At 40.9% G+C, this 138,472-nt stretch overlaps 3 protein-coding genes across 6 annotated transcripts; 1 reads left to right on the forward strand and 2 right to left on the reverse strand.

Annotated features, from left to right (window-relative positions):
• Positions 1-8,131: 8,131 nt before the first annotated feature.
• Positions 8,132-38,662, reverse strand: LOC311097865 (protein NLRC3-like). 4 transcript variants are annotated; one of them, XM_084137819.1, is made up of 11 exons: positions 38,455-38,662; positions 32,663-32,748; positions 32,256-32,372; positions 31,943-32,059; positions 28,487-28,600; positions 26,300-28,096; positions 25,715-25,888; positions 24,982-25,155; positions 18,753-18,923; positions 15,809-15,849; positions 15,032-15,372 (listed from the first exon to the last, which is right to left on the reverse strand). In XM_084137819.1, exons 2-10 carry the CDS (start codon positions 32,710-32,712, stop codon positions 15,813-15,815), a joined length of 2,751 nt encoding a protein of 916 aa, XP_083993945.1. In that variant the 5' UTR covers positions 32,713-32,748; positions 38,455-38,662; the 3' UTR covers positions 15,032-15,372; positions 15,809-15,812. The 4 variants fall into 4 exon arrangements, with proteins under 4 accessions (XP_083993946.1, XP_083993945.1, XP_083993943.1 ...); XM_084137820.1 differs by lacking the exons at positions 15,032-15,372; positions 15,809-15,849 and adding an exon at positions 8,132-9,298; XM_084137817.1 differs by lacking the exon at positions 15,809-15,849.
• A 6,078-nt stretch (positions 38,663-44,740) lies between these two features.
• faxdc2 (fatty acid hydroxylase domain containing 2) lies at positions 44,741-58,821 on the forward strand. The gene is made up of 8 exons (XM_084138232.1): positions 44,741-44,815; positions 45,323-45,420; positions 45,543-45,646; positions 45,963-46,084; positions 49,694-49,899; positions 55,375-55,480; positions 55,557-55,723; positions 58,106-58,821. The coding sequence occupies exons 1-8, from the start codon at positions 44,807-44,809 to the stop codon at positions 58,263-58,265; spliced, it is 972 nt and encodes a 323-aa protein (XP_083994358.1). The 5' UTR covers positions 44,741-44,806; the 3' UTR covers positions 58,266-58,821.
• A 2,622-nt stretch (positions 58,822-61,443) lies between these two features.
• larp1 (La ribonucleoprotein 1, translational regulator) lies at positions 61,444-97,632 on the reverse strand. Its single transcript, XM_084138233.1, has 19 exons — positions 97,111-97,632; positions 91,013-91,074; positions 88,881-88,946; positions 87,930-88,077; positions 86,889-87,023; positions 83,337-83,483; positions 81,451-81,613; positions 79,908-80,052; positions 78,602-78,776; positions 77,734-77,891; positions 76,191-76,559; positions 74,561-74,684; positions 72,408-72,613; positions 71,402-71,508; positions 68,973-69,130; positions 67,905-68,049; positions 64,778-64,887; positions 64,564-64,691; positions 61,444-63,390 (listed from the first exon to the last, which is right to left on the reverse strand). Exons 1-19 carry the CDS (start codon positions 97,376-97,378, stop codon positions 63,100-63,102), a joined length of 3,105 nt encoding a protein of 1,034 aa, XP_083994359.1. The 5' UTR covers positions 97,379-97,632; the 3' UTR covers positions 61,444-63,099.
• Between the last annotated feature and the right edge of the window lie 40,840 nt (positions 97,633-138,472).

Consider the following 138,472-nt stretch of genomic DNA (forward strand, 5'->3'; position numbering starts at 1 on the left):
CATCACAACTTTTAAACAGAAAGACCAACATACCTTGTGTAGAAACGGATGTCCCTGTCAGAGCCTGCAAATCTCTGGAGCCCAAAATGCTGTTTGAGTGACAGCTGTTAAAGCTTCTGCCTCAGCTGGGCAATTTCATCGTGAAGACTTAGGTTTTCTCTGAGAACCGAGTCAACAAGCGGGGGGTTCGGCGATGTGCAGTAGTCATGGTCGTTGGCACATATAGGTGTAGCGTTTATACGCCCACGTATAAATATTATTAATTATTATTTATAACGAATTATGATCAATAATTAATCATTTAATTATTTTCAATTATTTACTGTAACAGAATCAATAATATGATCATTTATCAGTTCATCCAATGAACAGAAAGCATAAACAATTATTAACTCTAGGAAATATAATATCTTCCTGGCCAAGAAAGAATAACCCCCTAACAGTAAATTAAGAAATAGGGTAAAAGCATAGGTAACTTTTGATCAAAGTTCAAGACAATAAAATTTGATAAGCACATACACAAGCAATATCTTTTCAAATACAAACAATACTTTATTGATTATATACTAACACCTAACACAAACAAGACTCTATTGATTATTCTAACAACTAATGTCTAACACAAACACACGCGCACGCATACACACACATTCATACAGGTTGCAGACAGGAAGAGAGAAAGAAAGAAATAAAGAAAAGAAATACACAATAAAGAAATACAAAAAAGAAGACTGAGTTTGGGAAGAATGAGTTTAAGGGTAAGAGGAAGGAATTCCGAATTCCTATATGCACTTGTAAGACATGACCTGAACGAACCATCAATCATTAATTTAAACCCTTCTATCGTTTCTTAGACAGGTTATTACATTTATCAAAACACCAGTTCAGTTTTAGTCTGGAGGTACTTGCGTCTTTGCTTTTGCGTTCCTTTTGGGAATTCCTTTGGTCAGCGTCAAAGGGGTTCGTTCGTTGGTTATGGTCTCCTCGTGCCTGGATAGATGGGGCGAGAACCAGTCACGTGTGGCTGGCGGTTGCTGATGGTTGATGAGTCTTTGAAGTTGAAAGCGTGCGTTGCAGCCTTGAATCGTGGAACGAAACTTTGCAGCAAAACTTAACTTAAAACCGGGACTTTCAATCGGAAAAGAAGAATAACACAAAAGAAAGAAAGAAAATAAGATACGGAAAGGAGCTAGATGACTGGAATTAATTCTAACCCATCTGATCTTAATTTGGGTTGATCTGCTCGTCTGTTAACGTTACATGGTTACTAAAGCCATCGTCTGCCGTCTCCGTCTTTGTTCTGCACTCGTTGAGAGCTCTTCTGTATCAGAACATTTTAAACGAACTTAGAGAGCGAACTCCAACCCCCCCAACGCTATGCGCTGGGTTTTAAAGGGTTTTTAAAACAAATAAAGGTTTGTTACCCTACCAATGAAGTCCTGACTGTTGCTTTGTTTGCAAAGTCATAAATCATGTCTTCCCTGGGGGGTTTCTCTAATGAAACTAAAAGACCAGATGCACAGTTTAGGCATGATTTCTAATTATCAGAATATGAAACATTTTACACAGATTTAATTGCAGCCATCTTTTGAATCATGAGCATACGATCACACTGATATGAAACACAACACACTTTCCTTCACACCTCTAATAATCATATCAATTACATGAATTATATGGGATTAAAGCATATTAAAACACACACAGGTGAAACCACACACGTAAAACAACATAGAATTCTGTAATTGCGTGATGTCTGATCATAAGTCCATTGAAAATTGTTCTTGAATGATTTTATGTATAGTTATTGGTAAAAATCAGTTCTCTGGTTTGAAGAGACAGAGCTCTGTTTGTTCGTTCAGAGGTCTTACGGAGGAGGGGTTCAGGAATGTTTGCTGGTATCGATCCATCTTGCAAAACTATCAAACGTTGACCAGTTCTTCCTTCATTTAACCAATAAAAGTCTTTGGTTAGCAGACTTTCTGGAGACTGTGAATGATTCATGGTTGGGTAATTTGAATCTGGAATGTGAGGACTCTTGTGTGAGACCTTGGTCTCTGTCTTTCTCTTAACCAATCAGTAATTTGGCAACAAAGCTAGCTTTGACCAGTTATGTGTTAGTGCTGGGGCTGTAATTAGTCAGCCTGGTCGGCGCCTGGATCCCGTGACAAGATGGATGAGGATAGAAGTCCTGACCAAATCTTGAATTAATATTCTGTTTGAATTAATATTCTGGAAGAAGATTATTTTGTGGTTGGTTTCCTACGCATTGTCGCTACATAGGACTAACATCTTCCTCAGTCTCCAGACTCTCTGGCCTCGCTCTCCGTTCCCACACCTCAAGCCTTCTCACTCCAAGAGAGTCATTGTTCCAGGGGAAAACACAGGTACAGCACCAGGCTTCAACATCCAACTACCTCCTACTTCAGTCAGCTCTGTCACATCTTCTGACTCAGTGTCGACTACACACATGGGTATGGTGAGATGTGTTATTAGGTTATCTCTTCTTATATTTATGATCCATTTCTTTCGTTGTTGGTCATCTGAGGGAAAAGTGTGTAAACTGATGGTCGCATTGAATTTTGCTGAGGAGGAACATTGAGGAACGCAACAGTGCTCAGCTGTTGTCTCCTCACGACGCTGACATTTAAACGTCTTTTTCATCTTGTTTTACTTTTGAACAACTAAATTAATGCAAGGCCTGACTATTTAACTGATTATATTCTGATTATAAACTATATTACACTATTGATACTTCTAAAGCTATCTCAGAAAATTGAAGAAACTGCCACGCCAGCAAGTGAAGTTTCACCGCAAGTCCTGTTTTTTAAAATGTATGTAATTCATGAAGTCACTCTGTTTCTGGACATGAAGCAGTAATACTGTAGACCAGCATCTGATCTCAAAAGAGCTTCATGGGTAAAGATGGCACCTAGATTACTGTTAAACAGCCTTCAGGTCTGTGATCAGAACTGTGCAAAGTATATACCTGCTTTCATTTAGACTTGGCAGGTTTTGGGACAGGGAAGTCGAGCGATGGAGTCCCCTGAACAATGTCATCCAGACATATAGAGCACTCACCAGAGTCCCGGGACAAAACATCATCCACAGAAAGATCAACTCACAACAAGAAGCTCAGAGCAGCAGTAGTCAGCTGATGTCACATGGGGGCGCTGTTCTACAGCAAAACACATGAGCTTTAAAATAGACAGAAACTAGTTTGTCAGTGGAGCTGATATCTGGTCCAGCATGAAATAAATGAAATGTTACAATCAGGGTTTTTCTTTTCTTTTCTTTTTCTCCAGATAATTTTCAGCATCTTCAACTCTGTTTGAGAACTCAAGATTGCAGATTGATCTAACTGGACAGAAAGAGAGTGACGTGAGATCAGTGTGTGATAGTGAAGGTTGTTCTTGCCGTTATAATGGAGTCGTGGTCTGGAGAAATACACGAGCAAATGAACATCTGTTTCATCAGAACTGACGACCTTTGAGCAGACGGGACAGTCAAGCTGAAACAAACAGAACAGACATGAAATCACTTGATGAAGTTTTTTCGGTTCCTTGCCACTGTTGCCTTTGGCTTGCTCAGTTGGGGATATTTTGGGGATATTTAATTTTATTCTATCAATCAATAAATTCCACTAGAAACAAACCTTGTTGTATTATTTTATTTTAATTTAATACTGTGAAGCTGCTTTGATACAATCTGTATTGTGAAAAGCGCTATACAAATATATTTGATTTGATTTGAAAATCCTGTATGCATTGCCTCATATGGAGAATAGACAACTACAAACTGCCCAGTCTAAAGAGTCTAAACCTTTGATTGTGATGTCTCTTTTTATCTTACAATTATGATCTGGGCTGGATTTCCCAAAACCTTCTTAACGCTAAGTCATTCTTAAGTTATACCTTAAGCTGTGCCTTATCATTAATATGTGTTTCTTGAAACGTTCTTGGTTAAGTATACCTTCTGTAATCATATGTTCATTAGGTTGGTCTGGATCATTATTAGCTATACCTTATTACTGTTGAATGTCCATACGAATATAATTCTGAAGTTGTAATACACCCAGCGTTCAATTAGGCTAAATGAAGTGTATTCATGCAAAGAATAAAATTATCATTACACTGATGGTTGTTAGCTTTTTAATGATATAATCCAAAGGCACATCCGCTGGCAAACCATACAGTAAGGCTTAGGAGTCTATTTAAAGGAGAACTCGGCAACTCTAGCGAACTCTACTCACTTCTTCGCTGATTTTCCCTTTTGTTGTTGCATGTTTTCCCCACGAGCTCCCCCTACACCTGTGGGGGGGCGTATATGTCACAACACGGTCGTAAAAAACTCACTTGCGGCGGCCTTCTCCCCCTCTCTACCGCTGCTCATGTGCGTTTGTTTTGATCAGAGCAAGCCAGACATCGTGTGGAACGATGTCTACCGAGGTGGGTAATCTGGTAATACATCATACATGAGTGTGTGTTTATGTCGAATTGCCGTAAAGCAATTCATGTTTCGCGCTCGTTCTCGCTTCTCATGAGACTTCCAATTTCTATCTTGCCGGGACGGTAGTCCCCAAGTTGCAAGGTTGGTTTTCCGCCTGGGAACACTGGGCGGAGCGGGGAAAGTCACCAATATCACCAGAACAGGTTGTTTAACCATCCAAATGATTTCTAGACAGTTTTATTAAGTTAAAAAAGTTACCAAGTTCTCCTTTAAAGGGAATGATTGTGGTGGGGAGTTTAGTCAAACTATGGCAGCGATACAGCGAATAGTTGTGCTAAAAGACGGCACCATCCGCGGAGCCAATTAGTGTATGTGCACGTCAGCAGCTTTTAGATCTTGTTGGTCAGACTTTGTTGAGACAAACACAACAGTGTCAGGTCAGGACACAGACTCAAACTGCAGTTTTATTTTTCTTCAAAACAGGAAACATAAAAGCCGATCAATAATCCAGACAGGAACTTAATACAATATGAAAAAATTCTGAGGAACTCCCAGGGTAGCATTCTCTGTAGATTGACAACATCTGAAGAGCCAGAACAAAGCTGTGTAGCGCAGAGGGGAAGGGCTGAAGAGGCGGGGGGCTGGCGGCTCTCAGGCAGAGAAAGAGGCGATCCACAATCGGAGACCGAGAGCGAGACCAGGGCTGAATGCAACGGAACTGCCTGGGAAAATCAGGAGGTAGAGAAAATAACCAAAAACTGGCAAAGATCCAATACGACATGGTAGAACACACGACAAAGCGAATAGAACTATCACTCACACATAACTCAAACAACAATCTAGCACAAGACAACACACACGTGGGGACTAAATAGAAGAAGGAATTAATTGATACTGGATCAGATGAGGTGAGTGAATCAATAACGAGGTAATGAATGTGATAACAAGGGGGGGCGGGCGCAATGACAGTGAAGCACATGGTGAACTGTCAAAACTATAATGAGCAGATCTATTATGTGATGAGTACTGTGTTACTCCAGCAGGTGGCAGTAATGTGTTGTATAAGATGAAGTGCATTTGCTAAGGAAGAGAGTGGTTGTAATGTATACAGTGGTGGACAAAATTAATGGCACCCCTGGTAAATATGATCAAAAATGGCTGTAAAAAATAAATCTGCATTGTTTATCCTTTTGATCTTTAATTTAAAAAAAAATGGCAAAAATCTAACCTTTCATTGAAGTAAAAGAATTGAAAATGGGGAGGAAATCACATTATGAAATAAATGTTTTTCACCAAAACCACAATTATTGGCACCCCTAGAATTTTTTTACGAGTAAAATATCTCTGAAGTATATTACAATTAGAAATTGTCTAGCTATGACTTCTTGTTTCACAGGAGTTTAAATATGAGGAAAAGGCCAAATTTCTTTAATCATCCATCACAATGAGTAAAACCAAATAATATAGTTCTGATGTGCAGCAAAAGATTGCTGAGCTTCACAAAAAAGAAAGAGGCTGTAAGAAAATAGCTAAATAATTGAAAATCCCCATTTTGACCATCAGGGCAATAATTAAGAAGTTCCAATCAACTAAAGATGTTATGAATCTGCCAGGAAGAGGACGTGTGTCTATAGTGTCTAAATGCGGTGAGGAGGAAAGTTTGCCTGGCCAAAGACTCTCCAAGGATCACAGATGGAGAATTGCAGAGATTAGTTGAGTCTTGGGGTCAGAAAGCCTAAAACAAATTATCAAACAACCCCTACATCCCCACGTGTTGTTTGGGAGGGTTTCAAGAAAAATGCTCCTCGCTCCTCCAAGAACAAACTCCAGCATGTTCAGTGGTCAGACACGACTGGATCTTCAAAAGGGACTGGATTCTATGCTCTTGTCATGCATCAAGAAACAAAAAAATGGCAGCCACCAGATGTGTTTGGTGCACACAGGGATGAAGAGTCCCCCATGCCTACGGTTTAATATACCACTGGATCTTATATGTTGTGGGCCTATTTTTTTGCTGGAGATCCTGGACATCTTGTTCAGATACATGGTATTATGGATTCTAGCAAATACCAACAGATAAAAAATCAAAACCTGACGGCCTCTGCTAGAAATCTTATAATGGGCCATGGTTGGATCTTCCATCAGGACAACAGTACAAAACAAACATTAAAATCAACACAAAAATGTGTTTCGGAGCACAAAATGAAGCTTCTGCCATGACCGTCCCAGTCCCCTGACCTGATGAGTGGAGTGACCTGAAGAGAAGAAGCACCAACATGGATCTGGGAATCTGAAGGATCTGGAGAGATTCTGTATGGAGGAATGGTCTCTGATCTCTGGTCAGGTGTTCTCCAAACTCATCAGGCATTATAGGAGAAGACTCAGAGCTGTTATCTTGGCAAAAGGAGATTGCAAAAAGTATTTAATAACAGGGTGCCAATAATTATGGCCAGTGTGTTTTGGAGAAAAGCATTTATTTTATAATGTGATTTACCCCGAACATTCAATTCTTTTACTTCAATGAAAGGATAGATTTTTGCGAATTTTTTGAAAGAAAGATCAAAAGGATAAACAATGCAGATTTATTTTTTACAGCCATTTTTGATCATATTTACCAGGGGTGCCATTAATTTTGTCCACCACTGTATATGCTGAGTGTTCCACGTGGAATAAAGATGCCAATATCAGTCATTCCTTTTCTCTTTATTTGATGTCTCTTGAAATACAAAAACTAACGCACATGCTCCAAATAAACACAAACACACGACTGAGACCGGGAAAGGATGGACAGATCTGCCCAGGGACACGAGTCATGACAGACGGATCTCTCAGTCCTGAATTCAGCTGCTGGCGGTTCTCCTCTCTCTGTCTTTATTCTCCGCCATAGTCGCTGTTGAATATATATGTTGTAGATGTTATATGTATATGTTAAGTAGGTCATCCAATAACAGAAATTAGTGATTTACACCAATAATGTGACACGGCTGCTGTTGGGCAATCTGGTTGTGGAGTAAATGAAGACACTATGGCAAATATATTATGATAATATAAATGACCCTCACAAAGGCGTGTGAAGGCACACTGCCAGTTACTGTAGCGGGTTGAGGCATGGTACGTTTGGGCATGAGGCGGTGGATTCGTGCACTCGTTTCGAAATTATATAAAATATCCACGGTTGGATTTTGTTTTGCAATTTGGATTATTTTTTATAAAATCCAATGAGGCCTGATAAATGCAATTTCCACTATTTCTGAAGTACTTCTTTTATAAAGAACACCGCTATCTCACATAACGCAGTGAAGCTGTTCCTGCATGAGTGAGTAATTGATTCTTGAGCCGTCGATATCAGCAGATTCAGCAGCATCGCCACGGACAGCACTGGGTAACGTCACACGTAAGAAGGTTTATCTTAAGCAGCCTCCTAAGGTATAGTTCGGGAAACACGTCTAGAAATGGTACACCTTTAGTTAAGTTATACCTTTAGAGTCTTCATAGCGCACTAAGACACAAGGTTATCCAGCCCTGTATTGTAGTGGATATTGCACTCTTGCCAGAGGCGAAGCTACATTGAGTGGGGGCCCTAGGCAACATTAATTAATGAGGCCCTTCTAAAAGTTTTTTTGTTAATATATCTTTGTTACCAACAGACATACAACAAACAAAAAAATAGTCAAAACACATCTAATGGAACATAAATTATTTATTTTTTTACAACATTAAAGTGCTTATTTTTTAATTAACAAAATGTAGATCTTTATATTTTTTACTAGAAGATGCAATATAGCCTAATCTTAAATCTTCAAATGGTGCTTTGTGTGCTGGTGACAGGAACAAGCAAATTAATATTTATCATTTTTTATTTATAATAACGAGGACTGCATGTGAACACAGGCTTCTCTGCTGATGTGATAGAACAGAGAACAGTTATTGACCTTATGTATGGATGTATATGACCATTATATGTGTGCATGACAAGAAGGCCTCTGCCTTTGAGAGTAGAATATAATGGACAAAGTCTAAACAATGATTCACCATCTATTAAGTTAACTGAACAATATGAAGTTAGTAACTATGGTTAATAATTAGTGCTGGTTTTACAGTTATAAATTGCTAAAATAGTGTAATAAATACAATTTGACCCCCTGTTCTAAAGTGAAAGATATATCCTCATTAATTATGGCACTTATTGAGTGGTCTCATAATTATGTAGGTATTAATACGTAACATTTACAGACACAATACTTTTTTGTTCATTCGGATAGATGCTGAAACATACAATATGGATGTATTGGCAACATTTAAACGTAAACATTATTAAGTATTTACAGCTAAAAAAACGTAAAATATTTACAAATCTTTTATATCGTAAATACATCTGTATAATTTCCCTTTTACCATTTTATAGATAAATGTTATATCCCTAAACCAACCTCAAACCTAAACATAACCATTTTATAGAGAATATAAAAGGAATATATACAACATAATGGACAGAAATGTGTAGGAAAATTACAATTTTAGTCACAATATAGCAGTAAAGCGATATTTTGAGCTGCTAATCCCACTCAAACCTCTAAACCTGCCCATAACCATTTCTTAAGAGTTATATAGAAAAACATAATAGACAGAAAAGTGCAAAGTACACATGTCAGTTCTGAAGAAGAAAGAAATGTTTTCCATGTTTGACTCTGGATGAAGGATTGGATCATTCTGGAAAGTTACACAAACACACGTGTGTGTGATGATCACTATGGGTTTGTGTGTGTTGAGCCTGTTGAATGTGATGTGTCTGTAGCCGCTCTTTATTCTCCATCAGCTGATCCAGAGAAGGTCAGACTAATATCTAAACCTGTAAATAAAACACAGACAGTCAAATTATCCACTGTAGAACAACTAAAACAAACTATTTGCACTATTAGTCAGAGATAATAAAATAACCCTGTGATGTTAAAGGCACAATATGTTTTTTTTTTGCTTTAAAAATATAAAAAATCACTATATCTATGTTATATATTTTAAAGTTGTGTATTTACATTATCCCGACAGTTCCAATTAACTTCTAAATCCAGAGAAATTAATATTTTAATTCGAAGACACGGACCGTGTCTTTATTTCCGTTATGTCGCAGTCAATGGCGTCATATCCGCGTTGTCCCTGGTTTCCGCTCGTGCTGCCATGGTAACCATAGCTATGAACCAGAGCCCTCTGATAGTAACCAAGACGACAGACGTGGACCACTGTAGTTCGCAATGTCTATCTGCACGCTGTTGTTGTTTCGTTCAAACATTATGGACCATGGCAAGTAGACTTTGGATAAAAAAGGAGAACTAAAACGAGAATCAATATCAGCGCGGTGTTTTCGAGATGCCGAGAGCTCCCATAGACAGTATATTTAAACGAGAGCTCCACGTCCGAAACTTCGACCGTTCCTACATGTACTTTATTAAACAGGTGAGCACATTTACATAAAACTAATCAATGTTATATAGTTCAACAATGATAAAATGTCAGAATATGATCTGTATGTTATTCTAATGTTGATCTAGCTTAACGTTACTGCTAACGTTAGTCTCATACAGACAAACTAACTCATAAGATACATTTCAACACATTCAAATGCAGTTTAGTGTGATAGTGTAATGTTAGACCAAGTGAAACAGCGCTGCGTTACCTCACAAGTTTAATTTGTCTAATAAACTGACCTGTGTGTAGTGATTCTGCGTGTAGTTCGGTAGAATGAAATGTCCATATTCCTTTTATATCCGCGGGACTCGCGTCGCGTGTGGAGCTGATAGCTGTCTCTTAGCAATCCCGAACTGCTTCATATCACAGTCATGACAAAAACATCGATGTATTCAGTCATCCATAAACATTATTAGATCGGTCGGCTTGACGTTGACGACAAGATCCATAATTCTTAGCAAATGTTGCATCATCAAACTACGCCTTTGTTATTGTAAATAGGTTAGCGACCCCTAGTGGAGAAAAAATCCCATACTGTACGTTTAAATTTTAGGTATCTTTTTAACCATTCAGATTTTGATTTTGCATCCAAACCACCATGAATGATGACCCTTGACCCTTATCCATAATCCTGTATGACTGTCCTCTTTCTGTCATTAGGTCAGTTTTATTATCGACAACGAAAGTAGTAATAAATATTTAACATTATCTTCTATTGCAAATGAAATGATACTAATTTAGAGGTCTTTAGAATCGCGTGGAAAGACAGTATGTCACGTTATAAAAAGGCCCTAAAAGCGGCCAGGGCTGAGCACCTCCGCAAACTAATAGAAAACAACCAAAACAATCCTAGGTTTTTATTTAACACCGTGGCTAGACTAACAAATAAACAGACGTCACCCGAACAAAATATCCCGTTACAGTTTAGTAGTAATGATTTCATGAACTTCTTCACTGAGAAAATAGAAAACATCAGAACCACAATTGTAAACGTTCAATCCTCAATCGCACCTTATAATTCAGCCTCAATTATCCCCCCGCAAGAACAATTACAGTGCTTTACAACTATAGAACAAAAAGAGTTAAATAAACTTATCACTTCATCTAAAACAACAACATGTTTATTAGATCCTATACCAACTAAACTACTGAAGGAAGTGTTACCTGTAGTGGAAGAGCCTCTCCTCAATATTATTAACTCATCTTTATCTTTAGGTCATGTTCCAAGAACATTTAAACTGGCAATGATAAAACCTCTCATTAAGAAACCACAATTAGACCCGCATAATCTAGCAAATTATAGACCCATTTCAAATCTACCTTTTATGTCTAAAATAGTAGAAAAAGTTGTGTCCACTCAACTGGGCTCTTTCTTGCAAGAAAATGATATCTATGAAAAGTTTCAGTCAGGATTCAGGCCGCATCATAGCACTGAAACTGCGCTCGTTAAAATCACAAATTATTTACTCTTAGCTTCTGACCAAGGCTGCATCTCAATACTAGTTTTACTTGATCTAAGTGCTGCGTTCGATACTATAGATCATACAATACTCTTAGATCGACTACAAAATTATACTGGTGTTCAAGGACAAGCATTAAGCTGGTTTAGATCATACTTATCAGACCGCTACCATTTTGTCTATTTAAATGGAGAAAAATCGATCATAATTCCAGTAAACTATGGAGTGCCGCAGGGATCTGTGTTGGGCCCTCTGTTATTCTCAATATATATGCTGCCACTTGGAAATATTATAAGGAAACATGGAATTAGTTTCCATTGTTATGCTGATGACACTCAAATATATATTTCATCACGGCCGGATGAAAACGCTAAATTATCCAAATTGACAGAGTGTGTTAAAGATATAAAAGATTGGATGACGCGTAATTTTCTTTTATTAAATCCAGACAAGACAGAGGTAATACTTATCGGTTCAAAAAACCGCCCACAGAACCTCTCACAATACAACTTTGACATCGTAGGATGTCCTGTTACTTTATCCTCTACAGTAAAAGACCTGGGTGTTATACTCGATTGTAACCTGTCTTTTGAAAATCATATTTCGTATGTTACAAAAACAGCCTTTTTCCACCTTAGAAACATTGCTAAGCTACGTAATATGCTATCAGTTTCTGATGCAGAAAAGTTAGTTCATGCATTCATGACCTCGAGACTAGATTACTGTAATGCTTTATTAGCCGGTTGTCCTGCATCCTCAATAAACAAGCTACAGTTAGTCCAAAATGCAGCCGCTAGAGTTCTTACTAGATCAAGAAAATATGATCATATAACACCGATTTTATCATCACTACATTGGCTACCTATAAAGTTCCGTATTAATTATAAGGTATTGCTATTGACTTATAAAGCCCTAAACGGCTTAGCTCCAGTCTATTTAACGGATCTTCTATCACCCTATAATCCATCACGCTCTTTAAGATCAATAAATTCGAGGCTTTTGGTCATACCTAGGATATCCAGATCAACCAAAGGAGGGAGAGCATTTTCGCATTTGGCTCCAAAACTCTGGAATAGCCTTCCTGATACTGTTCGTTACTCGGACTCACTCTCCCAGTTTAAAACTAGATTAAAGACGCATCTTTTCAGCCAGGCATTCATATAATATTGTTAATCTCACAGTTTCAAACTACAATCCGGCCTCTAGTTCATAAATGCCAGAGGAGAACTGGCCCCCGACTGAGCCTGGGTTCTCCCAAGGTTTTTTTTTTCTCCATTAGGTCACCTGATGGAGTTTTAGGACACCATTAGGTCACTTGATGGAGTTTTTCGGTTCCTTGCCACTGTTGCCTTTGGCTTGCTCAGTTGGGGATATTTTGGGGATATTTAATTTTATTCTATCAATCAATAAATTCCACTAGAAACAAACTTTGTTGTATTATTTTATTTTAATATTGTGAAGCTGCTTTGATACAATCTGTATTGTGAAAAGCGCTATACAAATATACTTGATTTGATTTGATTTGATATTCAAAATAATGTAATTTTCATCATTCTGATTATCCGCTATAAGAAGTGTGGTTATTTTTACCACCATTATTCTCATACCCCAATGCACAGCACAAATGATGAACTCACATAGAGTAGGAGTGTTACTGGCCACTGTTTTAATCTACTTAAGTCAAACGCTAAACACATTTCTATGGACGTATTGGATGGTTATTCTGCGCTGTGATGAACATCAAACTGTGATAGCAATGCCGCTTCAGACGGGGTTTCCTACACTGCCATTGTGTTCTTCACACTGTCTGGATGAAGATAAGTAGCAGACACTGGTGGCAGCGAGTTCAGCGATTCAGAGCCGAGGGAAAACTTCAGAATAATGTCAGACTTCATTCATGGAGTTGTGTGAACAACACACGTCATATCTGTGTACGTACTAGCACATGCACTTTGGTCAGAGCGAAATAGTTTAAAGGGAAAAATCATCCAAAAATGAAAATTAAGAATGATGAGTAAATGGGTAAGTAAAAAGAGTAAGCAAACAATGACTTAATTTTAATTTTTGGGTGAACTATCCGTTAAGGTATTTACATGCCTGTTTGTTGCAATTAAAAACAACACAACACATATTTTACAAAGATCATGGTTCCTTCAATTATGAACATAATCAAATCAATTTGACTGAAGTATCGTCTATACATGACTAATTCTCATTACAATCACATTATGAGAGTTCATGTAAACCTAGTCAATGATACAAGCGATATGTTGTATTGTTCTGACATAAAAAGAAACATTCATATACTTAACTCTAACAATAAATGGAATCAAACTCTTATTAACCCTCTGGGGTCTGAGGGGTTTTTGGGGTCCTTGAGATGTTCTGACATGCCCTGACATTTGTGCTTTTTTCAGTTGCTTATAAACATATTAATGGCAAAGGTGTAAATTCACTCTATTTAGCACAAACAGGGCTACCATAATATGTGAACAACTTGCATGTACATGTTTGTATTTTTGAGAGAATAATGTTTATGCATGGTTTTTTAAAAAACTAAAAACTAAAGTTTCTGAAATAAGGCCACAAAACACATAGTAAATATGTGTCAATAAGACTTGACTAATGGATGTCGTTGCCATGTGTTTTTTCTTCAAAAGTATGTGAAAATTATCCTGCCTAATCATTCACATAACACAATACATTGATTTAAATTTTACAAAACGCTTTCTGTCTGGAAAGTCAATATGCGGAGTGGGCGTCAACGATCATGCATATTTAGTGGTTTGCACCTGGAGACAATGGGGCCGCATACTTAATGAGGCATTCATTCAGGTGTGTCACAAGAAAGAATGCAGGAGCAACAGTTGGAAGCATCTAGTATTGGCCTATAATATGAAAAGGAAAACATGTCTAGTAATTGTGCAGTTAATTCTCATACTGTATTTTCAGTTTTGGAATATTTATCCTCTCCCCAAATTTGTCACTAATAAAACAAAATAAAATATTATTTTAAAGAAAAGGCTTATATTTACCTTTTATTAGTTTGTTTACATCTACCTTGTATTTTTTTATTTATTAAAAAGGTTACAATTACAACAACATTTCAAGTGTAATATTTATTTGTAAAAACTAAAGTATACATTTATCATACATATTTCAAAGTTAAGGATTCATTACTTGAATATAGCCTAGGCTACATTGGAATAAACACTATAACATATTATTTGATTACTTTATTTTTGACAAAACATACTATATTTAACATATGAGCAAAAATTGTCAAACAAAAGCTTATTTGAGGTGGCAGATATTTTACAGTGAAAATGTATAATCTATTCAAAACAAATCAATAAAATGTTGTCTTTCATATGTCTGTAACATAGTAACTTTAGTTTTTATAATAAGAAATATAAATGTTAATTTGCAGTTTAATACGTTGCTTATACAAATGCATTTTATTTCAACATATTTCACTCGATTTTTACTCAGTAGCCTATTGTTTTACGGTGTATCTTCTAACCTTTACACCTTTTACCTATTTATTTATTATTCTCAGGTAGGTAAGGAAAGTCGAATCTGGACAAAACCATAAGCATTCAAAAATACTTACAATTAGTTCAGCAGACTTCCCTGTGGACAGTTCTTGCTTAAGGCTTCTTAAATTATAACTCAGGCAGACAATCTCTTGCCAATAATATAATATAAGTTTTATTAAAGTTAACAATAGTTATATCAAAGTTACAGTTAGGTTACAATAATAAGTTTCAACAATCAGCTGGTTACAGGCGTCGAGGGACACTGCGCTATTCAGTCTCCAACCGGTTCAGTCTCTCTCTCAGTCTTTTATACGCAGACTTCGAAATGCAGGTTCCAGACTCTCCTCTGACGTCATCAAATGGAGTTCTGCCAACTCCTTCGACATGGCTCTCAGTTGTTTACGGCGTATCCCTTCACGGCGCCTCCGTCTTCTCTTTCTCTGCTTTCTTCTCCTAATTGTCTGCAACACATACTTTAACTAGTACATTTCCCATTTATCATAAAAACTATTTCTAATACATAAGTACTTTCTACTCTAAATCAGTCAATACATACATTTCATGCAAGTAAGTAGTTTTCTTAATAACAATAAAATCACACAACACATCATCAATAACAGGGTTACATATATCTATTCAAGCAAAAGCATTATTATTATTCAGGTTACATCATATTAAAGCAAATCAAGCATTAATCATGACAGCATAATTGCAAAATCATCATCTCATTCAACACTATAGCAATACAGTTTGCTAAAAGCGAAACATTCACAGACAGAAACGATTCAAATTTAAACCGTCTTTTGCCAGTTGTGGTAAACAGCGGCATCTCTGCCGTTCATTCATTCATTCATGCACAGAAACGCGACGCACTTGAGAATGAAAAAAAAAACTTACTACATTATTCCATAGCCTCGGATCTGTTGCTCCTCGTACATCTAAGGTAAATTTACCATTATAGTATTATTCCTCACAGCCAGGGGCGTAATTTGTGGGGGGGTTGGGGGGGAGATAACCCCCCCCAATATTTAAATCTATGCATTACAACCCCCCCAATATTTATACCATGATCACATGAAAAATATGCAGACCCAAACTTCAACCCCCCCAATGTTCAAACCAAATCTATGCCCTTGCTCACAGCGCTGCGAGACTGTGTAAACAAGTACAATGATCTGATGTGTTTTCTCGAGCTGATATGGGGGCGTTCACAGTTTGCAGGATTGCCTCAGTCATTTGCGTTTGAATAGCGCGCGCGCTCCGGGGCGGGGTCACATTACATGTGAATGAGATCTAATTAGCTCGACTGGACTCACTCTCTTTTAATACAGATTTCACAAGCTGAGAATATTTGTTTTTTATATATATTACTTCATTTAAAAGGAGAGAATTCAAGCTTCATGCCTGTGTGTCTGTATGCCTGTTTGACTGAGTATTCGCTGAGTTATGGTTCATTTTCGGACGCGTTTCAGAATGGACTACACTGACAGAGAGGAGGCAGAACTCGCATCATGTTTATTTTTCTTTATTTGGCGAAAAGCACAACACTTTGTTTTTATTGTGAGTGTACACAAAAATAATACACACTTAACAGGATAGATTGATGTATAACACAAGCATATAAGATAAAATTTTTTTTTTTTTTTTTTTTTTTTTTTGCACTCATACGGAAAAAAACGAGCCTATCGCGCCAGTGCGATAGCCGACCTCAGGGGGTTAAACATGTTTATAGTGCATAAATATTACCAAGAAAGTAACCTCAGAAGCAAAAACTATATTAATTAGGGGTTCAAGAAAACCTATTGTAATTGTTAGGATTTTTATTATTATCATTATTATTATTATTATTCCGCCGAAAAACTGGGCAGACCAAACCGTAAGGACTAGAGACCTGAAACCTGGCCAGGTGGTAGGTCTTAATTTGGGAAGAACCTCACAAAATATGACCCCGACTGGCCAATAGGTTAGGGTTACCCTAGTCTCGCGTAGCCAGACCTTCAGACTGATGGCTGAAGGTCTGGAATTCATAGCAGCTTTCTTTGGCCAAGGCCCGCCCATAAGGCCGTTTGACCGACATGTCAAACAACCAATTACAATTCGTTTCGTTCAGCGTCACGTTTCGGGGCGTGGAAATGTCCCCACAACAACAGACCGGCGTGCAACAAGTCAGTCAGCATAGAAAATCAAAGAAGAAGAAGAAAACACTAAGTGCCTCAAACAAAACTCCTGGACATCTCTTAAAGAGTCTATGCCGTGAACCTCGCATACTTTTGAGAATCCTACGTTTAGCTGATCTTGATTAATGCTCATTGTCACTCATGTAAACACAACAGTTTTTCTTCCGCAATCACACGTCTGCGCTTTGTTTCCCGGCGGACCGAAAATAAACGCGACACTCGCGCCCCCCCCGGAAATCCGATAAAATTTAACCAATCAGATGACGACTTCGACATTCCTGAAGTGTTTCCAGTTAAGTGTACCATATGCATTAGACGTTTAGCCAACGTTCCGTGGGCGTGATGTCTGAGGCTGAGACTAGGGTTACCCTAACCTACAGCGATCAACAACGTGAAACCTCTCATAACTCCTATACCGTTTATCGTAGTGTCTTATATCATTGGAAACCTTGAGTCCAGACAAACAAAATGTATATCTCCGATTTTATTTCCGGAATGCAAATTTTCTCGCCATTTAGAATTTTCTGAAAAATCTACTTTTTCATACTCCTCATAGTCCGTTTGTCAAATTCACTTGAAACTTGTCATGCATCATCAAGGGAGCCTCATGGCAAAACGTTGTCAAAAGAATTATGATCAGTGATTCACGCTCACCATGGGACGCCAAAACGTTTGAAGTAGGCGGGGCCACTTTCACTAAAATGGATATAACTCTTGAAAGCATTGAGATATTTTCACCAAACTTGTTATACTTATGTACAAGCTCATTTTGTGGTCACACAAAAAAAATCTGCAGCGATTCACCAATTGGTGGCGCTATAATATGAAAAAGGCATAAAACTGCTTATAACTACGCTAACGTTAGTCTGATTGACTTGAAAATGGGCATGCAGTGTCTTTGTCCAGGTTGCCATGCCTTTCTATGAGGACATTGGCGTATCTCGAAAAACATGACCGCCATAAGCCAGTGAAATTTGAGCAACTATTAGACAAGGTTAACGAAGTTTGATCGGAAAAAAACACGGTGGGCGTGTTCAAATTATGGCCACAAGGTCTGTAAGAATTTTGAAAGAAATAGGCCACTAGTTGGTGAAAACGAGTTTTACGGCTCTGTAATCACGTGGTGTTACACTCATCCACACAATATGCATATCATTTGATAGATCTCCTCAAAGTGAACAACTTTGCCTCAATAACCACTGCTGTCTATCAAATCATTCATTAAATATTCACGATTATGTTAAAAACCTACTTTTGTGAACTAGTCCTAGGTTTTTCGCCCCCGATCGGATCCAAACCAGTGCAGTACAATTCTTTGGACTCTCTAAATCAATAATACTTCACTCTTTGGGTAGCTATAACAGGATAATTTAGAAAATGGGTATGGCAAAAAACACTCAAAAGTCTATAAATCCTAAACGAAAACTCAGAACTTCATGAAAATTGGTGAGCATATGTGACATAACATTCTAAACAAGCAAGACAAACTTTATGAAATCGGACCATAGGTGGTGCTATGATTGTCAAAAAGCTTTAAAAACATATATTTCTCTTGTAAATTGCCTTGTGTGCTTAAAAGCCTTAAATGCGTGAACCCCGATAAATGCTGCTTGCAGCTTTAATTTAAAATGAAAATGCAAATACTTTTAGTCATCACTACTCACCGAAGCGTTTCTAGTTTATAATGTGGATCATCCTTCAGATCAGAGAGCAGCTTCACTCTGTTTCCTACTTTATTTCCATACAGATCCAGTTCTCTCAGGTGTGAGGGGTTTGATCTCAAAGCTGAAGCCAGATCAGCACAACCTTCATCTGTAACACCACAATCACTCAACCTGTAGAAAACAATGACACTCTTCAGTCTCTCAGTTCAAGATCTACAGCTCAGATAAACAGGAACTTCAAAATCAGAAAGAGAGACATGATTGAATCCAACATGAATCCAACATGATTGAGGTCCAGTCTAAGGTTCAGACCTGCTTCTACCTGCTGCTTCAGGGTGTCACAATCATTTAACTCATGTTTTCATCATAATGATAAATACAATTATATCACTATTGAAAGAATTTCCCTTTCAGTCACTTCATTCTCGACGTTCGTCCATGAACCTTGCTAGAAAGCCAATCTACTTCGAGTGTAACTAAACGAGCCAATACACATTATTTTGCAACAGCTGCTCTGCCTTGCAGCGCAGCTTTATAATAAGCAGGTGTGATGGCACTTCAGCTTTTCGCTTTGGAGCCAAGCATTGTGTGCGTCTTCTGAAGAGTGTTTTCTGCAAGAGAGAGAAGAAGCCTGTCGTGGTGTTGGCGAGACGGCGCATGCAGCGGACTGTAACTGAGCAAATTAGACCAACAGCTGATATCACAGCTATTCTGTCGGCCACATGCTGACAGTGATTAAGTGCACATACAGGCTGTAACAGGCTCTGCTGTCCTCAGTGCGTTCAGTGCAGTCCTCTCTGCGCTTCAGCACCAGGGCATTATTCCTCTAAAAGAGCCTACATGGCAGAGATCGCGTCTTTTTAAAGATTCTGATTTCAAGCCGTGTGTTTCTGGATGCTGTCATCTTTTGGCGTCGGCTGATGGTCACGATCGTTGGCTCGCATGCCTGGGCATTCAGCACGCTGAGGCTGTTTTCGTGGATAAGACATGTTCTCACTGTGGGAATATGTCCATCTTGGTGTTGAGGTCTAGACTCCAATACTCCAGTGGAGTCCCCCTGCCTGTCTCTCGTAATGGCGCCCTCCCTGATCACCGGTGGCAGGAGAGGTCCACTGCAGCGGCTCGTGGGGGGGGGGGGTTTGGGTGGGGGGTATTGAGCTTCCAACGGAGTGTGCTGGTCCATCTAAATGATGTGTGCCAGCTGTTTCCTTCGGGGCTCCAGCTGATGATCAAATGTCAATCGCAGCATCAGAAGGTGAGCCTGAAGTTTCTGGGGATGAGAATTCGGCTGCGCTGCCCCCTTCTGGGACAGTAGTGTTGTCCGAGTCTGACTCTGAGATGTCTGAGTCTCTGAGTCTGAGATGATGGCTATGCTTTCCCAGGCTGCCGAGAGCGTCGGGCTCATGTGGAATCCTCCACCATGTCCCAAACCATCAAGGCTGGATGATTGGTTTCTGGGGTTGGATCCTGCTAGTTCTCAGCGCCCCGCCCCAGTACATTTCTTTTCTGGAGGTGCATGATTAGATCCCCAAAACCGCCTTGGTAACTCCCCCCTCGCTATCCTCGATGGCGGGGCCAGTAAGGGGTAAACGCAGATTGGTCCTGTGGAACGGGCCGTGGCTTTGCAACTGTGCCCTAACTCCACCAAAGGGGGCAATCCGTGTCTCCCTTCCCAAGCCTGTAGATACTCGTCGGCTCTGACTGGCAAGGCTTATCAGGCTTGAGGGGAAGCAGCCTCTGCCTTACACGCTATGGTGGGCCAAGGCACTGAGAGACCTGCACAAGGGTGGTCACAGCCTAGAGGTTCTCCCAAGAGCTTCGTACCGCAACGGACCTCGCGCTTGGTGTGAAGAAAGGTTATGGCACGGTCTCTGGGCTGTGCAATGTCCACACTGGTGGTCCAGGAACGCCACCTTTGGCTGTGACTCTGTGACTTAAAAAAGACTCGGTTTTTAAATTCCCGTCTCCCAGGCCGGCCTCTTCTGCGACGAAGCAGTTCCACCCAGCAGTTCTCCCGGTCGCCCAAAGCAGATGGAGGCCATTAAACACATGTTGCACAACCGGCCAGCTGCTGCTTTACCCGTCCGCCGGCTGCAGCCCCTCCGCCTGCTCATCGCCGAGGGTGTCCCCCTGCGACTGGTTCCCAGCTCTTCTCGCTGGCTCATTCGGACTATCAGGCTCGGCTATGCGATTCAGTTAACCCGGTGTCCCCCAAAGTTTAGGGGCATCCATTTCACATCTGTGAGAATGTCAGATGCCCATGTCTTGCGAGTGGAGATCGCAGTCCAACTGGCGAAGGACGCGACAGAGCCGGTCCCTCCAGCCGATATGAGGTAGGGTTTTACAGCACCTATATCATTGTACCCAAGAAAGGCGGTGGGTTACGGCCAATATTGGAAAAGAACAAACTCGCCCCTGTGCAGAGGATCTCTTTTCTCGGTTTGGATTTGGATTCGGTCACACAGAAGAGCGTGTCTAGTCAGTGTTGAACTGCTTGAATTCGTTCAAAGGCAGGACAGTGGCCCCACTGAAGTTATTTCAGAGGCTCCTGGGGCATATGGCAGCCACAGTAATGCCGCTCAGCTTGCTTCATATGAGGCCGCTTCAGCACTGGCTTCATGGCCGAGTCCCGAGATGGGCATGGCAACGCGGCACTCACCGAGTGACAATCACTCAGGTCTGCCGTCAAGCCTTCAACCCAGAGTGCCCCTAGAACAGATGTCCAGGCACGCTGTGGTCTCCACGGATGCCTCCACCACGGGCTGGGGTATCACGTAAAACGGGCATGCAGTTTCAGGGATGTGGACAGGTCCGCAACTGCATTGGCACATCAACTGCCTCAAGTTGTTGGCAGTACGTCTTGCTCTGGACCGCCTAATAAAGCCACTACAGGGCAAATACGTACTGGTCCATACGGACAACATTGTACGGACCACAAATATTGTTTTACTGTTTTGTAATTTTCAATGTTCATTGGGTCACAGGCGATCCACACTCCGATCCAGAAGGGGCACGTGGCAATGCAACACTGTTTGCTAACATTAAAAAGTGCAGAAGAAGCGACGATCGCTCGATATGTTTACATCTCTCAACCAGTGTTTCAACTGCGGAAAGATATCAATAAAACGGCTTGAGAATAATATCTCATGTAGCATTACATTTACCTCAGGCATTTAGTGTCGACAGCAGGTTAGTTCGCTAGAGAAATGAACTCTAGAGAGAAGCATTTCGTATATGCACTATATTAGTCAATTTAATGGTAACACTTTATTTTACGGTGCCCTTGATACAGAGTAATTACTTAATTAATTACTTAGTAATAGACTTTGTAATAACATGTAACAAAATGTACTTAACATGTAACTAAGTTATGGAACAGCCTGTACTTACAGATTGTAATTACGCACATGTAATAGGCAGCTACTGTTACACATGTGTAAAAAGCCGAGTCTGTTACATACGTGTTACAGACTTGGTACACTGTAATTATGTAAGAAAGTACTTAGTATAACACAATGTAACAACAAGTACTTAAATATGTTAGGCTACTGAGGTCTGCAGTTACACATGGTAAATGTGTATGTGTTCTGTAGCATTACTTGTATGTAACATAAAATAAAGTGTATCAAGATTGTACTTAAGTGCACTTCCTGTGTATCTACATATGCAGCCTGATCTCACGGTAATTCGTACGAATTCTATGAGGTGGCTAATTCGTACGAATTCATACGACCTCACTCGTATGAATTAGTACGATTTTTGCTAAATCGTACATATTTTACGAATTGCCCAATTTGTATGAATTCATACGAATGACCTACCCCTGACCCCGCCCCTAAACCTACCCATCACGTGGGTTTAGACAAATCGTACAAATTCGTTCGAGTGAAGTCGTTCGAATTCGTACGAATTAGCCAACTTTTTATCACTCGTTAGAATTCGTACGAATTGGTCGTGAGATAGCGTTGACATATGTTATCCATCTGAAATAACCCACTAGTTCATAGCTTAAATACATGCATTAGCTTCCTAATTACATTAAAATTACAGAAAATTACACGGGTATAAGCTACGTAAAATAAAGTGTATCAAGAATGTACTGAAGTGTACTTTGTGTATACATATCTTATCCATCTCTGCCTTACTTTGATTTAACTCACTAGTTCACAGCTTAAATGCATGCAGTAGTTTCCTAATTACATTGTAATTACATAATATTACACAGGGATGAGCTACGTAAAATAAAGTGTATCAAGAATGTACTTAAGTGTACTTTGTGTATACATACCTTATCCATCTCTGCCTTAGTTTGATTTAAACTCACTAGTTCATAGCTTAAATGCATGCAGTAGTTTCCTAATTACATAATATTACACAGGTATAAGCTACGTAAAATAAAGTGTATCAAGAATATACTTAAGTGTACTTTGTGTATACATATCTTATCCATCTCTGCCTTACTTTGATTTAACTCACTAGTTCACAGCTTAAATGCATGCAGTAGTTTCCTAATTACATTGCAATTACATAATATTACACGGGTATAAGCTACGCAAAATAAAGTGTATCAAGAATGTACTTAAGTGTACTTTGTGTATACATACCTTATCCATCTCTGCCTTAGTTTGATTTAACTCACTAGTTCACAGCTTAAATGCATGCAGTAGTTTCCTAATTACATTGTAATTACATAATATTACACAGGTATAAGCTACGTAAAATAAAGTGTATCAAGAATGTACTTAAGTGTACTTCATGTGTATCTATAAACCTTATCCAACTCGGCTTGTTACACATGTGTAACAGTAGCTGCCTATTACATGTGCGTAATTACAATCTGTAAGTACAGGCTGTTCCATAACTTAGTTACATGTTAAGTACATTTTGTTACATGTTATTACAACGTCTATTACTAAGTAATTAATTAAGTAATTACTCTCTATCAAGGGCACCGTAAAATAAAGTGTTACCACTAAAGTTAAAAATTATATTAAAGTTAATACAAAACCTGTTTTTTTTTTGTTTGTTTTTTAGCGTTGATTATTATATCTAAAAAATAAATAGCAACTGAATTTCATAATCTGGGCTCTGTTGTTAATTTTAAAATGTAATATTATAGTAATGTGTAATGAAGGACTCCTTATAGGGGTGGGACAAAATATCGATCAGACGATATATCATTGTTCTTCTCCGTGCGATATGATCGATAGGCTGCCGCCAGATATCGATATTTAAATTAATAAAATAAGGCGCTACTTCATCGCTACTTCATGGCCCCTCAAAATGGTGCTCAACACATGAATGAGGGAAACGGGAAAATAAGTTAACTAGCCTAAGATTAAAGGGATAATAGGGATGTGCAAGACTAGTCGACTAAATGGTACAGTTGGTACTAGTCGACACTGAAACCTATTGTCGATTACACTTGAAAAAATACACAAGATTGTATTGCTCAAATTACTGTAGTTTTAATATTACAATGAAGAGCAGAGCGTGAGCTGTGGAAACTTGTGTGAGTGAGGCCGGTGGCGCGAGTGTTAATGAACGTAACTGAGCACTGCACCAAGTCTGGAGTCCCAGGAGCTCTGAAGGATAAGAGGAGGAGTGACGACAGTGGAAGACGAGAGAAGACCAGGCCTGGACATTTACGTTGTGTTTTGTCTATGTATGGGCGGCAGTCGACTATGAAGCACCTGCCGTTTACTTTCTTTTTATATATTTTAAAACTTCCGTTTACCGTTCACTGGTTTCCCCTTCTTCCCTTCCTTGAACTTTGTTATATTTATATTTAAAAGCATTTTAGATATCACATTAAAATAAAACACTTGGAAATATAATACATTAAGAGGTAGGTCCTAATATTATTATTTTTTTATCTCAGATGTGTTTTCTTCGTGTCAGTCACGGAGAGCACAGAAATGACCGCTCAAAAGACAAACGAGGCGCGGATTATTATCGTTATCGTGAGCCATGTATCGTGTCTCATATCGTATCATGAGGTATCCTGTGATTCCCACCCCTAGCTCCTTATATAGTTTACAGCATTAGCTAAGATAGATTTTCTTATACTTAAAATAAATAATTATGAATTGATTTAAACACGTTTACACATTTGTAAAAAAAAAAAAAAGGAAGAAATTTTGTGTTTAGTTTTCTACCCCTGCTGTACCGGACCGTCATGTTCGTGTACCATTACACCCCTAATGTTGACACATTTATACAGTCTTACTGCAGCGTTTCCAGTTTACAATGAGGATCCTTCAGTCCATCAGAGAGCAGCTTCACTCCTCTGTCTCCTAGTTTATTCCATGACAGATACAGTTTTCTCAGGTGTGAGGGGTTTGATCTCAGAGCTGAAGCCAGATCAGCACAACCTTCATCTGTAACACCACAATCCCACAACCTGTAGAGAACAATGACACTCTTCAGTCTCTCAGTTCAGGATCTACAGCTCAGATAATCAGGAACTTCACAATCAGAAACAGAGACTTAATTCATGACATGATTGACAGGTCCAGTCTAAGGTTTAGACATGCTTCTACATGCTGCTTCAAGGGGTTTATTTCAATATCATATAAAATGTGATAATTGAGCAGGAATATGAAAGATGTTGACTAGAAATTAATGCAAAACCTGCCTTATGTGCAATTTATATGTTTTTTAGCGTTGATTATTATATCTAAAAAAAAGCAACTGAATTTAATAATTTGCGCTCTGGTTTTAAAATTAAAATTTAATATTATAGTAATGTGTAAATAAGGGCTCCTTTATATAGTTTACAGCATTAGCTAAGATAGTTTTTTGTATCCTTAAGAAATTTTTAATTATAATAGAATTTATTTAAACACATACACATTTGTTAATGAATTCATTGCCTGTGAATTCAAGACCGAGGTATGTACCGGACCACCATGTTTGAGTACCGTTACACCCCTAATGTTGACACATTTATACAATCTTACCACAGTATCTCCAGTTTACAGTGGGGATCCTTCAGTAGATCAGAGAGCAGCTTCACTCCTCTGTCTCCTACTTTATTTCCAGTCAGACTCAGTTCTCTCAGGTGTGAGGGGTTTGATCTCAGTGCTGAAGCCAGAGCAGCACAACCTTCATCTGTAACACCACAATCCCTCAACCTGTAGAGATTAAATACGCATGGGGAAATGATACCAGCTGCAAACATAGAATAATGATTTATAGAGGCAGTAAAACATCCACATAAACATCATTAGAGGACAAACAGCATCAATATATAGAAAAAGACACTGTTAAAGACACTGTTGCTGTTTGCTGTCAGTTTCGATCCACGTCACATTCAGTCCTTCATCACGTCTCACACACTGACCTCTACAATCATCAGCTCTTGCTCTCTCTCTCGCTCTCTCTCTCTCTCGCTCTCTCGCTCTCTCGCTCTCTCGCTCTCACACTCGTGTCTCGCATGTACCAGAAAATGAACCACTTGTGTTGCTTTGGTTAGAAAGCACCTGCTAAAATCATAAATGTGATCATGTTTTATTAGTGTAGTGATTGTTATCAGAGTGACTTACAGAACTGATCTGGATTCTTTAACCACAGGTAGCAGCTTCTGAAGAACTTCATCCGCTGTATTTTGTGCTCCAATAAATGGTTTTAAATCAAAATCATCCATCTTCTGCTCTGATGTCAGCAACACATAAACCAGAGCTGACCACTGTGAAGAGGAGAGTTTGGTTTTTCTTATTTCTCCAGATCTCAGATAACGTTGGATCTCCTGCATCAGTGAATCATCACCCAGTTCATTCAGACAGTGGAACAGATTGATGGATCTCTCTGGAGAGCGATTCTCGCTGATCTTCTGTTTGATGTACTGAACTGTTTCCTCTTTGTTGTAGGAGCAGCTTTCAGTCTGTGTCAGTAGGTCTCGTAAGAGAGTCTGATTGGACTCCAATGAGAGGCCCAGAAGGAAACGCAGGAAAAGGTCCAGATGGCCATTCTTACTCTGTAAAGCCCCATCCACAGCTCTCTGATGCAGCTCAGATAATGAAGGATATTTCAACCAGTTAAAAATTTTAGACAAGAAACTTTGATTTGTGATTTGCTCAAACACATTCCTGTTCTTGTTTGTAAAGTAAATGTGAGCATATAGAGCTGCTAGATGTTCCTGGATGCTCAGATGAACAAAGCAGAAGACTTTTCCCTGATACAAGCCCAACTCCTCTCTGAAGATCTGAGTGCACAATCCTGAGTACACTGATGCTTCTGTCACATCAATGCCACACTCGCTCAGGTCTTCCTCATAGAAGATCAGGTTGCCTTTCACAAGCTGCTGGAAAGCCAGTTTCCCCAGTTTGAGAATCATGTCTTCATCTTTCACTCTCTTCTCATAGTCCTTCTCATGTCTGATGTTGGTCTGAATGATCAGGAAGTGTGTGTACATTTGAGTGAGAGTCTTGGGAATCTCTCCTCTCTCTGCATCACTCAACATCTTCTCTAGAACAGCGGCTGAGATCCAGCAGAACACTGGGATGTGGCACATGATGTGGAGGCTCCTTGAGGACTTCAGGTGTGTGATGATTGTATTGGCCAGACTCTGATCACTGATTCTCTTCCTGAAGTATTCCTCCTTCTGTGTGTCACTGAAGCCTCGTACCTCTGTCACTCGATGGACACACTCAGAGGGAACGAGATCCGCTGCTGCTGGTCTGGAGGTGATCCAGATGAGAGCAGAGGGAAGCAGATTCCCCTCAATGAGGTTCATCAGCAGCTCGTCCACTGAGGCTGATTCAGATATATTACACAGTTTCACTTTGCTCTTAAAGTTCAGAGACAGACGACACTCATCCAGACCATCAAAGATGAACAACACTTTATATTCTTCACTGGATATTTCCATTTCTTTTGTTTCAGGGAAAAATACATGAAGAAGATCTGAAAGACTGAGTGTTTTGTCCTTCATCAAGTTGAGCTCTCTGAAAGGAAGTGGAAATATGAGCTGGACGTCCTGATTCTCTGTCCCTTCAGCCCAGTCCACAATGAACTTCTGCACAGAGACTGTTTTTCCAATGCCAGCGACTCCCTTTGTCAGCACAGTTCTGATGGGTTTGTTTTGTCCAGGTAAAGGTCTAAAGATGTCATTGCATTTGATCAGTGTGTCCTCTGTTCCTGCTCTCCTGGTTTGTGTCTCAATCTGTCTCACCTCATGCTCATTATTGATCTCTCCACTTCTACTCTCTGTGATGTAGAGCTCTGTGTAGATCTCATTCAGGAGTGTTGGGTTTCCCTGCTTTGCTGTTACTTCATACAGACACTCAAACTTCTTCAACAGATTTGATTTGAATCTGGTTTGGACCAGTTGAGAGTCATGACTGAAAGATTAAAATAATAGATTACAACATGAATTATAGATGTGAAAATAAATAAACACTGTATTTTAAAAGTAATTTATTCATTTGGTTAGTGTGACTACAGTGAATTGGTATAAGTGGTCCAAAGCATGGATGTAAACAAATACTCAGGGTTTAAGGGATGAAATGGCATTTCTAACTGTCTGTCTAAAAAAAGAGGAAGAAAAGACACATCCGAATTCCCTACAACTGCTGTAGGATCAATACAAAATATTTGCACACAGAAAACAGCAACGTTTTGATAAAAATAAATCTTTTTGTTTGGAATGTTGCAGTTTTATTTTTCAAAATAAAGGACATGGTTAAACAGATTTTTCATGATTATTATCTCTCCAAACTAAAATATTGTACCTCAGATCAGTTGATGTGTGTTTTTCCTTAAATGTAACTGTGTCCATAGACCGGTCACTCTTCATGGACACACAGCTGGACTCCGGTGAGCTTGATCTCTTCACATGTAATTCACTTTAAGATGGGAGACAATAGAATAGAGATTAAAATATGGAGAATATGAAAATCTCCCGTGAGATTGATCTCTGACTGTGTAATTGACTTTAAATGAAATAGTGACAAGAAGAATTCATGTAGTTAAAGGGATAGTTCACCCAAAAATGAAAATTACCCCATGATTTACTCACCCTTGAGGTGTATATGACTTTCTTCTTTCAGATGAATATAATCCGAGTTATATGAACTAACCGGGGCGGCAGTGGCTCAGTGGTTCATGTCGGTGTATGAATGAGTGAGTGAATGGGTGAATGTGAGGCTATATGTAAAGCGCTTTGGTGGCCATAGATCTGTGAAAGCACTATATAAATGCAGTCCATTTACCATATATTTAAAAATATCATTGCTCTTCCAAGCTTCTGTATAGTGATCCACTGGAGGCAAGTTGTGAATGAGAACCCAAGTGCAGTTTATTATAAACAAAACCTAACATGAAATAAAAACATGGCAGCCATCTCTGCTGAGGGCTCAGGTTCAGGCATGGCAGTGTATTAAGAGCAGGCGCGCTCAACTCCAAAAATATTTATGGGTGCGAGTAATAAAGACGTTTATCAAAAATAAAGATGAAAAACCGCACTCTCAGGTTATATTTTCATAAATTTATTATTACTATGTCCTCACAGACGCGTTTCAGCCTAAGCCATCAGTGTGTACAGTGTGTGGCGGTGGCCATCTCTGCTGAGGGCTCAGGTTCAGGCGTGGCGGCGGCAATTTTTGCTGAAGGCTCAGGTTCAGGCGTGGCAGCGGCCATTTTTGCTGAGGGCTCAGGTGACGTGGTGGCAGCCATCTTGTCTGGAGACACTGGCTCGGCGGCGACCATCTTGTCTGGAGACACTGGCTCGGCGGCGACCATCTTGTCTGGAGACACTGGCTTGGCGGCAGACGTGGCATGAACAGACTCAGACTTGGCAGACATGACGTGAAGAGACTCAGACTTGGCAGACATGACGTGAAGTGGCTCAGGCTTGGCAGGCATGACGTGAAGTGGCTCAGGCTTGGCAGGCATGACGTGAAGTGGCTCAGGCTTGGCAGGCATGACGTGAAGTGGCTCAGGCCCGGCAGGCATGACGTGAAGTGAAGTGGCTCAGGCTTGGCAGGCATGACGTGAAGAGGCTGAGGCTTGGCAGGCATGACGTGAAGAGGCTCAGGCTTGGCAGGCTTGACGTGAAGTGGCTCAGGCTTGGCAGGCTTGACGTGAAGAGGCTCAGGCTTGGCAGGCATGACATGAAGAGGCTCAGGCTTGGCAGGCATGACGTGAAGAGACTCAGGCTTGGCAGGCATGACGTGAAGAGACTCAGGCTTGGCAGGCATGACGTGAAGAGACTCAGGCTTGGCAGGCATGACGTGAAGAGACTCAGGCTTGGCAGGCATGACGTGAAGTGGCTCAGGCTTGGCAGGCATGACGTGAAGTGGCTCAGGCTTGGCAGGCATGACGTGAAGAGGCTCAGGCTTGGCAGGCATGACGTGAAGAGGCTCAGGCTTGGCAGGCATGACGTGAAGTGGCTCAGGCTTGGCAGGCATGATGTGAAGTGAAGTGGCTCAGGCTTGGCAGGCATGATGTGAAGTGAAGTGGCTCAGGCTTGGCAGGCATGACGTGAAGAGGCTCAGGCTTGGCAGGCATGACGTGAAGTGGCTCAGGCTTGGCAGGCATGACGTGAAGAGACTCAGGCTTGGCAGGCATGACGTGAAGAGGCTCAGGCTTGGCAGGCATGACATGAAGAGACTCAGGCTTGGCAGGCATGACGTGAAGAGTCGCAGGCTTGGCAGGCATGACGTGAAGTGGCTCAGGCTTGGCAGGCTTGGCAGGCATGACGTGAAGAGACTCAGGCTTGGCAGGCATGACGTGAAGAGGCTCAGGCTTGGCAGGCATGACGTGAAGAGACTCAGGCTTGGCAGGCATGACGTAAAGAGACTCAGGCTTGGCAGGCATGACGTGAAGTGGCTCAGGCTTGGCAGGCTTGGCAGGCATGACGTGAAGTGGCTCAGGCTTGGCAGGCATGACGTGAAGAGACTCAGGCTTGGCAGGCATGACGTGAAGAGGCTCAGGCTTGGCAGGCATGACGTGAAGAGGCTCAGGCTTGGCAGGCATGACGTGAAGTGGCTCAGGCTTGGCAGGCATGACGTGAAGTGGCTCAGGCTTGGCAGGCATGACGTAAAGTGGCTCAGGCTTGGCAGGCATGACGTAAAGTGGCTCAGGCTTGGCAGGCATGATGTGAAGGGGCTCAGGCTTGGCAGGCATGACGTGAAGGGGCTCAGGCTTGGCAGGCATGACGTGAAGTGGCTCAGGCTTGGCAGGCATGACGTGAAGAGACTCAGGCTTGAAAGGCATGTCGTGAAGAGACTCAGGCTTGGCAGGCATGACGTGAAGTGGCTCAGGCCAATGAATTCAAATGAATTTTTCCCCCTGGCAACTGGGACCGCACCGGATCGTTCAGCCCAAAATGAAAAATGTCCTTAAGAGCCACATCGTTAAATTTTACCTGGCAACACAGTCCACAAAATTCTTCCACTTACGTTTCCTGGGGAAGATACCCTGGTGTGGGTTTAGGAGGGCAACCGCTGGGTTCATTGTTGGAGGTCAAGTATTCTGTAAAGTGGTCCACTGGAGGCAAGTTGTAAATGAGAACCCAAGTGCAGTTTATTATAAACAAAACCAAACATGAAACAAAATCATGGCGTGGGATGAAAACAAAAACCAAAGCATGAACATGAACTTACACAACAGCAGATTACAGGAAACAATACTTGACAAAGACAAATGGCAAACATGAGGGCTTAAATACAAAGACTAATGACAAGACAAGGGACACCTGTGAACAATGATCAGACAATTAACCAATGACAAGACACATGGCTGGATCACATGACAAACAGGGAATCACATGACAGACATGGAAACATGACATGAACAAACCCAAAACGTGACAGCTTTATAATGGCAGTGAATGGAGGATGAAATTTTGAAGCCAAAATGCATACGGCCGGCTGTCGGAAGCTACATATTGTAGTTGATAAAGTTTTAAATATGGATATTTTTCTCATACAAATGCATCGCTTTGATTTAGAAGGCCTTTATTTATCCATATGGATTTACTTTTATGATGGATGGACTTTTTTGGGCTTCAAAATTTCATCCTCCATTAACTTATAAAGCTTGGAAGAGCAATGATATTTTTTATTTAACTCCAATTATATTCGTCTGAAAGAAGAAAGTCATATACACCTAGGAAGGCTTCAGGGTGAACTATCCCTTTATTATGACGCACAATGATAGTTATCTATCCATCCAAAAGGTTGTACCTCAGATCAGTTGGTGTGTGTTTTCCCTTAAATACTGGTGGTTTGTCCATAGACCAGTCACTCTTCATGGACACACAGCTGGACTCCGGTGAGTTTGATCTCTGACTGTGTAATTGACTTTAAAAGAAATAGTGACAAGAAGAACAATTGTGAATTGTTCATTCCCGGTTGGCACACATTTTGCTGCCCTTACAAAAGTGCCCTAGACAATTGCCTAGTTCGCCTATATGGACGCGCCGGCCCTGATAATACTACAACTTGTATAATGATAGCATCATCTATCTATCTATATATCTAGACAGAAATATTGTACCTCAGATCAGTTGATGTGTGTTTTCCCTTAAATACTGGTGGTTTGTTCATAGACCAGTCACTCTTCATGGACACACAGCTGGACTCCAGTGAGTTTGATTTCTCCAAATGAAATTGACTTTATCAGAATAGGAGACAGAAATTAATTTTCATTTAGCTTATTTTACATGTTGATAAACCTCATATAGAGAATCTATCCAAGTCTATCCAAGAGAAGATTCACAAAAGTTGAAGAGTGAAGACATTGCAAGGATAAAGGATAAATCCAGCCATCTCTCTATTCCATTCATGGCACCAGACTAGCTCTCAGAACAATTTCCCAATCATGGCAAACATGCAGAACACCCTGTTATGTGACATACACTGTATTATCCATTACATTAAGGTCATATGAAGATTGTGATGTACCTGAATGCTGGAGAAACATCTCCATCTCTGAATGTTTCTCTGTCCTCCATGATTCATTCAGTCTTCATGGAGCATCACAGGTAAACCTGAAGAGTCAGAAACACTGATTCAGACACACTGACAAAGTCTTTCACCTTCATATGTAATATATGAGGACAGAGGAGCAGATTTATGACACAGATGTCCTGTGTGTCTTTGAGAAGTTGACACAAACACAGAAGTTTCACATTCACCATATTTCTCTCCCTTTTCCCCATTATGTCATTTGTAAACACTTATTACTTAGAGTACTCCTTTAAACTACCGTAACAACAGCAGTAATGCTGTTAAAATGTGTTAATGTGATAATGTTTTTGCAACACTGTGAAAATAGATTACATAAAATAATGATAGTTGTTTTAGTATAAAAAATACAACCTTGAATAAAAATATAAAGTATTTTCAATAAAAAAAATCTACACTTTAAGTTTTATAATTTGATTTGGAATCAAATGACAACCTGGTATCATCAATTGTTAGTAGCACAACTGTTAAAGATGGCAGCGTGCACAGCCGCAGCGATCCGGAGCTCCCTCTGCGATAGTGGCTTTAGTAAATCTATAACCTACACGCAAACAGAAATCTTGCGTCTGAAAGACTGTTGTTTCGGACGTGCACCCAGTGATTCTGGATCTTTTCCACGGGAAATTATGATGGACAATGGGATAACAGGAAAGATCAACAGACCCACGGAGAGGCGATGCAGGCGGAGATGTGAGAGGAAGCAGAAGCGGGGTAAGCGAGCCGGCATTCATGCTAGGCTACGACGATGACCGCACAAACCTGCCGGCACGGCATCTTCCTCGCAAATGCCCGCTCCCTTGTTAACAAACTGGATGACGTAAGGTTGCGGATTACCAATAACCGCTTGGATTGCTGCATCATGGTGATAACTAAGACCTGGCTGCATGATAACATCCCTGACCTAGCCATGGAGCTAGCAGGCCGCTCCCTCTACCGTGCAGATCGCACAGCCGACTCTGGTAAGTCGAGAGGAGGAGGCGTGTGTGCATACATCCACAACAGTTGGTGCACAGACACTATTGTCATTGAGAGACATTGCTGCCTGGATTTGGAGTTCCTGATGCTGAAATGCAGGCCTTTTTATCTGCCTAGGGAATTTTCATCTGTTTTTATCCCTGCTGTCTATGTGCACCCCAGAGCCAATGCTAAAACAGCCATAGGTAAGCTATATGATGCCATATGCATCCAGCAAAACAGACACCCGGAGAGCATATTTATAGTGGCAGGGGATTTTAACCACACTAACCTGAAGACAGTTCTGCCCAAATTTTACAAAGAATGTGCACATTAAAACAAGGAATAACAAGACACTGGACCAGGTGTATACAAATGTTCCCGGAGCTTATAAAACCCAATCTTCACCTCATCTTGGACAGTCTGACCATCTATCCCTGCTCCTGACACCAGCTTACAAGCCCATCATCAGCAGGATCAAACCTCAGGTAAAGACAGTGCAGATCTGGACTGCAGAAGCCTGCTTTGAAGCCTGCTTTGATGACACCAGGTGGGAGCTCTTTGAACATACAGACATTGAGCACCATACATCCACAGTCCTCTCCTACATCAACTTCTGCACGGACATTGTAACAACAAAAAAGCAAATTAAAGTGCTCCCCAACCAAAAGCCCTGGTTCAACAACAGGGTGAGGGAGCTGCTCAGAGCTCGGGACACAGCGCTGAGATCAGGGGACAGGGAGGAGTACAGAAGGGCGAGGGCCAACCTACTTAGAGGCATCACATGTGCAAAACGGAAATACCAACAATGCATTGAGGACAACTTCAATGACAACAACCCCCGTGCAATGTGGCAGGGTGTAAAGAACATTACTGGCTACAAACAAAGCAACTGTAACCCAACCTCAACTGACTCCTCTCTCCCAGACCAGCTAAACACCTTCTTCGCCCGCTTCGAAGACTCCAGCTCCAGCTACAACAGGGGACCGGATTCACATACACGCACCACCTCCTCAGGGAGCGACCAGCCCCTCACTCTTCTGACCTACCAGGTAAAGAGAGCACTACAAAACATCAACTGCAATAAAGCAACGGGGCCTGATGGAGTTGCAGGACGAGTGCAGAAGCAATGCGCTGACCAGCTCGCTCCAGTATTCACACGCATTTTTAACCTGTCATTACAGCAAGCCATAGTCCCCACCTGTCTGAAAACCGCCACTATAATCCCTGTACCCAAAACCTCAGCTATCACAAGCCTGAACGATTACCGGCCAGTGGCTCTCACGCCAGAGATCATGAAATGCTTTGAGAACTTGGTTATGCCCCATATCAAGGCCCGCATCCGTCCTGATCTCGATCAACATCAATTTGCATACAGGACCAACAGATCCACTGATGACGCCATCTCCGTAGCACTGCACACAGCCCTCACACACTTGAACACCCCCAACAGCTATGTTAGGATGTTATTTGGATGCTAGGAACCGGAAGGTTGGTGGTTCAATCCCTGGTTCCACCTGACCAAGTGTCGAGGTGTCCATGAGCAAGACACCTAACCCCAGCTGCTCCCGACGAGCTGGATGGCGCCTTGCATGGCTGACACCACCGTCGGTGTATGAATGTGTGAGTGAATGGGTGAATGTGAGGCTATATGTACAGCGCTTTGGTGGCCATAGGTCTGTGAAAGCGCTATATAATAATGCAGTCCATTTACCATTTACCATATTTATTGACTACAGCTCTGCATTCAACTCCATCAACCCAGACAAATTGATTAACAAACTACAAACACTGGGTCTGGGAGACCTTCTCTGCCAGTGGATTAAAGACTTCCTCACCAATACACCCCAGCGTGTCAGGATCAGCCATCACACCTCCTCTAGCGTTATTCTCAACACCGGTGTCCCCCAGGACTGCGTCCTTATTCCAGCCCTCTATTCACTCTTCACCCACGACTGCACTTCCTCACACAACTCCAACATTCGCATCAAATTTGCCGATGACACAACCATAGTGGGACTCATATCAGACAACAACGAAATAGCCTACAGGAAAGAGGTCCAGAACCTGTCAGCTTGGTGCACGGACAACGACCTCAACATTAAGAAGACAAAAGAAACAATAATTGACTACAGAAGGAACAAAATAAACCACAGCGGACTGTATATCAACGGGAAGGAGGTGGGGAGGGTAGCAACCTTTAAGTTCCTGGGAGTGCACATTGCAGAGGATCTAACCTGGAGCCAGAATACCTCCCATACCATTAAAAAAGCCCAGAAGAAGATGTTCTTCCTGAGGACCCTGAAGCGCAATGGGCTCCCTCAGGAACTTCTGACGCGCTTTTATCGCTGCACCATTGAGAGCACCCTGACATACTGCTGCACTGTGTGGCACTCAGCAGAAAGAAAGGACCTGCAGCGGGTTGTCAAGACGGCTGAGAGAATAATTGGCTCCCCCTACTGAACCTGAGTGAAATATACTCAAGCCGTCTTCTCGCACGGGCCACAAACATCAGGCAGGACACCTCACACCCCAGACACTCCCTGTTCACCACACTCCCTGTTCACCACACTCCCCTCAGGCAGACTGAGAACCCCCAGCACACGCACAAATAGACTCCGGAACAGCTTCTTCCCCAGAGCTGTGAACATATTACAAAAATCATACACACATCCATGCATACAAACATACATACACACATCTCTCACCCCCCTCCTACCCCCTCAGTGCAATATGACTCTGTGCAATAACTGCTGTGTTCATTGTTTTAGCTGTTTTATCTATTTATTGAGAATGTGTTAGTGTATGTGTATATGTGTATGCGTGTGTATGTATGTATGTGTATACATATATATATGTATGTATACGTATGTGTGTATGTATATGTATATCTATCTATCTATCTCTCTCTCTCTCTCTTTCTCTCTCTCTTTCTCTCTCTCTATCTCTCTATCTATCTATCTATCTATCGGAATCAACAGGTTATCTTGTGCAGTTTGATATAGAACATTCACACAAGTATTAAAATATACAGTAGGCTATATAAGTATTATGAGCTGATGGGGATGATTGTAACAATGTGCTTCGACTGGACCCACAAACACACTGTGGTCATTGTATGCCAACATTTAGTACATCTGTGAAGTGACTAACATGCACAAATATGTGTTCAATATTTATTCCAACTTGTTTGCTGTTTGAAAATAAAAGGTTTTCCTATTTGTTTACTTTTTATATGTAGGTTGTAACAACAGCACTCTTTGTACTTGACTTTAACTTACACAGAAAATAAAAAAAAATGTTTTTTGTTTTTTTTTAAACAGTACAAACAATGGTTTCTAGAACGTTACGCATTTAGAAGTACACAGCAAACACAGAACGTTGGCACAACGTAGCCAACCTTCTAACAACGTTTTATCAACATGGCCAAACGGTTGCTATAAATACGTTGTGTGGTGAAGGTTGTTACAGCGTTGTCACAATGTTGACATTAAACCATCGTTCAGGGCCATTGCTTAAGGTTGTGCCAACGGTGTCGACAACCACTGGACTACATAATGTACTCGTCACTGCCCTAAAGCGCGAAAATCAGCCTTTTAAATCCCAACCACCTGTTGGGCTCATCATTGTGTTCTCATTCATCATCGAGCAAGGATACGTGAGTATTGCGTTTAATTTAGCCTACCTCAGCTATCAAACACAACCTACAAATTTAATTTATAATGTGATTAATGTAGCCTCGCTTGCACTGTTTAGTTTGTCATTTGATTTTTCCGCTATCTCATTCGTTTCTTTGCTCCTCTGGATTTGTGGATGTTTCCCCGACCTTTATCGTCCGGCTTTCGGCTACTGTCTGCCATACAGACCCGGTTTTGTTCATTAAATGTTCTGATCTGCCTTTGCTTTTTATGTTTTATATTATACTTATGTCTGCCTCTGAAAACAGTATTATACAAGCTTTAGCCCATAATGATTTTAGCTCTGTCAGGTATACATCTAGACTGTGGAGACATATGGCGCTCCTGTTTGTATATTACAAGTGAAAGTTACTGACCTTTTATTTATTAATTTATTTACTGTATATTGTATTGCTATGTTGTAACTATTATTTTTAAATTTGTACAATGGACCTTCCATTCTGAGTCCTGAATAAAGACATTATTATTATTATATTATTATTATACTTAAAATAAATTTGTATATTCGTTTATTTCGTTTTTTCTTTTTTCACAAATGTATTACTTTTGGAAGTGCAATTTGATTACCATATTATGCAGTTTTAATAAAGTTGAATTAACGAAATTAACCTTCTGTCATTTTTACTCTTCAAAGTGTACACTTGCAGGTGTTGATAGCCCCATTAAATAATAATATAGATAAACAATAAACGATAAAAAGTATATACTTATCTAACAAAATGCTAAATGGGGGATATAGCAGCATATAAAAATATTGTCAGAACGTCGTCACTCAGTTGCTGAATGTCGCGCAACAACGTTGCTACAGCCCTGTCGCGTCTTACAATTCTACTTTGTTACAATGTTGCGAGCACGTAGACAGCGACGTTGCCATAGCAGAAATGCAACGTGCCTGAGACATTGCCACAACGTAAATGTGTTTGCTGGGTAGTGTTCACCTATCTGTAGGCTAGATAACGAAAATTAGGCCTACATATAAAAAGTGTAATTTTTTGTAATTCTTAACAAATATGTCCAACAAAAAGACAAACAATAATACAATTTAGATAATCATTAAGTTCATATGTGGTTACTTACATTAACTAGAAAGTCACTTCTTACGCCACACTTGAACACTTTATCGAAATGCAAAGTTACTCGACACAGCTTCTCAAAAAGTTCCTGCATAAACAACTAAAAACAATACTATTAAACATTGCAACATTAGCATTAGATGCCTTTTTTCCGATACAAATCTTCCGTCCTGCTGTAAAATGGCGCGTGTGACACTGAACATACTTTCACTTTCATTCTGGAAAAAATTCTCCCGGTCGCCGTTTCCTTCCATCAGCAATAATTCCACGCTGAACTTTTTGTGGAGACATGTGGAAATATGTGAAAACGACGGTAATAGAAACTCATGTTAGATATGTGTTGGATAGAAAAATAGTCACCCAAACAAAGCAGAACAGGGACAGTCTTTACATCCCAGAGCCTTTTAATTTATAAAGATGGATTTATGCTTGAATATCCTTGATTCTTTTCCAAAGAAGACTTGTGTCAGTAAATATCCCTGTACACCAGACAAAGCAGACACTTTGTTTTTTCACTTTGTTTATTACAATTCAGTGTATTTAAATCAAATTTAGAACAAACTTTCATTTGTCTGGGATCCCAAGAAGTGTGTTAATATGTGTTTAAATGTTTTTGCTAATTTTATGTCATAGTATGCCATGAAATCTTGTTTGTGAATAAAATTAGGATTAGGATAGGAATGTCCCCTGATAAAATATATATTACACTTCACTTTAGGATTAAATAAAGAGATTCTTCGATATTATTTACCAACTAAGCAAGCAATGACAGAACAATCACAGCAGTGTGCCTAATTATCCCTATAATAATAACAATCCTCATCCTTTTGGCAATTCTGTCTTCTTCTCCATATACACATTTGTAAATAAACCCCCATGAGTAACATTTAACTTTGTGGTTGATTGATTTAACCACTTGTAATTAAATTTTTACATTTAAATTGTTGTGGTACGCTTGTAGAATTGAACTAAAACCTTGTGAAAGTGCTGCAGGATTGCTCATTTCACCATCTCACCATGTTTCTAATCATAGAGCATGTGTGTTTCGCGGAAAAATATGAAGAAGGTTTACATGCATTAATTCATGCATGTCAAAAACATAAACATAACATTCTCATTGTGCTTTAATACTAATATATAGTTGAAGTTATGCAGGCTATCAATTGAGATCACAAATGAAACTTTATTATGCCACCACAGATTCATTTATACAAGTTATCAAGCAAACTATTTTAAAAGACCATCAAAGCAAAACAGTAATAACTTATAATACAAATAAACAAACAAATAAACTCGATGGCTGTTGGCTCATTAACTCGGAGCCTATCCTAACGATCGGCCACTGGCAAACCAGTGGCTGAAATCATTAAATTATTATTTTACACCACATAATGTACAAACTATTGAGCATACATAAACAGTTATGTAAAAAAAGATGCTTAACTTCATTTGACACTGAAATGCAATTACGTCACCGGAAATCTTTTGCTGCTTCTCATTTAATTCGGAGGCTGCGTCTCCTGGAGGTCACATTTGAAGGCTGTGTACGTCATCGAGTTAGTCTTATTTAAGAAAAGTAACAATAGATTACTGTCGTAACCCCGGTTCTCTGAAACATCGAGTGGAGAGATCCACCTATGGGAAGGGCATCCGTACCTGACCTCTGCAAAAGCATCCGATTGCACCAAGTCTGGCTTGACAGACATCATCTCACAGTCTGCGAGGCCCCACAGGTTAAGCCAAGAGCGCACGATGATGGATGGCCTGACGAGCATTACGGAGGACGAGCTGCCATATCTTTCACCACAAGGCCCTCGAGACTGTGTTTGAGATCGAGCGGGTCGCTCCAGTTGTGCCTGATGTGCTTCATGAATTTGGTCCCAGCAGTTTCCCGTCGTAAATGTCCCTTTCCTGGTTGGTGGCGCTCTGTGGAGCCGGCCACTCGATGTTGAGGCGAGACGTTCACACTCGTCCAGGAGGATGGACTACTAGCGTAAGGCCACGGGGGCGTTGGCCTGGGGAACGCAAGAGGGCGGGATGGGCTCCTCGTCCTCTGAGACCTCGAGAAGGCCCGCGTCGCCATCATCAGGCAACACTTCTACAGCCAGTTATTTTACTTATTATTTTACACATTCTGTGTTGTCAGTCGGTTTTTGTTTTGGTCTGTGTGACTCCGCCCACTGCTAGCTCAGCCAATAGTGTTTCGACACCCGGGACGCCAGTTGGCGGGAAACACAGCGTATCGCAGCCTTGGAAACGAACAAACAAACTGGGTGGCAGATTCCACACAACCTAAAAAGCCTCGATATCCATCTAAAAATCTCTATGAATGAGAGAATATTAAAACACGGATATATCAACTCATTAACTTACGAAGTGTAAGTTTGTAAATCAGTAAGTCTCCTCGGCTTTGGTTGTCAATTGCTCTCGTTCCTGTCGCGTGTCCTCAGACTGGCAAACCAGTGTGAGTGGAGAGTCTGAGGAGGAGGAGGCGGAGGAAACAACGATCTCTGATATTTTGAATTTGGACTGCAGTACCTGTTTCTACCACTTGCTGTCATTCTTACACACTGCACCTTTAAATAAGACGTTCTTGACGACGCATGCAGCCTTCAGATGCGCCGCTGCAGAGTCGCAGAGAACACAGCCTCCCGCTGTCACATGTAGCTGTGGATCGATTCATTATTGGTGGCAGAGAGTAACGAAGCTTTAATTGAACCAACTGCTTTGGTCTGGAAACGCTGGCGACAACTGCTGGTGAAACTACATCATTGACATCTTTTACTAAACAAATGCAAATGTTTTCATAAGTGTAATGTTTTATGTATAAATTACAAATCATTAAATGCCATTAAATATAGTACTTGGATTGTGTGTTTTTAGTTAGGGGCTCCATGTTGGGGCCCGTTCTTCGTACGTTGCTTATTACATCCGAGATCAAATGACACATCCAAGATGATATCATCGTGCGAATCATGATCTGGCTAACTCGGTTCTTCGAACACACTTTCCGGATATGATTAGTATCGCTGGATTGAGTTATCTGAGATAATTGCGCGTTCATGCGCTGGTTAAAAGGGGATATGTATCGATAGTAGAAACATTGATCAGCAACGCTGCTATTGGCTGCTCAGCGTGGCCAAAGACCGCGCTCAGTTTTACTCAGCAGAGCAAGAACTAATAGTCGAAGTTTATTCGGAATTTTAATGTTTAATCAAAACGCCAGGGAACACCTCAAAGTCTGCAAAAGCCAGGAGAGAGGGCTGGCAAAAAGTAGCAGACAATTTAAATCCGTTAGAAGTGGCCATGTTAGATGTTTTTATCACTTAATAGCCTATTTTTGTATTTTAATAATTGCATAATTACTTTGTTCATTGTAATGTCAGAGTCACCACACTAGAACATGGGAACAAAAGTGAAGTACAAAAATATTCTACATAATGGTAATTTTTAGTTATATTATAGTCTCTTTTATAAAGGGCACTGTTGAATAAATGGTTGTCTGTTTATAAAAGCAACCAAGAAAAAGGCTGAGAAAAAAAAAGAAAAGATCTTAGTAGCCTACACTGTAAAATCATTTTTGCTGCATTAAATTAAGGCTGTATAGTCATTTCAACTGTTAAATCTTGAGTAATGATGAATTGCTTTGACTTGTGAAAGTGAAAACTGATAACTTATGAACTTATGTTAATGTAAAAATATTTTGCCATGAGTTATTGATCACATTTTTCCCGAGTGTAGTTCATTCTAATGACATTGTGTTTTCCTCTTTTGTGCACTTTTACATAATACACCAACACTTGTATCTGTTCCCAAGAAAGTGGAGCTGAAATATGTGCAGTAAGTGGACATTTTATAACTTTCCAAAGGAAAGAATGTATAAGACTTTGTAATGTCCTTTTGTTTCCATTGCACTGGACAGTGAATAAACCCTCTACACAGAAAGGCCTACAGAAGAGTCTGCACAGACAGAGGAGACATAGGCCTACAGGTGGGCAGTGGATAGCCAACTTTTCCTTTTTATTTGTTGCATGAGGCATGTGTCTAATATCTCTTGTTGCAGGCATTTGAACACTGGCTTTTCTTTACAAAGAACAATTGAAATAAAACTCAAGGAACTAAGCATATTTGTCTTTTATTAAACATTTAATGAAAAGTGTTTTTTTGTGGCAATGTTGTGTAATATGGCACATGCAACAATGTCACAGGCCCTGTCAGGTGTGCAACCCTCAGACTTTTCAGACACTGAAATCTTCCCTTTAGCCAAAGTTCATTTCATTGTGTGCCCTTGTCCTGGCTAGAGCTGCACTGTAACTGGTTTGGGTCAGGGAATGGGGTCATAAAACACCTGTCTGCAGGAACATGTCATAATCACCTATGAAAAAATGCAGTTCTGTTAGGATCAGCATAAGTGTATATAATACAGCGAGCTTGATATTTAATTGTGGAACTTTTCTTACCACTTTAAAATAATGTGCATAAATGTGAATCTCTGAAAATTCTTAAGTCATGCACAGATCCTGGCCATTTTGCTTTCACATTTGTGATATGGAAGATTTTAGTCAACTGCCTTTTTTTTTTATTTGATATAATATTACTAATCTGGAATATTAAGAATCACAATAGTAACTGGGCAGCACATTTACATTGTGAATCCCCTTTCTGTTCACATAATCCCCTTCATTGAGGCCTTGATGGCAGTCTATGGTAGCCTATAGTCTATGGTACCAATCACGTTAGTGAAGCCTGAGTGACATATCTGTAATCATGGTCATGATTGTATGGTCTTCATAAAAAATTATGATAGCCTAAAAAAAAAAAAAAAAACACTGCTTTACAACATTGGGGTATTAAGTGGCTTGGAAATGCCACAAAAAAAAAAAAAAACTGAAACTGTCTTTTAAACATAAAAGCGACAAAAAACGACAATCTAACGAATCACGAGAAAAAATATATATCTCAGAAAGAAAGTGCACTATCGCGCTGCGCTGGACTTCCCGTATCAGCTCCGCTTATGAAGCCGCGATCTAATCCTGTTTACATGAAATAAGCTCCCGAGCAGGTTTAAGTTTGCGCACCTGTTGCTATGACAGCAAGTCCAGGATGAGCGTTGAAGAACCAAACAATCCAAGATCATGCCAAATCGCCAACAATCAAATCCAGCTAACTGAGTTAGCGACGTACGAAGAACGGACCCCATGTTGGTCTTAATTGTATTAATTGTCTTAATGAAACAGAAGTTGTGCTGGTCTGGTTCTTCTCTATTGTGCGGTAGGCCTATATATGTAAGTGAATATATATTCTGGAATAAGAACAAATGTGGGCGGGGCTTGATTGTGTCCGTGGGGAATTGATTGGATGATTGGATGGTTGTGGTTTGCTATTGGCTGATCTCATGTGAGTGACAGTTTGCCCCGATAAATCATTGAGAATAAACACAGCAATATTCCATAAAAAACAAGAATTGTCCATGTTGATTTTATGGTGACTTTAACCTCTGGTCTAGGAGTACTAGATCGTAACGTGAACTAAATCATCACTTCCTGGGAAACTTAATAAAATGAAAGTTTCTGCAGTTGGGGAAGCAAGCTTACTGATCCTATTCAGATGTGCAGATGGAAGTTAATTGTGTTATTGCATTCAGATATCTGATGTTTGGGATGTTCTAGAGACAGTTATTCCAACTAATTGTACAGCTAATAAAGGCACCAATAAAATTATCACCTATTTTGAACTTACAAATAAATAAATAAATATTAAAGCTGATAAATAATATTGCCTTCAGCTGAGACACTGTTCGCCATGATGGTTTTGAATTGCTTAAAATATGATTGGAATCACTTCAAAAAAGAAAAATACAGTTCAGCACAAGTCTGTCATATAGGCTTCATTGTGTGCTTGGAACATGGCTTGTAATGGTGAGACTTTTGTTTTTGTAATCAGGCTTTAAAAAATTATATAAAATTTGGATTTAGATTTATGGGTCAATATATCAGTTATCGGCTTTCAAATATAAAGAATTATCGGTTAACAGTATCGGCCAAAATGTTCATCAGTGCATCCCTAGTGTGTTACTCACTTTTGAGACTGCAAATAAATCTCTCAAATAATACAATCTGCTGGGTCTATGATAGTAGATGCAATTTTATTGTTAGGTATTATTTTTGTATTCAAGATTTTTATATTATTCATATTTTAATCAAGAAAGGAGCAGCTACTGACTGGTGTTTCCTCCGCATGGATCGTCAGCTGATCAGCGGTCGGCCAATCACAGGTCAGCTGGTGACGTCACGAGGCTGTAAACATGTACAGTATAAACAGACATGACTGTCAGCTCCTGATCTCACACAGCCAGCATGGACAGAGTAAGTCATTTCACTGCATTATTGTTCACTGGGGTTTGTTCTGCCTCACTGAACTCTTACTTTAAAGTGTGTGTAATTATAGATGTGTCACTGTTGTTACATCATCGCTGTCGTGTTATTTTGCATAACGAGTCTGCTTGTTTTGAACATTTACTGAAGTTTACAAAGAAAATATTTAAAAGATTGAAACTGCTATTTCAATTTGATGAAAACAAACATATTGCATATAATAACTTGTAATTGCACATCGAAAAATATATAATAACGTAATAATAATAAATGCTGAATTGTTTCTGCACAATTAACTCTCCAGTTTACAAGCTGTCAATCCTGTCAGAAATACTGTGTCATGTCGTAGTTTTGATGACTTTACTATTATTCTATTATTATGTCACAGTGCTTTTCACTGGTGGTGTATACGTTCAATAAATGCTCTTATGGTGGCACTTTATACATTAGTTGAACTTCAACAATATGAAGTGGCATTTAGTCTTCATCTCTCTAAAGGAGAACACTGGAGGGCTTTGGGACTCGGTGAAGAAAGCAGCTTTTGTCATCGGATCTGGGCTTTTCTTCCTGGTCGGGTTTAGAAACTCAGTGACATGGTGAGCAATTTTCATCTTCACAGTCTTGCTTTACATTTCAAATCCTGCTAATCTGTACCTTGCCCTCGACGTGTCCTTTATGATCGAGCATTAATCATTAATGAGCTGTCTGTGTTTTGAAGGCACTTGCAGAGGTTTTGGGGAGCGTCTGGAGACTTCTGGCAGACGCAGTGGACCAAGCTTCACCAAGCCATGGGGGGAAATGAGGCCGCCTTGTTTTTCACCGGTCAGAGAATCAGCAAAACTTGTTTTTTAACCTTTATGCAGCTTCCCCTCTGGACACTGATCATGAAGTGTTCACGCATCTGTTGTTCTAGGCTGAACTGACCTCCTAAAAGTGCAAAACAGACACATAGCGATCTCTGTTAGTGTCAGTCTCTCAAAACTTCACTTAAATAGCATAATTTTTGCAATGCCACTGTATTCTGCATCAGGCAATTTTGTTTAATTAAATCTTCCCAACAATGCTAAGAATTGAAAGTGGTTTCTGCCCAAACATGAATAGTGGATTAATGCTGCATGTTGTCTGTGGTGTTGAACAGGGACCATGCTGGTGCCGATGCTCTCCTTCTGGCTGTTCAACGCCCTGCTGATGCTGGTCGACACCACGGGAAAGCCGGGCTTCATCACACGCTACAGGATTCAGCCTGACAAAAACAATCCGGTATCGTCCTGTTTAAGCTCTCAGTCATCACTGCCTGTTTCTAACGGTGCGGGATTCATCCCAGGACTGTCACCATCACTCCATCTGTAAAAATGACATATACAATTGACCCGTGTCGAGTAATGGGTAAAATGCCAGAAGTGATTGAGACGTACAATACCAGTCAAATGTTTTGGATCTGTAAGATTTGTAATGTTCTTCTGCTCACCAAGGCTGCATTTATTTGATAAAAATAATCATATTTCAAAATAAACAGTGTTTTCTATGTGAATATATAGTAAAGTGAATGTTCAGCATCATTACTCCAGTCTTCAGTGTCACATGATCCTTCAGAAATCACTCTAATATGAGGATTTGATGATCAAGAAACATTTCTCATTATTATCAGTGTTTAAAACAGTTATTTAAATTTTTATTTCAGGATTCTCTGATGAATAGAAAGTTCAAAAGAACAGCATTTATCTGAAATAGAAGCTTTTGTAACATTAAACACTACCGTTCAAAAGTTTGGGGTCAGTACGAATTTTTATTTTATTTTTTGGTGGAAATAAATAAATGAAATCAATACTTTTATTCATCGAGGATTAATTAAATTGATCAAAAGTGACAGTAAAGACATTTATAATGTTACAAAAGATTCTATTTCAGATAAATACTGCTCTTTTAACTTTCTGTTAGAATCCTGGAAAAAACACTGATAATAATGAGAAATGTTTCTTGATCATCAAATCCTCATATTAGAGTGATTTGTGAAGGATCATGTGACACTGAAGACTGGAGTAATGATGCTGAACATTCAGCTTTGATCACAGGAATAAATTACACTTTACTATATATTCACATAGAAAACAGCTGTTTTAAATAGTCATAATATTGAACGATATTACTGTTTTTATCTTTAATCAAATAAACTTTGGGTCAGTAAGATTTTTTATTTAATTTTTTGGTGGAAATAAATATAATGATCATAAACTTCATCTGCTCAGAGTCTGACGTGCATTTGGAAACGCAACATACGCTACTAACTCGACCAGATCTGTAAAGACAAGCGTTTATGAACACGTTGCCAACAAAGGAGAAGCTTTAAGGACTCTGAGGATTTCCATCAAAATACAAGCTTGATGGTGTAACGTTTGAGAAAGATATTAAGGCGTAAATATTAGTATTGTAATTTTACAATTGCACTATAAAGTAAAAAAGAGTTCATGATGTGACATCATGACATAATTATTTAAAATTAAATTTAGATTAATTTGGATAATGTTCATGCATATTATATGTATGCTTCAGGGATGCACCATATATTGGCCACCATATCAGTATCAGCCGATACATGTTCATTTTTAATGTTATCGTCTCAATCAGAAAATCTGGCTGATATATTAAGCTGATAAATAACATTTCCTTCAGCTGAGACTCATCAGGTGTGCTCTCTTCACCTTGAGGGTTTTGAGTTGCTTGAAATATGATTGAAATCACTTCAAAAAAGGAAAATGCGGTTCAGTGCAACATTAATTAAAATTATCATAAGAACATCATTATAACTGTGTGTGTACCAGGCCAACAGTGCATCCCTAGTATGTTACTTACCTTTGAGACTGTATGGATCCAATTATTAATAACAAAAAATATCTGATTGTCAATGACTTGATTATAATAATAATGGATGGTGGCAGGCCTAGTGTAATGAAGAAAAGACCCAAACCCACTGATTAGTTCTTGCTGAGGCTGGGAAATATATTTAATATTCACACAATTATTTTGCTGACAATGAAAGATTAAGCAACATTATTGAATATTGCACTGATTTTAATGCAATTACTATTTGACCAGTAAGTTTCTTAACAACATTAGACAAATTACATGATCCTTCCGTGTTTTGTGACTCACTAATAATGCAGACGTGTTTCAGTAGCGTCTCTGATCTAAACATGAAAAAGCAAAAATGACCTAAAAGACTTAAGTCATTTCTATGTATTACTTTAGACTATGTTTCAGTGAATCAATTCAAAACCTTTTAATTTTGTGGCTCGTTTGCAGCACCGCTCAACGATGTTTAGTAAAATTAGTAAAAATTTTATTAGTAAAATATCTGCAAATATCGATATGTATTGATATATTAGAGTAAATATTCTTCTTTGTTTCTTCTGTCTGTACTGTAGCTCATAGTCCAAATGATAACTTTCTGCACTGATAACAGTTTTAGCACGCATTGCATGAATTTAGATTACACAGCATATATAATCTTAAAATATCAGTCGTAAACACTTACATGTTTCGATTATGTAGTGTATAATAATAATAATGTCTGGCTGTTAAAGCAAAGAGAGAAGCTCAATAATACCCTGTTTATGATAAAGTTCAGAGTTCACTGATGACAGTCTCAGTCATTATATGAAGCAACAGGTTTTTTAAAGTCTGATAATAATAATCTGTACAGTTGAACGTCTCCTGAGGAGGTTTTCTCTCAGTGTTTTCACATCAGATAATGCTTTACCCTTGAGTAACCTCCACTTTAGAGATATAAGTAACAACTACATGTCAACTAACTCTCATTAGAGTATTAGTAGACTGTTTAGTTAGGGTTCGAGTTAGTAGAATAAGCTGACATGTATCAAAGACTAAGGGCCCCATCACACACCCGGCGACGCAAGTGTGTTTTGCTAGTTTCAGCCCGACGCAGTTTTCATTTTTACGTCCAGCGACGCATTGTTTAAATAGCAAATGCATTAGCGCTCATCTGTGGCCCATGGGCTGCTGGTCTGAGAACGAGTGTGTGTTCAGGAGCAGTGATGGACCACTGATATTATGAGGAACTGAAATAGACTGAGCCGTTGACCAACTGAACCTGCTCTAAAGTCAATGGCGCAGGATTTTATTTGTTATTTAAAGATCATGTTAGTAATATTAGTGCACAACATGCTACACTCTGCTTATTACACACACACGCACACACACACACACACACACTCTGCTTATTACACACACAGGGACGCGCAGCAGCACACAAGCAATGCCAAGTATTAAAAATAAGAGGATTGCAATGTAAAAGATTATTATAGTGTACATAAAGATATGGTGAATCCGGCTTGTCTCGTAGATGGTCTCGCTTTAACCTCACACACACACACACACACACACACACACACTCACACAGCTTTAACCTCGCGCTCGAGCAGATCCGTTTCCTCGCTAGAGAAGCGTTCAGTTTTTCCGCTTGCTAATTCCTCCTTGTAAATAGCGAATCCGCCATGACACGAGCGCAACTGGCTTTTAAAGGGAGTGGGAGATGAGACTCTGATTGGTTTATTTCACGTTACGCCCAAAACACACCCGTTACTCATTAAGAGAATAGAGACAAAACACACCCGTTACTCATTAAGAGAACAGAGACAAAACACACCCATTACTCATTATAAGAATAGGGACAACACTTTTAGACCAGCGCCGGGAGCGCCAACCATTTTTCCCGTCGTTAAACTAGCACAAGTGGATTTGGACTCGCTCTGAGTGCGCTTTAGACCATGAGCTCAGATCCTTAAAATAGGGCCTTTATAGTCAGTAGAATGTCTGTTGCGGAGCATCAGGTATAATGAGTGTTTCCGGCAGGTGGACGCGGACCGGTTGCGTCATGCGGTGAAGACGGTGCTGTTTAACCAGGTGTTTCTGTCGGGGCCGGTGGTGGTTCTGGTCTACATGCTGATGCAGTGGCGCGGGGACCCGTGCGGCCCGGAGCTGCCCAGCTTCCACTGGGTCCTGCTGGAGCTGTCCGTCTCCGGCCTGATAGAGGAGGTGCTCTTCTACTACACACACAGGTCAGCGGTCACATGATGCTCTTCTACTACACACACAGGTCAGCGGTCACATGATGCTCTTCTACTACACACACAGGTCAGCGGTCCGACTCTACACACACAGGTCAGCAGTCTGACTCTACACACACAGGTCAGCTGTCTGACTCTATACACACAGGTCAGCTGTCTGACTCTACACACACAGGTCAGCGGTCCGACTCTACACACACAGGTCAGCTGTCTGACTCTATACACACAGGTCAGCGGTCCGACTCTACACACACAGGTCAGCGGTCCGACTCTACACACACAGGTCAGCTGTCTGACTCTACACACACAGGTCAGCGGTCCGACTCTACACACACAGGTCAGCTGTCTGACTCTATACACACAGGTCAGCGGTCCGACTCTACACACACAGGTCAGCGGTCCGACTCTACACACACAGGTCAGCGGTCACATGATGCTCTTCTACTACACACACAGGTCAGCGGTCCGACTCTACACACACAGGTCAGCAGTCTGACTCTACACACACAGGTCAGCGGTCACATGATGCTCTTCTACTACACACACAGGTCAGCGGTCCGACTCTACACACACAGGTCAGCAGTCTGACTCTACACACACAGGTCAGCTGTCTGACTATACACACAGGTCAGCTGTCTGACTCTACACACACAGGTCAGCGGTCCGACTCTACACACACAGGTCAGCGGTCCGACTCTACACACACAGGTCAGCGGTCACATGATGCTCTTCTACTACACACACAGGTCAGCGGTCCGACTCTACACACACAGGTCAGCAGTCTGACTCTACACACACAGGTCAGCTGTCTGACTATACACACAGGTCAGCTGTCTGACTCTACACACACAGGTCAGCGGTCCGACTCTACACACACAGGTCAGCGGTCCGACTCTACACACACAGGTCAGCTGTCTGACTCTATACACACAGGTCAGCTGTCTGACTCTATACACACAGGTCAGCGGTCCGACTCTACACACACAGGTCAGCGGTCCGACTCTACACACACAGGTCAGCGGTCTGACTCTACACACACAGGTCAGCTGTCTGACTCTATACACACAGGTCAGCGGTCCGACTCTACACACACAGGTCAGCTGTCTGACTCTACACACACAGGTCAGCGGTCCGACTCTACACACACAGGTCAGCGGTCCGACTCTACACACACAGGTCAGTTGTCTGACTCTATACACACAGGTCAGCGGTCCGACTCTACACACACAGGTCAGCTGTCTGACTCTATACACACAGGTCAGCGGTCACATGATACAGCAGAATCACTGGCTACGTCTACAATAATCCGTTAGTAATGGGATTGACGGCTCAGTCGGACTGAAAAGTCTTCGTGTAAAACACCTTACTCGAGCCGATTGAGCTCAATCCCAATGACATTCCGATTGGATTAAAAGGGCCGGTTTATTCCTTTTCTAATCCGATCGAGAGAACATGTAAACACTTGATCAGATTGAAAGCCGAAACTTAAAGGACTGCGCATGTGCAATGACGTAGAAATAGCGTAATGACGTAGTAATTGCGTAATGACGCGCTGAACGAGCTGTTCTCCTGCTGAATAAAGTGTGGTATAAACGAGTGTCTCGTCCTCCTATAATCCTCCTCTTCTGCGTGTGTGAAGTGGAGCAGGACAACGGCCCACCAGTGCTGCTTCAGAAGCTCACACACACACGACTGGTTTTGGGCATTTTTACTGCGTGATATTAAAGGTGGTATCAGCGATTTCAGGCCCAAACATAAATGATCACATTCATCTAATCTTTCCTAATGATCCGCTAGCTGCCCGCCCCATAAGCTTGCCGTCAAAAAAATGTGTCTCTGTAGGCAGCCTAGATCTGCAGAACAAAAACAAATGGTTTAACCAACACTCAAAACCAAAACAAATAGTGTTCCAACCAATCACCGGCAGGGGGGGGGTGCTGTGAGGTTTTCGCGGGCAGCCGTCATAGGCTGCCTACAGAGACACGTTTTTTTGACGGCAAGCTTATGGGGCGGCAGCTAGCGGATCATTAGGAAAGATTAGATGAATGTGATCATTTATGTTTGGGCCTGAAATCGCTGATACCACCTTTAAGTCTGCTGTTTAAAACAAATAAAGAACCAATGTATGAGTTAACAGTTATAATGTGCAAACAGTGGGAAACTCATATTCGTGCAGTGAGCGCATGTCAACAGATATTCCGATTTAAAGCTTGTGATATAAACGCGCACATCAACCCGATCACGGTTAGCATTCATGTAAACACTACATTCGATGCAAACTTCATCAAATATCTGCTGTAAAGCAGCTCTAAAAAGACTATAGTGACATTATAGTGTTATTATTATTAATATTATTGACCACCTGCTTTGACAACATAGTATGAGAACTAGGGGTGTAGCGATTCCCTCATGTCACGATACTGAACTCACGATACGATATTACTGAGATACTCCAAGACATATGATGAAAGGTTAACAAAAAAATAACTGTTGATTAAAATGCTAAATTTGATATTACATTGTGTGTGTAAATGAATAGTCTTGGACTTGGTGCTGAAACCCAAAGCACAGGACAATAGAGACACCAGAATAACAATATTCATGATTCTGAAGCTGAAAATACTGAATTATTGTAGATGAATATTCTTGATCTCCGTCACTGACTAGATATATTTACAGTAATGTAGGACACTTTTACTGGTAACTAGACATTTGGCATTATCAGGACACACTAATATTCCCTCATTGCATTATTGCAGTTTACTGTAGTACTGACACAAAAAACGTGAATTTTTTCTCACACAGGCATTTTTATTTTGGGTGAACTTACCATGATACAAATTGTTGCATTTTTGTATTGCGATATATTGTTACACCCCTAATGAGAACTGAACTGAGCTGGACGATGACATCACTGTTTTCTCCAGAGCGGCTGTAAAGATAAATGAGCTATGGGTACGTTTGTACGACCTTACAGATAAAAGCGTTATCAAACTGATCCTCATCCACACGGATCTGCTGAAACGACTAAAACACTGTATTATGCTGCCAGACAAGTAATTGGTGATGTCACTTTATAAAGAAAGACTACACGCCTGCACACACACGCACAAGCATGACTAAACACGTAACACACACGTGCACGGTTTTAACGTTTACACGGAGATGATAACGGCATTGCTTTCAAAACTCAGTTTGTGTTCTCAGGCCACCAAAACACTGCTGTCGTGTAAATGAACGGCCAGAACCATTAAAGGCTTTCTGTTTTCAGTTGTCGTAAGTTAATAACTAATGATGAACGGAAATGAATCGATGCTGAACTTAAACTGGACTCTTTCTTCTAGATCTGCCGTACAGCAGAAACACACTCTGGTGCGTTATTGTCCTGTTATCTCTGTAAAGCTGCTTTGAAACACTCTGTGTTATTAAAAGCGCTGTATAAATAAAGATTATTCAGATCAGTGTTGATTCAGTTCAGTTCAATAACAGTGTAAAGTTCATTAATCATGAAAGAAGTTCAGTTCAGCTTCAGCGGTTGGCTAACTCTTAATCATGTTCATCAGTTAACTGGCCAATGATAGTGTGTCCACATAAGATGGCTGTATAGCCCTCATGCAGAGCGCAGGCGGTGAGGGACAGACCTCCAGTGGCATCCGCTGTAGAAGATCCCAGATCACGTGTCATTTTACACAGCTCATGTTGTGTGGCGTTTTCTGTCTTCTGAAATTTCTTGAAAACATATTTTTGCAGTGTTTCATGAGCAGAACAATCCAAAAACACATTAAACAACAGTACAGCCCACTGAAGAGATGTCTATCCCTCACAGCCTCGCTTTCATTCCTGTTAAAAATCAAAGATGGCGCTGCTGTGAATAAGAGGACCGAGACCGCTGAAAAGATGAGTCTCAATCCGCTTCTACTTCTAAGATATTACTACCTAATCTGTGTGTGTGTGTGAGTGTGAGTGTGTGAGTGTGTGTGTGTGTGTGTGTAACGGAGGGATTCCTGACACTGTTTTGACTCCTTTACACAGTTTATAAGCTCTTCATGAGTTCTCGGCTGGTCAGAATACCATCATATGTAGATACGCACACACAACGAGCGCATTGTTTTGGATGTTCGGTAAGTTGCGAAATATACGTTATAAAAGCCGACCAATCAGGTTGTGAACATATCCCTATGCCTTTAGGTTCAGACTAAATGTGAACCAGGACTTAACCGAACTATAAGTGTGAACATTTATGTTAAATGTTATAATATGTTATATTTATGTTAAATGTTATTTTATGTTATCTAAGCCAGCCATTTATGATTTATAGCATGTTTTTTTCCTACAAAATCTTTCCTGATGTACGTTTTAAGCCAGAGCAGTTTGTTTCATAGCCAAACTGCAGTCGTTCGGGTTTAGAGTTTAGAGGGACAAAAAACAACGATTTCACTTTTTGTGAATGTAGTTCAAATCCAGAAGCTTATAACCCATTTGGACGTTCTCATTGGCTCATTCGCTGCTGCGTCTTACATCATCAACCCGTCAATCAACGATTCGGTTCAATGCCGTGAACCAGCTTGACCGGTTACTGGCTTAAAACACAGATTTGTTCAAGAATCGAACATCAGTAGTTGCGGGGAATTTGATCTGACAAAATCCCTGTAGTGCATTTGCACAGAAACACACACACACACACACACACACACACACACACACACACACACACACACACACACACACACACACACACACACACACACACACACACACACACACACACACACACACACACACACACACACACACACGCACACACACACACACACACACACACAGGCTGAAAGCTACAAACGCCTAATTTTGACTTCAAGGCACATTTTCTTGATATCAAGAATTATACTTCTTTTAGTAACAATGGCAATTTTTGATAGCAGGAATTACATTTCCACTTGTAAAAATGTGAATTATTGATATCAGCAGTGACATCATCACGAATTCTTGATAGCAAGAATTTAATTTAAACTGTAAATGATGTCTGTAATTGTATTTTCACCGAAGGCTGTCATCAAATTCAAATGTTGATATCAAGAATTTCTTTGTTACTAGTAAAAATATATATTTCTGATATCATTAATTCAACTGTCACAAGTTGAAATATTAATTCTTGATATCTGTGAATGTATTTCAACATGTTACATTCGTTTGAAATTACATTAGTAATTTCAGATATCTAAAATGGCTTTCTTTCTAGAATCAATCACATTCATGAATATATCAAGAATTTAATTTAATCTATAAATGATGTCTGTAATTGTATTTTCACCACAGGCTGTCATCAAATTAATTTGTTGATATGAAGAATTCATATCCCGGGAATGAATAACAGTGTAAACGGCTTGCCATAATTCATCACACGCAGGATCTGATGGATCAGACTGAATGTTTCTGACGTTCATGAGCTCATCTTCTCCTCTTCAGGCTGGTCCACCATCCGTCGCTCTACAAGAGCATCCACAAGATTCACCACGAGTGGACGGCTCCGGTGGGAGTGGTGGCGCTCTACGCTCATCCGGTGGAGCATGTGGTAAGATCCGGCTCAGGTGTGATCATGTGACCCGTACAGTGGGTGTGTGTTGAACGCCCTCGGTATGTGTGTGCAGATGTCCAACATGCTGCCGGCTCTGGCGGGCCCGGTTCTGCTCGGCTCGCACGTCTCCACCACCAGCCTCTGGTTCACCATCGCTCTGCTGGTGACCACCGTCTCCCACTGCGGGTACCACCTACCCCTGCTGCCCTCGCCAGAGTTCCACGACTACCACCACCTCAAGTAAGGCCAGCGCTCAGGGCTGAGGTGAACACCACGTCACACCTGTTCGTTCTTCGATTTGAAGTAAATCAGAGCCTTGAATAATAGGCTTATCTTAAAGGAGTAGTTCACCTTAGAATTAAAATCTCCTGATTATGTATTCACTCGCCCCCGCGTCATCCAAGATGTTGATGTCTTTCTTTCTTCAGTGGAAAAGAAATGAAGGTTTTTGAGGAAAACACTCCAGGATGTTTCTCCATATAGTGTCTTCAATGGGGTCCAACGGGTCGAAGGTCCAGATGTGAGTTTCAGTGCAGCTTCAAAGTCTCGACACGATCCAGCCGAGGAATAAGAGTCTCATCCAGACAAACCAGCCGACATTTATAACAAAATAAACATTTATATACTTTTAACCACAAATGCTGGTCTTGCACTCGCTGTGATGCGACACACATTTACGTTGAAAGGACTTTGAAGCTGAAGCTTTTCCACTGAAGACAGAAAGACATGAACATCTTGGATGACGTGGAGAAGAGTAAACTATCAGGACATTTTAATTCTGAAGTGAGCTACTCCTTTAAATAAATAACAGAGTGTGTGTGTGAATGTCAGTCACTTTTACAGTGGTTCCAAATGTTGACTTGTATGCTTTTTTATGTTGTTTAGTCTTTGTGTTTCCATTAGAAGTAAATGAGGAATGTTTTGTTATATTCACAAGTTATATCCCAGAAGTGAAAGTTTTTCCTGAAAGTTGAAAGTAAATCCTGTATATTTGTTCACAGAAACTACCTAATTACCTAACTAAGGGTTATAATAGTGATGCACCAATCATTTTACAAGCAAATTGGCGGATTCCAGTAGTCCGATTGCAAATGTATTTATTTAGTTTATTTGTTTATCTTTGTGCAAGCAATTTTATTTGTTGCTTAAACAAAAAAATGTGTAGCCATTTGAAATTAGTGGGAACCACTGCATTTTAATCATGATCCAAACAGAGATGCTGCACACATGCAACATGAGCAGTTGTTTTTTAATTTTAATGAGATGGTATAATATCAAGATTTTAAGCAAAAACCGAGTGGTCTGAGTGTAGACTTGTGAAGTGATGCTACATAAGACACACCGGCACTAAACAAAAACAGCAGATGGACTGAGTGAAAATGCAGATTCACTCTCTGCCAGTAGGTGGCGCTCATGGAAGAGCAGCCGTTTCTGTGGTGACCGCTGTACAGCAGTTTACAGACTTCAGAACATTTACACACAAATTACATTTTAGGAAAATGATTGCAATGCAGTTTCCCACAAGTCCAGAAAAGAGATCAGCATTTATGGCCGGTCGACCGGTGCATCTGTAGTTATAAGCGTACTGGTAGTGTGCAGTAAGACGTGGTTTATGACTGTGAGGTAGAGTTGATCTGTGCTGTTGTCCAATCAATGAGCCTTTCAACTGTGCTCTACTTTCAACTCATGCAGTCAACTTTGTTCTCATGAGATAACCGGCAAACTCTGGGAGCTGTTCAGCCAGCTGATAGCTGTCCATGTGAGGATACACACATGCAAACTGGTGATGCATCATGTAACAGAGTCAAAACTTTCAATGTATTGCCAATTTTTCTTTATGAAAATGATTTGCAAATTCTGTCCCCACCATATCACTCCATATCGTACCCGTTTGCAGCTTATAAGTAAATGATCGCCTCTTCATTTTTCATTTGCAAAAAATCTATCAGCTTTTTGTGCTTTCTTTCACATCAGTTAGGATGAGTGAGCCTAAACTAAAATGTGCACCATTTTGTAGTCCATTGTCACACTGCATGGCTTCATAATAACAAGCTACTTATTCCCTAATTGTTGCAGACTTGCTCTAATGGGTTTCCAGCACTTGCTTCAGGTATCGCATAGAGGCTAAATATAGATTGTGATTATGTATATGTCATTTCCTTTGGTGTTCCATTGAAAAAGCAATGTTTTCTATAGGTGTAATCAGGCCTCCCCTTACTTGGAGAATGGATAGAAATTGTTAAAGAAATATACAATATGGAAGAATTGACTTTTATTTTGAGACTTAAAAAGGACCTATTTCTAAAATACTGGAAGAAATGGATTGAGCACTGTAATGTAAACGATCAATGACTGTATATGTGGATCTATACTTTTCCCAAAACAGAATGTATACCCTGTTCTATTGTTTGCTTCTTTCTATTTTTCTTAATGCTGTATGCTTAAAAATCATCAATACAAATACAGTAAAAAAAGCAATGTTTTCTAGGAGGAAAATCAAAGGCAATGCATTAAACATGACGTGTGTCATGATGGCATCACCAGTTTGGATAGACCTACTACGGTAAAACCCTGCTCTTTAGCACAAGTCCTTGCCTGACCTCTGACCCTCTTCGCCCGCAGGTTTAATCAGTGCTATGGAGTGCTGGGTGTGCTGGACAGGCTTCACGGGACAGACGACAAGTTCCGTAACTCAAAGGCATACGATCGGCACACCGTCCTGCTGGGTCTGACCCCGCTGAGCCAGAGCATCCCCGAACACGCCAAGAAGGAGCAAGACTAACCAGAACCCACGTGTGCGTGAGACGTGTTCCTGTATTCTCTGCAAGGCTTCATTACTGATTAAGTAAAGATAACTCTTACATAAGCAGTGTAATCGATCTGGAGTATGGACACTCACTCCTGGATTCAGTATCACGGAATTAAGGTTCATTCAACCTAAAGCGTTGTACTAATACATGCAGGACTAAGCTAATTTACTGTATCGCACTTTACTTTATCTGAAGCTGCTCTAGTCGTTGTTTGGGATCAGGGTTCAAATGCTGTCGAATGACCTTGTGTCGTACAGAGACGATCAATTCCTCTATACGGTCCTTTTTATTGTTCTTAATCTGTGTCTGAGTTCTTATACTGTGTCAGAATAGCTCCAACATTTATACAGTTGATAAATGATTTTAATACTGATCAATGCTATATTTTAATACTGAAAATCTGGTGCTGGTTTCTTGGAACTGAACATGTCCATGACTGTACTGTAGTCCACCTATTCATCTACTCTTTATGAGATTAGTTTCTGGATTTTCTGATTGAAGATCACTCATTAAAGCTAACCTGCTGCACTGGGTGAGTTTGATCATTAATAATTCTGATGCTCAGAGTAAAATAATGACACTTGCTGTTCAATTTGTCCTCTGGAACCAGAGTATGCATGAAGAAATCCATTGTCATACGGGCCTCACCAGGGGCACTCATCACTCATTTATAAAATGTTGCGTAGAAACCCTCCAGCGTTTGATCTATTACGGTCATTTCTCAAAAGAGCATTTGTGTGATTCAGAGAACAAATGTTCGCAATAAAACTAAATCTCTCTTCTAGATGTGAAATCGCAAATGATCCTGAAATTGTGCATATCTGAATACTTTCAGATCTCCACTTTAACACCACCCCTGTATATTAATGTCATTAACATATAAAAGAGCTCAAGTCAACGTCCAAATGCGTTACTTGAGAACGGCGAGCAGCAAGAACAGGAATCTCTGAATACCTGCAGTTCTCCGACTCTCTTCCAGAAGGGAAAAGATAGTGTTCACGTCAAAGACTGATTTTATAAATCTGAACGTTGGTGTGGATTTTAGCGTACACACACTTAAATCAAATCTGTGCGTACGCATGTTTTATATATGATGTTTAATTAAAACAACCAATCAGCTGCACTATTTTGATAATGATGTGATCGCTACCAAATTGAGTTATGGATCTATCCCAGACAGCAACATAAGTGTCGGCCCAGATCCGGCCCACATCTGGTACGCATTCAATCCACATGTACCAGATCTGGGCCGACACTATCTGGCTATCTGGGATCAGCCTGTGTCATCTAGTGTTTCATGACAGAGCTTAGTATTTAATAAAGTAGACAGTTTTGGTCTCATTTCCAATATAAATCATTTACACTCATTTAGGTTTATTTTTGGCATTTTCTTGTTTGTGGTTTTCCCTAGACAGATCTGGCAACACAGTCTCTTTAAACACTATATGGCCCTCGAGATCCTCACTTATCAAACACAGCTCAACAAGCTAATCAATGTCTTCAGGATTACTGGAAAGGCGAGTTTGATCAAGGTTAGAGCTAAACTCTGCAGGACAGTGCACCTCGAGGGCCAGAGCTGAGAACCCCTGGTCTAGACCAATCTCAGTTCCTGGAGACCCACTGTCCTGCAGAGCTCAGCTCAACCCTGATCACACACACCTGAACCAGCTAATCAAGGTGAGCTGAAGCGGGTTGGATATGTGTCGGCTGTACACCCTACACTATAACCATGACATGAAACTTGGCATGGATATAGTGGTCTGAAAAATCATCTGATTAAATGTGAAGTCATGATTTGACATATCAGGAGAATCCAATAGGAGCTTTGGGATTGAGTCACATGTGGCCGGAACGACAAGATTCCAAACGGGTTCATGAAATCCTGGGAGGAAGGGCTCGAAGACAAACTAAACAGCCTCAGCATTAGCACACCAAATTATGGCAAAATACACACAGCCCAAGGTATGATATAGATATATATAGCTGTTCCATTAAAGGTGCTGTATGTCATTTATTTCCTATAATAAAGCATGAAAATACCATAACGTGTTAAATCCAGCGTATTGCAGCCATGGAAGCCAGCAAACAGGTTCTTCCAGACCCCAAAAGCCTTGGCATCCATCTAAGAAGCTCTATGACTAGAGGCATATTAAAACGTGGATGAATACTGGAGATGTTTTTGAGAGATGGAGACACTTAAAGCCCAGAAAGACTCTGAGCAGAGCTGTCTGTGCAGGGTGATCGAGAGAGCACTTGATCCCACTCATGAAACATACATCAATAATAAAGTGCAAAACTTGTTACATCTGAGATGGTACAAGAGTCCAGAACTCTGAATTAAACTGGCCCTGCTTTCCTGAGGAACAAATGAAGATATCTTGTCATGACTGGATAAAGACGGAGCTTATGGCTTCAATCGTGTCAACAGATTCATTGAACACTTCTCTTGAAAGGGCTTCTGGATGGATTCTGAAGTTCAAAAAGATGCTCAAAAGATTGAGCCCCAAAACAAAAGTACGCTAATTCAATTAATTTACAAAAACCTGACATGCACCATTTATGCCGGTCTGATCTCTGCTGAAAAATCCAGCATGAGTTCCATGTTAGTTTGGTTAGTTCTGGTATAGCTTTGGCGTAGCTGGCGGACCATAATCACGGTGTTCTCCAGCAAAACTGAGCAGGGGTGCGTTTCCCGAAAGCATCGTTAGCCAACTATGGTCGCAAGTTCCCTCGTTACCAATAGAGTTCAATGGACATTGCGATGAACTTGCGACCATAGTTGGCCAAGGATGCTTTCGGGAAACGCACCCCAGATCCACCAGCACTCCTGCTTCCCGTTCTGAAGACCAGCCAACCAGGAGCCAGCATCCCAAGCTGTCCCAGCATGCAAACCATTCCTCATGTTGGTGAACAGCAATGCTGGATGTTTCAGTAGGGATGACAGAATAATAACTGAAGTCAAACCTCATCTTAGAAATGATTTCAGTGGAGGACCTCAAACATGCGGAGATCGCTTCATCCAGCAACAGACGTACCAAGATGAGGTTACATCACCTGGAGAAAGAACATTGAGTGGGAACGTGTGCTTATCGGCACTATCCCAACACCTGTGAAAATGATTTGGGTTTATAAGAAAAGCTCAACAGCTGATTTAAGGTCTTTGATCATTTTAAAGTTTTTTTTCCCGTTTATTAAAAGCAAAATTACAAATCACACTAATAGCAAATCACATCTGCCTATAATTCAGATGAAGTGTTATGATACAAGATTTGGTTCAAGTATTTTACAGTTTCCATTTTTCTTTTCTCAATAAGCCGAATGTGTATACGAGTCATGGTAATGAAGTATTAACAGTTTTAATGGATCACATACAGTTATTTATATGGCTTGATGAACTATTTTGTCTGTTCCCAGTAATCCGAGCCGTTGACCTGAAGCAGCACCAACACCCGTCATCAACTCGCACAATGGAAAAGACCATTTAGTTGAATAAAAGCCTTTTAATTATATCAGTGATCACAATAATTTTCTCATCAGGATTTGACCACAGCTACTGTGAATGAAGAAGCCCACCGAGGGGGAACGGGGAACGGGAGCTGCTAATGTTTGCCGGGAGTTAAAATGAGATAAAATTTAAATCCAAATATTACCAGAGAGAGCATGACCCAAACATTCCAGCAAACGAATGTATAGACGTTCATATGGCAGCCGAATTCAAAAGTGAAATCCCATAAATTAGATTGGAATATTGCTTATGATCCAAAGGCAGTCGGGCAAAGTTTTCAAATGCATCTCAAATCATCATAATCAAGGTTTGCCTTTCTTCACATGATTCCAGTTGAAACCCTGAGGTCAGTTTCCCTTTACTCAGACCGACATGCTGTTTGTATGAAGAAAAGCAAGAAGTGATACTAAAACATACCCATAATAACTCAAAACGCATTAGGGCGAGCATAAAAAAGGTGAACACGTAAGGCAAATATATCTCTATAAACAATAAATGACACATACAGCCAAGGTGGTGTAATGTCTCTTAATTTCTTGAATTCATATGTACACTAGGACCAACACTCTGGTAAGACTCCCGTTGGCAGGAGACGGTGTGATTGTGCCGGTGAACGAGCTCGGCTGCGCGCCTCGGGTCGTCCTCGACAGCGGTGATGAGCGGAGGAATGATTCGTCCATGTGAAGGTAGTCGTCGTCTTCTTCTGTAACAGACCGTGACACTCGGAAGCAAGCGAGAGGATTTGGCAGGCGGGACGTTAGTGTCACAGTGATGGCCAAGCTTACGGTACGCTAAAAGTTATTAGCTATAGAATTTAGCGTCCACTCCCGAAAAAAAAAACAGGTAACAAAATCATCTCGCTCAAACAACTGCAGATCTATAGTATTTGCATTATTTTCTGTGTTACGTGTTTGCCTCATCCAGTACCTAGTCTAGTCAAGAGCAATCTTATCATCGTTCAACACAATCTCTAACAAGGAAAGAAAAAAGAAAAAGATCATGGTGGAATCACGCGTCGTTCAGCCAAATAAAACAGTGAGTCCACTGAGGATTATAAAGCAGAAAGATTCAACAAAAGCCTTTTTGTACCCCAATGATACAACAGGAATAAAACTTCAAAGTCTTAATAAAACGAAGAATGGAAGTATTTCTCATGCCCTCTGCTGTCCGTTTCTGATGCACAAATGCTGTGAACGAGGGGAAGATGGAAGAGCCTAGATTGGACAATCGTGAGCCGTTCGTTGGCGAGCCGTTGCGTCATGCTTGTGTTCGGTCGGTCGGACCCGCGGCCCGTGAGACGCTCACTTCGGGGGCTTGCCGTCTGAAGCGGTTCGCTGGCTCGGGTTGGCAGCATCTCTGGTGGGAGGAGCTCCAGCAGGGGGGGCGGAGCCTGAAGCAGCATCTCTGGTGGGAGGAGCTCCGGATGGGGGGGCGGAGCCTGAAGCAGCATCTCTGGTGGGAGGAGCTCCCACAGGGGGGGCGGAGCCTGAAGCAGCCTGGTTCTGGGTTCGGTTGGACTGCTGGGAAGGGTGGCGGCGACGGCCATCTCCGCTGGAAGAGTGTCTCTTACGCCCACCTTCCTCCATTGGCGGCTGAAGGCAAGAAATAACACATGGTTTGGTACCTGAGCATAACCTTTCAACTCCTGAAACTGAAGCATCTCTCAGGCCCTGTTTACAGCTGGTGTTAAGATGTGTTTTGGTCGATCGGACCACAACTGGACGACACTCTACGGGTGTAACAATATATTGTAAATATTTTTTAAATATATCAAGTCAGTGACAGAATCCAAGCATATTCATTAAAATAATTCAGTATTTTCAGCTTCAGAATCATGAATATTGTTATTCTGGCTTCTCTATTGTCCTGTGCTTTGGGTTTCAGCACCAAGTCCAAGACTAAGCCTATTCATTAACACACACAATGTAAAACCAAATTTAGCATTTTAATCAACAGGACTTTTATCATCTGTCTTGGAGTATCGCAATAATATCGTATCGTGAGTTCAGGGTATTGTTACACCCCTAATAAATACAGGTGTAAACGGGTCTAAAACGTTTTGAGCTTGTCCACTTTCCACCACTTCCAGAGGGAGTTGAAAACACATTCGCCTGGATTGCTTTCGTAGTGTAAACACTCATGTGCTCAGACAGCCACTAAAGGCCGTCTTCTCTCCGTCTACTGACCGAACGCGTGAACATTATGGGGAGAGCTCTAGCCAGACGGGTTTAAACTTCATCAGCTGAAGACACAAGTTTGGTTTGAAGATGAAAACTGAACCAAGCTTGATGTTCTCCCACTGTTCCTGATTTCTAACACACTCACAGCGTTCAGGTGGTCATGTGTCTGTCAGAGCAGAAACAAAAGCTGATGTTCTCCGTATGTTCATATGCGTGAGCTTCTTTCGACCATTAGATAGAAAGATGTGAAAACACCCACACATTTACCCGCTCACAGACCCTCCCCTGAAGAAATCAGGACAGAAGTGGTTGAAAGTGGACGGAAGAGAGGGATTAAAACACCAGGTGTAAACGGGAATGTGTCTCCCTCCTCTACTTGTGATCCGATCCACCAAAACACATCTTAATACCAGCTGTAAACACGACCCATGTGACGCCAACCAAGAAGGAATAAAGTTTGACAAAGTGACTTCTAACATGACAAAAATCCCAAAACTTTTTAATTTAGAAAAATGCAATCAATGTGATTATGAAATTAACCATGTTGATTCCATGCTTGAAAATGAGGAGAAATGCCCGACTCACGTCCACTCTGAAGTCCTCTAGACGCTTGAACTTGCTGAGATGCACCTGCAGCTTGGGGTCGATCTCCATGTTCTTTGTTTTCGAGTACTTAAGAAAAGCCCAGAACTTCTCGAGTCCATACAGCTGGCCTGTCAGGGCGTATGAAGAAGAAATAAACAAGAGCTCCACACACACACACACTTCACAAATGCATCTGTTGTTTGCTAAGACAGACCTGCTTCATAGTCTTTAGTGGTCTCCTCTTGAAAATCTTTAAATATGTCCGGCCTGAACTTCCTCTCGAGTCCATAACTATAAAACCTGAAGAGACACTCCAGACCGTACCTGAGAAACAACACAGCGCTGTCAATTCAGAACATCACTGAACATCACTGACCGCTCAAAAACAAGAGATCACACTGGGAATGCAGTCAAACGCCATACTGAGGTCACAGAATCCTGAAAAATCGAAATCATCAGCTTTCAATAGAAACAAAAATACATTTTTCATATCATTTGCTCCTTGTAAACAGTAGGGCTTGTCAATCGATTACATTTTTTTATTTTGATTAATCGCATACTTATAGTGAAATTAAGCATCATTTATCTTGTTTAACGTTCATTTTGTCGTCATTTGCCAGCACAGTAAACCATCAGATTGAAGCGTGATTCTCACAAAACTAACAAAAAAAGGACACTTGGAGACTCCAAAAGGACAAAAAAAAAAAAAAAGTCAAGTTGTGATAACGAACAGGGGTGTTTCACACACGCGCACTCTTCAAAAACTACGAATCATTCAGAATTAATAAACAGCAACGTGACGAATCAAAACATTATCCTGAATGTGTGGAAATAATGTGAAGGTACTGAAATGTGTCTGTTTATAAATACAGCGTGCGATCAGTGCGTCGAGAGCACACACACTGTTTTGCACATTAATATAACACTCACTCGTGCTACTATACGACTCCTGTACGTCACTGCAATCTTTACCTTGATTAATCCACATCCCGCAGAACTTTACTAGCGAGACGCTGTTTGCTTTATCCAGTCGAGAAACGCAGTTTGCGTATCATCTGATCGGTTCCGCTCGGTCTGTATTTCTCACAGCGTGATGCGCAAGGGTTCACGCTCTTCAGAAACAATCACAGAATATGACAGAGCTCGTGTTTTAAAGCTAAACAGACACTGGAATTAATAATTAATAATTATATTAATGAATTATCATATGAATAACATGAATAATTCACTGAAATCTGGCCACGAATCTATTTTCTCTGCCATGATTTTACTAGACCTTTCGGCTGCATTTGATACTGAGGGCCTCAAGATCTTGATTACACACTTAGAACAATGTGTTGGCATTAAGGGCACTGCGCTGCCATGGTTTAGATCCTATTTGTCCAAAAGAACTTTCTCAGTTCGTTTTAAAGACTCTGTCTCGTTAACGGCTTCTTTCCCGTGTGGGGTCCCCCAGGGCTCTATTTTGGGGCCCATTTCGTTCTCCCTGTATATGCTCCCCTTAGGACATATTTTTAGGAAATTTGGTATTTATTTTCACTGTTATGCAGACGATACACAAATTTATATGCCTTTGAAATGAAAAGACGCTGGCACTTTAGCGCCTCTATTGCAGTGTCTTGAGGATATTAAGGCCTGGATGGCTCTACATTTCCTTAGTTTTAATGAAAATAAAACAGAAGTTACGCTGTTTACGCCGGGAGGCACTTATGAGTCAATAGATTTGGACCTTGGTGAATTGAACCCACTTGTGAAGCCCTATGTAAAAAATGTAGGTGTTATTATGGATTGTGATTTTAAACTGGACAAACAGATTAACTCGGTTTAAACTAGTTTTTTCCAATTGAGACAACTCACCAAGGTGAAATCTAACCAGTCTTTAAAAGACTTTGAAAAACTTGTTCATATTTTCATTTAATCTTGTCTGGATTACTGTAATGGCCTCTATATAGGCATTAGTCAGGCCTCTCTCTCCAGACTGCAGACGGTCCAGAATGCAGCAGCTCGCCTGTTGACGGGTACATGAAAGCGGGAACACATCTTCACCTCTCTTCACTGGTTGCCTGTTCATTTCAGGATTCATTTTAAGATTTTGGTGTTTGTTTTTAAATCTCATAATGGTTTAGCACCTAAATATCTTTGTGACCTGCTCCGCTAAGAGCACTTAGGTCTGCTGACCATTTGCTTTTAGTAGTCCCACGGGTAAAGCTGAAGAGCAGGGGTGACCGAGCATTTGCACAGGCTCAAACACTGTTAAATCTAGCTTAAAAACTTATTTTTATAGTTTGGCATTTGACGCTATGTGAGAGTTGTCTTATTGTTTTATTCTGTGCTGTTGACTGTTTGTATCATTGATATGGGATGTGTGTGTATAGCACTCTGATAAACACTGGCTGTTTTAAAAAAAAGTGCTTTATAAATAAACTTTGACCTCTGATCTCTGATGTAATCAGCCTGGTTTTCTTTACATTAGTGCTATCATGGATTGATTGTTTGAATTAATTCATTTACTAGATAATTAAACTGAAAACTTTCCTGGAGTTTGGCGGCTTAAAATGATCTGATTACAAACAGAGAAGCGAAACCGGGTTAAAGGGTTAGGGTCCTTGCACACGGAGTCAGACATTTTCACATGCGTTTGTTCGTCATCCTAAAAATTCGTCACGCACAGAAACCTTGCACACAGAGTCCGATGCGTAAAAAAACACAAAACAATACAAAATGAAGTCTTCAAGTAGTAAAGATGATTTTGTTGTCCTCTCTTAAAAAAAAAAAAAAAAAAGAGGAAATATTGGGTCCATCCAATCCTGAGACTGCGTAGAGAGGAAGGAGAGTTCCTGCGGGATTATCCCCATGATTCAAACTTTACTTCAGGGTGTCAGTGGCTCAGTTTGATGCTTTGCTAGCGATACTGGATCCACATATTAAAAAGACGACCACCAATTTCTGTGAACCAATTGATCCTGAACAGTTCTGGACTTTGGAACTCTGAACTGTCAAAACACTTTCTCAAAATGCTTGATACGGATGCGGAAAAGGCAGAAAATCAAATCTGATCCGATTTTTGTATGATTTTTGCAGTGTGTAAATGTGATTGGCACAACGTGAGGTCGCATTTACTTTTTAACGTGCGCAAATTTCTGTAGATTATATGCTGAGAACTGAACTGCCACATGATCTTTGAGTTTGCCTTAAAAAAAAAAAAAGGGTAATTCTCTCCAAATGCCAACGTTTGATTCAGAGAGCAATTAAAATCACTGCTAACACTGAAGTGACTTTACACCCCGCTCTCGAGCAAACATTCCTGTTCAAATAAAAAGCTTCAAGCATTATTTTCATACCTGTATCCCTCCTTCCCATCCTCCACCACCAGCTGTCTGAATTCCTCGTACATCTTTCTGTTGAAGTGATCCCGCAAGAAGAAGGACCAGAAGCGGAACAGCGTGTTCATCTCCTGAGACTGGCCGATGCCCAGACGCTTGCGCTCTGCAGGACCAGAAACACCACAGATCAGAACGACTGCTCACTTAATCGCATTTCTAATCGCAATTACGATTACGGACGCCATGATTACGTAATCGTTCAAAGCCGTGATTACAAAAAAAGTCCACTTACATTCAGCGTGATTAAGATGTGTGTTTAGAGCATGTGTATCGTTTCACTAAATATAAAGCGCAAAAGAAACTATGAGCATGAGACGTTGTTACGTTGTAAATTAGTAACTCATGAAATAAAAGTAAAATACCAATACATCTCGTTACTGGTCCATCGTGTGTTATCTGAGAAGGATTAGCATGCAGGGATGATGATGTTCAATCTGTTCATCAGGAGCAGTTTCCATGTTTCATTAACAGTTCTTGTTATTATTGTGTGTCACCATGGTAACTGCTGTTTCCATAACCTCAAAATGACACTATTTTTACTTTGTGTTATTTTGTATATTTTGAATTGATTGTGGTGGCTCATACCAACATCATATTAACAAAAACTAGTTTGGGACTGCTATTGAACAGCTTAACCTTATAGGCCTACTGTTTATTTATCAGTATTAGTTATATTCTTGTATGTGTGTGTTAAGTAAAGGGGGACAGTTCTTGTGTGTGTCAATTTTTGTGTAAACAAATGTATTATAATAGGCCTACATATACAGACAGTAGTCAACATTTGAAGTTGATCAAAACCTTTCATCAAAGTTATACATGAACTTTGAACATTACCCGTTCTTGTCCTAGGACAACTCTGAAGAACTCTTTTGATCCACTTCAAATGTTGACTACTGTATATATTCCTAAAAAAGTGGGTCACGGCTTGATGACCAGGGGAAAATGTGGGTCCCATGGCCAAACGAGTGGAGCGCCACTGGTATAAAGCCATTCAAAACATCATCAAAGTAAACTGTGATAACCCACCGTTGAGGCAGCGTCGCCGGTACTTGTGGTAGACGTGCTGTGTGAAGCCGTTCTCCTTCAGGAGCTCGTGCGACGGGTGCTGGAACTTGGGAAGAGACTGAGGCGTGCAGCCGTAGTTCCCCATCGCTGCGGTGCCTTCCGACGGGCTCGCGGTCGAGCTACAGACAAGACAAGCCACCTTTATTTATACAGCGCTTTTTACAACACAGCGTTTCAAAGCAGCTTTACAGAGATAACAGGAAAATACTGCAACAAAGTTTGTTTCCAGAAGAAAATAGCATCACAGTCCAGCTTAAGCTGTGATGGCTAATTTTTGTTGTACAAATTTTTTTTTCCAATTAATTTAGTTCATATATATATATATCGTCGCTGTCCGATGAAAACCGCGCATGTCCATTTAGCCGATTTTGAGATTTTTCGACGGATAGAATGTCCAGGTTCATTTCCGTATACAGTATGCTTCACATATCTAAATGACCATTGAAAAGTTGTGAAATCATGTCATCTGATTTTCACGTATATCCATTTGGTGTCAAAGCTGTCAATCACGGAGCGTATCTCCCGCCCTGTGGAGGCATCTCGCCGGTCTAAGCGTCTCTGGAAGCTCAGCATTGGATAGCCGAATAACTCTGTGAGGTAAAGTATCAGCAAACGTTTGTTTTTGACAACTGTTCAAGTTTATTATATATATTAGCAATATATTCACAACTGTTATTTACCGGTAAATGGTCAAGACGAAGTAATTGTCACTGTTTATTGTGGAGATGTTAACGCACGGGTCTGTTAACTTAAGCAATACTTTTAATGTAGTCTAATATTTTTCTGACTAATAAATTACTGACACAGTAAAGGGTAGATTTAAATAAAGAATAATGAATTTTAAATAAAGAAAAACAATTTAAATAAAGAAAAAAAACTAATTTAAAAAAAAGAAAAAATGAAATTTAAATAAAGAAAAAAGACATTTAAATAAAGAAAAAACGAAAATTAAATAAAGAAAAACGAAATTAAGTTAAATTAAAAACGAGATTAATTTAGATTGATAACGGGTAAAAAGGCTAATAGCCTACATGTTGGGTCCGTGTACTTTTTCGTTCATTCATTATTCTATTTCGGAATGAAAGATGAAATGTAAAAAAAAGGGTGCAGCTTGTTTTTTTGTTTAAAAGAAAAAAACAGAAATGGCTGTATTTTTTTGTACATAGCATAGCCTACTTTGTTATGATTTTAGTATCATAATGATTAATAAATGCACGCACAATTATCCGTGAACTTGATTTGAAGCCTTTCAACTTGTGTGTACAAAATGCAGAATTAAATGAACGTGCAACAATTTGTACAAATAGAGTCTGTAGGTCTACTATACTGTTGAAAGTATGAAAAGTGAACAGCACGAGTAATAGGATGCACAATTTGAGACGGGTCAGACATGATTTTGACCACTTCATTAAGTTTTGTTTAGTAGAAAACCTTTCTTTAAAAGTGAATTTCGTTTTGTATAAATTGTATCTTAATTTTAATCAATTTTTCATCAACCAATTGCCTGGAGTGGATTTAATAAATAAGAAGCAAATATATAGCAGACAATATAATCATGGAGGCGCCTGCATTGCACGTTAACTGGAGCGCATCTCATCCTAACTCAGTGTATGCCTCACACAGACATGAGAAAGACATCAAATACACAAAGCTTGAAAAGTCTTTAAACAAAATAATTCAAAACGAAAAGAAAAAGGCTACTCTCTGATTATGTATGATTATATGATCATAGCCTAGCCTATTTTGTGAATTGTTCATTCCCGGTTGGCACACATTTTGCTGCCCTTACAAAAGTGCCGCTCTAGGCAATTGCCTAGTTCGCCTATATGGACGCGCCGGCCCTGGGGTCAGCAATGAGTGTATTGATTCATTATCCCTTCATAGTTTGCAAGAGACATTTAATAAACTGAGCGTAGCCTATTCATCTGTCAATATGAAACGCGACTTGGCCATTCTAATTAATGATCGGAAGAACGCGTATCGACCACCGTTACTGTAAAATATGCACATATGTCCATTTAAACTCGATTTTGGTCAAATGTGGATTATATCATTACACTGGCAAGAATATGGTTACATTTAAAGATGCCGTACCAAGCATGACAACGCTACGTTCAACTGCTTTTGAAATTACGGTGTTTTTTTCACTTCCTGAAAAGTAACTGTTTTGGACATACGTGAGTTTCATCGGGCAGCGACGAGATAGATATATATATATATAGAGAGAGAGAGAGAGAGAGAGAGAGAGAGAGAGAGAGAGAGAGAGAGAGAGAGAGAGAGAGAGAGAGAGAGAGATAGAGATAGAGATAGAGACAGAGATAGAGAGAGAGATAGAGAGAGAGATATTCTGGTTCACCATCATCATCTGTAACACACACACACACTCTCACCTGACGGAGGCGGTGCGCGAGCGGTGCTCTCGCGAGTCCATCACCCAGCCCACATGACACTCCATGGGCGGGTTGGAGCTGTGTCGCGTCTTCCTCTTGCGAGGGGTCTGGAAGAGGACAGAAGCGGGAGTGAGACTCAGGAATTCAGAATTAAAATCTCCTGATAATTTACTCACCTCATCCAAGATGTTCATGTCTTTCTTTCTTCAGTGGAAAAGAAATGAAGGTTTTTGAGGAAAACACTCCAGGATGTTTCTCCATATAGTGTCTTCAATGGGGTCCAACGGGTCGAAGGTCCAGATGTGAGTTTCAGTGCAGCTTCAAAGTCTCGACACGATCCAGCCGAGGAATAAGAGTCTCATCTAGACAAACCAGCGGACATTTATAACAAAATAAACATTTATATAGTTTTAATCCACAAATGCTGGTCTTGCACTCGCTGTGATGCGCCACACATTACGCAATCAGGAAGATGTAGGATAGGGCGAATATTAGATTTTCTCCTCCAACTTCAAAATTATCCAACATCGTTGTTTTTTTTTTTTAAATCTTTTATTTATTCATTTAGTATTTTTTTTTACTCAAGTCTTTGCACGTTCGCTTTGTAAACAATAGGTCGGTTCTTTCGCCTACGTCACGCTTGACCTTTCACCCTGATTGCGTAATGTGTGGCGCATCACAGCGAGTGCAAGACCAGCATTTGTGGTTAAAAGTATATAAATGTTTATTTTGTTATAAATGTCGGCTGGTTTGTCTGGATGAGACTCTTATTCCTCGGCTGGATCGTGTCGAGACTTTGAAGCTGCACTGAAACTCACACCTGGACCTTCGACCCGTTGGACCCCATTGAAGACACTATATGGAGAAACATCCTGGAGTGTTTTCCTCAAAAACCTTCATTTCTTTTCCACTGAAGAAAGAAACACATGAACATTGGATGACGTGGGGGAGAGTAAATTATTAGGAAATGTGAACTTCTCTAAGCAGGACCGGAGCTCATACGCACTTTGGCATCGAGCGGCCGGCCGTCCTTCACCACAGGGTAGAAGCGTGGCGTCTGCGTGGGGTCCTTCAGGCGGGGGGTGCGGGGGGTCCGGGGCGTTCGGGCACTGCGGTAGTTGGGCGAGTCAGGCACTGTCGTCGGGAGAGAGCGAGCGATGGCCGACGGCTCAGGGGCGCCGAACAGCTTGTTGGCCAAGGCTTCCGTGGGGACTATGGGAGAGAAAACACTCGCGGTTAAAGCCCACATGACAGGTTTGGAGAAGGTCAAGTCACACAAGACGCTTTTGAGGACTCATTTTTGTATTGTATTGAGAATGAGTTCAACACGCAAAAAGAGAAAAACATCCCCAAGAAGAAAAATATGATTTTCTGAGTCATCACAATTCTCTCTTCTTCAGACCTGATCCCAAGATTAGCTTTTCCCTGCATATGTGCGATGGAGTTGTGTGCTAGAGACCGTCGTATTCTGCACGCGAAACCATCGAACAAATAAATGAACTTGCATGAGGTTTCAGGGTTGAAGCGAATGTGTGGTGAGATCTGTGAGATTTCCCTTATAAAAGCTTTGAGTTTGTTCATGCTGTGTAGATTATTAACACAGGCTTGCATGGACTAGTCGGAAGCTATCAAGCGTTTTTAACTCAAACCAGCGAGTGAAGAGATCATGAGGCCGGAGGACGATGACAGAACTCATGTGGTCTGCTGCTCATCACCAACTCTTGAGCCGGTCAGAGTGATGCGAGTACAGGTCCGTCACTGTTCTCGCTGCTGAAGACCTGTGAGATGTTATACTAGGAGGCTAATGTTGTAGAACACTTGAAGGCTAACTGTTAAAATAAATGTTATTAACATACATATGCACTAGGGATGCACGATATATCTGCATCAGCCAATATATGTTCATTTTTAACATTAATGATATCAGCCCAATAAGAAAATTTGCTCAATATATTAAAGCTAATAAATAATGGATTATTTCCTTCAGCTGCGTGATGGCCTTAAATTGCTTGAAATATGATTGGAATCACTTAAAAAACGGAAAATACAGTTCAGTGCAACGTGTCATATCGGCTACATAAAATTATCATGAGAACATTATAATTGTGTGTTTGGGACACGGCTTTTAATGGCGAGACCTTTGTTTTTTATACCAGGCTCTCAAAAATTATATAAAAATTCAAGTTTAGATTTATCGGCCAATATATCGGTTAGGGCTGACACTTTTGTGAAAAAATCCTGTTCGATTTTTGAGACATAAGTGTTCATTGAATCGATTGTAAAATCGATTTCCCATGTCTAAAGACGTTTCCATTTTAAACGCCAAATATGGGCAAATCCACGGACAACTAACAGGCATTAGGACGAACGTAAAGAGGGCGCTTGAGACGCGCACAAGTCAGCAATATTCCTGATGATTTATTGGCGTGAAGTTTCGTGCACAATGACAAACAGGAGTGCAACATTCCCGAAAAACAATAAGCAGAGTGGACTGCCATAGCATCAATGAACAACATCACTGCAGGCTTCAGCATGGCTGTGTTTACGATTAGAAATGTCAAACAAATTTCGCCAACGTAGGTGATTGTAGACTGTAGCCCGAATCTGTATCTGTATGCATGAGACTGTCTGCATACCGGCAGAATTCACAGTTTTGTTGTAAAAAGAGACACATTATGCAGAAGTATAATGTGCTGTTATGCGTGTGTGTCAGAGCCTGCAGTCGCTGTGTGACGCGCGTTCGCTGCGAGCGTGACGAGCTGGACGCGCTCCGAGAAAAGACCGTTAAAATTGATTCCCTATTTTCGTTTTCGAAACTTGCGTTAGTTGGTCCGATCGACTGTGCAATCGATTTTCGAACGTAAAGTGACAGTCCTAATATCGGTTATCGGCTTTCAAATATGAAGAATTATCGGTTATAATAATAGGCCAACATGTTCATATTAGAGCATCACTAGTATGCACATACTGTTCGATGCGGATGTTAAGCTTATGTTGTGTGTCAATTTACAACCGGTTATACTGCGCATAAATTAAACGTTATTTGAATGTTTTTAGACTGTTAGAAACGTTGGGATGTAAATTAATGAACACTTATTTTTTTAACCCGTGACGACCCACAGGACTGGAGCACGAGTCCCAGTGCAGTAACACACTCACTCTGCTGGGGTCTCGGCGGGCCCGGGGGAACCTCCTGGTGGGGGTCGATGGGCGGCTCCGGGGTCAGACAGTCGAACTCCTCTCTGCTGATCAGGTGCACTTTCTTGAAGTTCTCCACTTCTTGCTGTTGCGAAAACATACAAGAGTTACAACAACATGCCGTTGAAACACAAAAACCAGAACACACACAGTCATCCTCACTCCATATAATCCAGCAGGACAACGAAACAAGCACAACAGTAATGCTACTTACTGACAACAGCAACACATGAGGATACACATCTCGCCCGTACCTGTGCGCCGAAAAGAGCCATGAATCCCCGCGCTGCTAGTCAGACACCAGTAAACTGAACAAGCTAACACTATCTGGCTTTTCTAGCGGCTCTGCTGGCCTTCCAGGACTCGCACGTGAGCGGCACAAAGAGCACAGCACAAAAGACCACAACAAACACTCTGGTGGAAGACTATTCTGTGCGGCCGGGTCCAGAAGCACTGCGCTAAAGCACACACTCTCTCCGCACACGAGAAGAAAAGCACTGGAGAATGGACACACACCCAGAATCTGACAGAATTAAACTCATCTCATGACAGCCGACACAATGAACACACACACACCACCTCAGATCAGCTGTCACCGCTCATAACACATCAATGCACACATTTCTGCCACATCACATGACCCTTCACTACTGATAAACTTTAAAGTCCCCCTGTGTTAAATCCAGCTTGTAATGTTGTTTATGTGTCTATGTGGTGTTTTTAATCTGCTTTAAGACAAACCATGTGTAAGTTCATAAGTCGACTCCATTGCTGAGTATTTCCTCCTTAAAACTGCAGTGAACCAAAGACAGTCTCAAAAACACGCTTTGAAATCGCTGGTGTTTCTGACGTCACAAACTACCTTGTAACCAATCAGATCAACGTGTGATCGTCAACCAGTGGATCTCTGAGCTGAGTGGAGGCGGGGCTCATTTGCATATTCATAGAACCGTGAATACTAAATGAGGCAAGGGTGTCGAGTTACATTCAAGATATTTTAAGCCATGAAGACATTTTTCAAGGAAAAAACGTTTAAATATGTCATTTTAGTGATCAAAGATGAGTTTTAAGTGATCAAATGTATTGACTACAGGGAGACTTTAAGATATTTAAATGTTGTGGATGAAAACAATGAAGGAACGCTCTCAATGCAATTTTAAAAACCGTTTCACTCTTCGCCAAGCCGCCTAAAACGCTTTAAAGTCTCCATGAAATCAAAACTGACAATTCTATTTATAGATTGTTTTAATAGTCTTGAATCAGAATAACTTCTTGCAGCATCTCTTCTCTTCTCTGATGACGAGGGCGGGGCTATAACCTGTCACTCACATGAGATCAGCCAATAGCAAACCACAACCATCCAATCAATTATCCACAGACACAACCAAGCCCCGCCCACATTTGTTTTTGCTCCAGAAGCGTTTCATTCTGATATACGACACAATAGAGGAGAAGAGACCAGCGAAACTCCCCTTTATGACGAGTTTAAGTGCACTACAGTAGGACGTCATCCTGCTTTCTCTCTATTACTGATTTAGATCTTTTGGAAATGCTCAAACATGCCAAAACACAAGATAAATAACCAGCTCACCTTGATCATGGCATACTCGGGCTCGTACGTGTCGTCCCAGAGGTCCTGCTCGTAGTAGTACAGCCCGTCGTTGATGACCTTCACGAGCTCGCTGCTCAGCTTGGACCTGGAGGTGTGGTTCCCCGTGCGGTCTCCTCCCGGGTGCTTGCGCAGGTACGGCGGCGTCTGAGTCACGATCAGGATCTTGTTGACGTCTCGATCGTCGATTTCACAGTCCGAGTCCTCATCCGACCAGTCGGTGAAAGTGTTGCGCCGGCCGTCGATCTGCTCCATCTCCTCGTCGAACATGAAGTCCAGCTCCTCGGGCTCGTCCTGCTCCTCGCCTGACGCCGGGCCGGTCTGAGCCGGCGAACGCACCGCATCCGCTTTCTGCAAGACAGCCGAGCGCCACCAGAGGGTTAATGATGCTGCAGGCACCAACAAAAGGCTAAAAACACACAAAACACATCTGAAACGGGAAAGAGCTTTGAGATTGACTGAACAACTAGATCTGACAAGAAATCTGAGGTGTATTTTTACACACTGCCGAAAGCGACAGAACAGAAGCAAATGGATCGCTGTGATTCACAGAAACGACTGGATCCAGGCATTTGTGTGTCAATATGCTGAATTTAAGGGTAAAATCATACCTTATATATTGTATTGACAACTCATCAATTAAATATTTACCATTATATATATTCTGCATAATTGGATGTTTTTAAATAAACTGACAAAAAAATAAACTACATAAGTTTTAGTGCTGGACGATATGATATATATATATATAAATAAAACACTGATATGACTGATCACATGGATTTAGACCTATATTGTATTTCTATAAAGCGTTCACAGGCAAATTTGCTTTATGTATTTCCCTTGTCTCGAAATCAGGCTCATATAAATGTCAGGAAACACAATTCCTGCTGCATGTCAATATCCATGATCACTGGATCTGTGGTAAGATATAAGGAACACTATATCAAGCCCAACCAAACTTTAAACTGATAATCGTTGTTAAACTATTAAAGCTCAACTACATCTATGTTATGTCATGGTTTTGCATCAACTCAACATACGGAGAGCTGTTGCTGCAAATAAATACAATTTCTCATTTGTCCCTTTGATTGTGGTGGGACAGACGACCCAGACGGGTTCAGGAGGGCCAAACATAATCAATCCCTTGATTCTGAGGTGTTGATTCCAACAGTTGGAATCGATTCAATCCAGTTCAACAGAGCTAATCATTAAGGGGATCTTTTACGCCCCTTTCACGAGATGAAATATAAATCTACGGTGTCCCCAGAATGGGTCTGAAATTTCAGCTCAAAATACCCACAGATTATGTCACATTTGCTCAGAAGAGGGCGGAGCCTTCACACGAGCTTCGGATACTCCGCCAATAACAAAACAGGCCAATCTCACTCATCTAAGATCTCAATCAATCTTCCAATTTCTTCCAATCAAAAAAGAATCGATGTATGACGTGGAGAAGGAAGTAAATTATCAGGAAATGTTAATTCTGAAGTGAACTAGTCCTTCATAAACCTGCTCCTCCTACCTTGGGTCGAGCGGGTGACGGCCTCGGCCTCTTCTTGACCTCGATCCACGACTCCGAGTCCAGGTCCGGCAGACTGGCGGACAGGCCCTTGGGCATCAGCTTCAGGTTGCTGACGTCATCAGTCTTGTGGTGCTGGGGTGTGGAGGATCTCGGGGAACCTGTCGGGGTCAAAGGCTCAGTCAGGAGTGTGTGTCCCGTACAGCGCTGTAACTCCTGCTTCACTATCACAGTACGATCATCGTTGAAGAATCCACTAGCTAGTCCACGACTGTTTCCCGAAACCATATTGTCGCAAATTGGTCATTCAACCACGTTGGTTGATGATGTCACGCAGGTGGTGGAGTAATGACTACTAATGAATCTGTTTCAGATTGAATTAATGCGAGATGTTTTGCTATAAATCACAGACTGGCATCTGAGGACTATTTCTCATTTTTCTCAGTTATTTTGCTTTATTTCCAGATTCAATCATAGACTCGTTCTCACACACTAGAGCTCGTTCACACACTCTTCAAAAACTACACTTTAAATCTCTTGACGAACTAAAAGACGTAAATGACATTTGCATGTATTGTAAATTAAAGACACCGGTTGCACTGAATGTCAGCTTGATTATATTTAGCCGCTAGGATTTATTGAGTCCACATGTCATGCAAACTAGAAACTCTTCTTCTAACCACAGGAGATCTGTCGTTACACACACACAACTCTGAGATGCTGTTTGCGAATGTTCGCTGGAAAGATGGTTTCGGGAAACACAGACTCGTTGAACTATGATGATAACGACGGAACTTGTGACCACAGCTGGCTAACGCTGCTTTCGGGAAACACACCCCAGAACGGCCCCTCACGTCGAGTCAGCGCTCACCTGTGTTTTTGTTCACAACGTTCCTGGGAACAAACTCCGGGCAGTTGATGAACTGGGAGAAGTCTGTCTGCGACTGGTCGGGCAGAGCGAGGCCCGGCAGGGGCCATTTCTCCGGCTCCTCCTTGCAGCGGATTTTCATATCCGTGATATCCACTATTTTACTGTCCTTCAGGGCCTGAGAGAAGAGCAAACCTCAGTTACAGCAGCAGTGTGTGTGTGTGTCTGTGTGTGTGTATGTGTATATGTGACACACCTCCAGTATGAGGCTGACGTCTGTGGTGGAAGCTGGCGATCAGGTGTGTGTGTGTGTGTGTGTGTGAGAGAGAGAGACACACCTCCAGTATGAGGCTGACGTCTGGTGGAAGCTGGCAATCAGAGGTGTGTGTGTGTGTGTGAGACACACCTCCAGTATGAGGCTGACGTCTGTGGTGGAAGCTGGCGATCAGGGGTGTGTGTGTGTGTGTGTGTGTGTGTGTGTGTGTGTGACACACCTCCAGTATGAGGCTGACGTCTGTGGTGAGCGCCTGCACGCGGTGGAAGCTGGCGATCGTGTGTGTGTGTATGTGTGTATATGTGACACACCTCCAGTATGAGGCTGCCGTCTGTGGTGGAAGCTGGCGATCAGGTGTGTGTGTGTGTGTGTGTGTGTGTGAGAGAGAGACACACACCTCCAGTATGAGGCTGACGTCTGTGGTGGAAGCTGGCGATCAGGGGTGTGTGTGTGTGTGTGTGTGTGTGTGTGTGTGACACACCTCCAGTATGAGGCTGACGTCTGTGGTGAGCGCCTGCACGCGGTGGAAGCTGGCGATCGTGTGTGTGTGTATGTGTGTATATGTGACACACCTCCAGTATGAGGCTGCCGTCTGTGGTGGAAGCTGGCGATCAGGTGTGTGTGTGTGTGTGTGTGTGTGTGAGAGAGAGACACACACCTCCAGTATGAGGCTGACGTCTGTGGTGGAAGCTGGCGATCAGGTGTGTGTGTGTGTGTGTGTGTGTGTGTGTGTGTGTGTGTGTGTGTGTGTGTGTGTGTGTGTGTGTGTGTGTGTGAGAGAGAGACACACACCTCCAGTATGAGGCTGACATCTGTGGTGGAAGCTGGCGATCAGGGGTGTGTGTGTGTGTGTGTGTGTGTGTGTGTGTGTGTGTGTGTGTGTGTGTGTGTGTGTGTGTGTGTGTGTGTGTGAGAGAGACACACCTCCAGTATGAGGCTGACGTCTGTGGTGAGCGCCTGCACGCGGTGGAAGCTGGCGATCAGGGGTGTGTGTGTGTGTGTGTGTGTGTGTGTGTGTGTGTGTGTGTGACACACCTCCAGTATGAGGCTGACGTCTGTGGTGAGCGCCTGCACGCGGTGGAAGCTGGCGATCAGAGACACCGGAAGGAAGCCCTCCTCATCCATCTTCCTGCGCAGGAAGAAGTCCCTCTCCAGATTGTCGCTGCTGAAGTAATATTCACTGCGGAAACACACACAGCATCTCAACACCGGTGAGAAACACACACAGCATCTCAACACCGGTGAGGAACACACACACACAGCCTTGAGGAACTGAACCGACCGCTTCTGAAGCGCCTATAGCGCTGGTCAGAGCAGTGTAAAAACATGCATTAAAAACAACTTTTACAAAACAATTGCAAATGTTTTATTAAAAGTGTAATCTATTAAACACAAGTAAACAAAAAAAATTCATCTAATACCACTAAATATGAAGTGCCTCTATAATGCGTGTTATTTTATTAAATCAGACCGATAAGAGACTTAACTAACTCTTTTTTTATTATACAAATGTGTCATTAATGTCTATACACATTTATAAAAATGTATCCAGTAAAAATCATATTTAGACACTGGTCCAGGGGTTCAGGGGTCACGGAGATCAGCGCCCCCTAGTGGCGAACCCCTGGAACGCTTCGAAACAGTAATGACGTCATGAAGCCTCGTTTACTGAGATGACTGGTTTCGAAGCTTAACAAGCACCATCTCTACATGACCTAATCGCTAATTAGTGTTTGTTCATGTGGTTTCTCACAGCTCACACAGACGAGGGCGAACACAAACATTAGGCCAGTTTCGTTCGAGAACGCTGATTCATCCACTAATGGAACGAAGTCTTTATGAGTGAGTCGTTGAATCATTCGCTCAATCCAACTTTTTAAAAAGCAATAATTCAACTTAAATATTTTGTAAATAGACTGCAGCAATTAACATTTTGTCAGAACCTCTAGTAAATTACATGTTATTTTGTTTAGTTGTCCATCCTGAACCGTGATCTATATTTTAAACAATATAACCGTGATTCTCAATGTACCCAGAGTCGTGCAGCTCTATAACAAATGATCCGTTTGCATCACTAATTACTAGAGCTGGGCAACGATTAAATCACATCCAAAATAAAAGTGTGTGTTTACTGTGTATATTTAGTATATATAAATACACACGTATACATTTAAGAAAAATGTGTTATTTATATGTAAAATATTTATATATAATATAAATTGTGCATATATATATATATACATGCAAATATTTCTTAAATATATACATGCATGTGTGTGTATTTATATATACAAAATAATTCCTATACAGTACACACATTTATTATGTTAAACTGGATGTGATAAACCCAGCACTAGTAATCACATGTCATAATTGCTGAAGTATTCACACACACACACACACACGATTCCCCCTCTGCATGTCTGGCTTCCTCAGAGCTGTGGAGTTACCCTGGCACTGTACAGATGATGAACACTGTTGGCTCTCTGACACTGCTTCTGAGCTGTCATACGCATAAACGCAGATGCACATCTACTCCTCCGGGAACGCGAGGCTCTCGCCGGACGGTGTTACTCACATCTGCCTCTTGATGTAGTCCTTGAGCAGGTCATGGTCCACAGTGTACAAGTCGTTACTGCTCATGTTGTCATAATAGTACGTCACGGTGCTGTTGAACTTCTGCCCACAGGCTCCATCCTTCCCATCAAAGCCTTTATAGCCGTAGTAGTAGTCATAATGACCTGATGAGACAACAACAGGACAATCAAGCAGGAACACACGATTAAAGTGCCCTCATTATGCTTTGAGAAATGACCCCCCATGTAGTGTGTGACGGAGCTGTTTGTGGATGTAGAAGGTCTAAAGTTTCAAAGGTCAAACTGCAGATAAGTGAAGTCACTGTCTCCCAAAGAAAGAAGCGATTCTGAACCGCCTGGAACAAGTCAGTAATTCAGTCTCACTTCCTGCTGAACCTGCGTAGGTTTGTGACTAATTTGTATAATTCCAGTTTATGGTCTTGATTGGCTGAGCAGCGTCTCTTAGCCCCGCCCTCAAACACTGTAGTGTATCTGAGACTGGAAGAGTTTGGTTCGTGTTGTTCATCAAAGGTGTGATTGGCAAAGGACAAAAAAGCAGGAAAATATACGGCGTTCAAAGCCATCGTTACTGTTCGTATCACTGTGATCAAGAGCTGAGATTCAGATATGATAATGAGCGTTTGGTTTCTGACCAATCAGAGCAGAGCAGCTCTCAGAGAGGCGGAGCTTAGAGAGACTGAATCCTTGATGGAAGCATTTCAGACACTGAGAGGAAAGAGCTGAGATTATGAGGACATTAAAGTGTTTTTGATGTTTGAGGAATGTGAGCCTGTTGTAGGCGACGCCAAAACAACATTAGGAACCTTTAAAATAGCACTATAACAATTTTGTTTCATTTCAAATTTTCACATTTATTTTCCCATTTACTTATTTCTATTTTAGTAAATATACGTAAGATTAATATAAATGTAATTTCAGCAATTGTTTGCAGGTGTTTTTATCTTTAAATGAAATGTAATATAATATACCGGTCTCCCTGCTCTCAGCGATATCAGCGTCGTCCATCAAATAAACCCATATTGGCCGACCCCTAAAATCATAATTATGGCTGGGAATCGAAAATGGATTCTGGAATCGAATACTTTTCTAATAAAATTAAAATTTCGATTCCTCTTATTGATTCCTTTGTGAGCATTTCAATATGACTTTAAACCATTCAAGTGCGAGAGACTCTGCTTTCTGTTCTCATGTGTATCAGTATACTGGACCCGGCAGCTCTTAAAGGGACAGCAGCCTAATATTCCTATTGCTGTCTCTATAATAACACTAATCAAACAACAAAAGACAGAAAATGTACTCGCTGTTCTTGACTGAATAACTGTAACTATATTTGTAATGTATATTATATTTATAAAGTACAGTGTTATTTTACATTTGATCAGTTTCTGAACCTGAAAATCTTAAAACACTTTATTTCAGTCGTATCTTTGTTCAGTTGTATCCATTTGTTGCAATTGCTAATTTCTGCAAATTTTTTTTTTGTTCTTTTTTAATTACTGAGTCTATAATAATGCTTGAAATGTATATTATTTAGGCTAGGTGTTTTTCTACAGGCAAACGCTCCTTGTGTAAGTGTTCTTTCGCCCGTTGATTATGTTCATGATATTCAGCTACAATTACATGTTTTGCAATAAGACTAAATGTGAATGATATCCAAGTTTTTTTTTTACCTTATTGGAATCGAAATTAGGAATCGATAAGCAGAATCGGAATCATTGAAACCCAAACGATACCCAGCCCTAATGCTGATGGCAGAGCGACTCAAGCATTGCTGGTTTAGCGAGTGGTGTAATGTTCTGCGAGCGTGACTTTGAGCCTGGACTCAGTGTTTGCTCAATCAATGGCAGATGAAGGTAGAGTTCATTACCTCGGCCTCTTCCTCGTCCTCTTCCTCGTCCCCGACCCCGGCCTCGGCCCCGGCCTCCGGCTCTGTACGGCGCTCCCTCGCTCTTCACACTCGACACCTCGTCATGGTCATCCCTCAACTCCTGATCGTACTTCCCACTGTGCCAATCTGCAAACACACATCAGAAGAGCTGTTGGTGTGACGTCAGGAGTTCTGGTAGTCTGGGAGCAGGGAGCTCGATTATGTAGTGATCATCCCTATGTCCTATTCTTTGAAGACGGTTTCTCTTTCAAATGCCCCATGAAGGGATCATCCGCAGCATTTAGGGTACAGTACAACTGGCTGACTGACAGCGGCTCTCCAGAGCTGAAGTATAGTTTATACTAGTGTGCATCTAGATAGTGGGTGTGCATATCATACAAGATAAAAGAAGTTTGTAGACAAACTAAGTTGGCTAGAAAAAGCCAAGCCAGAAAGTTTGAAGTAGCTTTAAAAGCTTGAAGTTTGAAGGTTTTAAGTTTAGTAGTTTTAATGGATGGATGGAATATTCAGGGTTCCCACTCTAAACCAAATGTCAAATTCCCTGACTTTCACCGACTAAAAAGATGAATTTCCATGACCTATAATGAACGGCAGAACAGGCCGCTGTTTAGCGGAGCACCGAGCAGACAAAAAACAGCCACCTGTCCTAACCTGACGTGACAAAGCTACAAGACGACAAAATCAATCATAAATCACAGCCAATCATAACCGCGTGTGGGCTCTGTTCGCAAAAATCGCTGCAAAAGATGCTTTCCAACAGGTGTTTTACCATTCGCTGTAAAACTGTGGACCTATTTTTCCAAACGCCTCACACCCGTACATTCTTCCGTTGAGAGCTTGAATAATAGACACTCAGCCCAGTTTCCGGCGGCGGAGTGATACCGCACCTCACAGCACATCCAATACAAGTCAATGGAGTTGACTACGATAAAACCTGTTGGAAAGCATCTTTTGCAGCGATTTTTGTGTGAGCATATCAGTGAACACCCGACCACTCGCTGAGTTTCACGCCTTTGTAAACAAAAGTTTAATGCGTTTTAGGAAGGATTGTTCCAGTGCCCATCGGCAGCCATTCTGTAGGTCGAGAAAGAAATCTAAAACTCTCGGGACAGCAGCATGTGTCCAAATTTTAATCTTAACGTTCTATTTCATCAGAAACGATCTGTAAACAGGGCTTTAAGTGTAAAATACCAAACTTGTCCTTTAAGCTGAGACGTGCTCCACTGTGTCTCACACTGCCGTCACTGCTGGGGGTGGGGCGGCTTCATTAGCTGATTGCGGTTCTCTTGGAGCTATGGGGAGGCTGCAGTAGAGCAGCGATGGGCACTTGGGCCGAAGATGATGCTCCTGTCGGCTTCATACGAGTAGCATGCTTCTTGCTGTTTGCGTGGCCTCACCCATATTTGATAGCTCAATAGTAGTTTTACAAACTTCACATTTAGCTTTTCTGTCGTCTACTTTTAACACCCAGTCTTTAAATTGTTCATTTTGTAGCCAAAGCTCTTGAAATTTACATTTTCCTGGCATGTTTGCCTTAGTCGAATGCAGTCACCTGTACCTGTTAACTAAGTGATTTCCAATTGAGCGGGAAAGGAATAAATATGGCGCTCAAAATAGACTAAGCACAACAATACAGAAAGATGTGTGAAACAAATCAGTATAGAAAAATTACATTTTGATAAATGGAAACTAAAATTTAAAGCAACAAACTAAATTCCCTGATATTCCATGACTTGGACAAAAAATATATAAAATTCCCTGACTTTCAATGTTTAAAATTCCATGACATTCCAGAAATTCCATGACCCGTGGGAACCCTGAATATTAAATGAGTCTAATGGGCTACTCTGGTTGCTAAGGGGTTGCTATGCAGTAAGGTATTCTGAATGGTTACTAGGGTGCTTTGTGGTTGTAAAAGGTACTTAGGGTGGTTGCTAGTGTTGCCATGCGGTTGCTAAGGTACTCAGGGTGGTTGCTATGGTGTTGCTAGGGTATTTAGGGTGGTTCCTAAGGTACTTGGGGTGGTTGCTAGGGTGTTGCTAAGGTACTCAGAGTGGTTGCTATGTGGTTGGTAGGGTAGTATGGGTTGTTGCTAGGGTGTTGCTATGTGTTTGCTAAGGTACTCAGGGTGGTTGCTATGTGGTTGGTAGGGTAGTCTGGGTTGTTGCTAGGGTGTTGCTATGTGTTTGCTAAGGTACTCAGAGTGGTTGCTATGCGGTTGCAAAACAATCATATAATGTGAAATTATTACAAGCAATGAAAAGGAAGTGGCGTCAGATCTTTTCTTCCGCATTGTGACATAGGCTGTGTTCACACTGCAGGGCTTAATGCTCAATTCCGATTTTTTGAATTTTTTTTATTTTTTTGCAAGGCCGTTCACATTTCCAATTAAATGCGACCTTTTGTGATCTCCTGTGTGAACGTGAAATGACCCAGAAGTGACCCGCATGCGCAAAAGAGTACTCAATGGTCAACGACGTCACTTGTTGTTTGCGGAAGTAGCTAAACTTCAACTAACTGTGATTCACTCACTCACACACACACACACACACACACACACACACACACACAACACATGAGCGCGCGCAGCGACCCTTACACAAGAGCCAGACAGTTAAGTTAACATAACGTTAGTCTACTCTTATTCACATTGGATATATAATGATGGTGGCCGTGGGCTTTTATTTATTTATTTAATTAACGGGCTCGTCGAGGTCGACCCGTTCGGCAGATTTACCTCAGCTCGACGAATATGCAGTCCGTTTTCAAACCGACGACTACTTCAACGCAGACTTATGACGTTTGTCCTTGACCTGGCCGTTCAGACTGAAGTCGCATTTCAAAAGATCGGATACGTATCGGATTTGGACCACATACCCAAGTGGCCTGGGTCACATTTGAAAAGATCGGATCTGTGTCGTTCAGACTGTCATGAAAAGATCAGATACAGGTCGCATAGGGGCAAAAAAAATCGGAATTGGGTCGTTTCAGCCTGCAGTGTGAACATAGCCATAGATCTGAATGTAACAGATATAAATGTAGGGAAGGGTTTGGATGTTGAGATGTGGGTGTGGCTCTCAAAAATGTATGCAGATGAGCGCCCGCTTGCAGGGGCGGAGCTAAAGCCAGACTGCATGATTGTAGAATCTAGAACACGTCACTGGAGAGTAAACTTTACGAAAATGACACGCATGCACAGATGAATTGTTCACAATAAGATCTATAATTTGCTTTTCGCGAATAGATGCGGTTTTATTTCATGCTGACTTTAATGTAAGCAGACAAGATCAAACAAGTGCGAAACATGATTGAATTGCAAATATGTAGTTTTAATCTTCATTTGTTGTTTGTCTTGTATTATATGCATTATTATGCACGCATGTTTCCGCAACATGCACATAAACTTAACGTGTGCATTTATAATGGAGTTGTCCACAAAGGTAAAGGTGTGTTTGATCATGTGTAACGGCTGTTCGGGTCTCACTGCATCAGATGTGGCCAGGATGTACACCAGTGAAAGCGAGTGCGTACCTCTCAGGTCGTTCCTGCTGCCGGGGGGGATTCGATGAGCGTCAAACGGGCGCGTGTTGTTCCGAGAGGCAGAGCGCTCGCGCGGACCTTCAGACTTCACCTCGATCATTAGAGGAACCCACTTGTGCTTATTTCCTACAACATCATCATCACCATTATTAGGTTTTTACACACATTCATTTCATAACACATCTTTAAGGATTAGCTCACTTCAGAATGAAAATTTCCTGATAATTTACTCTACCCCACGTCATGCAAGATGTTGATGTCTTTCTTTCTTCAGTCAAGAAGAAATGAAGGTTTTTGAGGAAAACACTCCAGGATGTTTCTCCATATAGTGTCTTCAATGGGGTCCAACGGGTCGAAGGTCCAGATGTGAGTTTCAGTGCAGCTTCAAAGTCTCGACACGATCCAGCCGAGGAATAAGAGTCTCATCTAGACAAACCAGCCGACATTTATAACAAAATAAACATTTATATACTTTTAACCTCAAATGCTGGTCTTGCACTCGCTGTGATGCGCCACACATTACGTAATCAGGTTGAAAGGTCACGGTAGGTGAAGAACTGACCCAGTGTTTACAAGCGAATGAGCAAAAACTAGCCCAAGTAAAAACATTAACAAACAAACAAATAAATAAAAGGTAAAACAACGATGTTGGACGATTTTGAAGTGAAAATGAGAGAGAGTTTTTCACTCTACATTTCAGAACCGGAACACGCGTGACCTTTCAACCTGATTACGTAATGTGTGGCGCATCACAGCGAGTGCAAGACCAGCATTTGAGGTTAAAAGTATATAAATGTTTATTTTGTTATAAATGTCCGCTGGTTTGTCTGGATAAGACTCTTATTCCTCGGCTGGATCGTGTCGAGACTTTGAAGCTGCACTGAAACTCACATCTGGACCTTCGACCCGTTGGACCCCATTGAAGAGGTTTTAATTCTGAAGTGAACTACTGCTTTAAAATTGATACAAGAAACAGTAAGAGCGTTCACTTCTTCCCTCTCTCACTCTAGTAAAGGATCTGGCGTTAAACACCTCTCTTTTTGTGTCCGTTTTTCTGCGACTCCTCATCAGTGTTCTTCTCTTCTCCAGAGTCGTCCGATTTGGCTTTGAGGTTTTCTTTGCTCTCTTCATTCTCCCTCTTTCCCTTGGACTCGCGTTTGACCGCCGACTTCTTCACAACCTGACATGTCCATCAAGAGGAGTAAAAACAATCACATCGTGGCATTTTCACAAACTCGTCTGACTTTACACTAGATGGGCTCTGTTTGAAAAGGAAACCGTCTTTATAAAGCCAATTTTAATGATGAATCCCACCTTTCCCCCTAAAGGACAATATTTTGCACGTATTGTAGCCTAAAATAAGCGCTAAGTTCAGGGTTCGTACAAATACTGTAAAATCAAAAGGACTTTAAGCACTATTTTTTCGTTTTTTTCAAGGACTACAATCAGAGATCTAATTTATGAAACAACATCTTTCTTGATTATCTTTTAAATTCTAAATAAGGTAAATAGATCAAATAAACTTAAAACTAAATGGTACAAATAAAGTGCAGCAGATGCAATGACTGTGGAAACATAACCACTGAAAGGACACTATGACAAAGATATCGCTTTCCTCTTTCAAACTGATTCTTTCTCCCATGAATATATGATTGAGCTGAACAATGAAAGCGGTATCATATACTTGATATTTATGAGCAATATCACACTCAGCCATGAAAAATGCAGTTTTAATTTTGTGCGAAAAGACTGTTTTATCAATAAAATTTTACATAAATTTCCCATATATTGTCTTTCAAGAACTCAAGCACTTTAAGGACTTCTTCATAAAATTGTCTGTTTTCAAGGGTTTTTCAGGACTTAAATTTCCAAAAGTCAAATTCAAGCACTTTAAGCACCTTGTACGAACCCTGTAACGTCAGGATTGAGCTTTGATCAGGTATAGATGGGGAACAGCAGAGACCCAGCTTAGCGCTCTCTTACCTGAACCTCCTTGGTAGCGATCTCTCCCGGCGTCGGCCAGTTGTTCGTGTCTCCGAAATCCCCCACCTTTAACGACATGTGAGCGTTAAGCTCGTTAGATAGCAGCTCACACACACAACGCAGCAGCGTAAACACCACAGCAGACTCGCCTCGCGCTGACACACTCACAGAGACGAGGACACTACTAACATGCTTATCGTATTAAGAGTTCAACACACACAGAGCCATCACATCTATTGGCACGAAATCTCATTTATGTGAGGAGAACGACCACATTTACATCTAAACGTGCATGAATATGAATAATCTGGACTCAGTCAGATTAACTGAATAAAAGTGTTCGGATGAGTCCACTGCGCTGCGTTTGTGTCATTTTCTCTGCTAATAAAGACCTTGAGCTGATTCTCTACTCTTAGTGCTGTGGGCATCTGAAAAACACACACTACTTTAACATGCGGTGTGAGACAGGTAGTGGTGCAACGGATCACAAAACTCACGGTTCAGATCGTTTACGGTTTTTGAGCCACGGATCGTTTTTCGGATCAGCAAAAGAAAAAAAAGAAAAAAAATTCTATATACACACATGGGGGGGGTTAACTTTGCTTTTCATTTATTACTTAAAGGGATACTCCACTTTTTTTGTTAATAGGCTTGTTTTACAACTCCCCTAGAGTTAAACAGTTGAGTCTTACTGTTTTCGAATCCATTCAGCCGATCTCCGGGTCTGGCAGTACCACTTTTAGCATAGCTTAGCATAGATCATTGAATCGGACAGGACCATTAGCATCTCTCTCAAAAAAATGACCAAAGAGTTTCGATATTTTTCCGATTAGAAAATCGCAACTTTTCATTTTCCGTCGGTCTTAGTACACGATGTAACTACAGAAGAGTCCAGTTTTAAATAGGAAAAATATCGAAACTCTTTGGTCATTTTTTTGAGAGAGATGCTAATGGTCCTGTCCGATTCAATGATCTATGCTAAGCTATGCTAAAAGTGTTACCGCCAGACCCGGAGATCGGCTGAATGGATTCGAAAACAGTAAGACTCAACTGTTTAACTCTGGGGGAGTTGTAAAACAAGCCTATTAACAAAAAAAGTGGAGTATCCCTTTAAAGCTTACTTGAAGTACTTCAATACCACAGCAAAAACTGCTAGCCAGACTGATAAAGTTCAAACATTATTATTATTAAAAACAATAGTAGAAATAATACACAAGTTACAAGCAGAGATGAATACTAAATAAAGTTACAAAGTCTAACAGTAGTATTCATATGTACAAATTTATAATTACCCCTCGATGTCAAATAACACTATTTGTTCACTGTAGAAATTAAATATAGGTTCATCTTTGTTAAAGCTGTATTTTGTTGTTTTATTACCATTAATGACAGACGACAGCAGGAATATTAGTCTACTGTCCCTTTAAGACTTATGACAGAACAGAGAAAACTTGCCTAGACGGATATGTAGATGGGTATTTAGTGTGCATGTGTCCATTCAAGGGCAAGGAAACGCAAAAAATAGGAATGAATTCGGTGTTCGAGCGCTGTCTGAACGTGCCAGTCCCGATTTCGCCTCTTCTACGCGTTTAAAGTAGTTTTAATGTGTAAATTGGCAAGACAAAACATGTCCAAATGATAAACTTTCACTATGAAGGTTAAATTCAGCAGTTAATCCGCGAATCACACGTGTCGAACCGTGGGGGTAAGCTGATCCGGACAGATCACGATCACCTGCGATCCGTTGCACCCCTAAAACAGGCCCTAAGGCCCATTCAAACCAAGGATGATAACGATATAGTTGTTAAAATCACTCTAAATGTAAAAGAACAGCAGATTCCACACCACAACTAACGCCACGTATCGCTGGAATCACTTCCAGAGTCATTTTTTCAGCTGAAGAGCGATAAATACATTAACAGCCAATCAGAATCCTTCCAACTTTGAGGAGCTTGTGCATTTAAAGCGTCGTGCGCAGGTGTGTGTGCTGATATAGAGATCGCTCTTGGCCTGAACGGACCTTCAGTCTTTACAAGGCATTTTCTTTAATAAATGTAATGTTGCAAACCTGTAACCCAGTGTGGGTCAAACAGTCCTGCTCCTGTAGAGAGACTCAAGTGAACGCCACTCACCTTTCCCCCGCGCCTCGCTCGCGTGTTCCCCGCCTTCACGACCTTTGTGGGACCAGAATGCTCTGGAGAAGCAGAAGTGCATGACAGTTAAAGACAGGTCAAATAAGCTGAATTAAGCACTTATGGCAACCTTATTATTCTAAAACAAATTACACTAGTAGAAACATTTCAGACAAGCAATGCATACTTTAGAGTGGAGAAAGAGCAATAAACATACGTCTCAAAGGTTTATATAAGTACGGCCTGGCGCAAACAGACAACAAGAGAATCTTTGTTCAGTTCACAGAAGTTCCTGTGATGCAAAGCCACATTAAAAACACCAATCGTCAAAATATTTTAGAGAACAACGTTTAAAACTCATGCCATGTGATGCGTTTCAACTCACGCTTTTCAGAAGATGATTTTCTCTGAATATATTCTCTGATGAAGACATACAACCTTTTACATCCAAATTAAGCAACTGTTTAGTTGAGTCACTTCGAGAGCTTGTGAGAGTCGAGACACTAGTCCTGCGTACGACCCTCGCTGAGATCAAACCAGTGTACTACAGTATTCACTGCATTTGATCAACAAACAGTTAAGAATAAATGTGCTAAGCAAAGCTGCTTGTTGGCTTTCGACATAAAACTTGGTGAAATGATTTCAGTGTGTAGTATCAGTACTTTTGAACATTTCCAGCACATTTTAAGAATACCGTAATAACCGTGATCTATAAAACATCTATAGTTACAACCACAGTCTAATATGCAAAGTCATGTTTTCTATAAAGAATTGTTTCTCTGATACGGTTAACATTATTTAAGAGATTTAACATTTTTAAAAAGTAGCCAAGATCTCAATGAAATAAGGTTAGAGACCCAAAACAAGCTTCAATAAATAACTTTATGAAGTTGTCTAGGATTATGACTGGTTATGAACTGATAGTCATCGGAAAACAAATACTAGTATAATTTCTGGCCAAGAATGTTCATTAGGGTCATATGCTGTTTGTGTGAACAGGATTACTGGTAACTTGCTTTGTGTGATTTGAGTCTGTTCCAGCTGTAAGAGCACACACACACACACACACACACACACACACACACACACACGTGCGCTCTGAACTCAGTCCTCTCAGAGAACAGTCTATTGCTACAGTGTTTCTCATTCATTACCTAAAGTCTGGAAGCCCATCAGTTTCATAACGCACACGTCACAGAACAACACAAAAGGTCTTTAGCATTGAGTTTTGCACAACATGCTTATTTACGTAATGAAGTGTGAGCGGCGCCCGGCTGGCGTTGTGTTAGAGCGCGGAAGCCCACAGTTTCAAACTAAGAACACTTTGCTGAGAGTAGGGTTGGGAATCAAACATTTATCACAATTCTGGAATCGAATACTTGCTATATAATAAAAATGTATTCCTCTTATCGATTCCTAAGGTCCATCACATTTGACCTTTCCAATGTGATGACGCAATGCGTGGCGTGTCGCAGACCAGCACAAGGCGAACAATTGTGGTCAAAAAGTATATACATTTTTATTTTTTTTAGAAAACGGCCGATCGTTTCGCCAGATAAGACCCTTATTCCTCAGCTGGGATCGTGCAGAGCCTTTTGAAAATGCATTGATTTGAACTTCAACATTCTGGTTGCCATTGAACTCCGTTTTGTGTAGAAAAATCCTGAAATGTTTTCCTCAAAAAACTTCATTTCTTTTCCACTGAAAGAAAGAAAGACATGGACATCTTGGATGGCATTGGGGTGAGTAAATTATTAGGAAATTTTCGTTTTGAGGTGAACTAATCCTTTAAACTGACTTTAAACCATAGAAGCGCAAGACGACTTGTGCGCGGTTTTCTGTTCTCATGTGTATCAGTATATTGGATCCGTGCAGCTCTTAAAGGGACAGTAGCCTAATATTCCCGCTCTATAATAACACTAATCAAACAACAAAAGACAGAAAATTCACTCACTGTTCTTGACTAAATAACTTCAGTAACTACACAGGGCTCTACGCTAAATGAAAAAATTTAGGAGCACACAAAGAAATATAGGAGCACAGTGAAAAAAGTTGATTAAACTGCTCAATTCATATGGATTAGTTTTATGATCTTTTTATGAACGTTTTTCGAAGCATCAAAGTGGTAATTGTGTAGCTGTCAATGGAGGGAAAGAAATCTCTCAATTTCATCAAAAAGTTCTTCATTTGTGTTGAAGATGAGTGAAAGTCTTACGGGTTTGGAACGACATGATGGAGAGTAATAAATGACAGAATTTTCTATTTTGGGTGAACTAACGTTACCCGTTTAATAATTATGCAATTATTATTTTAACCTACTTCAAAATATATAAAAAGAATGAACACCTCAAAGTATAAAGTGCTAAAAACAAAACAAATGCCTGCTTGCTTTTTCCCTTTGCAGTACTTGCAGTAGCCTATATTAAGTTACATCAAAAATGAGTTGTTGTCGTCTTCCTGTCCTCAGTGTTGACTGTTTTGGTCGTAACTTCAGTTTATGCACTTGGTCTTTTGGTGGGACATAATTAAAATAAAATTTGGTGGGTTGCTAATAAAATTGATACTCATTTGCAAGTAGGCCTATTGATAGTGTGCGGGAGTTCATTATTTTGTTTTTTTTGCTCTTGGTCTTTTGAGATAATGACTATAGGCTTCATACTGTGTTGCGTATCTAGCTCACTAAGTGTTTACTTTACTTTTTTTATGGTGTAGCGCCTGTTTACACCTGGACACTGCATACGTTTTTACTGATCAAAACGATTCCATTTACACCTAGTCACATTGTGTGTTTTCGCAAAACTAAATCGGATCTTCTATTCCCGCGTTATATGCAGATTTAATGTAGGCCTAGTTCACGTCACCAAAAGCAACAGATATGACCAGCATTGTATTGATCATCATAAGCTCATTTCTAAATCAGCGATAGGAGAGAGCGACAGCAGCACTGGTAACCGTTAGCCTAATATCATTTCGTTTCTTTACTATTAATGAATATGATTGTGTGATGAGCGTCTACGACTTACTTTCACTTTAATTCGCGGCAGTTTGCGCGTTAGCTTGATGAATGGATCGCTCATCTGTCGCACGTGTTGCAGTAGCGTCATCATATCTGGCTATAACATGACATATAGCCAATAACACGCTCTCACACGTTTATTTTTAGCACTGTTGGGACTGAGGACTCTCTCACTTAAAATCCAGCAGTTCCCGCACATTCCCACACTATTTCAGTGATTGGCTCAATGGTTGCGAATCGTCGCTCCCATTTGAATAAAGTTAAGCGCGTCATCAAATGTTCACATCACGCAGTTGCGACCCCGTCCTCTTGCTTGCTTTCCATGTGAAATCAGTGGTGTGCTTCGCTTCATCGCGCTGTTGTCTTCAGTGTATTGAGAACAGCCCGTCACTCGCGCACTGTGCTCGTAAACTATTTTTCAAGTTCGCACATAACTATTTTTTAGGTGCAAATGCGAGTGAATTACTCGCACTGTAGAGCCCTGCTATATGTGTAATGTATATTATATTTATAAAGTGCAGTGTTATTTTACATTTCATCACAGTTTCTGAACCTGAAAATCTTAAAACACTGTTTAATTTCAATCCAATCTTTTGTTCAGCTGTATCTATTTGTTGTGACTGCTAATTTTTTATTTGTTCTTGTTTAAATTAGCAGAGTGTTTACTTGTCTTTAATAATGCTTGAAGTTTATATTAGTTAGGCTATAGTTGTTCTTCTATGGTGTTTTTAAACCACAGGCAAACGCTCCTTGTGTAAGTGTTCTTCAGCCTGATGATTTCTGTTCATGATATTCAGCTACAATTACATGTTTTGCACTAAAGACTAAATGTGAATGATATCAAAGGTTGTTTTTTTTTTTACCTTATTGGAATCGAAATTAGGAAACGATGAATCGATGAACAGAATTGAATTTGGAATGGTTCAAACTCCAGCGACCCCTGACCCCAGCTGACAGAAACAGCACATACCATACAGTGTCTTGAATAACATCCAGCGCATGAGAAAAGTCCCAGTCTCTGTTGTTATTTAACATTCTGATGCTGTTTACGGTCTTAGTCAGGGACTATTTTCTAGCGGAAGGATGGCATTCAATAATATAGCTTAAAAAAAGTTGCATATTAATATATATTTTGCCTTTAATAGTGTGGTAACTGATATATAAAAGCAATAAGCCTCGTGAATGTAAGACTGTACGTGAGTGTAACAATATGGCAATTTAAAAAAATGCAACAATATGTATCGTGGATCGTTAACCCAAAATAAAAATTACTGTGTGAGAAAAATAAAATCAAGTTTTCAGAGTTTGTGTCACTACTACACTAAACTACTATATATAATGTAGAATATAATGTAGAATAATGCAATGGGGGAATATGTGTAAAAAGTGTCCTACATTATTTTAAATATGTCTAGTCAGTGACGGAGAATATTCATCTACAGTAATTCAGTATTGTCAGCTTCAGAATCATGAATATTGTTATTCTGGCGTCTCTATTGTCCTGTGCTTTGGGTTTCAGCACCAAGTCCAAGAATATTCATTTACACTCACAATGTAATATCAAATTTAGCATTTTAAATCAACAGTACAGTTTTTGTTAACCTATTATCATGTGTCTCGGAGTAACGCAATATGGTATCGTGAGTTCAGTATCGTGATATGTATCGAATCGTGACATGAGGGAATCGTTACATTCATTCAATTCATAAAAATGACTTCAATTGACTGAATTCTCCCATCAGTCATGATTCAGCATGTACAGTGCAGCACTGGCCAGCTCTCAGTGGACTGATCTCTGAACGGGGAACAGTGGTGGTCAGCTGTCATGAGTCTAGAGCAACATTGATCAGTCCTTCGCTAATTGTCCTCATGCATTAGCTTCATTAGCTTGGGGAGCCCATAAACACACTGGAAGCAGAGCAGTGACTCGCATCTATCCGCACGTGATCACATGGCACACACACCACGTTGCCTTCATCCAGGGGAACTCTGGGATTGATAGCAGCTCCACGAGCCCTTCATTACATCATTTCTGCTGATGAACTACAGCAGTGCGACGATGCCATGCTCGCGATCCCATCCGTGTGTCAATCGAGCATATGAATATTAATAAAAGAGGAGTGATCAGTAGCTAACGGCTAACGGCTAACAGACGGACTCGCGCACGCACGTGCATTAAACACCACGGGAGAGACAAACTGTCACGAGCGCCATTCATAAAACACACCATTTAACCAGATATGCGTTTAAAAACGCTTTTACGCGAATCCGAGCGAGTTCGCGACAAACACGTGGATCTCACACGTGTCGTGCCATGACATAAAGCGGATAATCACACGCTCAGCGATTGCAATATAACACTGTAAACAAACGCATCTCATCTAGTCTGACACCGTCACGTAAAACGATAAATAATCGTGATTTTATTTGCAGCTGATGTACAGTAAAGCGGCATCAGCGCCGGCCTGTCAGACGAGCTCGATCCACATAGGCCGCTAATGCTAATGCTAACCCGATAGCCATTTGTTCGGAAAAGCGATGAAGGTGAAGAACAACAAGACATTTTCCGTCTCATCTGCGACTATAATTTAAAAAAAAGGTTTATTTGGCATCATATCAATACACTCATGTACGAGTTGAATGTACGAGTCCTGAAACAGATTCGAGGCCTACTAGTGCTTACAATCTGCTGTCATGTGTGTGAGAAACACGATAAACATCATTTGACATCCCAGCGGACAAAACCAGCTTCCCATCAACTAATGAAAACGTTATTTCTGGATGTTTTGAGGGAACGTTCCATTGTGGGAATGTTACATTTTCACGTTCTGAAACAAGTTGCAACATTTAAATATAAAAACCGTTAGATAAAAGTCCAACTGAAACGTTTTTAACGGCCACATGAGGTTGTGTAAAAATGCTAACGTTTCGAGAGCATTATTAAAGCCCAGAACGCTCTGTTGACGTTATTATTCAACATGTTCCCTCACAGATGTGCCTCATGATGATGAACTCGCTCGTTGCCAACGGTTTGTTGTGTTAAACCACACACACACACACACACACACACACTGGTACAGACCGTGCAGCGCTTGTCCATTGACGCCGCTCATCTTCTTCGTCCACGGGTTCACCTTGGGCGGCGGAGCCTCGGTGAACTCCGTCTTACACGCGTCGTCTTCGCTCTCCTGCTCCAGGTTCTCCTTCGCCTGGCTGTTGCTCTCGTCCTTCGCCCGTTTCAGGCTCTGCTCCTTCCCCACAAACCCTCCGTCTCCGCCGGCCTGGTGCTCGAGCTCCTCCGGCTTGAGCAGCGAGTTGTTCGGCAGGAGAGTCTCCACCTCAGTGGCCATTTCTCCTCTAGCAAACACCCCTCAAATCCACCGCAATGATCAGCGAACGATGTGTGTGTGCTTCCAGCGGGAGCCTCTCGCACTCTCCACTCCACCCCTAGACCAAACAGGCTTCAGTCTAAGACGCAGAGTGGCGAATCTCAATTAAAACATGTAAAAGAACCCCTGGAACCTTTAAAACGACGGACTAGCCTTCCCTACTTACGGCAATGTGAAAGAACCACGCGTTGTACGTGAGCGCGCACGTACGCACGCGTAGCGGGGCGTGGCAACGCTAGGCCGCGACACCACGTGACCGTCCTGCATATAAAAGGAGCGCTACAGCTCTTGTTCATGCACAGTACAATTAAATTGAAATTTGAGACTTTTTATTTGTCATATTCGAAAGAAAAAATATCACGTTCCTCCTACTTTTCGTATTTAATTTTTTTTTAGTTCTTTCAGAAAACATTTTGCAATATAAGGAGACAGTAATCTGATCTGACCTGAAAGTATTTGTGTATTGTTCATTTTATTTGGTACTGTGTATCCATCTTGGCAATACAAAAAACTAATAATACTGATTTTACCCCTAATTATGACAACTACGATTTTTTTTTACCTTAAAGTACCCATGAAATCAGTATTAACCGTTTTTTTATGTTCTATATGAATATATTTAGTATGAATAATCCATACATACTGCATCCGCCATGTTGCATCAGTTGTGTCTCTTTACTGTCATTCACAACTTCTCATTGGATAGTAAAAAGAAAAGTACTGTTTTATATTGTGAATTCAGACATGCTAATCTTTTTATATACACAATATGTGTATAGTAGGGAAGTATGTGATGTTGGATGCAGCCTTCTCTGATGACGTGTTTACTGGCAACCTGTCACTCACATGAGATCAGCCAATAGCAAACCAAAACCATCCAATCAATTCCCCATGGACTAAATCAAGCCCCGCCCTCACTTGTTATTGTTCTAGAAGTGGATATTTCACTCAGATATACCGCACAATCGCATGTGTATATTATATCTGTGTATTAAAGTGACAGTAGCGTAATATACAGAACCTACTGCTATATATGCTGTTAATACTGTATGAGTCGAACAAAAGAAAACAGAAAATCACTCACTGCTCTCGACTGAATAACTTTAGTAGCTTTAATAAGAATACATTTCTTACTTGAACGCTGCTGTGAAACGCTCTGGCAAGGAGATTAACATGCGGACTGTGTTCAGTTCACTGAGGGGCGGGGCCTATGCTAACAGGGTGGAGTCCGTCAGCAGTTGTGGGCTGGGCCTATGCTAATAGGGTGGAGTCCGTCAGCAGTTGTGGGCGGGGCCTATGCTAATAGGGTGGAGTCTGTCAGCAACCGTGGGCGGGGCCTATACTAATAAGGTGGAGTCTGTCATCTGTCATGGGCGGGGCCTATGCAAATAGGGTGGAGTCTGTCAGCAATCGTGGGCGGGGCCTATACTAATAGGGTGGAGTCTGTATTTTGTTATGGGCGGGGCCTATGCTAATAGAGTGGAGTCTGTCGACACTTGTGGGCGGGCCCTATGCTGATAGGGTGGAGCCCATCAGCAGTTGTGGGTGTGGCCTATGCTAATAGGGTGGAGTCCGTCAGCAGTTGTGGGCGGGACCACAAAAGCTACAATCTGCAAATGGATTGTTCTCAGACACTGCTTATGATTAATGATGATTGAAAATGCTAACAGGGTGGAGTCTGTCAGCAATTGTGTGCGGGGCCTATGCTAATAGGGTGGAGTCCGTCAGCAGTTGTGGGCGGGCCTATGCTAATAGGGTGGAGTCTATCTGCAGTTGTGGGGGGCCTATGCTAATAGGGTGGAGTCCGTCAGCAGTTGTGGGTTGGGCCTATGCTAATAGGGTGGAGTCTGTCAGCAACCGTGGGCGGGGCCTATACTAATAAGGTGGAGTCTGTCATCTGTCATGGGCGGGGCCTATGCAAATAGGGTGGAGTCTGTCAGCAATCGTGGGCGGGGCCTATACTAATAGGGTGGAGTCTGTCATTTGTTATGGGCGGGCCCTATGCTGATAGGGTGGAGCCCATCAGCAGTTGTGGGTGTGGCCTATGCTAATAGGGTGGAGTCCGTCAGCAGTTGTGGGCGGGAAAAAGCTACAATCTGCAAATAGCTTGTTCTCAGACACTGCTTATGATTAATGATGATTGAAAAAAGAGGAGTGGATGGATTTTTATCATCATAGGGTGGTTGTGTACACACACTGCCAACACACATTTATGTTCAAACACCATTTAAAAGTGAATTTTGAATAATAGGTCCCCTTTAAGGAATATTGTGCGAATGCATGAGACTAGAAACGCAAGCTCATGCAAAGACCTTTTCCAGCAAAACTTTTGAAAGGTGAGCTCGCTCACTAGACTTACATTCAGCAAAGAACAAATCATAATATATCCAAAAAGTAAAAATATACAGCCTATTAGAAATATAAGTGATCTAGCAAATGATATTCTGTGATTTACAGACTCCATCGTAAAAAAAAAATGTCTGGGGCTTATATTGGACCCTTTTATTGAGAATGAATTATGGATCAGAATGAAATGTAACGTTGGCCAAGCATGAAAACGGTTAATGAGACTCTGATGACAGCGAGAGCAGCTTCTCATCTGTGCTTCACGTCCCATTCTCTGAGCGCATGGCATTAGTGCCACGTGAGCGTATTGTTCCTCTTTAGTAGTGTAATCAGCGGTGAAACGGCCCCTGGCTCCCAGCATAAAAACTCAACTCAGCAGCTGGTCAGCAAATCACAGACCAAAGCTTTAAAACGTGGATTTGCTCAATAAGCAGTGCATTCTGGGGCATTTCAGACCAAGGGCACTTCAAGTCCATGGAACTCACAAACATTACCAGTTCTGACAAAACAAACCATAACAAAAATATGTTCTAAGAATGTTTTTGCTGAAATTCACATGAAGTTATTTCTGAATGTTCCCTGAATGTTCAAAACATTTTTTCTTGGTTATATAAACATTAATGGAACATTCCATTGTATAATTCTTCAAACGTTATGGGAACGTTACTTTTTAATGTTTGCTAACATTTAAAAACATTTTAACAAATTAACGCTTAACTAAAATGTCTCAGAATAATCGCTTCATGAACGATGTATAAATAATGTTTTTACGTTTTTGAGAACATTATTAAAGATAACTTTGAACGAACGTTATATTAATGTTAATAACGTTTGTTTATAACTTTGAGAGATAAGAGATCGTTCACTGTTAGTTAAGTCTTATATTATTTTCTTGTCATTTTAGTTTTACTACATTATTTTCCCCTGCTGAATCTAAGACCGTTTAAATTGGTTATGTTTAAATATGGGTTCCACAAGACTAAAAAGAAAACACGAAAATGTCCAGTTCTCTCGTTGTGATTAGAATGTTAAATGTTACAAACTTAAACCTTATTTACTCACAATATAACATTCTTTGAACATATTTGTGGTAAAACCATGGTAAGTGTTGTGTTACTGTGTTTTAACTACAAATACCACTGTAAAACTATGTTTACTATGGTAAAAATATGGTAAGTGATGTGGTCAGTGGGCTTTTACTAACAGGATCGAGCTACAGTTACTGTGGTAAAATCACATTCCTAAGCCCTGTCTCATGTGAGATGTTAGTATAGACTTGTCATATCCAAAGTCAATAATAAAGAGGTTTCTGGTAAATCATGTAACACGGAAATGTTATTGATGAAGTCAGTAGAATCTCTAATAGAAGATAGTACAAGTGAACAAACCATTTAGTAGAAAAATCAACATAGGCTACTGGTATAAGGGAGATTAAAGAGAATAGTTTTCGCCACAATTGGACGTCCTGGTGGATCAATTAACCTTAAAATACAGGCCTAACTGGAGACTGACAATACAAGTCAAACTCTGCCCGGGAAAACCAACCCTGTGTTTTTACCTCAGATTGATAAGTATTGCACTCTTTAAAATAAAGGCTCTTAAATGGTTCTTTGTGTGGCTATATGATCCCAAGAAGAACCATAGCATCAATGAAACCTTTTCATTGTACAAAAGATTCTTTGTCGCCAAAGGGTTATTTATATTATAAAAGCATTCTGCATCATCAGTCTCATGGGACCTCACATTGGAGTAAATCCATAATGATTTTATTGATTCTTAAGAAAAAAAAGTGAAGTGTATTATAATAATCAATGCAGTGAATCATTTACACTATTGATAGGAAATGTCAAGGTATCTTGTTAGACATGAATCTCTTTTATTCTATTTTATGTAAGCATTTTAAAATGAATACACTTTGTAATCTCATTTAGTGTTTTAAATGCCCCCCTGTGTTCACATATTCCTTGTTGTTTAAAATCAAGTAGCCTAACACTGATCAGTTAAGTAATTATTACCGTCCTAATATGTATTTTACATGATTCTGTAAATTTGTTCCATGTGCATTTGGAACTAACTAATTTAATTAATTCTAAGAATTCCCTCATAATACTCAGAAACTCACTGGTTGCACCTACTGGTGTAATAATGCTGTAATCTACGGAAAGAGTCACCGAATGAATCAGTGAATGAATCTTCTTGGAGAACAGAATTGAACAAACTATTAGTGTTATGGTGGTAATAGTTAGTTTAGTAATTGGGGAAATTCTCCCAATATTAGTCACGCGTCACGCACGACATGCCTTGGCTTACAGTGACTTCAATAGATGGAGTAGATTCTCAATTATAGAAGCCATTGAATCGACGAAGTGATTTCTCTGGAATCGACACTTTTCTTCCCCTCCCCCTCCTTCAGTTTCTCCCGCCTCCCGCGGGGACGAGCGTGACGTGACGACTGACGAGCGATGTCAAGTTTTACGAGAGCCTGACAAGAAGTAAAATGGTACGTTTGCACTAATTGAACAATTTTTAATTATCATAACATAACAGGATGAGTTATCCGAACTTGTTGATGAATAACGTATTTTTGTTTGTTTTTGTTTTTTTCCAAATGTAGTTTAGAGGTGTTTGCTGACAGGATTGCTGCGTTTTCACTGAAATTCTGACTGAAATCGACGGAAATTGTACATACATAGAACTATTTTAAATAGCCAAAACAAAATATCAAGTATTATTTATTGTTTTTTTTCCTAATTGGTGTAAAACGTTCTAATTTTATGTTCTTATCTGCCCAAATGCAGCTTCTTCCCGCTCCTTTCTCCTTCGACGACAGAGCGCGTCCGTTATTTTTCCCACAGTCTTCAAAAATCTAATGGTAAGTGAATTCATGAAATAATTATCATATGTACTAAAATAAAACACTGTTTGTTCATTGCTTTCTGTTTGTGTGGATGTGATTGGGGTAATAGTAAAATACAATCTCAATCCAGTGAGGTACAATGGTTTAGATCAGTGGTTCTCAACCTTTTTTGGGCCAGCGCCCCCTATCCAATATCCAGGTCCCTGAACGCCCCCCACCCCCAAACTAAGGAGTGAGCAGGAACAAGTGAGAGTTAACGGATGAAATAAGTGCAAAATTGTCTTTTATTAATACAACTGAACTATAGGCCTACTCCACAGTGATTCATTAAAAAAACAAGCTATAAACTCCATTGGTGTAGCAATACCAGTGTTTCTCACAGGAGTTTTGTTAAATCTGTGGTGGGTAGACCTCGGGCCTTTTAGGGGGGTTCGGGGGCATGCCCCCCATAATAAATTTTGTGCATTTTAATGTTACAGGTCCGTAGCCAGCCTATTGAAAGGGGGGTTTCTTTTTTTCAAAAAGTGGACCTTTTTGCAGTTTTTCTCCTCCTTTTGTATTTAATTATGAGGTTCAAATACTTCATTTTGGTGACCTTTTATGCACTAATTTGTGCTGGATTAGCTTGTCTGCTGGTATCTTAACGAGCATGCTTTTTGATGCACCTAAAATATTTACTGCATTGTTGTCAAATTGCTTCCTCATGTAACACCTTTGTCAGTCCATACACAGTTCATAAGTTTAAAGACCACACTAACAACAGAATAGATTTAATGAACTTTACTGAAATATTAATAATAATTCTTCTCATCATCATTTCTTGACTCTCTGTCAATGCCTCTTTGCTTGTTGCTGTATTTGTCTTGACACTTATGGATTTAGTAGACTGGTCAGTTCCAATCATATTGCACAGCCAATATCACTGAATATCCCACTATGTTTTATTATTATAATTACACTACGTTTATATGGCTATTATATTGTAGACTATTGAGTGGATAAAATATAGAAATCCTTTTAATAAAAAAAAAAAAAAATATATATATATATATAGGAGATTTTTTTCCCATTTACGTCAGCTAAATGCACTATTTTTCAGGCTGTTTTAGATAATAGAATGCCTAAAAATCTATACACTATCTGGGAAAATGATGATAGTTACTCAGTAAAAAAAATAATAATAATAATAATCACCCAGTAGAGCCTACAACCTATTTTGTATTTAATTGTTCTCCAGCTGTAGTGAATCCAAAACACCAAAAATGTTAAGGATGACTCATTTTCACCCCTGGCAACTAAAAAGAGGCAACCATTATCTGACTATTTTTAAGTTAGCCTGCATAGGTAAAATTGGAATTTGGTGTAGGCTAAACATCATTACATCATATCATTACATTGTCCGCGGTTCGTCTGACGCTGCTTCTTAATCTCTCTCCGGCCGGTGAGGTTTACTGTTAGTGTTCCGTATAAAAAACTTTGATATGTCCATATTAACTTCAGCTGGTTAGCCAGTAAGCTCGCTACGACGCCGGTGAAACATACAACAGCCCGCCAGCCCCTGATGACAACGACGTTCGTTAGTTTTTATGGCAGTTGGCAAACAAGCTGAGTGATGCGCGATGCATTACCGTCCGCCACCACGCACGGTAATGGAGCTTGTGTTTCATTTTTTGCCGCTCCAGTCAGAAAGACTGAGAGGAAATGAGACAAAGTTGAAGTTATTTTAAAAAACCTAAAAGATTCGGGGCTTTTGACAAAACATTCGGGGCTTAAGCCCAATTAGCGAGAATTACCCTTCCTCATTCAGAGGCGATGCTTCTTCACCGTTGCTTTGAGAACTCTCTCTAAACTGCACTCGCGGCACACACACACGTCCAGCTACAATAATCATATTAATTTGAAATAGCAACCCAGAATATTTGTCACAAGCATTGATTAAAACAATGATGACAATAATCACATAAAAAAAAAAAAAAAAAAAAACGACTTAAATTCTGGACCTTTGGCAGTGAGGGGGGGTTCGTTCGAACCACCCGAACCCCCCCTGCCTACGGGCTTGTGTTAAATTCATTAATCTGGTGCACTTTGCGAGTTCAAAATTAAAAGCTCCAACCCATATTCAGTGTGCAAATTAAACAAAGAAAATCCTCTTTTAGTTGTGTCTGTCTACATTACACTACTGCATAATAATAGTTATAATATTAATCCCATGACAGTAATAGCCATATACTGTAAAACAAATGCACTGAAAAATAAAGGATGGTCATTAAAGCGGTAATGTTTGCACTTAGGTTTTATTACGCATTTAGGAGAGTATTGCAAGAAGTTGCTTACATTAACCTTACTTTCGAAAAATAAATAAATACAATCATGATTTTTCATGAAAAATTATGTTAGAATTGTAGGCCTAAAATACCTTGGTATCAGCTTGTTTTCATCAATGGTATAATTAATACAATTACAATTAATTTGGTTTGTCGTGATTAATTTGTGTTCATAATCAGTAAAAAAAAAATCTTCTAACAAGAATAAACACATATGAACAACTAAATTATTATTGTATTATTAATTATTTTTATATCTTGAAACTACCCAAGGCAAGCAGCGTTTCCGCTCAGATGTGACGGCGGAATGAATACATTACCAAAGTGTGATTGCAGAATATATTTAAATTATCCATCAAATTGTCATTTTCTCCTTAACAATAATGCCTGACCAGTAAATTACTTGGTGAACAAAGAAAACATTTTGGCATCAGGGATTGTAATTAGTTAATGCCTAAAAATGTAAAAGTTTTACCTTATGAATTTAATTTAATTTAATTAATTTTAAAATTCGTCGCCAGAGTGAATGGGAACATGATTTATTGAAAATATTTGAAAAAATATAAGTGTTTCTTAAGTCAATACTTTTTAATGGCTTGTCAACTTTCCATTCCTCCGCTGCGTGATTCTAGTCAGCGCTGGATTCTCGGCACCACCGGATTGTTGTCAGCGCCAAACACATTTTTGAGCTCGTGAACGCTGATTCTTGTCAGCGCTGGATGCTAGTCAGTGCTTGAGCGCTGGTCTATGACTGGGAAAATAGTAGAGTCGTTGCAAAAGTAACGATAGGCTACATGTCGCATAAAACTGGAAGATTTTAGAATGTTAGGCATTCTAAACGTTTGAATAAGAAATAATATCAAATCGTCAAAATACAACTCATCAAAACTCTGCGAATCACAACAAGCGCATCGGTGAGAACACTCATTTAAACAGCATACACACACACCCGAACTTGACTGCACATCATATTTTTGACATTATTGATACGGCTTTCAATCGTAATGCAATAGAGATGAACACAAAAAACCTGCCGAGTGTCTACCACAGCACTGATGACGGTGGACGTGCGGTCAGGAGTAGAGCGGCCGCTGGAGGAATGTTTTTTTTTTTAGCGCTGCTGACGTATTCTTTCACGTGCATAGACGTGCGTGCACATACACAATATGATATCACACTCTGCGCGTATGTTTTACAACATAATTTAACAAATACATAGTCCTAACACTTTTTAAATAGCCTACTTAAAGTGTTTATTACAACTAAATTACTAAATGCTTAAAATGAATAAAAGTAAATGAACAAAAATTTGCGTTATATATTTAAACTCGTGAACGCCCCCCATTAACACATGAACGCCCCCCTTTCAAAAATCTTGCTTCCAACCGTTGTTCTCTGAACTAGAACCACTAGTTTAGATAATGTTAGTTTTCTCAAGCTATCCTACATAGCTATTGGTGACGTTGCCTAACAGCCAGAGGTGGGTAGAGTATCCAAAAAGTGTACTCAAGTAAAAGTACAAGTACAATAGAAATATTTACTCAAAGTAAAAGTAAAAGTAATAATCTTAATAGTTGCTTGAGTAAGAGTAAAAAAGTATTAGGGATGGGACGGTAGGAAAATTTCATATCACGATAATAGTGACCAAAATTATCGTGATTATCATTATTATCACGGTTTTGTTAAAACGAGATGAGAGTGTTCAAAAATTACTGATGATCACACTGAAAACATTTCAACAAGTTTTATATTTGAAAATCAACAAACAACAAATAAAACAAGCAGCTCTATGCACTTCTTTAAGCAAGATTCTATTCTGTGGCATTTCCTTCCTTATAATGACCGTCATCAATAGCAACGCATTATAACACAGCGCACATCCATCCATCGCAACGGAAGCGCTCTCTCGTTTCATTCAAATACAACTTGCCGTCTTCCGTCTCCGTTTTTGATTGTATTGAAAATGAAATCAGAGTTGATTTATTGTTTACAGAGTTCGATAATATTTTTGTGATCATCTTGTCTGGACGATTGTTTTGTACGCTGTACAAAATTAATTTATAAACAGGTAAGATTTAAAACATTAATCTCAATTCAATATGTCCCCGTAATTATGTGTTAAAAAAAAAAAACGGTGTAATAAGTGTACAATGAATATACATTATTATACCTTAAATGTCACTCTTAATAGTCTTGTTTGAACTTGTTTGTTCGTCTTTGGCTCAAAGCCACTTGCTGCAAACTTTTCTTCGAGGAAGCTTCACATTTATTTCAAGTGAGTGAGATAAAATATTTTAACTCAACATTTGGTGCTCAATTATTTCCCAGACGTAGTTTTGGTATTGAGGTCAAAGTTAACTTGCCTCGCGTTCGCTATAAAACAGTGGGTGATGGTCACACAAGACGACTCGGCAGATTTGAAGTGTTTCTCCCCTATTGCAGCGACTTTATCTTGTACATGTTCTGCAGACAGGGTGAACATCCTTGATTAAGTTTCCCTCAGGACTTTTGTAAAAGCTAAAATATGACCACACCTCAGATTTGGTCCACGGTCACTGCCTTCCGCCATTCCTTATCGAATAAAAGAAAAACAACATTGCGCGCTGCGCCTGCGTCAGACTGTTGCTGGCTGGACAGGATTTACAGTGAGTTATTAAAATCGCGATAATCAAACACGGTTTTAATGATAATTAATTTTTAAACGATAATACTAACCGTCAGTACATTTTATCGTGGTTTATAGTGAAACCGGTAATCGTCCTATCCCTAAAAAGTATCCAATGAAAAAACTACTCAGTAGCTAGTTACTTCGGATCATACAGCCCTATATATATATGAAGACTTCAGATGCAAAAGCCTCTGAGTATCATCTGAAATTTTCTTCTAAAAGAGCATTTTTATCAAGCTCGTATATTTAAGTTCAGTAATTTCACTTTAATGACGATTAATAGGTACTTTTCATTGCCAATTAAGTGAAATAACTGAACATAAACATACAAGCTTGATAAAAATGCTCTTAGAAGAAAATTTCAGATGGTACTCAGAGGCTTTTGCATCTGAAGTCGTCATATTTATAAAATGATATTATTTAGATTTTTTTAATATAAATGACTATTACTATCATAAGTAGATAGGCTATATCTTTGCAACAAAAACAGAAGAGAGACAAGCATTATTTCTGCCATCTATAGCCCGAAAATCATTGCCTGTCCTTTGGTTTGTATAATAGTAACTTATACAACTACATTTGGATTATTGGACAATGGCGAAATAAAGTGAATCTACAGAGTGTTGCATTCAAAGGCATGTAATTGACACAGAGAAGAAAGAGTTAAAACTCTTCACATGTGCTCGCGCTCATGACTGCTACTGAACATCTGAACACACAAAAACAAACAAAAGTACATCGACGGATCTCCTTCTGTCTGTTCTCCAAAATATATTCAAATGTATATTTCTGCAAGCATGTTTAAACTGGTTAACTGTGTCTACGGCAGGCAAAAGCATTCGTTTTCAAGTCGAGTTCGCACGAACAATGGTAGCTTATTTAATGTATAAATTAATGTATATGTCGAAAAAACGGGCAATGTCATACTTTCTAGTAGTGCTATCGTGGCGTAATAATCTGTTTGGTTGTAAAATGTATTACCTGAGTGAAATTAAATTGAATATATCGTCCTGTGGAATCATTCATTCACAGACAGCTTACGAAGATGTTCAACTAATAAAGATCTTCATCGCTGGCAAAAATATGATGCATTTGCAGATTTGCTCTCACTTGACTGTTCTGTAGGTCCACGGCCACTTCATCCAACGCTCTTGATGTTCTTAAATCTTCTGTTACGACTCCGAGTCGAGTGTGAATTGAAAGCGCTTCAGACGATTCAGTGCGTGCAGGAACTGAACAGATCATTCAAACTGATTCGCGAACCGATTTAGACAGATCTGCCTTGATGAAGTCTTTGAACAGAATCGACTCAAAAGAGTGATTCATTTGTGAATTGAGTATCGCTCAAGCCCAGAAAAAAAGATACAACGCACTTGGAATAAACTACGCATTTAACAACACATATTGCATTAAAATAAAGTAACGAGAGGAATGTTGCCCAACGTAACAAAGTAAAAGTACAGTTTTTTCATTAGAAATGTACTCGAGTTAAAGTAAAAGTACCCACATTCAAATCTACTCTAAGTAAAAAATGTCCAAAAAAATACTCAAGTAATTGTAACGAAGTAAATGTAATTCGTTACTACCCACCTCTGCTAACAACCTTTAGTTTAATGGATATATTTACAAGTAATTATTATGAAGTGTTTGTGCCCTGGTTTCACTGACAGGGATTAGATTAAGCCAAGAGTGAGCCTTAGTTAAATTAGTACATTCAAGTAGCTTTTATAAACGTGCCTTCGAAAAAAAAATCTTCAGACAAAACAATAGCACTGACATATTTAAAGATATATCAGTGCAAGTTGCTTCTCAATCAGGCATTTTAGTCTAGCCTTAGCTGAATTGACTTTATGAAAGGTAAAAAAAGAGTCACTGTCATCCCAAATAGCCAATCAAATAGTTTAGTTAAGTTTAATTGATATAACACATGTAAGTCGACCAAAGTGCTGCACAAAAGTAAAACACATACATAAAACAAATAATAACAGAATAAAACAAATCTACACAACAATAAAATTCACTCCTAGTCAAGTATTAGCTGCGCTGCTAAGCCTTGTTGTTATCTGCCATTTTGTCCATCAAACTTCTCAGAGTCCCATAATAAAAACATCTCTGACTGTCTGTGACATGGGTCAAAGACAAGAGTAGGGATGCTAACGATTAATCAACGATCGATTAATTGTCTATGATAATTAAATCGATAAAACCCGATTGTCGATTAAGCAGGTTAATGCTCAACCGTGAAACACGTGAAGCAGACACGAGGAAAAATGAAGCGAGTGTGCCAGAGTTATGTTAGGGATCATTTTACTAATTTACTAATTTACACCTTCATGTCTATTAAGTTTGCGTGTGCATTCGCAGCCTTTTGTTTTGTGCAAATGCAAGTTTATTTTGTGTAGGCCAATATTTATCTGATTTATGTCATATAGGATGCATTTGGTTAAGAATTAATGCGGTAGTAAAATGCGCCAGTGGTCAGCTTAAATCTTAATATAATAATAGTATATAATATGTATATAGCTTATAATAATAACTTTGATTGGGACTGTCATAACATTATAAAGACAACAATATTGTAATAAAACATTGTGAATTCATTGGGTTTAGTTGCCGTGTTTCAGCAGGTTGTTCCAGGTAGAGCGACTCTACAACAGAAGCTACACATTCTGACTAGCACGCATCTGAGCCTAGCCGGTGACGCTTTGTACCAGTCATTATATTTGATTATTAAATAAGTAATTTAATTTAATGATCAATCACATCAACTCAGTTATGGCCCTATGAAATATGTTTTACTTTTTCCCAAATTTCATTCTTTCTTTTTTTCTTAAATTCATTTTTTTTTCTGTTTTAATTTTTCTGGACTCCATTTTTTTCTGGACTCCATTTTAATGGTTAAATAAAATTGTAGTAATCAAAAAGCATGTCTAATTAATTTAACAATTTATTAAAGGGTCATGAAACCCTAAACCAAATTTTCTGAGATTTTAACAGAGGTATGACACCATTGAAGACAATGTTAGCATCTGTTAGATTTAATAGTAGGGGGGAAACGGTTAAATTTGAGTTTTTTTCCACTATTTTCATCTTCCGGGTTTAAAATCTTCATCGGCAGAGCAGAGCACTGTAGTACTTTGATGACTCATCGGTGTCTCATAATTATTCATGAGACTGAGTTTTCTTATCCAATGAGAAGACACTTGCTCTTAATTATTCATGACACCACGTGGAACTTTCCAATGACAGACATGTCAAACTGATATCGCGTATGAGAGAGGTAATGATGGGACGCGCGTTTGTTTTCGTGGTGCAAAAGTTCCAGTGCATCTCTCCCCGCGATGCTGCCCGGGCTGGACTCCGGCTGCGGGCGTTGGTTGGCCATCAACCACGGACACATCTAAACCAGGGCTCCAGACTAACTTTTTTTACCAGGAGCGCTGGAGCCCCTGACTGAAAATTTTAGGAGCGCAAGCAGAACATTTAGGGGCACACCTTAAATCAGCTCGCAATGCAATTATTCAAATTTCCCCCCAAATAACTGTAATACTGACAAATTCTTTAATAATATATAGACTTAACTTACAGATAGTACAATGTGCAGTTTTATTTTAAGTTCACAGGCTCCAGACTAACATCTGAGGGCAGCGGCACCGCAGACACTGAGCTCTGCAGAGAGTATCTGGCAGCACTGGGGCTGACAATAAAGCACTACGCTTAATTTAGGGTGTAGATGAAATTAACATTCCTAATGTCTTAATATTAATTAAAAAGCAAAATGAGTGAAACAATTTATATTAGGGAGTGAAAATAGCCGATAAGCATCCTACTGTTTACAATGGTAATTTATTTTTTTTATTATTTTTTTTAAGTGTTTAAATAAGAGTTTTCCTACATCTTAAAAATGTTTAGTTTTAGGACAATCTTTAAAGGATGAACAAAAAATGTGTTGGTCATCACATTAAAAATAACATTTATATATATTATAGTTTTGAAGTGCTGGAAAAAGATGTGTAGTACTTGTAAGCGTTTGACTATTGTATATGTAGCGTATAACCATATAGTTATGGTTACAGTTACTACGGTAAATCCATGGTGAATGTCACTGATTTGTGGACTTCACCTTCTATAAGTGTTTCTCCTGGTTTCCACGTCAGCACTGTTTGATCTGATATCTATGGTTTATAACAGAGAACTCTGCGCCGAATCGGGATGTTTCTCACTGGATCTTGCAGCGATGATGTTATTAATTCTGGGGCGAATTCAATGGATTTCTTCACTGGATCTCCTAATAACAGTGTCGCGTGATCGAGCTCGGCCCGCGACTGGCAAGTTCGGGGCGCTGCGCTGTCTATTATTGGTCCGAACTAATAAACGGACGGTCCGTGAAGCATAAAGGAGTAGCGCATTTTTGTTCCGCTTTCATTTTGTTTGCATTCGCTGCTCGGCAACGTTGTGGTCGCACCAGCGCGACCTAAAAAAAATATTTGGTTGCACCGGCAGGAAAAATGGTCGCAGTCTGGAGCCTTGTAAACTATGTGTGTGTAGCAACCATTCAACTGGAGAATGGTGGACTTCGGCCTTGTACACCAATGCAGGTTTCTGCTTGCGAGTGATGCGGTCCCGAGGACTTTTCTATCGCTTTAGAGGTGTGTGTGTGTGTGTGTGTCTAAAATGTAACCCTGACCGTTTTACTTGCCTTTTGTTAAATAATCACTCGTTATTAAAATTTAGATATTTCGATAATACCTCAATTGTATGGAACGTATGCTTAATTTGTGCAAATTTCTATGTCACTGTCCATCTTTATTATGTGGGTTTAGGGGGCGCGTAGATCTAGGCTATGTACGGAACGTTTTTTTTTTTTTTAAGCGGAATTTTTTTTCTTCAAATATATGCATTTATAGTGTGTATATAAACAAATATATATTTTATAATGACATAATTATACATATGCATGTACATATGTTTTAAATACAACTATGATTACTGTAGTATGCTAATATATGTAGTAGGGCATTCAGTTACTTTTGAAAGGACAAAAATAAGGTGTCAGTGTATTTCATTAGACTTTAACTTTGTCAGCTATAAAAAAAATCTAGCATTTCCTCACGTTTTACCACTGATTTTTAGTGACAGTCAATATGCATGGGCCACTAGCGATGACAGTTCCCCCCCCTCCCCTCCCCTCCCCTCCCCTCTCCCCTGCCGTGCCACACCACACCCACTCCCCTCCCCTCCCTTCTTCTCACAGCCACCACGCCCATTTAAGTTGCATTTTTCAAAAAGATTGTGAGCTAGACTTGAGCTGAAAGAGGGGGGTTTCATGACCCTTTAAATGTTTAACAAAAATGACATATTTTGAGCCCTATAAAATGCGTTTATTTTTTTCCTCAAATTCCATTTTATTTTTTACCAAATTCTGTGTTTTCGGTTTTAAGTTTTCTAGATTTCTATTTTAATGGTTTAATAAAATTGTATTAATCAAATCATGTCTAATTAATTGTCTTTATAAAAATTCTGTGTTGTGTATTTTAAAGGGGTCATGAACTGCATTATTTTATTATTTTATAATGTTTCCTGGGATGCACTTGTGATGTTAGGATGATTTTACATAAAAAATTGTCATAATTTTAAAATAAAGGCATTTTTCCTACCCTGATTTTAGCTTTGCATATGAAATAGCTAGTATTAAATGTGGAATTCTCTCGAAAACTTTTAGCATGTTTTTACTATTACAGCTCTCGAGGTTAACTAATCGTGAAAAGTGTTGATTATAGCATTATATTTATATCGTGGCATGAAAGGTTGCAGTGATGAGCATTGTAGCCGATTACAGACATGTTGAGCTCATGAATGCAGTGATCTCATCATTTCTGCACACTACCGAATGCTTTCATCATAACCAACAGTGCAAACACAAAGTAAATAAGAGATTTGTTGATTATAACGGGAGTTTTGGCGCGAGTCCAGAACACTCGCGCTGTTTGATCGACAGCTCCAGCGATTGTAAAGGGAGCGTTCTTTGATCGCTTTCTATATATAATTTAATCACAGTTTAAATAACAGATTATTTTTCATCATATTAATTATTATTAATCACAAAGGCTGCGATTCAATAGGCTACGTGCACAAGCGCCGTGACGAACTTCCGCTATTGTCAGAAGTCGGCATATCAGTTTCCGGTGTTCGACTGTCTTCATCGCATCCAATATAAACAAACAAGATGAGTGCTGCTGTTGTACGAAAAAAAGAAATATAATGTGCGTGACACATCTAAGTTTTTAAGAACTGTAGGTGGATCTAACGCCCGTTTCACACATACTCCGTTTGCTGTGCGTATGCGGTGCTATAGTGCTTTCACATATGCTGCGTTTGCAGTGAATAACTGATCCGCGGCTGTAGCCTACCACAAACACATACTTAATATTTTTATTTAAAATCCAGAAGTTATGCTGCAACTTTTATTTAAAAAAAAGTTTTGTCAGCATTGCGATTCTCTTTGTACACATATACACTCTTTAATGGACGTGTGCACGTTTAAACACAATTTAAACAACGTATGGCTATTATTCCATGCATTACTTATATTAAGTTGCTCACGCAAGTGGTCAAATATTTAACTTAGAATTGACAGAATAGGTGTGAAAGAAATTAAATATTCATGATGTCCGCATAAAGCTTTCTCACACAAAATACGTCGTACACATTTTAAATCAATATATTGTCTTACCTGAATGAGCAGTCAGGGTGATTTTCACATAGTTTTGGAGCAAATATTCTAGGCTACGTGATACAATTTTCAAAAGTCTTGTGAAGAGATAATCAGTATGGGTTTCATGGCCTTATTTCAGTGACAATTTTTTTTTGTATTTTCACAAACCACGCATAAATGTCATTATCTCAAAACTACAAACTTTTACATACATGCTGCTGATATATTATTGTAGCAGAGTTTGTGCTGAATACAGTGTAATAAGACTTTAGCCATGACAATGCCACAAGTAACAGAAATAAGCACAAATGTCAGAGCATGTCAGAACACCTCCAGGGCCAGAAAACACCTCAGACCCCAGAGGGTTAAAGGGCTCCTATTATGCTATTTTAAAGTTTCCTAATGTTGTTTTGGAGTCTCCTACAACAGGTTCACATGCATCAAAGGTCAAAAAACTGTTTCATTTTCTCATAATATACATTTGCACATCACCAGATTTTCAATGATTCTCAAACGACTCGCCAGATGAATCAATCTCTCTAAATCCCTCCTTTCCGCAAGCTACTCTGCTCTGATTGGCCAGATAGCTCAGTCTGTTGTGATTGGTTTACCGTGTACAGCGCGTCGAAAACAAAAACTCCCATTGCCATAACAATGTCAGCTATCCTGAGGCTTCCTACACTGTAAACTAAACACAGTAACAAACAATGACGTCGATTTTACCATATCAATGCTAGCGCGAGTCCGATGATGAAACAAGAACTAGTTATTCAACCCGAACCTCCATTGCAAGGACGACTCGAGCAGGACGTTTCTCAGTGATACACTACTCAGTTTGAGGTACATGAGATGTTGCAGCTGTAATTCCTCAGCATCAGCATTAACAAGTGCATGTCCATCAACCGATTATTTTACTTGTACTCATTTATTTACAGAGTATTTTTCTAATATATTGTGGTGAACACGTGGAAACTGTATCAATAACAGTGCATGTAAGTTATGCAATACATTAGCCGAGCTCTATCGTGAATGTAACATAAACATTGGTAAAACAAATCTTGCTCCATGCTTAATCTTTACTCAAACTAGTGAGAACGACAATCTGCATTAATAGACACAGTTTTAGGTAATAGTGGCCCACAGCTGATTAGCAGAAGTATTGCAGTAAGACAGTAATAACGTGAGTTAGCCAGAAGCAGGAGACCTACACAATATAAAACTCAAATCTAAGTTTTTTGAACACCATCTTTCAAGAGCAAGTGGTTTGCGAATCCTGCATTGAACTCAGAGATTTGAGAATTAGTTGTCAGTAAAATAAAGGTAACACAGCAAAAGTTTAGGATTATACTGCTGTGATATTGTGGTAAAGATGAACTTTAACCACTGATTTTTCACATGCTCGTCCTTGGGCAGTGAAAAAAAAACTGGCTTTACCTTCATATTGTAGAGCACAGCGTCTTCTCGACATGATGCTATCCAGTATCCACAGGAATCAGCTGCAGTGTTTGGGGTTTCTTGTGATGTCTTGACATCACGACGAAACAGCTTATGACTCGTTTGAAAAACAATTAATTTCATTGACTCAGAGCAGGGTTATTATAGTTTTGCATTTTTCATTAGTTTTTATTTTTATTTCGTTTTGACTTTTTGTTTTCAAATTTAGTTTAGTTTTAATTAGTTTTTAAAGTGGGTTTGCTAGTTTAGTTTAGTTTTTATTTTTTGAAAATGCTTAGTTTTAGTTTAGTTTTTATTAGTTTTAGTGTTAGTTTTAGTCTTTTTTTGTAATTTGGGTTATTTGTCAGGGGCAAGATTCAAAAAGGTCAGAAAAAGTATTGTGTAATAATAACTCAACAAAAATGTCATACAATTTTAGGAAAAAATTCACACCCCATTGAAATTCCTTCACCTCTTACAAAATCAACACGCCATACCAGAAATCTACACATCATCTATACAGAAATCACACCCTATACAAATACCACAGCTGTACAATTTTCACACCCTATACTTAATTTATCCTATATAGTCAATAGCCTACTCATCTGGATTGAAGCAGCAAACATTCAGTGTAAAAGTAAAAAAATGACATAACATTATTTAATATTTGAATCACAGCTTATAGCCTATAGTGTTTTGACATCGACAACCACAACCAAAAAGTGCATTTTACCTCAAACTTGCGACTAGTTAACTTTCTTAAGAAGGCGCAATCGCTTCTCGGGTCAACATTAACACACTGACAAAATTATATTCAGAATTTAAAATATTTTTAAACCACTTTTTAATATGTGATTGTGTAAAGGTGTTCACGAGATGGAGATACCATTCGGGTCAACATTAACACACTGACAAAATTATATTCAGAATTTAAAATATTTTTATACCACTTTTTAATATGTGATTGTGTAAAGGTGTTCACGAGATGGAGATACCAACCTTTCGCGTACTTGCAACGTCGAACGAACACTCGTTCTCATGGAGACGGTGTGCACGGAGGGGAGGGGCTGTGTGTGTGTGTGTGTGTGTGCGCGCGCGCGCGCGCATGTGAGAGACGCATGAGTGACAGAGAGACGGAGGGTGAGCAGGGAATACGCTGCGTGTTTTAAATAGCATTAAAAAATGAAAGACCTTGACAAAGACGAAAACTAAGGACATTTACTCTATAATCTTATTTTATTTTAGTTAGTTTTGCCAAACACACATGCAGTTTTAGTTAGTTATCGTTTTTTTGTAATGCCTCGTTTTTATTTTTATTTCAGTTAACGACAATGTTTTTTCGCACCTAGTTTTCGTTTTTTCGTTCGTTTTCGTTAACGATTATAACCTTGACTCAGAGTCGACTCTTACATTTGAAAGACAATAACTTTATATACGGTGCACTTTCAGATTTAAAACTTTGAAGGATGTTTTCATTCACTTATGATGAACAGCTGGCATCTCACTTTGTTGCTTGTCCAATGAAGTTGATTCTTCTGAGACCTGGAACTTCGACTCTCAGAGATTCCTTTGAGACCCGAACCAAAGACTTTGAATTTGCCACGACAACGTCTCCGTTCCTTGGTCAGGGAGTAAAACAACTGGCAATGCGACAAGTTCGGAGAGGCAAACAGATCTATCTGTGCGGCCCCGAAGTGGGCCCAAATCAGCCAGAACGCCTGGGGATGGAGTCTCCACTGTCCCTGGGTAACAGGCTGTCGTGATAATAAGAATAATAAAAACTTTATTTTATTAAGCGCCTATAAAAGCAACTTCTCAAAGCGCTGTACACAAAATAAGCAATAGAGTGAGAGCTCGTCAGTGGCACGATTGAGCAGGCCGGGGATATAAGTGGCACGAAGCGACCTCAGATGCTTCTGACTCCATAGGAGGAGATGGTGGACGAGTTGCATGTAAGGGGAGTGTAGACCACCTTGATGGTTGATGTACGCAATGGTCGCAGTGTTGCATGCCTGTTGTACGTGGCCCCCCAGCCGGTGTTGGAGGCATCTGTGGAGAGCACAGCATACCTGGACACTTGTTCTTGGGGCACTCCAGCCCGGAGAAACGAAAGGTCTGACCTTGAGTGGAGGATGCAAACACCACGCTCTCTCATGGGAGAAATGGCCGCCTCCCCGACCTTGGTAAAGATGTACGGGCACCACAAGTGCACCACAGACGTACCCCGGGTGGGGCAGCGAGGTGGAGGACAGGGACCCGGCCCAAAGTAGGGTCTGAGTGTGCGGTGTAACACTTGTCTCCTGTCTCCACAGGTCGGCTGGGGGTGCGTGAGAAGGCGTAACAAGGTCCTCGAACCGAACCTGGCTGACGGCTGGCGATACAAGAGGGGGCTGAGGGTGGCAAGGCTTTACAGCGTCACACACCGCCAGTCTGGCCCTCTTGGGACCCAGGAAGAGAGGAATTTGCTCTTTTTTTTTTAAATGTGGGACCCGGGGAGCCAGCGACGGAACACAAACAGAAACAAAACAAAGGTTCTCCACCCGGCCCTCCTCTGGGGGAGGGAGTGGTGCGGTCACCGTCTCCCGAAGAGCTTGTTCTTCCATCCCTGGGTGGCCCGTCTCAGGGCCGCTTGTGCTTGCGCTTGCCACCTGGCCTGGCAGCGGCTGAGACGGATTGGCCGGCCTGCCTATGGCCGGCTCCACACAGAGGCCTGGATAAAGGCTGCTGCTGTGGCCTAGTGGGAGCGGAGGCAGCGGCAGGGGGACGCCCTCGACGAAGAGCAGGCAGAGGATCTGCAACCGGCAGACGGGTGGAGGCAGCAGCGGGCCGCCGGGGCAGGATATGCCGGATCGCCTCTGTTTGCTTCTGGGCGGTGGAGAACTGTTGGGCGAAGTTCTCCACCGTGTTGCCAGAGATGGCGCTCCTGGTCCACTAATGTGGAATTCGCCAGACCGACTCCACAAGCCACAACCTTCATGCCCCGGAGGGTGAGGTCGGTTGTGTTGCAAAGCTCACCCATGAGCTCTTGGTCTGGACTACCCTCATGCATGTCCATGTGTGCTTTGGCCTGATGGACCTGCAGCAACGCTATGACATGCAGGGAGGAAGCGGCTTGCCCACAGGCTCTGTAAGCCTTGCCCGTGAGAACGGATGAGAACTTACAGGCCTTTGAGGGGAGACACAAATCAAGAGGTAGAGGTAGCCGGCCAACTGCATCGTGACAGACCGCTCCACTGGAGGGATAACCCTGTACCCCTTAGCCAATCCTCCATCAAGGGTAGTGAGGGGGGAGGAGGTACTCAGCTGGTTTCAGGCAGAAAAAGGTGCCGCCCACAACCTCGTAACCTCCACATGCACTTCAGGAAAGAATGGCACTGAGGACCAGCACAGCCCGCACCGAGAAACCAGTCATCCAATCGAGATGTTCGGGATATGGTGGAGGGTTCCACGCGAACCTGACCATCTCGTGGCCCGTTTCAGCATAGTTGACATTTCTGGATCTGGCTCGGGCAACGCTACTCTCCCAGGAGGCAGCGCAGCCGAGTCATCATGTCCAGAGTCCAGCTCCCCATCCGATGCAGCGATCGACATCCTGTCCTCAGGAGGAGCCCTGAACCAAACAACTGTTTGGTCTACTACAGAGGGACCAGCACATTCAATTGGAAGCTCCACTGGCTGAGACGTGACAGAGGAGTGAGCGGCCCACTCCTGGTTACCGGGTGGGGAAGATCCTCAGATCATCCATCCCATACGGCGCAGTAGCTCTCTTCTGGGTTTGGCCAAAAGGGACGCTAGAGTGGGGCATGGGAATGGGGACTCCACCTTCACAGATGAAGACAAGTCTTGATCTCAACATCGAGATAGTCATGTTCCCACAATGAGAACATGAACCATCCACAAAAGCTGCTTCAGCATGCTGAATGCCCAAACACGTGATGCAGCTAATGTGACCCGTCAGCTGGGGACAGGGAACGACCACATCCAGAAACGCACAGGTGGAATGGCATCTTGAAAAAGACACAGACACACCCATGTTGCTTTTTCAGGAAATTGTACTCTCACTAGTGCCGGAGCACACAGGGGAATGACTGCGGCGACACTGACAGGGGATGGTGCAACCTGTACCAGTGAAGCACTCACCTTCTTCGCCCGCTAACCAACCGTCAGAACAAACACACACAAAGAATGCTGTTAAAACAGCAGTTGAGAGATCAGAAGCTCGCGATCACCACTGTATTCGCGCTGTAGAAACCAACAGCACCAGGAGAGACTTCCAGAAGAGGCACTGACACACTTGCTCGTTGAGAAATCAACACTCTTCAGAGACACCGACATGAAGACCGATCGGCTCCGAAGCTAAAGACAAATAGTGGGCACATCTGCTTCCATATTTATACCCGTGCTGCGGGTCGGAGCACGAGATGCAAATCTCACACGCTCGTTTTATCAATACTCGAAGATGACAGGCTCCCTAAGCGTAATGAAGTTCCCTAAGCATTATGCAGTAAGGGAGCAATAAGCGTTACGGTACGAGCGTTCAGTACGATGACCGAACTGAAAGGAAACACCAGTTCCTCACCAAATGAATGAGAGGGGTTTTAATCTAAATAAAGGGCTAGTAGGATTGTAAAATGCAGTGTTTCCCCTACCATTGTTTTGAGGGGGCGGCCCGCCCCCGGCCCGCAATAACAAAAATATATTCCAAAAAAATTAAAACAGACGTGTTTGACCTTTGTTTTGTTTCTGTTTGTGTTCCGTCGCTGGCTCCCCGGGGTCCCACATTTAAAAAAAAAAAAAGAGCAAATTCCTCTCTTCCTGGGTCCCAAGAGGGCCAGACTGGCGGTGTGTGACGCTGTAAAGCCTTGCCACCCTCAGCCCCCTCTTGTATCGCCAGCCGGCAGCCAGGTTCGGTTCGAGGACCTTGTTACGCCTTCTCACGCACCCCCAGCCGACCTGTGGAGACAGGAGACAAGTGTTACACCGCACACTCAGACCCTACTTTGGGCCGGGTCCCTGTCATCCACCTCGCTGCCCCACCCGGGGTACGTCTGTGGTGCACTTGTGGTGCCCGTACATCTTTACCAAGGTCGGGGAGGCGGCCATTTCTCCCATGAGAGAGCGTGGTGTTCGCATCCTCAACTCAAGGTCAGACCTTTCGTTTCTCTGGGCTGGAGTGCCCCAAGAACAAGTGTCCAGGTATGCTGTGCTCTCCACAGATGCCTCCAACACCGGCTGGGGGGCCACGTACAACAGGCATGCAACACTGCGACCATTGCGTACATCAACCATCAAGGTGGTCTACACTCCCCTTACATGTCGCAACTCGCCCACCATCTCCTCCTATGGAGTCAGAAGCATCTGAGGTCGCTTCGTGCCACTTATATCCCCGGCCTGCTCAATCGTGCCACTGACGAGCTCTCACTCTATTGCTTATTTTGTGTACAGCGCTTTGAGAAGTTGCTTTTAAAGGCGCTTAATAAAATAAAGTTTATTATTATTCTTATTATCACGACAGCCTGTTACCCAGGGACAGTGGAGACTCCATCCCCAGGCGTTCTGGCTGATTTGGGCCCACTTCGGGGCCGCACAGATAGATCTGTTTGCCTCTCCGAACTTGTCGCATTGCCAGTTGTTTTACTCCCTGACCAAGGAACGGAGACGTTGTCGTGGCAAATTCAAAGTCTTTGGTTCGGGTCTCAAAGGAATCTCTGAGAGTCGAAGTTCCAGGTCTCAGAAGAATCAACTTCATTGGACAAGCAACAAAGTGAGATGCCAGCTGTTCATCATAAGTGAATGAAAACATCCTTCAAAGTTTTAAATCTGAAAGTGCACCGTATATAAAGTTATTGTCTTTCAAATGTACAGTGAGGAAAATAAGTATTTGAACACCCTGCTATTTTGCAAGTTCTCCCACTTAGAAATCATGGAGGGGTCTGAAATTGTCATAGTAGGTGCATGTCCACTGTGAGAGACATAATCAAAAAAAAAAAAAATCCAGAAATCACAATGTATGATTTTTTAACTATTTATTTGTATGATACAGCTGAAAATAAGCATTTGAACACCTGAGAAAATCAATGTTAATATTTGGTACAGTAGCCTTTGTTTGCAATTACAGAGGTCAAACGTTTCCTGTAGTTTTTCACCAGGTTTGCACACACTGCAGGAGGGATTTTGGCCCACTCCTCCACACAGATCTTCTCTAGATCAGTCAGGTTTCTGGGCTGTCGCTGAGAAACACGGAGTTTGAGCTCCCTCCAAAGATTCTCTATTGGGTTTAGGTCTGGAGACTGGCTAGGCCACGCCAGAACCTTGATATGCTTCTTACAGAGCCACTCCTTGGTTATCCTGGCTGTGTGCTTCGGGTCATTGTCATGTTGGAAGACCCAGCCTCGACCCATCTTCAATGCTCTAACTGAGGGAAGGAGGTTGTTCCCAAAAAAAATCTCGCAATACATGGCCCCGGTCATCCTCTCCTTAATACAGTGCAGTCACCCTGTCCCATGTGCAGAAAAACACCCCCAAAGCATGATGCTACCCACCCCCATGCTTCACAGTAGGGATGGTGTTCTTGGGATGGTACTCATCATTCTTCTTCCTCCAAACACGTTTAGTGGATTTATGACCAAAAAGTTCTATTTTGGTCTCATCTGACCACATGACTTTCTCCCATGACTCCTCTGGATCATCCAAATGGTCATTGGCAAACTTAAGACGGGCCTTGACATGTGCTGGTTTAAGCAGGGGAACCTTCCGTGCCATGCATGATTTCAAACCATGACGTCTTAGTGTATTACCAACAGTAACCTTGGAAACGGTGGTCCCAGCTCTTTTCAGGTCATTGACCAGCTCCTCCCGTGTAGTTCTGGGCTGATTTCTCACCTTTCTTAGGATCATTGAGACCCCACGAGGTGAGATCTTGCATGGAGCCCCAGTCCGAGGGAGACTGACAGTCATGTTTAGCTTCTTCCATTTTCTAATGATTGCTCCAACAGTGGACCTTTTTTCACCAAGCTGCTTGGCAATTTCCCCGTAGCCCTTTCCAGCCTTGTGGAGGTGTACAATTTTGTCACTAGTGTCTTTGGACAGCTCTTTGGTCTTGGCCATGTTAGTAGTTGGATTCTTACTGATTGTATGGGGTGGACAGGTGTCTTTATGCAGCTAACGACCTCAAACAGGTGCATCTAATTTAGGATAATAAATGGAGTGGAGGTGGACATTTTAAAGGCAGACTAACAGGTCTTTGAGGGTCAGAATTCTAGCTGATAGACAGGTGTTCAAATACTTATTTGCAGCTGTATCATACAAATAAATAGTTAAAAAATCATATATTGTGATTTCTGGATTTTTTTTTTTTTAGATTATGTCTCTCACAGTGGACATGCACCTACGATGACAATTTCAGACCCCTCCATGATTTCCAAGTGGGAGAACTTGCAAAATAGCAGGGTGTTCAAATACTTATTTTCCTCACTGTACCTTTCATTTCCAAGGTGTTTGATTTTCACTTTACCATGTTCATATACAGAGACTCATGTGAATGTTGAAGTCAACAGGACTCAGTGGCATCTGGGCCCTGAAAAAAAAAAAAAAGTGAACATACTGGTATCAAGAGAAACTATAGGCAACGATTTTGGGAATACATTTTAGATTTTTCTGGTTAAAATTGCTTTTTAAAATTCACAGAATACACACACACACACACACACACACAAATGTTTCCAACAATATATAATGAACACCAGGTTTGTTGTGCCTTGTAGGCATAGGCTATGCGCAGTGCTGCATAAAATAATAACAATAACCTATAGCAGCCTATAAATCTTCCAACAGATTTCAGTAACAACTACGCTAGAGAAAAATATATTGATTATCATATGTTACTTCAAATGTTTCCATTCGTTGTGATGATATGAAATGAGATAATAGTAAACACATAAAGCCTACTGTTTGGTGCGTTTTGCTTTTCAAACGCGATCGCGCTCCAAAATATACATTCAAACGCACAGCATGCTCCAGAATATGAAACATTATGGTTACCATATTATACGTATCTATGTTTGAGCAGATATCCACAAACACAGTATTTAACAGTACACAGGTCTAAATTTTATAATATTCACCATATATCTAGCAACAGTTCAACTGCAATGTGAAGTTTATGCAACAATAACAAACTAATATGTAAGAATTTCTTACCTTACATCTTTCTTGTCTTTAAATCGTGTTCTTCTTCTTCTGAGGTAAATCCAATGTAAGCTCACAGCGCGTCTTTCAAACTCGACGAAAAGCAGAGACTTGTGAAGTGTTTTGGTGTTTTGTTTTTGAGGTAATGAGCGCGATCGCATTCCATGTGGAGATTTGCATGTCAATGTCTTTTGCGTGAATGGGCGTGGTCAAATTAAATATAATGAGCAAGCGTTTGAGATACTGGACATCTTGTTGGTTTTATACAAATTACTTAAACAGAGAATATTTGTTTTCAGTTTGAATCCGATCATTTAAAAGTACACACTTAAATGTTTATAAAGGTATATGGCTCATAAATGTGTGGCAAGTATTCGCTGAGTTTTGTTTCAGTTTATAGACGTGCTCAAGAAAAAAAAGTTCACCGCGACGGAGAGGCAGAAAGCACACCCTGTTTATTTTCTTTATTTTACAAAAGCACGATGTTTTGATTTGATTGTAAGTGGACACATACAAAAGTAGAAATATCACAGATTCTTTTTTTATATTTCTTTTTTCTGTATGACCATAAATGATGGAGTAATTTAAGTTTATAGTGCTACAATGTGAAGAAAATCCAGCAAAACGCGCTGGCGCGTTTGCCGACCTCAGAGGGTTAACTGGCCAATTGACACAACTATGCAAATACTGACGAGTCTTCGGGCAGTATAAAATGCAGAGGAGCAACGATGACGTCAGAATCTAAGACTGAACGCCGCCATCATTGAAGACGCACCTGAAGAAACTTTTTGACTTCTTTCCCCATCGAGATCACACTCTTCGTCGGCACCCCCTCTGCCCATAGGCTGTCTCAACAGCCCGACACGCCCTCCGTCCTGAGCCGACAGCGACAATATGTTTGAGGTTTCGTACATAAATCGCCAAGGCGACGTGCGCTCCAGAGCCCTTTTCGAGCAGGCTGCGAGCCTCCTATTGTGGGCGGATCGCCATCAGAGCGACACACATTCCGAACTGTCCAAATCATCCTTGGTTCCCGGACCTGAGAAAGATGCTGGCGGATATGCGAACGGCACGATATGGCACCCTGCATGCGTGGCTGCTTAATGAGGTGCCCTGCATTCCCGTGTGCTGGACATACTCACAAGAGTCTCGTGCACCTTCCATGAGGTGCCATTATGCACTGTAATGGGTTGTGTTGGTGAAATGGGGCCGTGATAACGATATCGACCCGGCGAGCTGTTCCATGTCGGAAGTTGTACATTTCCTGCAGCAGAAGTTGGATAATGGGAGCCTCCCGTCTACACTAAAAGTTTATGTGGTCACTATCGCCTCGTTTCGTTCCCCATTAACGGGCAATCGATTGGGCGGCATGCACTGGTGGTCAGATTTCTCGGGGGGGGGGCTACGTCCATAGGAGATCTGCAGGCGTTCTCGGTGGACGACGATTGTATTTGCTTTGGACCTGGTGACTGTAGTGTCACTCTCTGGCCAAGACCGGGTTACGTGCTTAAGTCTCTTTCTACTCCCTTTAACCCTCAGACGGTCTTCGTTTCTGAGTCACATCCTGGGCCTTCCCGGTCAGTAGTGACTGGACACCTAAAAATGAAACTTCCTCCATCCCAGTAAAACCAATGCAATTTATTTTTGTTCTATAATATTTTTTCTTTTTAATTTTGTATTTTGAGAGAATTTTATTGAATTTATTAATATTTATGCAATATTTATGGTCTATTTTTGCCATTGAAAATAATAATAAAAATTATATGTATATATGTATTTTTTTTATTTTTTAATGCAGTATTTTAGTTTAATATACACTCACCTAAAGGATTATTAGGAACACCTGTTCAATTTCTCATTAATGCAATTATCTAATCAACCAATCACATGGCAGTTGCTTCAATACATTTAGGGGTGTGGTCAAGACAATCTCCTGAACTCCAAACTGAATGTTAGAATGGGAAAGAAAGGTGATTTAAGCAATTTTGAGCGTGGCATGGTTGTTGGTGCCAGACGGGCCGGTCTGAGTATTTCACAATCTGCTCAGTTACTGGGATTTTCACGCACAACCATTTCTAGGGTTTACAAAGAATGGTGTGAAAAGGGAAAAAAAATCCAGTATGCGGCAGTCCTGTGGGCGAAAATGCCTTGTTGATGCTAGAGGTCAGAGGAGAATGGGCCGACTGATTCAAGCTGATAGAAGAGCAACTTTGACTGAAATAACCACTCGTTACAACCGAGGTATGCAGCAAAGCATTTGTGAAGCCACAACAAGCACAACCTTGAGGCGGATGGGCTACAACAGCAGAAGACCCCACCGGGTACCACTCATCTCCACTACAAAAAGGAAAAAGAGGCTACAATTTGCACAAGCTCACCAAAATTGGACAGTTGAAGACTGGAAAAATGTTGCCTGGTCTGATGAGTCTCGATTTCTGTTGAGACATTCAGATGGTAGAGTCAGAATTTGGCGTAAACAGAATGAGATCATGGATCCATCATGCCTTGTTACCACTGTGCAGGCTGGTGGTGGTGGTGTAATGGTGTGGGGGATGTTTTCTTGGCACACTTTAGGCCCCTTAGTGCCAATTGGGCATCGTTTAAATGCCACGGCCTACCTGAGCATTGTTTCTGACCATGTCCATCCCTTTATGACCACCATGTACCCATCCTCTGATGGCTACTTCCAGCAGGATAATGCACCATGTCACAAAGCTCAAATCATTTCAAATTGGTTTCTTGAACATGACAATGAGTTCACTGTACTAAAATGGCCCCCACAGTCACCAGATCTCAACCCAATAGAGCATCTTTGGGATGTGGTGGAACGGGAGCTTCGTGCCCTGGATGTGCATCCCACAAATCTCCATCAACTGCAAGATGCTATCCTATCAATATGGGCCAACATTTCTAAAGAATGCTTTCAGCACCTTGTTGAATCAATGCCACGTAGAATTAAGGCAGTTCTGAAGGCGAAAGGGGGTCAAACACAGTATTAGTATGGTGTTTCTAATAATCCTTTAGGTGAGTGTAGAGTCTAGGCCACCATAGCACCATCTGGTGAGAGTATGGAGAGAAAGCGTAGAACCATGGTGTAACCACTAGATGGCATGTACAGCTCTCTATGGAGAGGCATGTGAATTCCCCAGCTGTTTATGGACACATTTACTTTTTTTTTTTTTTTACAGATTTTGTAATAAAAAATTAAATTCATTCAATTATAACACTCTATGTAAAATAATATTTAAATTATTATTTTGATTTTTTTAGATTTTTTGTCAATTTCCCATTAATTTCCTATGGGGGTCATTTTTGACCGAAGACCACAAGTGTGACTATTTTTTTACGACGACTTAGCATGCTCGGATCATGACCTTATTTGTTTTTGTGTGTTCACATACCTAATGCCATAAAAGTCACCAAGTTTTGTAACATTCCGATGAAGCTGTGATTTTTAAAAATTCAAAACAGAAAATGGTTCGGTCAGAAATGACCGAGGACCGTCTGAGGGTTAAAGCGCAGGTCATTCCTTAACCCGTTTTGTCTTCTGAGTCGTCAACCTCGCATGATGCTGATGCTCAGAGCGCTGTTTGCCCTGTCAGGGCTTTACGGGGTTATATAGACCGATCAAGCCACCTTTCGACAGTCGGGCCAGCTCTTTGTGTGCTTCAGTGGCTGTGCTAAGGGACGGGCAGTCTCTAAGCAGAGGCTTTCTCAATGTATAGTGGACGCCATCGCTTTGGCTTATGAGAACCAGGGACAGGAATGCCCCCTCAACATCAGGGCTGACTCGACGAGGGCTATCGCCTCTTCATGGGCCTGGTCTAGTGGTATGTCTATTCGGGACTTATGTTTCGCTGCAAAGTGGTCTTCATAGAACACTTTCACCAGGTTTTACAAGTTGGACATCCTGTCTTTGGCATCTCGAGTGCTTTTGGTCAGTGAATAACTCACTTATTTCTGGGTTATTGCTGAAATAACTGTTTTGGGCACAGTCTGTTACCGCTTTAGCTGTTGACGCTGTGCATGTTTATACCAAAATTAGCCTATCAGGTAATTAGTGAATGGGCTGCACTGAATACAGGGACAGCAGTGATCACACCTAATTTTGGTAGCCCTTGAGCTGGCATTTCATTGGCTTAGCTCAACCTACCAGCTGTGAGCACTCCTAGCGGCGTCACCATTGGTTGAGCAATATGCTGTTCTACTCTGTGATTGGTGTAAACTTGACCCTGTTTCTTCAGGCTGTTCTTCGCCCCTCTCACGACTGGATTGAACACGGTTCCCACAGTGTAGCTGTCGAAGTCCACTTACATTATTCTGCGTGATTAAGAGGTGTGTTTAGAGCATGTGTGTTTAGAGCATGTTGCGCTGTGAGAGGCGAATCATGATTACTTCAGAGAACCCAGCACAATGGGAACTACCAGTGACGTAAGTGTACGATTAAATAAAGTCTCTCTCCTGTCAGCCGTTACACTGTGCTTATAGCATGCTCACTTTAATTGCATTCGCTATGGCGGCGCGCGCTGTATAAAGCGCAAAAGAAACTACGAGCATGCTACGTTGTAAATTAGTAAGTCACGAAATAAAAGTAAAATACCAATAAATCTCGTTACTGGTACGTCGTGTGTTATCTGAGAAGGATTAGCATGCAGGTCTGATGTTCATTCTGTTCATCAGGAGCAGTTTCCATGTTTCATTAACAGTTCTTGTTAGTATTGTGTATCACCATGGTAACTGTTGTTTCCATAACCTCAAAATGCTACTTTATTTTTTACTTTGTGTTATCTTGTATATTTTTTAAATGACTTACCAAAATTGTATTAACAAAACTAGTTTGGGACCACTTTTTAACAGCTTAACCTTATAGGCCTACTGTTTATTTATTAGTATTAGTTAGGGGTGTAAATCGGACAGTTCATCATGATTCGATATGATATCGATTCTCTTAGCCAGCGATACGATATTTGCCGATACCTAAAAAGAATTCTGCGATACGATTACGATTCAATTCGATTCAGGGCTATATCGATAGATTAATCGATATTTAGAAATTATGTGCCAAGTTTACACAACCAGTTAAGTTTTTATTAACTCACAAATGCAACCAAAATATATAACATGATGTTTAATTAAACTCTTTGAAAATTGCACACCCTCTCCCAATTGGGACATTTACAACAGAAGAGTTAATTTGCAAAAACAGATAACTCCGTTCTTGTTCATTTTCATAAATCGTGTTTTTTTTGTGCATTCCAAGTAAAATCAATCAAACTAGCTGGGTTGTTTTAAGTAATAATAACTAAACAATTACAGTGAACTTAAAAACTTTAAGTTAATTGAAAGTATGTTTTTTATATATTAAAAATTTGTTTTTTAGCAGAGCAGATACATTCACATTTCATGTTTCAGAGTTAAACAGAACCAAGTAATTGCCATGATACATAATAAAACATTCGGTTAATTCTTGTAACGTTAATCTCCTCAGCTGACATAGACACCTGACAAACTTTGTCGTTGTGATTACACGCAGTACAGGGAGCTTTTCCCTCGCCACTGTAACGTGCTGCTTTAGTAAGGTTCTGTGAAAAAGTTTCAGCTTTTATTTTCCTTTTACGCCCCGAAGAAGAGATCACAGGTTCATTAAGTTCATCAAGTTCATTGAAATTATCCATCCTCGATCACTTTTAGTCAGCTTTGATGAAACTCCTCTTAGCTAGCGCGTCTTTTCGAAGTGACACCTGACATGAATACAGCGCGCTGACATGAGTCAGTAAAATTGACTTATCGGGTTGTGTTCACCAACAAGGGTGCTGCTTGTCGGTTTCTGCTGTAAAACATGAACTCGCGATGCCTTGACAGTGGACAATACTGGCTATTGTGACAACACGTTTAGGGTTAAGTCAATCTTGTCAGGCGTCTATTTCAGCTGAGGAGATTATAAAGACACACCGGCAGACAGTTTGGCGAGTAAAAGAAAATGCGCGCTTTGGCGGAAGGATGTTACGTGAGGATGTGGAAAGTGTCAAAATAAAGGTACCTTATATCGATATTTTACGTGGCATTGATGCATTGTATCGTTATGCCAAGTTCACACGGCACGATTTTCAAAGTAGTTGGGTCACTGTTCTTTTCACACTGCATGACTATCTGGGGTAACATTCAGTTGCTGGTGTGATCACACTGCACGATGGATCAGCAGCAGGGGGTTTCACACTGCATGACTTTACAAAAGAAAGAATCGCCGACAACTTCTGTCTGGTCTGCAAACTACGTTTCACAACCAAACACACGCGAGAAGTGATAAGGAAATAACGCAAGATCACGCGTGCGTGAGACCGGAGCTCTCGCAAGACTGAAATTGTTATTAAAAATGATAGCCTGCAAGAAGATTGCCATCCAAATTGTCTGTGCGCTGATTTGCAGCAAAAAGGAGAAAAATAAACAGTTTATGCAGGAGGAAATGGTTAGGAAGATGAGGGGAGCAAGGACTGTGTGTTCTGCAAAGAGAGTTGTGGGTAAATAAATAATTTAGCAATTTGCTGCTGTTGCTGCTGGTCAAGCAAATGTTTGTGCTTTGTTTCTGTTTGATATAATTGTAAATATATCTATTAAAATACTGATATTCTGGTCTATAACTCCTCCCCGAACTCTCCGCTGCTCTGTATCTTGCTCTCTCATTGGCTGTCGGTCATCGCCGATGTAGTTTTCAGTCAGAACACTTTTCACACAGCAGGATTTTAAATCGCCGACAGGTCCAGATATTTAGCATGCCAAATATCTTACGGGCGTCGGCGACTCATCGGCGATTCTCTCTGAACTCGGCTTTAGTTGTTATATCGATGCATCAATCCATATCGATGTATTGTTACACCCCTAGTATTAGTTATATTCTTACAATATGTTAAATAAAGGGGGACAGTTCTTGTGTGTCAATTTTTTTGCACAAAAATTGTTGACACAAGAACTGTCCCCCTTTATTTAATATATATATATACTGTATCTCAGAAAAATTAGTATACCCCTCACATTTTTGTCAATATTTTATTATATCTTTTCACGGGACAACACTGAAGAAATGACACTTTGATACTAATAGTGGGAAGTTCGGATCATTTTACTGTAGGGCTGGGCGATAAAACAATAACGATAATTATCGCGATATAATTTTTTTTCGATAAAACGATATCAAGAGTTCGATAAATGTTCGATAATGTTTATGCGCTATAAGCGGAACAAAACTAATTTTAAGTGTTTGCCGCTAGACCAGCTGTGCAAGCGTTCAGTCTTAGATTCTGACTTCATTGTTGCTCCTCTGCATTTTATACTGCCCGAAGGATCATCAGTTTTTACATAATCGCGTCAAAAATGCATTTACCCACCTATCTAAATGTATGAAAGAATGTGAATAAGCCCTATTTTAAAAAACGGTGGAGTGTTCCTTTAAGGTCATGGTGCAAAGGACCCTAGGTTGATTTTATTCCTAACCATTCCTTTAAAACCAGTACTTTTTGGGTTAACTCAATGTTTTCATTTTTAAAGAACATGATTCAATAAAAATACATTTACAACTTCCTCTATATATTTTTTTCACATTTGTCCTCTTTTATTTGAATTTTGAGAATTTAATGATTTTTGTTAATATTTTAGACTCAATGGAAGTGAATGAAGACAAACACCATCAGTTTCAAAAACCTGAAGATGGAAACACTGTCGTTTCACAGACTGAAAGGAGTTTAACACCGAAACAAACTGGAAAAAATGGAGTCAAAGGATCTTTCACCTGCTCTCAGTGTGGAAAGATTTTCATTCGGAAAGATGGCCTAAAAAAACACATGATTATTCACACTGGAGAAAAACCGTTCACCTGCTATCAGTGTGGAAAGAGTTTCATCTGGAAAGATGGCCTAAAAAAACACATGATTATTCACACTGGAGAAAAATCGTTCACCTGCTCTCAGTGTGGAAAGAGTTTTGCTCGGAAAGAAGAACTTAAAAGACACATAAGAATTCACACTGGAGAAAAACCGTTCTCATGCACTCAGTGTGGAAAGAGTTTTGCTTGGAAAGAAAAACTTAAGAGACACGTAAGAATTCACACTGGAGAAAAACCATTCTCGTGCACTCAGTGTGGAAAGAGTTTTGCTCGGAAAGAAGAACTTAAGAGACACGTAAGAATTCACACTGGAGAAAAAACATTCTCATGCACTCAGTGTGGAAAGAGTTTTGCTCGTAAAGAAGAACTTAAGAGACACATGAGAATTCACACTGGAGAAAAACCGTTCTCATGCACTCAGTGTGGAAAGAGTTTTGCTTGGAAAGAAAAACTTAAGAGACATGAGAATTCACACTGGAGAAAAACCGTTCTCATGCACTCAGTGTGGAAAGAGTTTTGCTCGGAAAGAAGAACTTAAGAGACACATGAGAATTCACACTGGAGAAAAACCGTTCACATGCACTCAGTGTGGGAAGAGTTTCACAACCAAAAGGTTTCTCGAAGATCATCTGCACTCTCACTCTGGAGTGAGATCGTTCAGCTGTGATCAGTGTGATAAAACATTCGTTGTGGCATCAAACTTAAGAAAACACCTTAAAGTTCATGCTGGTGTGAAGCCTTACTTTTGTTTTTTGTGTGGAAAGAGTTTTAGAGATCTGCAGATGTTAGAACGGCATGAGCGTACCCATACTGGAGTTAAACCATATATGTGCTTTGACTGTGGGAAGACCTTCACTACATACGATAGCTTAAAAACACACCAGAGAGTTCATACCGGAGAGAAACCGTACAAGTGCTCACTCTGTGGGAAGACCTTCACTGCATCAGGAAACCTGAAGAAGCATGAGAGAGTTCATACCAGAGAGAAGCCGCACCAATGCTCTTCATGTGGAAAGACCTTCACTACATCCGGTGGCTTAAAAACACACCAGAGGGTTCATACTGGAGAGAAACCGTACAATTGCTCACTCTGTGGGAAGACCTTCACTACATCAGGAAACCTGAAGAAGCATGAGAGGGTTCATACTGGAGAGAAACCGTACAAGTGCTCACTCTGTGGGAAGACCTTCACTACATCAGGAAACCTGAAAACGCATGAGAGAGTTCATACCGGAGAGAAGCCGCACCAATGCTCTTCATGTGGGAAGGGTTTCACTGGATTATCTAGTCTACAGGAGCATAAGAAAAAGCATTGCCTGAATGTGTCTAAATGAGCAGATGTTCATGTTCAGATGACCAATGTATTGTAAATAATTTGATATTCAGACTAAGCAAAATATGGAATTTCCTTTAATAAAGTAAATTTAATCTAAAGTTAGTAGTGAAGTTTGATCGTTTTTGACTAGGGGAACCTTTGGAGAAGGTCAAAGTTGTTGTGTTTTGCATTTGTGATTATAAACAAAAATTAGGCTGAGAAAGCTAGTGAGTTTACATGTTGGGAGCAACGTTTAATATCCACTGACAACCTGTTTTGTTAAGTGCTTTGGACTGACAACTTAACGACCAAGTTTTTCTAGACAAAAAATATGTCCTACCTGCAAAGCTGTTTTTTAATTATTTTTCAAAAGTGATTAAATCTACAGAAGCACAAAGTGAAGATGGACTTAAACCATTTGATGTAATGCACCTCAGAGGTATTTTATGAATACTATATACAGTACAAGTTATATACAATTACAAATATAGCTGTGAGCCTTTAAGCATACGTGTAAAAAGGTATTATGTTTTATTTAGCAAGTTTGTAATCACTTAGATCAGTGGTTCCCAATTCCAGTCCTCATGACCCACTGCTCTGCACATTTTGTATGTCTCCCTTATTTAACACACCTGAACCAGATCATCAGCTCATTAGGAGAGACTCCATGAACTGAACTGAGTGTGTCAGATAAGAGAGACATACAAAATGTGCAGAGCAGTGGGTCACGAGGACTGGAATTGGGAACCACTGACTTAGATTATAGATGGAAAAGACAATTTACAGCCAGTTGTCACGGAGAGTGATGAAGCAGACAGGTGAGTATAAAGTAACTGAAGTTTATTATGAACAGAAGCACGGAAACCAGCAGATGTAAATGGTGAGTTGGACACAATGAAGATAGTTGAATGGAACTTAGCTGATGAATAACAGTATTGTCCTTCACAGGTAGAGAATGGAACAAGGCTGATGGCAGACGTGGATGAGAGTCACTGACGATGACAGCAGGTTCGTGGCAGGTAAGTATCGAGGTAGAGTGTGTCTGTGTGTCCATGGAAAGACGAGATCAGACAATGAAGAGTGGTGCAAGTGAAGGTATATAGTGAACAGGTGACGAGGTACAGGTGTGGTGATTAGTAATCAGGGGAGAGTGAACGAGTGGGTGGAGTCTGTAGATCTGGTGGAGCCATGACAGTACCCCCTCCATGGGCAGCTCCTGACGACTGGGTGGAAAGATGATGACGATGGCGACGAGGTCTACCACGACCCCTGGGAGCTGGACGATTTGGGTGCTCGGTGTGGAATTGGGTAAGGATTGCTGGATCGAGGATATCGTCACGAGCAGCCCAGGATTGTTCTTCTGGTCCGAAGTCCTCCCAGTCAACTAGGTACTCTAATCTGGCACCTCGTCATCGTGAGTCCAGAATGTCTCGAACCCGGTAGATAGGCTCCTCTTCGGCAAGGTTGGGAGGAGGAGGTACGTCGGCATCACCAGAATCTGTGGGAGGAGGAGAGACAGGTGTGAGGTTTCAGGAGTGACACATGGAAGGAAGGTGAGATTCTAAAGTGAGGTGGTAAGTTGAGTCTATAGGTAACTTCATTGATCTGCCTCTGGACAGTGAATGGTCCAATGGATCGAGAACTCAGCTTACGGCAGGGCAGGCGAAGACGGATGTCCCGTGTAGAGAGCCATACTTTCTGTCCTGGTTGATACAGTCGAGTGGAGGTGCGACAACGATCAGCTTGAGTTTTGTGTCTGCGCACTGCCCGTTGGAGATGCACATGAGCTGAGTCCCATACCCTCTCGCTCTGCTCAAACCAGTGGTTGACAGCTGGAACCTCCGAGGGCTCACCCGACCAAGGAAACAGCGGAGGTTGGTTACCAAATATGCACTGGAACGGGGTGAGCCCAGTGGTGGACTGGCGAAGAGAGTTTTGTGCATATTCTGACCAGGGGAGGTATTGGCTCCAGCTGTCCTGGTTCTGGTGGCAGTAAGACCTCAGGTATCTCTTGTATTTCTTGTATCTTGTGCTCAGTCTGGCTGTTGGTTTGTGGGTGGTAACCGGAGGAAAGACTTACAGAGACTCCTAGAAGTTTGAAGAAAGCTTGCCACACTCTCGAGATAAACTGAGGACCCCGGTCCGACACGATATCTTCAGGGATACCGAAACTTCTGAACACTTGCTGGAACAGAGATTCAGCGGCTTCAAATGCTGTGGGTAAACCGGGCAAAGTTATCAACTTGCAGGCCTTGGAGAAACGATCCACAACAACGAAGATACAGGTGTAGTTCTTTGACTTAGGCAGATCAGTCATAAAATCAATACTGATGTGAGACCAGGGTCGACGAGGAATCGATAGAGGAACCAGTTTACCCTCCGGAAGTCTTTTCGGGGTGTTGGTAACGGTGCAGACTGAGCAACCCTTGACGTATCGAGAGACATCCTGAGGCATGGAGGGCCACCAGTAGCGTTGACATAGGAGCGAGAGGGTACGTCTACTACCTGAGTGTCCAGAGCCCGGAGATGTGTGGACTGAGTCCAGAAGGGCCAAACGCAGAGGAGGTGGAACGTAAGTGAGCTCTTCTAGACCTCTCAGCAGAGCAGGGTTGGAACGGTTTTCTTGAGAGATCTGTTCATCAATATCCCAAGTGATGGGATTGATAAACATGGCTGGAGGAAGAATAGGTTCCGGAAGGGTTTCGTCTGGAGTAGTTTGGTGAAGACGGGAAAGGGTATTGGCTTTGCAGTTCTTGATTCCAGGGCAGTAGGTTACAATGAAGTTGAACCGTGTGAAGAATAATGCCCATCGGGCTTGACGGGGATTCAGTCTTTTAACCTCTCGGAGGTACTCCAGATTACGGTGATCGATGATAACTTAAAATTGGTGAATGGCTCCCTCCAGCCAATGTCTCCATTCTTCTAGGGCCAGTTTGATAGCGAGCAGTTCTCCATTCCCGATGTCGTAGTTCTGCTCTGCCGAGGACAGCTTCTTAAAGTAGAAGGCACATGGATGGAGTTTAGGAGGGTCACCTTGCCGCTGAGAAAGAACCGCTCTGACCCCGGTAGAAGAGGCATCTACTTCGACGATAAAGGGAAGGTCAGGATTGGGGATGGACCTGGATCAGAGCGGTCTGGAAGGCGTCCTTCAGCCTTTGAAAGTATTTTGAGGCTTCGGAGGTGAAGAACAGAGACTTGGGCCGGCCTTTGAGGGAGGAAGTCATAGGTGAACTGATGAGACTGTAGTTGTGGATGAATCTGTGGTAGAAATTGGCGAATCCTAGGAAACGTTGAAGTTCCTTGACAGTAGTGGGTTGTGGCCAGTTCCGGATGGTGTCCACCTTCCTCTGGTCCATCTGTATGCCATGTTGATCTATGACGTACCCAAGGAAGTGGACTGAGGTGGTGTGGAACTCGCACTTTTCAAGTTTGAGATAGAGCTGGTGGTTTTGAAGTTTTTCTAGGACCTGCGTAACGTGATGATGATGTTCTGAGAGGTTCCGGGAGTATATGAGGATGTCATCTATGTAAACCACTACGAACCGATTAAGGAATTCTCTGAATACCTCATTCATGTATCCCTGGAACACGGCTGGAGAGTTGGACAGGCTGTCCGGCATAACCCGGTACTCGTAGTGACCTGTGGGTGTGATGAAGGCTGTTTTCCATTTATCACCTCGACGAATACGGATGAGATTGTAAGTGCTACGCAGGTCCAACTTCGAGAAGATATAGGCTCCTTTCAGTTGTTCCAGAGCAGCGGGGACCAGAGGAAGGGGATAGCTAAACTTGACGGTCTGTGAGTTGAGGTGGCGGTAGTCAATACACGGCCTCAAGCCCCCGTTCCTTCTTGGTGACAAATAAGAAGGTGGAAGCGGCAGGGGATGTGGATGGACGAATAAACTGTTGTTGAAGAGCTTCCTCGACATACTCCTCCATGGCCTTCTGCTCAGGGATGGACAAGGGATATACCCTACTCTTAGGTAAGATGGCTCCAGGTAGCAGGTCGATAGCACAGTCCCATGGCCGATGAGGTGGTAATTTGGTAGCCAGCTGTTTACTGAAGACATCCTGGAACGCCCGGTATTCTGACGGAATTTCAACCTTGTGAGTAATGTCTGGACTTTCCACAGAGGTGGAGTGGATGGCGAGGCTCTGATGATTCAGGTTAGATGAAGATGAAGAGTTGCCAGGAATTCTTTGAACAGAGGATAGACAGTACAACATGTTTTGGACAAAGTACAACATGTTTTGATAATTATGGAACTAGAGAGTCCCGAGAATTATGCCGCAGTGGTTTTATCGAGGCTGAGCAAAAAACCAAGGACTAGTTCGCCAAAGTTGTTTTTGAAATTATCTAAATTTTTTAACAAAAGATTCAATTGAAAGTCTAGACGCAGAGTTGCTCAGAATGAGGAGTTCTACCATATGGTATGAATGTTGTGGATGTATGCGCAAAATCACGTGATGTACAATCCTTTACGCACGTGAAAAACACAAAGGTGCTAATCTAATTAGATGGCTAATTTCTTGCAAATTACTCACAATTTCTTACCGATCCCACCTATCGGGAAATGGACTGTAGCTGGATTGAGGCAAGCGCTGGGTAATTCAGACATACAGGCTTCGTGAAAAATGAACAAAGCGGAGCTGTATGATCTGTACGTTTCGCTTCGCCCATTGAGCCGCAGAAACAGGCCTTCAGCGAGCCTGGGCCGCGCCCCAGATTCTGCCATGGCAGGTCCACTCCCACCTCTTGACGAGGCCCAGCCCTCCACCACGGCTTCTGCTGCCGCACCACCGCATGCAGCCGGGCCCAGCGGCCTCCCCACAGCCACTCAGTTTTATACTCCCGCTGTTCATAACCCTTTTCCTTTTCAGTGGCCTCCAGCTCCCGTCGCAGACACTAGTGCGAGGCTATCACCGCTAGCAGCACAGTCCCAACCTTTTCAACAGGTTTACCCAACAGGTTACAACCCCACCCACTTCCAGTGGCCTGCAGCTCCAGTAGCTCAAACAAGCACGGGCCCGCCTCCGCTTGCAGCTCAAGCCCACACTTCATCCTATCATCCTTCCTTTCCTTCATATCCTCCAACTAACTTTCCTTTTCAAGCCACAGCGGGTCATCCAAGCATGAGGCCGCCGCCGACATTCGCAGCCCCAGCTTATACCCTTCCCAGCTATCTCATACAACCTAAATCACAATATTCACTCTTCACAGCAACACCGATGCCCGTTCCGTCCAACGTTGTTGCCATGGAACCACCACCAGTATCTCAAAACATCCGCATTCAGATCCTCTCAGAAATTCAGGATGCTGGCTCCAGAGG

This window comes from Abramis brama (genome assembly GCF_963993115.1).
Source record: "Abramis brama genome assembly, chromosome: 15".
In the NCBI taxonomy this organism is placed as follows: domain Eukaryota; kingdom Metazoa; phylum Chordata; class Actinopteri; order Cypriniformes; family Leuciscidae; genus Abramis; species Abramis brama.

Coding starts and splice junctions, on each gene's coding strand:
- larp1 (XM_084138233.1), bottom strand. CDS start 97,378: ATGGCCACTGAGGTGGAGACTCTCCTGCCGAACAACTCGCTGCTCAAG. Junction 74,685..76,190: donor CCGAGTATGCCATGATCAAG/GTGAGCTGGTTA, acceptor TTTTCGCAACAG/CAAGAAGTGGAGAACTTCAA. Junction 68,050..68,972: donor CCGGCGACGCTGCCTCAACG/GTGGGTTATCAC, acceptor CTGGTCCTGCAG/AGCGCAAGCGTCTGGGCATC.
- faxdc2 (XM_084138232.1), top strand. Junction 49,900..55,374: donor CTCTTCTACTACACACACAG/GTCAGCGGTCAC, acceptor TCTCCTCTTCAG/GCTGGTCCACCATCCGTCGC. Junction 55,724..58,105: donor CACGACTACCACCACCTCAA/GTAAGGCCAGCG, acceptor CTTCGCCCGCAG/GTTTAATCAGTGCTATGGAG.
- LOC311097865 (XM_084137817.1), bottom strand. CDS start 32,712: ATGGAGGACAGAGAAACATTCAGAGATGGAGATGTTTCTCCAGCATTC. Junction 28,097..28,486: donor CACACATCAACTGATCTGAG/GTACAATATTTT, acceptor TTAATCTTTCAG/TCATGACTCTCAACTGGTCC. Junction 15,373..18,752: donor TATAAACTAGAAACGCTTCG/GTGAGTAGTGAT, acceptor TATGTGTTGCAG/ACAATTAGGAGAAGAAAGCA.